This window comes from Clupea harengus, chromosome 10, assembly GCF_900700415.2.
Source record: "Clupea harengus chromosome 10, Ch_v2.0.2, whole genome shotgun sequence".
Lineage (NCBI taxonomy): Eukaryota > Metazoa > Chordata > Actinopteri > Clupeiformes > Clupeidae > Clupea > Clupea harengus.
The window spans coordinates 13,769,381-13,913,559 of record NC_045161.1 but is presented as its reverse complement, the minus strand read 5'-3'; the positions used below and the strand labels follow the sequence as shown (position 1 = coordinate 13,913,559).

General features: G+C 41.2%; 3 protein-coding genes and 2 long non-coding RNA genes across 7 annotated transcripts; all 5 read right to left on the bottom strand.

Annotated features, from left to right (window-relative positions):
- Window positions 1-5,247: 5,247 nt before the first annotated feature.
- LOC122133215 lies at window positions 5,248-6,544 on the bottom strand. The gene is made up of 2 exons (XR_006152635.1): window positions 5,669-6,544; window positions 5,248-5,534 (listed from the first exon to the last, which is right to left on the bottom strand). It is a non-coding gene; the product is annotated as an uncharacterized LOC122133215 (long non-coding RNA).
- Window positions 6,545-7,090: 546 nt separating this feature from the next.
- Window positions 7,091-21,135, bottom strand: LOC105893898 (complement factor H-like). The gene is made up of 6 exons (XM_031574860.2): window positions 21,066-21,135; window positions 19,248-19,418; window positions 18,963-19,145; window positions 16,989-17,162; window positions 8,734-8,913; window positions 7,091-7,394 (listed from the first exon to the last, which is right to left on the bottom strand). Exons 1-6 carry the CDS (start codon window positions 21,133-21,135, stop codon window positions 7,378-7,380), a joined length of 795 nt encoding a protein of 264 aa, XP_031430720.1. The 3' UTR covers window positions 7,091-7,377.
- A 13,684-nt stretch (window positions 21,136-34,819) lies between these two features.
- cfhl1 (complement factor H like 1) lies at window positions 34,820-66,047 on the bottom strand. The gene is made up of 14 exons (XM_031575461.2): window positions 65,833-66,047; window positions 65,534-65,716; window positions 65,310-65,415; window positions 64,734-64,810; window positions 64,036-64,230; window positions 60,236-60,403; window positions 59,928-60,119; window positions 59,632-59,796; window positions 59,018-59,188; window positions 58,068-58,238; window positions 57,769-57,951; window positions 55,771-55,944; window positions 36,412-36,591; window positions 34,820-35,129 (listed from the first exon to the last, which is right to left on the bottom strand). Exons 1-14 carry the CDS (start codon window positions 65,900-65,902, stop codon window positions 35,113-35,115), a joined length of 2,052 nt encoding a protein of 683 aa, XP_031431321.1. The 5' UTR covers window positions 65,903-66,047; the 3' UTR covers window positions 34,820-35,112.
- Window positions 41,673-43,353, bottom strand: LOC116222182. The gene is made up of 3 exons (XR_004164513.1): window positions 43,067-43,353; window positions 42,873-42,984; window positions 41,673-42,726 (listed from the first exon to the last, which is right to left on the bottom strand). It is a non-coding gene; the product is annotated as an uncharacterized LOC116222182 (long non-coding RNA).
- An 8,753-nt stretch (window positions 66,048-74,800) lies between the features above and the next one.
- Window positions 74,801-130,847, bottom strand: LOC105910689 (coagulation factor XIII B chain-like). Of its 3 annotated transcripts, none has more exons than XM_031575458.2 (20): window positions 130,713-130,847; window positions 130,416-130,586; window positions 130,132-130,237; window positions 119,125-119,201; window positions 118,561-118,743; window positions 118,013-118,180; window positions 117,709-117,900; window positions 117,418-117,588; window positions 116,785-116,970; window positions 112,586-112,756; window positions 112,301-112,483; window positions 104,366-104,533; window positions 104,056-104,247; window positions 103,765-103,935; window positions 103,152-103,337; window positions 94,674-94,844; window positions 94,376-94,558; window positions 92,712-92,885; window positions 76,403-76,588; window positions 74,801-75,098 (listed from the first exon to the last, which is right to left on the bottom strand). In XM_031575458.2, the coding sequence occupies exons 1-20, from the start codon at window positions 130,774-130,776 to the stop codon at window positions 75,082-75,084; spliced, it is 3,120 nt and encodes a 1,039-aa protein (XP_031431318.1). In that variant the 5' UTR covers window positions 130,777-130,847; the 3' UTR covers window positions 74,801-75,081. The 3 variants fall into 3 exon arrangements, with proteins under 3 accessions (XP_031431318.1, XP_031431319.1, XP_042564793.1); XM_031575459.2 differs by having other exon boundaries at window positions 94,550-94,558; XM_042708859.1 differs by lacking the exons at window positions 74,801-75,098; window positions 76,403-76,588; window positions 92,712-92,885 and adding an exon at window positions 92,929-93,503.
- Between the last annotated feature and the right edge of the window lie 13,332 nt (window positions 130,848-144,179).

The following is a 144,179-nucleotide window of genomic DNA, read 5'->3' as shown; positions in this document are numbered from 1 at the left end:
TTCTCAGCCCAGGTCAGCAGGAGATATTATTAAAAGGCCTGAAAATGTAAAGCAGGCATTTGAACAGATAAAACAACTGTTGGTCAGTTCTGCTGTCCTAGCACATCCATGACATGACAAAGCCATTCGTACAAACTGTAGACTGTAAAAAAGGTTATATAACATCTGTGTTAATGCATAAGTGGGGACTTAAAGTTGATATCAGTGGCATACTAGTCAACCCGGCTAGATCCAGTAGCCCAAGCAATGTCTGAATGTTTACAAGCAGTAGTGGCTGCAGCCTTGGCGGTGCAGGCCTCTGCTCCTATTGTACTAAACAGACACTTACACTGAAAGTTCCACATGCGTACTTTTTTTTTTTGCTCACTCAGCCTCATATCAATATTGAGCGCTGCGTGACATTTAACCCAGTTACACTTTTACTTACGGCAGAGGACAGATAAAAACTATGGCAGCCAGAGCTGACCTACAAGATATGCCTTTTCCAAAAGCTGATTTAACTATTGTTTGTTGATGGTTCAAGCAAATAAACCTTGAACGCATAGCCACTACTTCCACACTATTCTGCACAAGCAGCGGAACTAATTGAACTGATTGCACACACATGCAAAAGACCCGGTTTCAATGGGAAACCACAAAGCAGACAAGGCCACTAACCAGGCCAAACTACAACAACCATCTGACACATACACAATTGAAGAATTAGATCTCACAATATTAAAAGATATGCTGCAATATTGAGCCATGGTGAAAACATGCCTCAATAAGTGGGGATAGTAAGCATATATTTGTACTTCTTATTTATATTTCATGAGAAAGATGTTTAATCATTCATTATTGATTTTATTGGGTTAAATCCCAACGAAAGAAAGAAATATTGTCTAGCCATAGACAATCACTGTTCATACAACCCCCAGTCAGCCGGACTGGTAGAAAAGAATGAACCGACCTATTGAAAGCAATTTGAGAATCCAAGAGTGAAATTAGTGAAATTAAGCATGCATGTTGTTATCACTGTTTGAAATGATGTATGGAAGAATCTACACTGCCTAAACTCTCAAACTATTTGCTGAAACAGACAAAGAGATTGAATATACATTTGCAGAATATATGGCAAAGATGATGTCGAAACTAAATGCTCTCAGACTTCTCTCCCCTACACAGGAACACTGTGAGGCTGAATTCAAGGTTGGACCAGGAGATTGTGTCCTAATCAACAGCCTCAAAAGAAAACACTGCCATTCGCCCAAGTGGGACAGACCATAACAAGTGCTACTGTCAACACCTACCAGAGTCAAAATAGCTGATAGAGCCACGTGGATACTTCTGGCTCAATGGAAACGGGTAAGCCTGCACACGGCTGAGGCAGAGGAATAAAGATCATCTTTCTTTGCTGTTTCCAGGGTGTGCCCACTGTGACAGAAGACCAGCCTACAAAGGGGTTTAGATGTTTAGATTCTATTCGTCTCAACCGCTGGCAGAAGATACAGTACTGTCCTGGGGGATTAGAACCTAGTGGAAATTGTGGAGTAAGAGGTCTCTTCCTCTGCAAGGTCATGGGAGGTTACGGAAAGTGGGCAAAGGATGTGGGGGACTCTTAGCAACGACTGTAGGATTTTACATTGTTGGTCTAGTAACATACTTATGGATGATACAGTAAACACAGGCCCTGGACGAATATCCACGATGGGGCCTGGCTAAAGATCATCCGTGATGGAAATGGGTAAATCAGACCGTCAGAACGCAAATACCACAAGTTAGTTTAGTCTGTTTAGTCTGTACAGGGCCAAGGGTGCCGACCAAACCACTCCTGGCGACCCCTGTACCTTATGACATAGATCACTGCGACAAAGAATTTAGAGAAACTGAAGCCTGGAAGAAACATGGTCAACTTACTCTTAGCTATCAAGTGCACGTGTGAGATGTGCCATCTAGCGGACACCTCGTGTCGTAGAAAAGAATGTTCATATCTTCCTGCCCAATGTAACTACATACAACAGCCAATGTGTTCTGCAGAATGTTTGCTGATGATGGGAAATAGGGCGTTTAATGATGCAGCTATACAGCATGACTGTTCACATTTTAACTGACCCTACATGCCAGACAATGTTGCCCCACCTCCACACATTATTAGAAAAGATGCTCTGTTTGAATGCTATTTAAAACCTGGGGAAAAGAACGATCCACACCTAGGACACTGGACACAATGTAAAACCATTACACATGTGATAGATAATGGGAGAGAAATACAGTTAAATACTTCCACTGAATGTAGAATAGCGGAGATGTGTTTGAATGGCAGACTTCTTGAAGTACAGGATATAGCCATAGCTGATAAGTGGGGATGGTGAATTAAGAGCTACACTACCTGTGGGTTGGTCTGGGCCTTGTGCTAGAACAATGTTGGTAGAACCTTTTCAGATTTCCCCCAGGTCCAAGACTCACCAGTACCTGAGGAACGTTCCAATGCATTCCGTACGAGGGAGGAGAGAAGCAGGGGATGACAGCGGGATCTGGTCCGATGGCCTGGGCATTCCCTGAGGCATTCCAGACCACTACAAAGCCTTGAACCCAGCAGCCAATGGCCTGGCATCTACCCTCTGCCCCTGGTGCGTCATCGGAGCACACACAGATTGGATTAACTTCCTTTACTACGCTGAGATGAAGTTCCAGAACCTGACCACAGACGGACTACAAACCGTGCTTGAAATTCTCACTGCCATGAATGGAGGCATTTGTGTCATGCTTGGTACTGACCAATGTTGCACATATGTCCCTGATAACACCCGAGATGGGAAAGACTTAGATCTGATCCTACAAAAGATGCAAAAAGTTGTCCAACAGAATGCCTGATGGGGAACAGGGCCTTCAAGGACAGAGCAAAGAGGCCTTGTTTGAATGTTATCTGAAGCCTAGGCGAGCTAATGACACACACACACACACACACACACACACACACACACACACACACACACACACACACACACTCACACTCGACACCCACTATGTTGGCCTACAAATGCAAAGTATACAAATGTGTGATGTGAAATATGATGATTGACTTATGATGAGATGAAATAATGCTCAGTAATGATCTCTGTTCCGAAAATCCATGTGATAAAGCTCAGAGTGATGATTTTGAAGTTATCCATTGAAATTGATAATTGACGAAAGGTGATTTTGATTTTAATTTTAATTGTGATTTTGATTGTGATTTTGATTTATCCATTGAAACGGATAAAAGGAGGGACTGATGGAGATAATTTCCAAACACTGTTAATGACTTAAGAATATAATAATCAAGTGCCTTGTATTATTAATTCCTTGTATGAATCATGTGCTTATGAAAACAGAAACATGGCTTTTCTGTGTTTCTGTGTGCGTGTGTAACTTAGAATATTAGGTGCCACTTAGTCTGCATATGTACAAGAGCATGTTTAGACCAGAAGAGATAAGAAGGGTCGAACTGTGCTTCTTCCAACCTTGCAAAACTTCCATCCTTGCCTCGGACGTGAGAAATCCACCACGTGATTATCCCTGCTGAACGCTCAACTTCTGTCTATATAAACCTTGTGCGATGTGTTTATCATTGCTTCACTTTCAGCCTTGTGCTGGGAGTGAGCCCGATTGCAATTGTTGTCTGTCTAATAAATATACTTATATGCAGCTCCGGAGTCCTGAGGTAACTAGGGTGAATTTTCACCTATCACTATTATTATGATAACAAATGTTCAAGACATCGATAAGTTAGTCTTAGACTGGAGGGTCATTGTTTTAACCTTCTGCACCAACTCTGTTGATCATTGACTGGCAATCAATAGCATACATGTGTCTTCCAGTTAACCACATGACCCAAACTATTTTGTAATAGTGCAGGAAATTGCCCTACTCACGAAAAATAAACATTACAAAAAAGTAATTTGCATCATGTTTGAATGTTGCTCTTAAACAAGGCTGTCTGCATATGTTTAAAGACTGGTCCCTGGTCTCACTAACAAATAACAGTATATTATTACATTTCTATTACAATAAGCCTTGCTATTAAGCATTGCCTTAACAACAGGAACTCATAGTAAGTTTCAGCAAATTTGGTGGTACTTTAACTATGCACTTCATAACACATAAACTGGTATGCATTAAAGGGAAACAAACACATCAGTATTAATGCCTAAGAATAATATAATCTAGAAGGAGACGAAGAGGGAGATGCTGTCCGGCATGGTGTATGGGGATTTTGGTTATTTTTGGTTTTGTTGAATTATGTTTAGTTATGTTAGCTGACATGGTGCATGGAATTTTTGTTATACAAGGATAGCAAGGGTGGCAGGATACAACAACAGTACACAACTGCCTGCCGACAGCCGCAACACGCGCCTCATGCTGTACCTGGGATCCGTAAGGCCCTCCTACACAGTACAGCATGCACTGCCTGTAGCCCACTGCTGCTAAATACAACAATATGGTTGACAAGTATGACGTATGTTGCGACAGGTGCCAGGTTTTGATGCATTGTTCATGATTATAGGATATCTTAGTCTGGATTTAATGGTGGAAAGTGTGTCTGCTTCTCGGACGGAGGCAGGAAGATTTTTCCACAGGAGGGGGACTGGATAGCAGAACGCTCTGCCTCCTATTGTGCTTTTTGATATTCTTGGAATTATAAGGAGACATGCACTCTAATATGGAGAACACTGGTAAGATGCTAAACTGCATTTCGATGTCTCAGTACTTGTACAATGTGCAATGAAAATAAAGTTGAATCTAATCTAATTTGAGAAGCTATTTTCAGCCATTTGTACTGGTCCTAATCATGCTTATACACAGGAGACAGCATATATCCTTTTCTGCTGTGGCCGATGACCCCATACTCCAACCCCACCAACAAGAACTGAGAGCGGTATAATCATGTGCATGCAGTCACCAAAAACGCATTTTGAAAAGTTGTTTATGGTGCCTGGTTGAATCAGTTGGCTGCATGTTATTAAGCCCTGAGATGGTGTGCTGTGTTTCTGTTGTGTGCTGCATGCTCCACAATATGGCATCAGAGAGTAAATTCTCTACTCCAGCTGTATCTGACAACCAGCCCATAGAGAACATGCTAGTGGCTGAAGAACACCCACCAAAGGGAAGTGCATTCGAGTGCGCCAAATGATTGTTGACCAGCATTGTATTTAGGTATGTTCACTTTTAACATCAATTACAATGCACTAGTTAACACTAGATAACATAAGACAAATGATAAGACAGTCTCATGAAATATTTATTTTATTTGTGACCATTAACTGAACTTCTGCTGTTGGTACTCCCTTTCTTCTCACTCCTCTGCCAGTATCTCCTCTTTCATTTGTATCAGATGCCGATATTCTGTTGCTGGGTCATCTGGGTGTTGCTCTGCAGACTCACGTTCCACGGACTCCTCAGCAGGCTATCTGCATTTCACTCTTCTCAGATGGAACACTCTGAACAGCAGTGTATGGCCTACCCACCGCTGGTCTGCTCTGGAGATGAGGACACCGCCTGGCTTGGTCATCTCACTGCATATAATGGCAAAAATATACAATAAACATTTGAGTAAACCAAATAACGCATGTTTTGTTGCAGTTTTTTATAATCATTTAGGCTATTGTTCAATTTGAAAATAAATGCATTAGGAATTACCAGGTATTACCTTTACAGGTGTAAATGCACGTAGACTGTGGAGAGACTGGATGTACTTGCTCTTCCACTGACATCAGATTTACAGGCTTCAGCTTGTACAAAAACCGTATTACTCCAATACCTGTTTATAAGTCACTAAATGGGACAGGACCAAATTCCCTGTCAGATATGTTTCAGCAGTACACACCTGCAAGACCTCTCAAATCTCTAGAGGAAAATCTGTTGGTAAAACCTACAGTCTGAAATTAACATCCTGAAGCAGCTTTTAGCTGCTATGCTGCTTCGCTCTGGAACCAACTTCCTAGCCAGTTTCAAATCTAGATTGAAGACCAAACTGTTCTCAAGTGTTTTCTGTTAACTGATCAAATGCACTCTATTTATTTACTTCTTAAATTATTTTATTTAGTTTTTATGCAGTTCTAACTTCTTCCTAAATGTTGTATATTTCTATATACTTTTAATGTAATTTATTTTCGTTAAATGATCAAATGCACTCTTTTGCAATTTTTTTTTAACTTATTCCATTTGTCTATGTTCTTTAGAACTGTTGTTATTATGCACTTTAATTCAAGGAGTAGACCTTTAGTCATTCCTGACAGAAAAGTGACGTCTCTTGCTTACAGCTGTAAGGCTCTAAGTTGCAGTCCCAGAATCATGTCTCTGGTTCTCTCCCAGTGCATTTCCACACAAGGGTTAAACTAAGGGAAGGAAAATGGAATTAAGGGAACTTTGTGGGGTATTGCATTATAAAATGATTTCTTTGTCGTGTTTGGTTTAATTTGGTCTCAGTCTATATGTTTGGATGTTTAATATTAGAGTAGCAACAATTTTTCATGCCAACTTTTCAAATCATTTTGAAGTTCTCGTACTGTCAGTCCCTCTTGTGACACTGTATGGACCATCTGGCCTCTACACAGAGTTTTTATCAGAGTTTTATCCAAGACTTTCTCCCCACCTTGGATATAAACTTGGATAAAATTGGTGAAAAAAGAGTACAATTTTAATGTTTCATCAACTGGGGAACATAGCCCACCGAGAACATAGATCACTGGGCGTAATGGACGCTGGGAATGTGAGACTAAATGCTTTTTTTATTATTTAAATGAAAGTTTGCAGATTATCATGTCATTTTTCACCTTCAGTGAAAAAGTCCACCTACAGAAGGACTTAGCCCAAATAAAACAAATTAAATGATAACATCTATCCACCCCCTCAGGACCAAGCAAGAATAAGGTTGATGCTTCTTACCACACTTACATGTCCTAAATTAGCGTATACATAGTAGGCCAATTAAGAGTAAAATGTTGTTTAACTGTGAAGATGAACCCCAAACAGAAAGACACTTTCCTGAACCGTTATGCCTAGGAGTCAGAGGAGCAGTCACTCACTCAAACCAGACCAAGACAATTTTTAAAGATCAGTCACACAAAGATGATTTAAAACTCTTTATGACAAAGAATAGAATAGAATCTGTTACATCAATATAATCTAGAATTAATACAGAATGTGTTTGTTATTCTATCCCTGTCTATAGGTTTTACGCAGCATCTTTGAATTCTTATATTCCTTAAATAGGTGTATTAGAGACATTCAAGGAAAATGAACAGCGTCAACATAGTTCTGTTCCATGTTAAAATTATAATTTTTCTTCTTCCCCGCTCTGCAGACAGTTTGACATAACATTGAACATCTTTAGATTCTGCAAATGCGATGTTCTTCTCATCCACTTCTTAGTCCTGTAAGAAACCACAGTAGACATCAACACTCTTTGAAACAGTTTCAAAAACGGTTTAATTTTTCACAATACAAGTAACCTAAACTCATCATGTTACAAACTCAATATGGAGAAACCCCTACATTTAGAACATATACATTGTGCAATTCATGATTGCCATCTGATGAATACATTTCCAAATGTTCCACTAACTTACCTATTACAGAACTTATTATATTTGAAAATCTGACCAATAAGCATGTTGAACTGCACCTGTAACCTTTGAAGCTATTATCATTTCTAAAATATATTAATTTGTGAATATGTGAGGGGAAGGTCATTTTGTATGTTTTGTAATGGTATAGCAATGGGCTTAATTTCAACTGTAGTCTCCAGGATTGTTTGTACAACAAACAATGTGAGCTCTTCATTGGGTGTGTCAGGTTAATTAATATAAGTCAGTTGAAGTCCAGCAACGAGTTGAGCACCAAAGACCCCAGGATATCAGTACCCCTGCTAAAGCAGAAGGAGGGCCTAGCACACTTGCACAGAATGGTGGGCATCATTTAGCTGTAGCAAGTACAAACCAATCAGACTAAGAAGGAAGAAACCAAAGGGGAGATGGACACGGGCCTCTGAAGTCAAGGAATGGAATGGCATCAATGTTGATATAAAAGGAATTTTGGAAGGATTGACGGGTACAGTGGGGAATAAATTGAATCGCATGGGTGAGGTCAATTCATAATTATGGCATGGAAAGATATGGAGTTTGTCAGAAAGCTAGGAAGGTGAAGTCAGGTCAAGCAAAGTCAACGACGACAAGGTTGAAATAGAAAGGCTGATTCAAGAAAGGAGGCAGCTGAAGAAGCAATGGAAACAGGCAGATTATGAACAGAGAGAAGGTATTAGTGTACTGCAGGCAGAGGTAAAGAGTAAACTGGCTACATTAAGGAGGGCGGAGCTCCTCAGACAAAGAAGGAACAACAAGCTAGGATTACATTATATAAGGATCCACTTCAGGCACGTGAGGTCATACACAAACACACAAATACATGAAGGGAACAAAATGCTGCAAAAACACTATGTTACACTTAACACCAAGAAAACTCTCAGATGTGTACCTCTGAGATGAATAAACATTTCTACCTTTCATAAGCAAACTTTACCTGTGCTGCTCCTTTCATACTGGCCTTTCTTCTGACAGGAATTTGATTATGTTAAAAGGCACATGCGTAGCTTACCAACCTAACAATGTGAACAGTCTACAAGCAAAACAGCAACTTACATGGCTACATTTTCAACATTTCTACATTGTACAACCGCAATCCAGGCATATTCATAGGCAGGATCAATGTACTTACTACATCTGATTGGATGATACCATTTTCCATCCCAACATGTCTTCTCACTACCGCTATCCAAAATGTAGCCAGCCTGGCACTTGAACTTCACCTTTTCTCCATGACTGTAGTATTGCTTTGAGGTACCAACTACATCTGATAATTCTTCCACAGGTGGTGGACCACAAAAACCTGCAACTACTATTTTAGAGAAACAGAAATGAAAGAAGGCATTAAGTTATCTTACATTCTCAGAACAGAAAAAGAATGCTAAATCTAAATGTTCAGTTGTAATTTGATACCTTGATATAACATGATGCCTTTTCTCAGATTTGTGGAAAGTGGGGATTAGCAGAAGGTTTGAAACACATAACTTCACAGTAACCATAAAAACTAGATGTGTTGAGATTTTTAGCACACGTGCAGTTAACAAAAAACAAAAAGGAAATAGTGTTTTGGCCTTATTTGAGGAAAGAAAATATGCCAAAGTCTAACACTGATACGTCATTTTATGTTAAGTTTGATCTAGTTATGGGTCTTTACCCATTATATAGATTGGAGTCTAATTCTATTCAAGTTATTCAAATTGCTGGGCAGCATTTGTTGCCAAAAATGGAGCTGTCATTTTTCACCATTGAGTCCCAGCGATGACAGCTAATTGTACCAAATGGCACACATACCCAATGAGCATTAGTTCAAATTGTACTGTTATTCCTAGGCTTAGGTTTTGCAGTGTATGCAGAGCAATACACTGTATTGTTCTTTCGGCTTGTTCATTTAACAGATTTTCTGCGAATAATTCAGCTCAAACTGCTTAAAGTAGAACAGTCAAAATTTCCCATGGACTTCAACATTCTATCTATCTCTGTCTGTCTATCTGCTTATTTCTTTATTTTTCTCTTTAATATCCAACTTCCCCATCTCTTTAATGTTTTGAATTTACTCTCTCTTTCAATCACTATCCCTCACAAAAAGAGGGATGAAAAAGTGCAGTGTAACCCATTTTACAAGCGCACCACATATGATCAGGACGGACATGTCAGAGTAACAGCGGTGTGTATCTCAAAACGTGAGAAGCAGAAGTGGCGCCAAACGTCTGGGATAAGTATAAATAAAAATAATAAACTAGAAATGTATTTTCCCTAAGAAAATGCAAATGTGATTGCGGCGCTGTAGTGTTCAGTTAACCTAGGTAACCTATGCAATTAAGTGGATAACACTCCCCTTTTGACTCTCCTACAACCTGTTGGTGAGAAAATGTAATAAATATTGGTTATTATGGTAATAAATGAGTGTAGAGATTTTCTATCACCGATGAATTACTGACATTGTGGAACAACAACACAGTCTGATACTAAAATATGAATGATCAGTCAATGTTCAAGATGAGTTGATGGTCTATATTCATTGTGTGCAATGCATCTTAATGAGATCTCGGAAAACTCGACCACATTGTTCCTGTGAAGAACGTCTGATGTCTTTGCTTCCTCCACAGCAAGAGATTGCAAACAAAACTCTTTGCTTTAGTGGTATCTTGGTGGTGGAAATGACGTACCAAGTGCTATCTGACAGATATGGTACATTTTCATATTTGTATCGTTATTGTAAGCTTATGTGGTGTTAAGTTACATTTGATAACTTCAATTCTATTACTTTTGAGATGAACGTAAAAAAATGTATTACTCTATAATCTCTGTATAATTTACACTGTTCAAGTCACATATGACAAAATATCTTCCTATCATCTGTTACTATTACATCTAACAGCACAACTACATTAAGTCATTTAGCAGACGCTTTTGTCCAAAGCGACGTACAAGGGAGAGAATAGTCAAGCTACGAGCAATAGAACCTGGTGTAACAATAAATACTACTTTACATAAGAAATATAACAAAATGAAATAAAAAAAGAAAAAGAAGTGCAGAAATGTAACTGCTGTAATTGCAAGTTACGCACTAGTCGAAGTGCCAGTTAGGACGGGAAGTGCTCTCTGAAGAGACAACAGCACAAATGGTAAAGGCCAAGTATTTAGCAGACGCTTTTCTCCAAAGCAAGAACCACTGCACCACACCAACACAGTTTTATGACGAGCTGTGAGCAGAACTCTTTACCGCACCGCATTGCATCATAGCCTGTGTTCTTCTGAGGCGTTACTTACGTATAAGCTAGCCAACATCAGAATCAGAATCAGGTTTTATTGGCCAAGTAAGTTTGCACAAACAAGGAATTTGACTTGGTAAAGTGACTCTCAGGGCCTCATTTACTAACAGGATTGCGCCCATTTCAGGCGTAAAATAGCGGGTAAAGACATAAAACCGTATTTCCAAAGGAGGCGCACCTGAGTAAAAGCGCAGATTACCGCTCCTGGGAAGTGGGTGTGGGGAAGTGGGTGTTCATCGCAAAGAGATGGGAGGAGATGCTTAAAGTGCGCCTAATTATGTATTAGTAACGAAACAAGAGGTGTTTTAGCATGACATATCAGCTGCTAAATGAAAACTATGTGCCTGCGAGAAATTTGAAAAAAAAAAAATTATGTTTATATTTGATATATCATTTAATAGGCATACAAACAAATAGAATTACAAACTGTCCCACCAGCTAGCTGTTCGGGAAAAGTTCGGCCACGTCTTACCCAGAATCGCCGCTTATTGTATGGTTTAAACGGTATTTTCACTCATAGTTCAAGCACACCGAGTACAGTGCACACCTTCTGCGTAGGAGTAAAGCCCGAATTATAGATCTGCGTCGGTGTCCGTCCGTTTTACGGATGGGCGGGGAAACAGATTCGGACGTACTGTTTTTGATTCATACTTCTTCGACGGCTGTGGGTGTTGAAAACAATTCACCGCCAGAACAGTGGGTGGAGCAGCGTTTTTTTGGTCACAGACGAGCTACTACGCGACCTCTTTGAGTGATAGAATTCGTCGATGGTTTATCTCCCTCCTCCCAGCCGTCACGTCATCAAGAGCAACAAGTGTAGTCACATGGGTCTTTGAGACACACTACATTACAATGAATAGTCTGTCTAACGCTATATATTCACTTGAAAAGGCAAACTTATCTCCATCATGGTAGGTATTATTTGTGTGAAAAATAGTAGCAATCTATAACAAAATGATATGCTTATCTTACATACACTATAGAAACTATTAAAAACGATTCAATGAAATGAATACTATCTCATTTTCTTTGGTATTTTTTGTCATATTCAGATTTGTAATGATGATTGCTGGGTAATATGTATGCTGTTGTCCAATGTCAAGTCTCTATTTGATCATGTGACGAGACGATATGATAGTTTAGGCGCAACATCTGAACGTCAAGACCAACAAGCTGACTGGGCAAATAAATATCTGTGACAACGTGATTACAGGAGGCAAACTGGTATCAGGGAAGAAGTTAAAAATAAACTGTCATCTGGAGAGTTTAAAAGAATACAAAACGAGGGGGAATCTACTGTATGGAGATATTTCTGCTTAGTAGTCAACGCGGATTTATTAAACCTGGATGGTTGGGGGAGAGAGATGAACGTCAAAACCGACAAACTGGGCCAGAGGCAAAAGCACCTGCAAGCTGAAAACAATGGCTTTCAAACATAAGCGTGATAAGGCATTGAACATTCCATATTTAAATATCTTAATAAGTAGTCAAGTCAACGTGTCTGCCTCACGTGATGGAGAAGTTCGTTTTTGAGACTAAAATAAATCACATTTAGGATAATAGCCTTCTTGTGTGCGGGGATTTTTTTTATGTCCTAGCTGTGACAACGCGATTACAGGAGGCAAACTGGTATCAGGGAATAAGTTAAAAAATAAACTGTCATCTGGAGAGTTTAAAACAATACAAAACGAGGGGGAATCTACTGTATGGAGATATTTCTGCTGAGTAGTCAAGGCATTGAACATTCCATATTTAAATATCTTAATAAGTAGTCAAGTAAACGTGTTTGCTTCACATGCTTCTCCCCTGTACAAAAGCGTCGGCTAAATGACTAAATGTAAATGGATTAGACCTCGATTGTTGGACTATGTAGATCGTTTTATAACGAACTTTGTGCACTTAAAGTTTAAAAAAAAAGAAACTGTCATCTGGAGAGTTTAAAACGACACTCGAGGGGAAATTTACTGTAGGCCTATGGAGATATTTCTGTCGGATGGCATCATATTCTATGCGGATTCTAATGAGGCTGTTTGATATGTCCAATGTAAGAAGTGTGAAGCTTTAATGAAATATGATTGATGCCATCCTCTTTCTCCACAACATGGATTAAACATCGATGGTTGGACTATGTAGATACTTTTATAAGGAATGTGTCCGTGTACTTACATTTTTCAAGAAAAAAGATAATCTTCAATGGTAAGACTTGTTTTATTCGCGCCTCTTCTGGTGTAGCATATAACGTGAGTTTTATTTAGGCATATCAGATGCATAGCGTGTGTAATGTGTAGGCCATTTCATTCCGTTCTTGCAATGTGAATAATTCATTTCAATATGCTTATATCCCTTTTGTGCGCGCTTGTGCGTTTAACGGGGCTTGTTTGTGTGAGCCAGTGCATTTATCATTCATCTGTTGATGCTCGAGTTTAATAAAGGCAGGCTATTCTTAAGAAACGTATGTAAATGTGTCAGTAGTATGAACAGTTGAGACATTGACTCATTGGGGTTCGGACTAAATATTTTACTTGCTGTCGGGCTGGGGTAGGGCTGGGACAAGTCAGCGCGATAAGGCATTGAACATTCCATATTTAACTTGGCATAGTCGCCCCATAATGCCGTGCGGCGGACACATACTTTTCTCGATGTGATGCAGCGCATAGACATATATACATGTCTATGATGCAGCGCCCAACGATGTTCTTTAACAATGTTCCTTACTGTTCTAATTGCATGTCGTTGTTCTGTGTTGGGACGGAGTTTATACAGGTGTGTGACGGTAGCACAGTCTGTTCGTGATAAATTGTAGCAGGGCATAAAGCCCGTGCCATTTTGACATTGCATTCCGTGATTTGTTACAATATCTTAATAAGTAGTGAAGTCAACGTGGATTCTATGGATTAAATTCATTTATTGACACATCTTTTCAGGACGGCCACAGCGCTTTAAAACGACGTGTTTATAAGTTACATTATTCAAAGATGGTAGATAAAAGGCGAGATAATCGCCAGGTGTAATAAGCCTACTTTCTCATTATGTGTGTGTGTTAGGGTTTGTAATGCAATGGTGTTGGCTGCAAGTTAACTCCACTTCACGTTAAGGTTAGCTTTTGTATATGAGCATTCATTTCAACTGTTCCATCATCTGAAATATCAGGGTGTCGAAAAACAAACCTTTGATCTAAACAGAATATTCAGTATGGAATGGGAATATTTCAGAGCAGGGCTATCTTTTATCGCGTTTGACAAATATGCTCCGATTGCTGTGATGTCTCCTGTGAGAATGGGATAGTATTCTCTCCTATGAATTCGCGGTCATTTGAGCGTCCTTATAAGTGTTTCAGAAATATCTTCAGACCTCTTCTGTTATGTTTGTTCATAATCAACTAGAAGAAGCTTGTGAGACGGTCTACAGGCTATTCATAAAAAACATACGTAAATGTGTCATTAGTATGAACAGTTGAGACATTGACTATGTCTGGTTGGATTCCGACAATATATTTGATTGGCTGTCTGGCTTGGGCACTACTCTGTCGGACGCAGGCCGGGCTCGGACAGAAATATTCGGCTGATCCACACTCTATAACAGAATAGGAACAGATAGGGAATGAAACAGGAAATGTGAGATTCCGGAAATGATGTCGTTAGGAAATGATTTCGTTAGCGGACCAATCACAGCCAAGGGGGTATCCGTCGCTATCCGTTCGTATCCGAAAAAGTTACAAAAATCGAGAGGTGCACGTCGGTGTCCGTCCAGCTCTCCGAAGGGCTCGGATGGGCGTTCCACCACGGGGAAGGGTGTGGCCAAGGCGTGGCTATGTGTCCGGACGGACACCGACGCAGATCTATAATTCGGGCTTAAGGAGTTTAAGAAAGTATGTACAAGGCGGAATGGCTATATACAGTAGCTGTGAAATGTTGCACAACAGTAGTGCAAAGAAGAAGTGGAGAGTGCGAGAAATGCAGGGATAAATATATAAATATAAATATATATGCTACAGTGGGTTAGTTGTTCACTTTGGATGGGGTGACTTCATGCAGTGCCAAACTGATGAGTGGTTCCGTTGCTTCGCTTTGCTTGCAGTAGTTGAGAAAAGTTCAACTTTTCAAGCAGCCAACCAATCAAATCGTGGTAATGCAACTATTCCAGTGAAGGCGCTAGCCAATCAAATCGTGTTTATTTTTTAAATTAGCCTGCAAATGCTTCTGGACATCTGTGAATTAGCTTCATTGCTAATGTGCTCAGGCCCTAAAAATAATAATAATAGTAAAACTTACGTGAACAATATGTGAAGATGTGAATCACATAATAAAACTTGAGAAGATCAATAGTGTGCTTGCATAACTGCTTTGCAATGCTGTGTGCTTGAGCGGTCACACTTCTTTGAAACCAACAACAGTAAAAAGCTCACCCTTTGATTTAAAATTAGACCTACGTTAAAACCAGTAAAAGTCCTTGACATAACGTTGAGGAATCAAGAGGTTGCAAAGCAATGCACTGTGTTGTTCTTCCTAAGATTCTTCTTCTTCTAACTGATTTTTGACAAATTATTTAATACAAAATACAAAGTTTTTATTTGTAACCCACAGAAGACGATCCACAAATGTGTATCATGATCCACACATAGTTCACTATCCACAAACATGTATTTTGTTGTGTAAATCATATCCACAAAAATATGGAGCGATTTTGTACATGTGAATTGGGTTTTGCACATTTGTGGGTTACTTCATGTGAGTTTGTGGGACTTTCCTTCTATGTATTTTTGGAATTTTGTCCAATTCGTACTGCAGCTGATCTGAAAGCACGAGATGCATCAGTAGCTAGTACGAGATGCAGTTTGTAGCTACACCAGCAGATGGCGACATCCATCACATGAGCTGACGGAACTACCTAGCATCCACATCCGTAAAACAGGAGACTATAAGGACAAGGACAGCAGCCTGATTTCAACCAGCAGGTGAAAGACAAAGTGAAGTAGGCCAACCTAAGAAAAGATCTCCTCCGGATTCATGAACGCCTGGAGATGTGTTCTTAAACCGCCAAAGTGTCCATAACTGTGCACTGATTCTTAAATTGAACAAGCGTTCTTGTGCACCAGAATTTTCATACAGAAACGCCCCGCCAGCTCCTTATAAGGGCATGCAACTGAAGAGACGTGTGCACAATCCACAGACTCCACAGGCAACCCGAGAGCTACTTCAGACTCATCAAAATCAGGTCAAAGTGGAAAGCGGGCACCGGTCGACTAAACACAGACCTAACTTCACCGGTGCAGAGGTGGAGGTAATGTTGCTAAATTTAGATGTGTCCATTCTATTCCACTATGGCTATATCCATGAGATTGAGTTTAGTGCTTATTTATTAATTCACTTACATTTGCAATGTTCGTGTAGTGCGTTTATTTATTTTAGGATATTATAATGTCTTGTAGAATCATGACTGTAAATGTGAAACGTAATTGTTAATGATACAAATATTCTCGTATTTATTATTATCATGATTATTTAAATCCGAGGATGTCTGTAGAATTGATGTGAACCCAATCACCAACGATTTCTTACAAATTCAGCCCTTAAGAAAAATCTGGCCGATTTACGACTGCTATTTAGGTCTAAGTTAAGAACGAATCCCAGATGAGAAAACTTACATGAATGCCAGATTTATCCCGGAAACTTCGTAAGTCTTATTCGTAGTCCATTGTTGTCATCTCCAGGGGCCTCATGTGCAAACGTTGTGTAGTGCTGTTTTTTTGTTCCATGATGATGACTGGCTTATCAACTGTTTCAGATTTCCAAGAGCTATCCTCTTGGAATTCTGTATGTTATTGGGTCCAGCTTTGGAGTGTGATGCTGCAAGGAGTCACATATTTGCCCATACCCTAGAGCTCGTACCCTAGGGCTGGGCGATATATCAAATTCTCGCGATTAATTCTGGTTTTTGAACGACGTGAAAAATGCCTAAATCGCAAAGTCATTTTCTTCACCAGTCCTTAACCCTTCTTGATTTTTTCTCCTATTTCCATAAAGATATCATCCCAAAGACACACCCACAAATCAACATGTTTTACAACAAAAATGCACTTACAAAGATCACAATTTCTGAACTATTGAATACTTACATGTGCAGTCTACTTCATCACTCCACCTGCCATTCAGGCATGTTATTTCCCGTCCTGGTTTTGCAGTGAATGGGTACTTGCATGTGTACGTCACAGGGTATCCAGTTCTGTACTCTTCAGCATCAGGAATTAACTTCATATTTTCCCCCTTAGGCTTATCACACATGTCACGCACTGCATAGAATACAGAGAACCATGACATACAAATATAAAACATTAAATTGAATTATAAGTTATTAATAGTTCTCATACAGTGGACGAATCTTAATGATAATACAGTCATTGATTACTTATTTTGTTTCTGACTAATATGTTACTTTTATATTGCAGTAGATGACGATTAAGAAAACAAACAATTGTGTATCTGAATATAAAATAATATGAGAAGTGAGTAAAAGTACACACATCTCCGAAGTAACTTAAAGCCACATTACGCCAGAATTGGTATTTTATGCTACTGAGCTCCCCTTGAAGTTGCAGAGTGTAGCTCATTTTTAAACTACTGTTGTAAATACAAATTGCGCTTAGAGACCCCCTAATGGACAGTGTACACGTTGACAAGCTGAAAGATATGAATCCGTCTGTGTGCTCCGCCTTTGGCGATTGTCTGCCCCGCCTTGATTGTTTGCACCTGTTCCTCATCACCTAGTGTATTTAGTTTGCGTGTTCCTGTGTCTCGTTGCCAGTTCATCTTAGTTTCCTCCGTGTTCTAATGGTCCAGCGATTTTCCTAGAGATTCACTTAATTTAGTGATTTGGCCTCAGCTTTGTTTACGACCCCTGCTTTTGCCTCCTCCCTGTCAAATTAGTTTGCTTGATCTCTTGACTGATTATCCGTTACCAAACCCTGTCTTCGCCCTCTCCTTGTCAGAATTATTTGCCTGTTCTCTGGACTGTCTACCTGTGTACTGAACTCTGCCAGTAAAAGTTATTGTTTGTTCCTTACCCCTGTCTCGGAGTCGTGCGATTGAGTTCTGCTGTCTGTCTCAACACCGCTCGCTTCACCTTGTGCTTCAAATTACAGCCCATTCAATTCAAAATTCAGGTAATAAAGCTCAAAATGATCAGCTTTAGTGATCTTTTTCGTTCATGCTCATATTAGCATATTGTCTCCCAAAACCACAAGTGTTGACCCATGATGTTATAGGCACCATATTAAATTTAGCAACAACTTCAGAACAATTCTACTTATAGGGAAGTGCTTATTATGATTAGTTTACAGTACTATTACCTGTGTGCACGTCGAGAGTAAAGTTCAACAATTAAAATTAATTTTTATCATTATTGTTGTTAGGCTAACCCTAAACAAATTGCTTGTGTATTCATGCTTCTTTTGGCAGATGCAGTGGTTGGGGGAGCTCATTACGTCATCCTTTCATTCACTGGAAAATGGGTAGCTCACACAAAAGTGCTGGGTAGATGTTACTGAAAACACCGTGAAGTGCAAACTACCGTGTGAAAATTGGTTTTTCGCTATCAACATCATAATTTTTTTTTTTTAAATGACAGACCAAAAAATTCAAGACAACAAGAAAAAAATTGTTTTGCATTTCCTGTAGGAAATACCAGCGCATGCAAAACAAAAGTTAAAAATTGGTTTTGGGCTATCAACATTATTATTTTTTTTTTTTAAATGACAGACCAAAACATTCAAGACAACAAGACAAAATTGTTTTGCATTTCCTGAGGGAAATACCAGCACATGCAAAACAAAAAGTTAAAAATTGAAAATAAACATTTAGTAAAAGATCAGGACAATTAACACAATTCAAGGTATGCAGAGAATGACAAAGGAGAAGGAGGGTGGAATTTCTCCCTTTTACACATATGCATTGGTATGCTGATCCTCTTTACCCACCTTCCTTCGGTGTGGACAAAAGAAAATACGTTTTATATAGTTGTTATATAAAGACTTACAAAGATGAAAGTGGGTATGTAAGACCTGGACATGTGGGATTTGAGCTTATATACTTACCAATGCATGTCGGGGGATCAGTCCAATTTCCTGAATTGCAGGTAATTGTATCTACGCCATACATTTTATAAGACTCATGACATGTATATGTTTCTCTAGCCTCATCCCTGTAGATGTTTTCAGATGAAGGGACAATGATTCCTTTTTCAACATCTGGTGGAGCATTACATATACCACTTTCTCCTGGTTGGGGAAAAAAAAATGAATCTTAAAGGCAGACCAACCAACAGAAAAGTGACGACACAATTAAATCTATATACAATCTTACTGAAAGAATTAAATTACGTTTGCAATCTGGTTTCTCCCATTGTCCGTTGTCACACTTAATTCTTCCAGAATCTGATGTGTAACCAGGTTCACATTTAAACTCTTGAAACTGTCCATCTGAATAGTTTTCCTTCACATGTGGATAAATGACATTGTCAGCAGCACGTGGGGCAGCACATTGATGTTCAGCTGGAAATGACGATGAAAACATGAAAAGAGAAAAGAGATTTCTACCTAATTCATCATGTTCATAAAATTCTTCATATGGGGAAACTCATCTACTGAAAGCTCTACACTCAAATCACAAAACCACAGAAAACAAATGCACAACTAACCTCTTTTAAACACTACATTCAAAAGTAGGATATATACAGTATAATAGAGACATTGAATTGGTACAAAAGTGGTACCAAATACATTCATACTATAATCTGCAACAATCTAGACTGCAGGCTGGGCTAAAAAACAAACAACCAAAAATCACTTTCATCTTTGTTAGGCTAATGCCTTTTGCAGCTTCAGTGTTACTCTGCAGTATTCTGGTTTGTTACAGTACACACCGCACACAACCAACCAAATTATCTAAATCTCAAGTGAAATAACCTACTATGCAAACAGCAACAATGGGTTTATACGTAGTTTAAAAGAAAATTCTTAACACTTCCCCAAACCTGCCCAGCCCGCACTGATCTTCAAAACCTGGTTATGGCACTGCCTGCGAGATTAGTGTTTTAAAGTTGCCTTGTGCCTGGTAAGCTGTGGAAGACTGGCAAGGGGCAGTTTGTTTATGGACTGGTAGGCCAGGTAAACAGTTGAGAAAAATAACAGTTTTCTATTAATTTGCAAATTTGTACTACTTACCACAGCTAGTTACCTCATCTATCTTCCGTACTATTTTACTACTTTGGAGATGGAAGAAAAGAAAACAAACCCTTTCCTAACACACACACACACACACACACATAAACACACACACACACAGAGAGATACACTCACCAATACACTTAGGTGTGGAAGACCATGAGCCTTCAGAGCAGGTGCTTTTCTGCCACCATCCCTCAGTATTTAATTTGAAACCCCTCTTGCATGAAAACACCACGGTATCCTTGAAAGGCTGTTTTATGAACCCATTTTCAATGACAGGTGGGAAACAATCTTCTTTTCTGACTGAAAGCAAAGTCACATTTTTCTATTACATTACATGTAGATGCTTCAACTAGATGCACAAACATTCAGAGTCCACATATTGAGAGGGCTTGTGATCAGGCTCGTAATCAAGCTCACAGTGATAATAAATTAGGCCACCATTTTTGTACACTGACTGGGAGTCACAAATTATTTCCGCACAGAGGATATCTGGTGCAGCACGTGTGATCTCTGAAATACAGGTGCAGTAACTGTGAGCCTGGGCCAATGGATCAGGTTCAAATTATATATTTTTTTGTAAAAACAAGATTCCAAAGGGCTATGTGTCTTATTCAAATATCATAATTCAATAAAAACTATACATATAACTTAAAGCATGACTGAAACATGTTTACATTAACATATAAGCTCTAACAATTTCAAGAAATGCATCTACGTATCTAATGCAATTTGCACCTTGATATGATTGACATTTTTCTATGATAAACAAATTAGTCTTTAGGTCAACCAAGTAGGATCCAAATTGCTTTTATGATTAGTACTCTGCTATGATAAATGAAGCATTTCTGAGAAGAGATATCAAATAAAGGAGATCAAATCTGTGTTCAAATGTAAGAGAGCAGACCCTACCTTCTGACTGCTTGGGGAAAGATTAGGGAACATTTATTGTTCAGAATTACTGTACCACACCTTCACAGACAGGAATATCATTGTCCCAACCACTGTTCACACAGCTCAGCTCACTGTGACTGCTCGTCATGCGATAGCTATGAAGCAAATATTAGACAAGTGTAAATATTTTTGTAGGTAAGTCCTTTGCATATAGTGCATTGGATATGACTAACACAGAAAGTAGTCAAATATAAGGATAATAAATTAAAGCAGCATTAGGGAGTTCTGTTCCAAAACTAGTAAGCTAACTACCTAAAAGGCATGCAAAAACCTTGCAAACACCACCAAAAGCCCAGCTGACACATAGAAGCTTGCCAACAAACTAACTGGTGTCTTTTGGCAGTTTAGCTGGCAATGCCATGCGTGTGAAAGCTTTTCTTCCATTTTTGCAGGGGGTTCCAGCCCGTTACACAGAACTACATAGGGCATATCCTGGATGGCTATTGGGGAAGACACAGGTGTTTATCTGTCCTTCACATGACCATATGCTATCAAAATGAATTTGAGGATGATACCAAAACTAGTTGCCTATAAAACCATATCTCAAAAAGTGTCAAATTGTTGCATACTGTTACTTTAAGAGGTGAGGACAGTTTACAGACTTTCTGTAGAGGTCAGAAACACTGTCGATGAATAGAATCTACACAGAATACACTGAACAAAATTGATTTGATTCACCTCTCCACTGTTTCACTTAGTATCCTACATTGCATCTGTAGATGGTATCTTCAATGGCCATTGTGGTATTCAAGTAATTGAATTGACATGGACCATGGCAAATTAAATAACTCTTTGTGCGGGAACTCAATATTCCAGCTAGTTCAGTGTTCCGTTCTTTGTTTTCACTGAAATTAAATTTGTAGTAAAACACAGAATACAGCCCGCCACATCTCTATCTGCCAAGCACCCTTTTCTAAGAAGAGGTCAAAAGCACAGCCTGCTTTCACAACAAACGAATGCTCAATATCGTGACAACATTCCGAATCAGAATCAGAATCAGAATTGTCAGTCATAATAGCTGTGGCATCACGATGGGCCAGCTAGCAGAGGAGTGTGGTGTTCCTGTGGAGGCCTGGCTGCCACGCCACAAGATGGCTGCCATTTGCACTACATCTCCCAGAATGCAGCAGGAGGTGCTTAAGGCACCTGATTGAAGGAGCGTTTAAGACAGGTGGTGCCTGTTGTGAGGGAGAGAGCCAGGGGGGATAACTGAGAGCACCTGACGTGCGGGTGAAGCCTTTGTTGGAGCGCTTGCTAAAGCGGCATCCGGAAGGGGGAAAGCTAGCCCCAAGCCGGGAAGGACCTGGACGGACGAACTTTGAGTTTGCAACCTCAGTTGGTAGGACTTAAGTTAGGAGCAACTTTATGTTTTGCCTTTGAAGAACTTTATTGTTTTGCTTCCTGAAATACTTTTTGTTGGTTAATAAACCGGATTCTTCGTCTGTCCTGTTGTTTACGCACTGCCCTACACCTTGCTCAATGGTAAAACCTCTCATGATTAGGGATGGGTATCGTTTGGTTTTTATCCGATACCGGTACATAACCGATACTTTTAAAACGATACCGGTGCCTAAACGGTGCCGGAACCGATACTTTTATAAAAAATTTAAAAAAAATTACGATTGACGACATTTAAGAAAGGCTTTATTGCCAAATATATGAACTGTTTAAAGTAGATTATATATATAAATAAATACAAAACAACTTTTAACTTAAAACTTAAATAATATATGAACTGTTAACAAAAGTTTAGACTATACTTAAATAAATACAAATAAATACAAAACACACACACACACACTCTGTACACACACTACAGCTTCAATACTTTTTTTTCTTCAAATTGAACAATATATTAACTGTTTAAAGTAAAAAAAAAAAAAAACACTTGGCTTCAAACTTTTTAACTTCAAACTATGAACATTATATTAACTGTAAACAACAGTTTATAGTATACTTAAATAAATATAAATAAATACAAAAAACAGCTTCAAACTTCTTTTGCAAAAATATGAGCATATTTGCCTTTGGAGTCAAAAATGTATTATTTTGTTTGCATTTATTTCATGAAATGTCACCATTTTATGATTTGTTTATACCTATCTTTTCTATCTTGTTTATAGTTAATCTTGTTACTTGAGCACACTGAGTACGAGAAAATGTGTACTGCCCCTTTAAGAGACTACCGTAGGTTAAGTATAGCTGTCATCTCCGTTTATTTTTCAGTCTTCGGTTGCTGATCTGCCGTTGACTCTTTGCCTTCTCTCCACTCTTTTCACGCAATTGTTTTGTTGCATTTGCTGCACGTCGCGATGTTTGAATATTTTGGTGCGAAATACAGCCACACTTTTGACCGTTTAGTATAGTATAGTCTAAACTTTTGTTAACAGTTCATATATTATTTAAGTTTTAAGTTAAAAGTTGTTTTGTATTTATTTATATATATAATCTACTTTAAACAGTTCATATATTTGGCAATAAAGCCTTTCTTAAATGTCGTCAATCGTAATTTTTTTTTAATTTTTTATAAAAGTATCGGTTCCGGCACCGTTTAGGCACCGGTATCGTTTTAAAAGTATCGGTTATGTACCGGTATCGGATAAAAACCAAACGATACCCATCCCTAGTTTTACATGTGCCCCGCGGAATCTGCCTAGCAACCGTTTTCAATTGGCTCAGGCACCGAAATGAAGCACCGAAATCTGCCTTGCATTTCGGTCCGGGTAGGTACCGGTTGTATTGGAACCGGTTCCATATTGGTACCGGTTCTCGGTACCCAACCCTACTCATGATACCACATAGCCTACTAGCAGGTAGGTTGGTCACTGAAACAGTATGGTCCAAATTTTGTTGAATCTCCCACAGCGACAACAACCAGTGTAAAGGCAGATCGCCCTCCTTATAGGGCCACATAATAAAGATTTGATTTGCCACGATGTGCAGGGAAGAAACCCATTAGTCTACCTAGAGGGTGTATCGCAGAATTGAAAAGGAGTATTTGTTCTTGGTGGGTATGTCAGAGCCAGAGCTACCTGATGGCATTCGCTGGTCAAAAGCTCACCAGCTGCAGGCAGACAGAGCATTTCTTCTCCCCAATGTTAATGTACAGTAGGCTACTGTATAATGTCATTTTGATGAGGCATCACTTCTGTTAGCCAAAACGTACACAGCCACATTTTCAAAGTAATACAGCTCTGTGGTGTAGCCTACTAGTCTACAAAAGTATGACCGGCTAGATCAAATCAATAAAGTTATACAGTCATTGCTCCACGTGTCTGAGAATGATTCCAATAAAAAAAATTTCCTCAAGCTGCTTTTTTTTGTTTATTTTTTGGGGTTTTCTAGCTTTTTTATTTATAGGACAGTGAAGATCAGCCAGGAAGTAAGTGGGGGAGAGAGATGGGGACGGCTTGGGAAATAACATCAGGCTGGAATCGAGCCTGGGTCTCCGTTGGCACTAGACCTGTATGTGGTCTGGGACACCAATGCTAGAGCTGCACTATGGCTCCCCCAAGCTGTTGTATAATTATTAATTACGGTTTGGAATTCATCCATTGCGGAATTTGTGTGTGGTTTAATCCAGAACCTACGTAAACAGTTAGCCTTTCCACTCAATCTGTAACTGTATCCTGATGTCACCTTTACTACGCCCCCTTACCTAGTGGACAAAAGGAAACGAGTCACACATAACTCTCTCTTCCATTGCCCGGGTCTCCCTCTTCTCCTACTATGCTCGTCTCTTAGCCGCTCAGAAGAGCAGGCCCTCGCTCTCACCTTCAATGCAACAAAAACAGCAATGACTGCCTAAGATTTCTAGTTGGCCAGGAACGCACCGCTAACCGAGAGAAAGCAAGTTTAGCTCGAGCAGCAAACAGAAAACCTGCTAGCTTACTCTGCGATGGGAGCAAGCCAAGCAAGTTATCACAAAGACAACCGGGAAATCACCAAACAAAACAAACAGAGCGACCAAGTCCTCCGATCTACTCTGCCCAGCAACGGCGATATCACAGCTACGACCTCCTTCATCCACAGACACTCTCCTGTTTGCCTCATCAAAACATCGATAATTGGGCATTGAGCTATCCTAGCATACTCACTACCTGGCCATTTGTACATGTATTTGATTTGTTGTGTTCACTGAATGCGACTCTTGGGACATCTTTTCATGGTTATTTGGTAGTTGGCTTTACCACACCATACAAGGGTTAATGTTAGTTATGCTTCCTAGAGTCATAGGGTCTTGCATGCATTACTAACCATTTCCCTCTTCTAACTTGGCACCGGAATCACACGGATTACACATACATTGGCCTCAACATAGCCGCACATGCGAAGACTTTGCACTTTATAGGCTTGTCCTTTGTCCATATCACATGTATGTGCACACACATCCGGAACTACGGTGTCCGAACAAAGGAACACACACACATTATTTCTGGCGCGCACCCGACAGTGCACACTCGAGCACTCCCTCTCTTTCACACGCACACTACTCTTACATTCATTAATTAGATACATTTAGATTAAATATTGTGTTTTATTATGCATTTTTATTTCTGATAATAAAATTAAATCATCAATAAATGCTTTGTTTATACACGCTGGTCTATTTAATGTTACACAAAAATGAATTATGCCAACCTCTAATATTCAGAACTCCCAAGACCTTCAACTTTAACTTGCTATTAATAAGAAAACTTTGGTTATTTTGGTGACCCTCGGGGAGACAGTATTACTATTTATGCACAATTGCACCCACATTTATTCGGCGCCTGCTCACAAGGTAAGGTACCTGCATTATTCTGGTGCCCATGTGAGGCTGGTACTCATTGTACCTACAAAGGTAACCTTAAAACTCATATAAAAAAACCCTGATCTGTAAGTTGTTGATATTTGTACACACACACAGACCAAACCTGAAATGACAAGGTTATAAATATGATTTCTGCTTAAAATAATTTTGTGCTTGAAATGCAAATTTCATGAATGAATCCTTTTTTTAAGCTCTGCCTAAAAGGCAAACAATCCAGATTATCTTCAATATTGATGATAAGTCAAGAGTTTTGTGGGTACTATTTAATAAAGCTGACAGTTGAGGCAGTTGTTATTCAAACTCGAAATTCTAATGTTTTCATCCTCCTGCACAGTTGTGCACTTGGGCCTGCCACATCTCTTTCTATCATGGCTAAAGCCCATTTACTCTGTTTGGTGAATGGATGTGGTGCACGCCTATGTAGGCCTTATTTTCACGACAAATTGCTGTTTTATCCTTATGTAGACATCCCATTCAAATAATAATAGTTATCAACAATCAAAAAGGAAATTTGGCAGTTGTTCTAAACTTTTGTCTGATAGGGTACATACATATACATAATAATACATATAAAAAATATTATATGAGGATCCAGGGTGTTATTGCTGTGTAAAGAAGTAAGTTAAGAGGAGGTTAAAGTATATGATGAACTCTTTACTAATGAAGAAATAACCCTTACCCAGTTTTGCATGTGTACTGAACTATAGATCCGAATACAAAGTCGTCACCCATGGCCAAATGAAAATCTCCATTTGGTGTATCTCCTGGGTGACCGCATTGCTTTTCTGAAAATGAAAATATATTACAATAAAGAGGGAACAATAAAGATTTGGTTATGAAAAGGCTAAAATTCCTTTTGAACGAAGCAGTGTGATCATTCACCATAACTTGCTCTTATGTCATATCACAGGATGATATCCTCATCAACATAAAACCTTTAGTTTCAGAAATTCAACATACTCACTCTGACAGAGTCCCCCTCTCATAAATTCCCACCCACCACTTCGGCAAGTGGCCCGGTGTGATCCAGTATAGCCATCCACACAAGGCAGCCTTACTTCCTTGCCATAATCATAGCTGGAGTCAAGACGTGATAAGTCCACATTATCTAGTCTTTTAAGTGAGCTTTTTTCACAGCCTACATAAAGTACAAAGGTTTTACCTCTAAGGCATCAAAATAAGAAACACGTCTATGTGTTGAATTTGAATTTGAGCTGAGCCTACTGATTCAAATTTGTATGTGTATTAAAAGCAAACATTAAACTCAAGTAACAAAGAACCTTTTGGCAATGTACTTACTTTGACTTTTTCCTGAGGTGAAAAAGCACATAAACAGGACAAAGGATAGAAGCACAGCTTGCATTTTAGATTCCAGTCCAGCCAAATGATCCTGCAGACCTCTCCCTCTCCTGATTTAGCTGTGGATTCTGAGTTAATAATTTACTGAGAACGTAGTATGTAGAGAACAAAACATTTCAATATTTTTTTTAGAAAGAGAAATGTATTTAAAATTAATTAATTCATAAGCAACTACATATGGCATTAGGTTAGGTATGAAGTACATGGCAACAGTGATGAAATAATACTGCTATGTGTTTAAATACCTCCATATTGCTCAATTGTCTACCTGTAAGGCATAAACATTAGTAATCAGTTCATGGAGTGAGGCCTGGCCACGGTCCTGAACTGCATTTCCCAAAAGTGAGAAACAGTGTTCAAAATGATCTCAATCATTTAACAATTTTAGTTGTTCAACAACACCAGCTGGAAACACACCCCAGATTAGTAATTCATATTTGTCAAAACCAACTCCTTCATTGCCAGATGCTCCTAACACTACAGAATAAAATGGAAATCCTCTTTTTATGTCATCTCTTTCCAGGAAATCAACTGAAACAGAAAAAAACGGAACTCTTCATAAGATTGGCATAGCTATATCAATAATGTCATATACTGCCATTACTAATGACATGGCCGTTAATATGTTTGATATAACAGTTACATGCATCATTATCTGTAATTGTCATGATAGTTCTCACAATTTTAGATGCCACAACAGCCTGGTTACATGGTTTGTAGTGGTCAAAATATTGAGAATGAAGGTGGTTGTCATGACAGTTGCCATGAGGCTAATGTTAGCATGATGATCATAGCAATGAAACTTATAGATCATGAAAACCTATTATTATGATAACAAATGTTCAAGACATCGATAAGTTAGTCTTAGACTGGAGGGTCATTGTTTTAACCTTCTGCACCAACTCTGTTGATCATTGACTGGCAATCAATAGCATACATGTGTCTTCCAGTTAACCACATGACCCAAACTATTTTGTAATAGTGCAGGAAATTGCCCTACTCACGAAAAATAAACATTACAAAAAAGTAATTTGCATCATGTTTGAATGTCGCTCTTAAACAAGGCTGTCTGCATATGTTTAAAAACTGGTCCCTGGTCTCACTAACAAATAACAGTATATTATTACATTTCTATTACAATAAGCCTTGCTATTAAGCATTGCCTTAACAACAGGAACTCATAGTAAGTTTCAGCAAATTTGGTGGTACTTTAACTATGCACTTCATAACACATAAACTGGTATGCATTAAAGGGAAACAAACACATCAGTATTAATGCCTAAGAATAATATAATCTAGAAGGAGATGAAGAGGGAGATGCTGTCCGGCATGGTGTATGGGGATTTTGGTTATTTTTGGTTTTGTTGAATTATGTTTAGTTATGTTAGCTGACATGGTGCATGGAATTTTTGTTATACAAGGATAGCAAGGGTGGCAGGATACAACAACAGTACACAACTGGCTGCCGACAGCCGCAACACGCGCCTCATGCTGTACCTGGGATCCGTAAGGCCCTCCTACACAGTACAGCATGCACTGCCTGTAGCCCACTGCTGCTAAATACAACAATATGGTTGACAAGTATGACGTATGTTGCGACAAGTGCCAGGTTTTGATGCATTGTTCATGACTATAGGATATCTTAGTCTGGATTTAATGGTGGAAAGTGTGTCTGCTTCTCGGACGGAGGCAGGAAGATTTTTCCACAGGAGGGGGACTGGATAGCAGAACGCTCTGCCTCCTATTGTGCTTTTTGATATTCTTGGAATTATAAGGAGACCTGCACTCTAATATGGAGAACACTGGTAAGATGCTAAACTGCATTTCGATGTCTCAGTACTTGTACAATGTGCAATGAAAATAAAGTTGAATCTAATCTAATTTGAGAAGCTATTTTCAGCCATTTGTACTGGTCCTAATCATGCTTATACACAGGAGACAGCATATATCCTTTTCTGCTGTGGCCGATGACCCCATACTCCAACCCCACCAACAAGAACTGAGAGCGGTATAATCATGTGCGTGCAGTCACCAAAAACGCATTTTGAAAAGTTGTTTATGGTGCCTGGTCGAATCAGTTGGCTGCATGTTATTAAGCCCTGAGATGGTGTGCTGTGTTTCTGTTGTGTGCTGCATGCTCCACAATATGGCATCAGAGAGTAAATTCTCCAGCTGTATCTGACAACCAGCCCATAGAGAACATGCTAGTGGCTGAAGAACACCCACCAAAGGGAAGTGCATTCAAGTGCGCCAAATGATTGTTGACCAGCATTGTATTTAGGTATGTTCACTTTTAACATCAATTACAATGCACTAGTTAACACTAGATAACATAAGACAAATGACAAGACAGTCTCATGAAATATTTATTTTATTTGTGACCATTAACTGAACTTCTGCTGTTGGTACTCCCTTTCTTCTCACTCCTCTGCCAGTCTCTCCTCTTTCATTTGTATCAGATGCAGATATTCTGTTGCTGGGTCATCTGGGTGTTGCTCTGCAGACTCACGTTCCACGGACTCCTCAGCAGGCTATCTGCATTTCACTCTTCTCAGATGGAACACTCTGAACAGCAGTGTATGGCCTACCCACCGCTGGTCTGCTATGGAGATGAGGACACCGCCTGGCTTGGTCCTCTCACTGCATAAAATAGCAAAAATATACAATAAACATTTGAATAAACCAAACAACGCATGTTTTGTTGCCGTTTTTTATAATTATTTAGGCTACTGTTCAATTTGAAAATAAATTCATTACGAATTTTCAGGTATTACCTCGACAGGTGTAAATGCACGTAGACTGTGGAGACACTGGATGTCACTTGCTTTTCCACTCACATCAGATTTACAGGTGATGATGATTGCCCACCACCGGTAGTGGTTGTACAATGACATGGGTTGTACAATGAATTCCCCCCTTGACAAGGCTATAGGCCTACACCTGGGTACCTTTGAACCAAATGAGCTAAGGAAAAGAAGAATGCTATGTATGACACATTTTATATGCTAAGTAAATGGCAAATGGCAAACATTTTATTTGATAGGAAATGATGGGGGCATGTTCAGCATGTTCAGCATGTTCAGACATCCACTGTATGAATTAGTGAGACTGGACCAATGTAAACAACACATTGCATATGTAGTGAGATGAATTCACCTATGCTCACGTCACTGCACTCGTTCAGCACACCTGAGTAATTAGTGGCCATTGCTTGGGTGTGGCTATAAAAGCCTGGAAGTGTGCAATATCTGGAGATTGTGAATCGCTACCTCCTGTGCAGAGTGGCTTCCTGTTTATCCCGCGGTAGGTTGTCTTCGCCTCTAAGCCAGTTGCGTGGAATTTATATCACACTGTGGACTAACTTTGTCCTTTATTGTAGCCTGGTGTTGTGATCATCTCCTCCTTCGCTGACCTCGAGAACGGTTGTTCACTCTAGTTCCAGTGAGGACGCTAGTTCCCGCGGCAACCCGTGTCTCCGAGTAACGTGGGTATTTTATTTAAATCTCCCTATTGGCATCATTTTACCTCCGTTAGGTTTTTAATTATGATTTGTGTTCTGCAGACACAACCCAGCCTGGTGGAGGGCTGGAGTCACCACACGAGCTGCTGTCTTGTCGTTCTTTTGTTTTGGTTTATACGAGTTGTTTTGCGGTCCGTGTTTTATTTCAGTACCTGGTCATAGTCGTGCACAGCACGCGTTTATTCCTGTGTTCTGTTTATATCGTTTGCATGTGTATAGTTCCTTTAGTACTTCAGGTATCCTGTGAGCGGGGAATCTAACTTGCCTGTAGTTTCCCTGTATATGTGTGTTTCAGTGACGTGCGGTGATGTCAGTAAGAGGGTAGGCACTGAGTTATGAAAGCCAGATTACCTAATTTATTGTTTAGGCTAATAGGCTACATCAAAACAGAACGCACAAGCGCGGCACACACGCACGGTCGATATCAAGAAATTTCCAATCAGGATGACGCATCATCGCACACGCACGCACGCACGCACACACACCAGTTAATGTCCAGCATCAGAATGCAACCATCTTTATCCTTAATTATTGCCCAGCGGAAATTATGTTTGTCAGTCAGCAACAATGAGAACACACACTGCTCAATTGAATATGAAGGCAAATGGCTTGCAGTCGGCATTAATTCAACCACACTTATCAATTCAAAATTAAGCCCAAAATAGTTTCTGACTCACCAATCGGTATATTATTTGTACATAAAATCCATCCGCCCCTCTTTCCTCGTGAAGACGTCGATCACAGCGTTGTAAAACTCCTCTATACGGTCCTTCAGTTTGCATAGTCTCTGGCTCTCAATTGATAGAATGGCAAGGGCTGAAAGGCGCAGTAGTTCATGTAAGGTTGGCGTAGGCCTCCCTCTTGCTAATAACTCATGTTTTCCATTAAAATCGAGCTTGGAGAAATTTCTCAGTTCTATGATATCGGCCGATACCGCTGCTGTCATTTTGACTTTGAATTTCGCGGGGATTACGCTTAGCTGGTGTAATGACGTCAGCTGCCCAAATGTCCAACAATATCTTGATTTTAATTGGTCCATGTTTGATACGTAACGTAGATGATTACTGGCATAACATATTTACGTGCAAAGGCACAGCAGAGTTGTGCTTTTCGACGTACATGTTAAAGAATACGGGATCGAAGTGCGCATGCGCAACATGAGTTTTTCGTTGTCGTCCGCAGTGAATGGACAGTAAAAGCACTGCTTATTCTACCATTTTTTGGGATTTGATTATGCGTAACTGCTACATTTGTCATCGTAACGTCTAAACAATTAGAATAACACGCATATTGCATATATAAATCACAAGAATAATCAGTAAAAATACAAATACAAGTTTATTAAATACAATTATTTAATAAACATTTTTACGTTTGAATTTTGACAGGGTAGACAGTGCCTACCTTGCCTACCCTGACTGCACGTCACTGGTGTATTTGCCCTACAGCTGGGGTCGACCGGTGTTTTCATATTTTCTTTATCCCCTTTTGTTTGTATGAGCAGGCATTGTGCTATCCTGGAGGGGGGCTAGTCACCTGGTGGTGGAGTCCCGTCAGTGCATATTCACGTGTGATCATTGGTTGCTGTGTCACTCTGGTCACTTTCTTTTCCTGTGCTGTGCCGTGTTTGCCTTCACAAGGGTGGTGTGAGTCCTGAAGCACACTTCCCAGTTAGCCTGCCGCCCCTCTAAGGTAAGTCTCTGCCTGCTATAGTTTGTTTCCATTTAATTCCCTTCCCTAGCGTGTTTGTCAGCCCTGAACCTCAGGGTGCTGATTGTTTAAGCCCTTTTATTCATTATTAAATAAATGCCTTTTCTACTTTGACTAACCTCTCAGTCTGTCTAGGTCCATCCCTTCCTCTATAAGCATACACCTTATAATTACATATCTTTATAATAAATAACATCCTGTGGAATTCACGACTCTTGTGTGGTGTGTGTTTCGAACCTGTTCTCAAGGGCTGATGTGCCTATTAGGACATTTAGTTTAAATATTCTCTGGGTGCAATTCCCAGGGTGGCGTAGTTGGCTACTTAAACAGGGCTGTGGGGTTCCCCATTATAGCTCCTGTTACACATAGTGGACCTTTAATGTAAAAACTGTTACATAGTGGACCTTTAATGTAAAAACTGTTACATAGTGGAGCTTTAATTTAAAACCCAGCAAGGAGCATTGCCACAAGTATACCTTTATCTCACACCCAAGTTGTTGTTGACCAAAACAGCAATGTAATTTAGACTACATTACATTGAAATGGTAGTCAACTATATCCAATTTGAAGTATGTTGCATATCAACATGAATCTGCTACACCCTCTAAACTTACTGTACAGCTAGCTCTTCTGAACATCAGAAGAAACTTAGAGGCCTTATGACAAAACATGATTTACAAAAACTCATTCATGCCTTTATCTCCAACAGGGTTGAGCACTGCAATGATCTTTTTACAGGCCTTCCTAAAAAGACCGTCAAACAGCTTCAGCTTTTACAAAAAACATATTACTCCAATATCTGTTTATAAGTCACTAAATGGGACAGGACCAAATTCCCTTTCAGATATGTTTCAGCAGTGCAGACCTGTGTGACCTCAAGTCTCTGGAGGAAAATTGGTAAAACCTACTGTCTGAAATGAACATGCTGAAGCAGCTTTTAGCTGCTTCGCTCTGGAACCAACTTCCTAGCCAGTTTCAAATCTAGATTGAAGACCAAACTGTTCTCAGATGTTTTCTGTTAACTGATGAAATGCACTCTATTTATTTACTTAAATTATTTTATTTAGTTTTTATGCTCTTCTAACTTCTTCTATATCTTGTATATTTCGATATACTTTTAATGGGCACCGGTGGAGGTGCGGCAGGCCTAGAGCCTAGCAGGTGTTACCACTTACCTGTTCACACCAATAATGTAGTTTCTTTTCGTTAAATGATCAAATGCACTGTACTTTTTATTTATTTATTTATTTATTCCATTTCTCTATGTTCTTCAGAACTGTTGTTATAATGCACTTTAATTCTGGGAGTAGACCTTTAGTCATTCCTGACAGGAAAGTGACGTCTCTTGCTTACAGCTGTAAGGCTCTAAGTGGCAGGCCGAGAATCTTTGGATTGTAAAACACAGATGTTCTAGTTACAATTACTTTGCAGTAATTAGATGTGGGGCAATTGTTTACAGTCTCTAAAACATACCAGAGGTGCATTGTTCCACTAGGTTGACTTTTGTCACACCCTTGCTGATGTTCTTATCTCATTTGTCTCCCAGTGCATTTCCACACAAGGGTTAAACTAAGGGCAGGAAAATGGAATTAAGGTTACTAAGTGCGGTATTGCATTATAAGATTTCTTTGTCGTGTTTGGTTTCATTTGGTCTCAGTCTATATGTTTGGATGTTTAATATTAGAGTAGCAACAATTTTCCATGCCAACTTTTCAAATCATTTGGAAGTTCTCGTTCATCTTACACACCCAAACTGGAAAACCATCCAGTCAGTCCCTCTTGTTACACTGTATAGACCACCTGGCTTCTACACAGAGTTTTTTTATCAGAGTTGTATCCAAGACTTCCTCCCCACCTTGGATATAAACTTGGATAAAATTGGTGAAATAAGAGTACAATTTTAATGTTTCATCAACTGGGGAACATAGACCACCGAGAACATAGATCACTGGGCGTAATAGACACTGCGAAGGTGAGACTTTTTTTTGTGGCTTTTTTGTGTTATTTAAATGGAAGTTTGTAGATTATCATTTGATTTTTCACCTTCAGTTTTTTTGCTGACTCAGAAGGACTTATCATTTAATTTGCTTAATTTGTGCTAACAAATGAAGCTGGCATCTATCCACCCCCTCAGGACCAAGCAAGAATAAGGTTGATGCTTCTTGCCACACTTACATGACAATTACATGTCCTAAATAAGCAAATACATAGTAGGCCAATTAAGAGTAAAATGGTGTTTAACTCTCAAGATGAACCCCAAACAGAAAGACACTTTCCTGAACCGTTATGCCTAGGAGTCAGAGGAGCAGTCACTTACTCAAACAAGACTAAGACATTAAAAATAGTTTTTAAAGATCAGTCAGACAAAGATGATTTAAAACTCTTTATAACAAAGAATAGGATAGAATCTGTTACGTCAATATAATCTAGAATTAATACAGAATGTGTTTGTTATTCTATCCCTGTCTATAGGTTTTATGCAGCATCATCTTTGAATTCTTATATTCCTTAAATAGGTGTATTAGAGACATTCAAGGACAATGCATGTTACCGTCAACACAGTTCTGTACCATGTTAAAATAGTAATTTTTCTTCTTCCCCGCTCTGCAGACAGTTTGATATAACATTGAACTTCTTTAGATTCTGCAAATGCGATGTTCTTCTCATCCACTTCTTAGTCCTGTAAGAAACCACAATAAGACATCAACGCTCTTTGAAACAGTTTCAAAAAACGGTTTCATTTTTCACAATACAAATAACCTAAACTCATCATGTTACAAACTCAATATGGAGAAACCATTACATTTAGAACATATACATTGTGCAATTCATGATTGCCATCTGATGAATACATTCCCAAATGTTCCACTAACTTACCTATTACAGAACTTATTATATTTGAAAATCTGACCAATAAGCATGTTGAACTGCACCTGTAACCTTTGAAGCTATTGAATATATTTATTTGTGAATCTGTGAGGGGAAGGTCATTTTTTATGTTTTGTAATGGTATAGCAATGGGCTTAATTTCAACTGTACTCTCCAGGATTGTTTGTAAAACAAACAATGTGAGCTCTTCAGTGGGTCAGGTTAATTAATATAAGTCGGTTGAAGCCCAGCCGCGAGTGGAGCACCAAAGACCCCAGGATATCAGTACCCCTGCTAAAGCAGAAGGTGGGCCCAGCACATGTGCACAGAATGGTGGACATCATGTAGCTGTTGAACAGCAAGTACAAACCAATCAGACTAAGAAGGAAGAAACCAAAGGGGAGATGGCCAGGGGCCTCTGAAGTCAAGGAATGGAATTGCATCAATGTTGATTTAAAAGGAATTTTGGAAGGATTGAAGGATACAACGGGGAATAAATTATATTGCATGGGTGAGGTCATCTTTAATTATGGCATGGAAAGATATGGAGTTTGTCAGAAAGCTAGGAAGGAGAAGTCAGGTCAAGCAAAGTCAAGACGAGCAAAGTCAAGACGAGGTTGAAATAGAAAGGCTGATTCAAGAATGGAAGCAGCTGGAGAAGCAATGGAAACAGGCAGATTAGAATCAGAGAGAAGGTATCTATTAGCATACTGGAGACAGAGGTAAAGAGTAAACTCACTACATTAAGGAGGGCGGAGCTCCTCAGACAAAGAAGGAACAACAAGCTAGGATTACATTCTATAAGGATCCACTTTAGGCATGTGAAGTCATACACAAACACACAAATACATGAAAGAAAGAAAAATGCTGCAAAAACACTATGCAACACTTTTCACCAAGAAAACTCTGTATAACACCTCAGTGTACCTTTGAGATGAATAATGTCAATGTTATATGGCACATGGGTGACAACCTAACTTAACAACCTAACAAACCTATAAAAAAAACAGCAACTTACATGGCTACATTTTCAACATTTCTACATTGTACAACTGCAATCCAGGCACATGCATAGGCAGGATCAATGTACTTACTACATCTGATTGGATAAATCCATTTTCCATCCCAACATAGCTCATAACTTCCCCCAGCCATATTGTAGCCAGCCTGGCACTGGAACTCCACATATGTTCCATGCGTGTAGTATTGCTTTGACGTACCAACTACATCTGAGAATTCTTTCACAGTTGGTGGACCACATAAATCTGCAGGTACTATTTTAGAGAAACAGAAATTAAAGAAGGCATTAAGTTATCTTACATTCTCAAAACAAAAAAAACTTGCAAAGAATGCCAAATCTAAATGTTCATTTGTAATTTGATACCTTGATATAACATGATACCTTTTCTCAGATTTGTGGAAAGTGGGGATTAGCAGAAGGTTTGAAACACATAACTTCACAGTAACCATAAAAACTAGATTTGTTAAAATTTTTAGCACATGTGCAGTTAACAAAAAACAAAAAAAGGAAATTGCATTGGGCCTAATTTGAGGAAAGAAAATATGTGTTTAACACTGATTCCTGAAATGTCATTTTAAGTTTGATCTAGTTATGAGTCTCCACTCATAATATAGATTTGAGTCTAATTCTATTCAAGTAATTCAAATCATGGAGCTGTCATTTTTCACCATTGAGTCCCAGCGATGACAACTAGTTGTACCAAGTGGCACACATACCCAATGAGCATTAGTTTTAACTGTACTGTTATTCATAGGCTTAGATGCAACCCACTTTACAAGCGCAACCCACTTTACAAGCGCACCACCATCAAGACCTCCACCATCATCCCCGTGCCCAAAAAAACTAAGATCACTGGACTCAATGATTACAGACCCGTCGCCCTGACCTCTGTGGTTATGAAGGTATTTGAGCGCCTTGTGCTGCTTCACCTCAAAGCCATCACTGACCCTACACCTGGACTCCTCAGGAACCTACGCCAGGATCCTGTTTGTGGACTTCAGCTCTGCCTTCAACACAATCATTCCGGCTCTGCTATAGGACAAGCTCTCCCAGCTGAGTGTGCCTGACTCCACCTGCAGGTGGATCACAGACTTCCTGTCTGACAGGAAGCAACACGTGAGGCTGGGGAAGCGTGTTTCTGATTCCAGGACCATAAGCACCGGTGCCCCTCAGGGCTGCGTTCTTTCCCCTCTACTCTTCTCCCTGTATACCAACAGCTGCACCTCCAGTCACCAGTCCGTCAAACTCCTTAAGTTCGCGGACGACACCACCCTCATTGGGCTCATCTCTGGTGGGGATGAGTCCGCTTACAGGTGGGAGATTGACCATCTGGTGACCCGGTGTGGTCAGAACAACCTGGAGCTAAATGCTCTGAAAACAGTGGAGATGGTTGTAGACTTGTAACCCAGCCCCACCCACCCCCATCATCCTGAGAGACTCCCCAGTCGACACTGCGGAGTCCTTCCGCTTTTTGGGCACCATCATCTCCCAGGACCTCAAGTGGGAGCTGAACATTAGCTCCCTCACCAAAAGAGCTCAACAGAGGATGTACTTCCTGCGGCAGCTGAAGAAGTTCAAACTGCCAAAGACAATGATTGTGCACTTCTACACCTGCATCATCGAGTCGATCCTCACCTCCTCCATCACCATCTGGTACGCTGCTGCCACTTCCAATGACAAAGGCAGACTGCAGCGTATCATCCGTTCTGCTGTGGTGATTGATTGGCTGCAATCTGCTATCTCTACAGGACCTGTTAGCCTCTAGGACCCTGAGGCGGGCAGGTAAGATTGTGGCCGATCCCTCCCACCCGGGTCACAAACTCTTCGAGGTACTTCCCTCCGGCAGGAGGCTGCGGTCCATCAGGACCAAAACCTCATGCCACAAAACTAGCTCCTTCCAGGCTGCAGTTGGCCTTATTAACAAGGCCCGAGAACCCCACCTGACTTGGACTCTTATCCCGCCCCCACACCTCAAGTCTGTGTTACATTAACACACATTACATTGCACATTCACATTGCACCCCTGTTTTGCATTTTGCATTTTACTTTCCACTTTACTTTTTTATATAAATCTTTTTATATATTCGTATCTTATATATTGTATTTTTTTGTACTTTGTTGTACTTTTCTTATGTGTAGTACTTATTGTGGTTTTATGTTTTATGTTTACTGTATGCACCTATACACCAGAGCAAATTCCAGGTAGGTGTAAACCTACTTGGCAATAAATACAATTCTGATTCTGATATGATCAGGACGGACATGTCAGAGTTACAGCGTTGTGTATCTCAAAAGCGCGAGAAGCAGAAGTGGTGCCAAACGGCTGGGATAAGTATAAATAAAAATAATAAACTAGAAATGTATTTCCCCTGAGAAAATGCAAATGATTGCGCGCAGTAGTGTTCAGTTAACCTATGTTACCTATGCAAATAAGTGGATAACACTCCCCTTTTGACTATCCTACCACGTGTTGGTGAGAAATAAATATTGGAATAAAATTAGTGTAGAGATTTTCTATCAACAATGAATTACTGACATTGTCGCACAACAACACAGTCTGATACTAAAATATGAATGATCAGTCAATGTTCAAGATGAGATGATGGTGTATATTAATTATGTGCAATGCATCCAGTGGTGTATAAAGTACCCAAAAGCCATACTTAAGTAAAAGTAAAGATATCTTACTGGAAAATGACTCTAGGTCACAGTAAAAGTGAAAGTCACCTATTAGAATACTACTTGAGTAAAAGTCTTAAAGTATTGAAAGTAAAAGTACAAGTAAATGCTGTTAATAAAAAATTAAAGGGTCAGAATTTTGAGAATTATAAAGTTTATTCTTTTAAGTGCTGTGGCCACCATGACCAAGGACAAGGAGTTGTGTTGAAAATAATTGGGTTGGCTGTGATCCATCCAGGAGCAACAATGTTCAACATAATATATTGTACATAAGTATACTTTTGCATCTTCTATGAACTTATCATAATTCTCCTAAAAGCAATGTGACACTATGAAGGAGTTGTAACAGTGCGTTTATAAGTATGCTTATTCCGACTAGAGCAGGGGTCGGCAAGTAACTTGGGCCGCGGGCCAGTATTTTTCCTCGCCACTAGGTGGCGGGCCAGAGTCTGGGTTGCTGCCTATTTAGACGCTGCGATAGGTACCCCTTACGTGACCTCGCAACAACTAGGCCAACATGGAGAATGGATAGGTCTACTAAAAATAACTAATGATAATAAACCATGTGAAAGAGCCCATTGGTGGTCTGTTTGAATAATTTCATTATTTTAATGAACTCTGTCAATATAGGCTCGCCTATTGTGAATAATAGCAATGATGGACTTCTTTCAACATTGAGCCTCCTAATTAGACCTAGGCTACTACTTGGAGTCTATCTTAGGCTACTTTTATTCAAAATAGTTGGTTGACGCATGACAATGTAACAATATTTATTGTTTGGGGAAAATAGCGTGCAGAGAGAAGTTAGCAAAGAATTAGCTGGGAACGATGTCTTTGTCAAAAAGTCTGAAAAGGAAAGTTGACAACCAAAACAGAGCTTATAAAGGGGAATGGAAAGACAATTTTGCGTTTGTCTTACCCGGTTTCACTAATGGAAAGCCCATGTGAAAAAAAAAATTAGAATCTGATGGGTCAAAAGAAATTGCTGGCGGGCCAGAATTGGCCGCCTGTTGCCGACCCATGGACTAGAGGGCAAATGCATTATATTTTGTTCAGCAAACAATATCAACTTGATGCATCAGTTCAGTGTTTTGAGAAAGGACACCTGCCTTGTAAACTCCTGGGCCTGATTTGAACACAATAGGCAAAGGTTTTGCTCAAGCTGAATCTGATATCTTAACAGGTTTATGCTAATTATGATAACTAAACATTAACGTTGCGGCTCATGGTATTAATCTTAATTTACCTCAATGTGTCTCTTGAGGTTGGAAGGGGAGTTTTTGAATGCCAATATTTCAGTAGCTTAGGGTAAGCCTTGCCTGCCATTCACACGTACACGTTGGAATGCGTTGATCCAACGGATGGCGGAGGAGTCTGGGGGGTATTCGTCGTAGCTCGCTAAGCGGTTTAGCGAGCTAATTTTCAGGCTAAAATAAAAAACGCCCCTCTTTTTGGTTCGTGGAAGCAACTTTTGATAAATCACCATAGTTACATATCGATTAGCACTAACCTGCTCCAGGGCAGGCTAACTTAAGTGTAGCTGGATAAGCGTGCCACACCCCCGGAAAAAGGAGGGATCCCATTGACCAAGGACTGATATTAGAGTTAGATTAGCGGAGGGAGAGAGTTCTTTGCAATCGCCAAGATCCATTATTCTTGTATGAGCGCTACCGATTCAGCCGACAAGGAATCATTAATTTACAAGACCTTCTGGAGTCATTTATTGCAAACACCACAGTCGAACATTGACTGTCTTGCGCTTTTTTGCGAGTGGTACATTTTTGTAGTGTCGGTGATGCGGAGAACAAAGCACTCATAATTATATGAGTGTTATTAGTACACCATTGCATATCATTATTGTAGAAAATGATTAAGGTGGACTCATGATAAGAATAGAGAGAAATACAGACAATTTATTTTCACTGCTTCAATTTATTGCATTTGTTATTAATACATTTAGTCATTTAACAGACACTTTTATTCAAAGCGACTTCCAAGGAAATGTAAAACTTCATCGAGGAAGGAGGTGAGGGGATTTGAACTAGCAACCATGCAAATTCAAACCAGTAGAGGAAACCTCTGTACCAGTGGACACTTGCCGTCAGGTATTCATACATAGATATCACGGTATAAACATCCCAACACACCTTGCTCTCACAGCGGTGGTGGTGTTGAATTTTGCCATGATTATGGTCTTGTATTCTTCATAAGCATTCATGTTCATCTCCTACTCGCCAGCAGAGAAAAAAGAGCCATTTTCTTTGAGTTTAGAACCATTATACCGTTAGAAAATCATGGTTTTGGTGATCGACCTTTCCTGCCTTTTGAAGTAGGATGTGCACGCGCAAATGCCATGATAACTTTAGCCTGGTTGAAATTAACCACATGATTAGGATGCGGATCAGCCGTTAACGAACCGATATTTGCTGTTCTCAATCAGCTCGCTAATCTTAACGGGCTAAAAGGCCAATTGATTAACTTAGCTTCAATCCTACGACGAACGTACCCCTGGTGCACGGGGTTGTGTTGATACCAGAGACGTTATAGTGAGATTGACAGGCCAACAAACCAATCACGCCACTAGCAAGCTGTTTACCTTGTGAGTAGTAGCATGCTAACATTAGATAGGTGGCTCAGACACCTCGCAAATCCTATCAGACGTATTTTTCAGTTACAATAAAGGGGTTTTTACATTGTACAGTGTCTATTTCTCGGTAACTTTATGTAGCCCTGGCCAGCCTCTCACCAGACTACGCCACCCCTTGAGCTATAATAGAGAGCAAGGGGAACTCCGTCCCAATAATGGTCCGACACAGGTTCTTTGGAAAGATATGAAAGATTAGGTTTAATTTTGTTTCTCGTTAAAACAAGGTGTCACTTTGGTTGTCAATAAATAAATACATAAATACATTAAATGGACTTCAGGGGAATGCCCCAGCCGTTGGGTAAGAATCCGGAGCCACTGACCACACAGACTAACAGGGGCCTGCCTCCAATACCACATGTGAAGGAGAGCACACACTACTAGCTCATTGGCCACACCACCGCAAGCGCACCACTTGGGCACATTAAGAAAAAGGGGTTCACACTTCACTGCATTACACTGCACATCTTATCAAAGGTGAGAAACTATCTTAGAGGAAAACCTGGCCAACCTGTAATCTAGGCTAGGGCCCCAAACGATACCCAGGCTATTGCGGCAGGGGAGATGACACAGGGGAAACAGATAACAAATTAATGAAACAAACAAACAAAAATAAACCCTCTAACCTGTGGCTCACAATATCCTCTTAACCACATATACACACCTAGGCCCCCAGGCTAGAGGGGAAAACAGAGATACATATATTCTAAAAGCAGCACCCGGACCTATAACTAACTGGAAGAGAACAGCAGCTAACAATGCCGTCTAGCTGTGTGCTTCAATAGCTTCTATAAGACAGGAACAAACAGAGTACAAGTTTAAGTGTTTGCAAACACAGCTGGCTTACACTCGAAGCATACACTCATTCAAACAGGATTCAGATGAGCAGGTAACCTTAAACAGAAACCACTAGAGGCTATTTACTGCAAGGACCCAAAGCAGTGGTATGTTAGCAAGTGTGCTGTAGGCATAGACAAAACGTACCTTCGCTGTCTAAACAGCTGCACCCGAGAACGTCATGCACCTGGTATCTATATGCGGCCAGCAACCACAATAACCACCGCACTACGGTCGGACACAAACACACGCACGACCCCCACACACACACACACACACACACACACACACACACACACACACACGTGAAATGTCACCATCAGTTAACTGTAAAACACAACCACGTACAACAGCGGACGGGTTGGGCAACATACCTGATACACTGACTGCTACTTAACACGTTGCGATGCATGTAAACGGGATATGGATTGCAGTTGGTAGGGAAGACGCTCAACTCGTTCCTGTTGGCATCCGCTCTATAACACGCTACCTAACCAAAGGCAAAACGTTGCTTAGTCCACTTAACACTGACGCCAAGAAAGGGAAAAGAGAGTCATTTCCAACATACCGTGTCGCTGAAGACAACGCTCCAAAACGCGGCTTCACTCCACAATCAGCAATGGATGGCTACCGGCATAAGGACCCAAGGTGTATATATCTATGCCTGTTCGCACTAAACTAATTGGAACCCAGCCCAAGCCCCTACTAGTGACGTACACACAGGAGAAAGGTGACAGAGGTGAATCAAAATAAAAGTTCGCTACACCCATTGGTCCCACCGGCTACATTTAAAAAAATCTAAGCAAAAAAAAGTCAAACAAACAACTTTTAGGTACAAATACGACCATCTACAGAGTTCGGTCAGCCATCTTTTTTTTTGTTGCTTCCCGCTCTTTAGACGTGAGCATAAACGCGATCTGATTGGCTAGCGCCTGTACTGTCAGTTATGCATGAAAGGCAATTTGTTTGGCTGACGCATGCGTTGCCTCTCGAAAAGTTGAAAATGTTTCAACTCCTGCCACAAGCAACACATGAAACGCAACGCAACGGAACCCAACGGAGCTGTCATGGCAAAAAGTGACCGGGTGCCAAAAAGAGCCCGGGTGATGTAATATTGGCTTTCGAACGACTCTTGAGTGACAGTTGCCATACCAACGTTAGCATTACGTCACCCGGGCTCTTTTTGGAAGTCAGACAACCTCAAATAACGCAATTTACCCCAGAGCATCTCGCATTATACTTTGCTACCTGAGACCAGCTTGCCTGTATTTTACCTGCAATAAACCAAGCAAAACAACCATGTGCTTGATGTTTGACTGTGTTAGGAAAGTTGTTGACTCACAAATTTGTTATAGTGTCAAAGTAAGTACATTTCAACCGGTTTCGCCGCTAGCATCTCATTAGCGATTACTCCGTTAGCTGGGGCACATTATTTTGCTTAGTGTTTAGCTAGCAAGCTAGTATGAACTCTCCCAAGTCTTTCTAAATAGGCCTATATCAACAAATAATGGTAGATCTTAAATTATTTAAGATGTTAGTGTGATGTTGAGATACGCTGTCTGCGTAGTGACGTAAGCACCCACTAGTGGACAGGGGGAACAGTTCCGCCTGATGTATGAAGCAGATGCATGCAAGTGATGTCCGTCAGTAAAGCATCCAAATCAACCTAACTGTCTCGTTATTGAACAAACAACAATCGACACACAGAAACATTACAGTGGCGACGAGGATTCAAATGGATATTCGCGTGAAGAATATTTAAAAAGGAAAGGAGAAAAACCGATGCCGAACAGTCAACTTGCAACGTGAGTTTGAAAGCTAAAGGCTAGCCAACCAGTCAATAACGTACAGTGGATGTTAAGAAACTAGCAACGTAAAAATGATGAACGCTGCCATAAGCCATGCTGCTATTCTGCCGTTCGATACGGAGATTGATCCAACTTCAGTCGGAACAAGATGGAGTAAGTGGATCCAACGCTTTGAAAACTTTCTAGTTGCAATGAACATTGTGAATGATGGAAGGAAAAGGGCGCTGCTTTTGCACTTAGCTGGGGAACGAGTTCATGACATATACGACACGCTTGCCGGTGAAGATGATGATTTTGAAACAACAAAAACGAAACTGAATGGATACTTCACCCCAAAGAAAAACACTCAATATCTTGTGTACAAGTTTAGAAAAGCCGCACAGGAACAAGGAGAAAATCTGGACACATATCACACGAGGTTACGCATGCTTTCCAGAGACTGTGAGTTTACCGATGTGGACAGTGAGATAAAAGCCCAGATCATCCAAAGCTGCACTTCCTCGAGACTCCGCCGGAGAGCGCTAAGAGAACCTGAAATGACGCTGGAAACTCTGCTGAATTTTGGGAGAACGCTAGAAATATCAGAGCAGCAGGCAGAGGGCATTGAACAAGGTACATCCACTGCTGTCAACGCAATTGAACACAAATATAAACCACAAATGAATGATCAGAGGGGAAACAAAAATGCAAACAAAGACACACAATGCAGAAACTGTGGAGGGAGATATCCTCACAGAGGAGATTGTCCAGCAAAAGGCAAGGACTGCAATGTATGTGGAAAACCAAACCATTTCGCAAAGGTGTGCCGCTCAAACCAAAGAAAATCAGCTCAAGACAGAAAGGTACGTTATGATTATAACAAAGACACCACATATGGACAACAGAAAAGCACAAGACGTGTAAATCGAGTGACTGCATCAGAGTGTGGTACACAAAGGGACTCATCAAGCAGTGATGATCAGTATGTGTTTTCAGTTAATGGTGAAGCCTGCCCCAAACACCCCAGAACATCTATACTGCTCAATGACGTGCAAGTTGAAGTGTTGATCGACTCTGGAGCAGCAGTTAACATAATCAGTGAAAACATATACAACATGCTCAAGCCACAGCCAGAAATGAAGGTTGCCAATATCAAAATATTTTCATATGGATCCAAACATGCTTTGCCTATTATGGGTGTTTTTGAGTGCTCTGTGAAAGCAAAGGACAGAAACACACAGGCAACTTTCTATGTGCTGAAGGGCAGTGGACACTCTCTTTTGAGCTATGACACAGCTAGCAAGCTTGGCCTAATACAGATTATCAATGCAGTGGACCCCACCATTAGGAGTGTCTCAGACGAGTTGATTGACAGTCATCCTGAACTGTTCACTGGTATAGGCAAGCTCAAAGATTTCCGTGTGAAGCTACACATCAATCCTGAGGTACAGCCAACGTGTCAACCACACAGAAGGGTTCCTTTCCACGTCCGACAGAAGGTCGAAGAAGAACTACGAAAGCTGGAAGAAGACGACATAATTGAACGAGTGACCGGGCCAACACCCTGGGTTTCTCCAATTGTTACCCCGCCAAAGCCTAAAGACCCCGATCAAGTACGGATCTGTGTTGACATGCGTCAAGCCAATGTGGCAATACAACGTGAACGTCATCTCACGCCCACAATGGACGACGTGATCCATGAGCTAAACGGTGCACGGGTATTTTCAAAATTAGATCTCAACAAAGGCTACCATCAGCTAGAGCTGCATCCGGATAGCCGATACATCACAACCTTTACAACTCACCTGGGCCTGAGACGGTATAAAAGACTGAGTTTCGGCATATCATCAGCTGCTGAGGTCTTCCAGAACACCATTTGCCAGGTATTGCACGGCATCCCTGGTGTCAAGAATTTAAGCGATGACATCATTGTGTACGGCTCATCACAAAAAGCCCATGACGATGCTCTGCGAGCAGTCTTTTCCAGACTCAAAGAATGTGGCCTCACATTGAATCGCAACAAGTGCGAGCTTAACAAGCAACGACTGGAATTCTTTGGCTTTATCTTTTCAGCTGATGGCATCTCAGCTGATCCTCGTAAAGTGGCAGCCATACATAAAGCATCAGATCCCAAAGACCCTGCCGAAATCAGAAGCCTTCTCGGTATGGCAAACTATTGCTCCAGATTTATTAAAGACTTCTCCACCATCACTGCACCACTCAGGGAGCTCACCAAGAAAGGAGCACCTTGGAATTGGGGTGCTGAGCATTCAGCTGCACTACAGACACTCAAGGAGCGTCTCACCAGCGACACTACCATGTCCTATTTTGACCCGAAAAAGGACACTGAACTCGTTGTGGATGCCAGCCCATGTGGTTTGGGTGCGATTCTTTGTCAAACAGACAAGGGAGAGAAGCATGTCATAGCGTATGCCAGTCGGGCACTGACAGATGTTGAAAGGCGCTACTCACAGACAGAGCGCGAGGCCCTAGCGATCATCTGGAGCTGTGAGCACTTCCACCTATACCTCTACGGTAATGAGTTTACTCTTGTGACTGACCACAAGCCATTGGAGCTGATATGGAATAACCCAAAGTCAAAGCCACCTGCTCGGATAGAGCGATGGGGACTCCGACTCCAACCATACGACTTCAAGATTGTGTACAAAAAGGGAGCAGACAACCCTGCTGATTACATGTCTCGACATCCAATACCAATTCAGACATCCAGGAGCACAAGAGCCTCCAAGATTGCAGAAGAATATGTCAACTTCATATCACTGCTGGCTACACCGAAGGCAATGATTCTTGACCACATCAAAGCAGAGACACTGAAAGACGGCACTCTGCAACAGGTCAGTGCACACATTAAGAACAATTCGTGGCACACCATTACTGACAATGCACCGCAAGCTGCTACACTTCAGCAGTACAAACATGTCAGAAATGAACTCACACTGTCAGCAAGTGAGGACTTAATACTCAGAGGCTGTAGGATTGTGATACCCTCATCTCTGCAACACCATGTCCTGGAACTTGCCCATGAAGGCCATCAAGGCATTGCCAAGACAAAGGTCCTGCTCAGAGAGAAAGTGTGGTTTCCAGGCATTGATCAGCGAGCAGAGGCACTTATCAGAAACTGTCTAGCCTGTCAGGCCAACACTCCAGTCACCAGGACTGAGCCACTAAAAATGTCCAATCTACCTGAATCACCATGGCATTCAGTAAGTGCAGATTTCTATGGACCTCTCCCATCTGGAGAATATCTGATGGTGATTGTAGATGACTACACACGTTATCCAGTAGTGGATATTCTGCACTCCATTTCATCCAGTGTTGTGATACCACGCATGGACAACATCTTCTCAATGTTCGGGATACCACACGTTGTGAAGACGGACAATGGACCACCATTCAATGGTTCCCAGTTTTCCCAGTTTGCTCAACACATGGGATTCCATCACAGAAAAATAACACCGCTCTGGCCACAGGCCAATGCAACAGCAGAAAGATTCATGCGTACGATTGGGAAAGTGATTCGGATCGCCCCAATGCAAGGTATCCCATGGAAGCAACAAATGAACATCTTCTTACGTGAGTACAGAGCTACACCACACTGCACGACAGGAAGATCTCCTGCAGAGTTGATGTTCCAACGACGTCTGAACACTAAGATACCATCAGCCTACTCAACAGTCATTAGTGCTGACAAAGAAGTGCGTAAAAGGGACACTGAGGCAAAAGCTAAAATGAAGATCCGTTCTGATGAGCGACGACACGCAGTACCATCTCACATCAAGCCAGGTGACAATGTGCTTTGTCGTCAAGTGAGACAGAACAAGCTGACAACACCGTACAGCAAGGAACCACTCACCGTCACCAATGTGAAAGGCTCCATGGTGACAGCAGAACGGAATGGCTATACCATCACCAGGAACAGCTCGTTCTTCAAGAAGATCCATCCCATGACGCAGCAAGACCAACTGCCACCACCCGACTACGACCTGGATCCTGATGATGGCAATGATCAACCTGAACCAGCACCAACACAGCCTAGATATCCAGTCAGGCAACATAGGCACCCTCCAGCCTATTTGCGTGACTATGAATAGACTGTCTAGAGTTCATGGAGATATGCAAAGAAAACATATCCTTTCAATATCCTGTTTAGCCAGTTTATGTTTATGAATGCATATGATATGTTCTGTATCTCCAAGTGTATGCAATGTGAAATGTGGTGCTGATGTTTTGAGTGTCCCCACTTATGTTTTCAAGGCAATAATTCTCAGTTTGCCAGAATAGTTTGATCATATATGGAATTGTGTTTATGTCCATTGATAGACAGGTTGTCTAAAAAAAAAAAAAAAAGAAGAGTGATGTGATGTTGAGATACGCTGTCTGCGTAGTGACGTAAGCACCCACTAGTGGACAGGGGGAACAGTTCCGCCTGATGTATGAAGCAGATGCATGCAAGTGATGTCCGTCAGTAAAGCATCCAAATCAACCTAACTGTCTCGTTATTGAACAAACAACAATCGACACACAGAAACATTACAGTTAGCAAATGAACTGGCTGGCTTGCTAAAAAGGTAGATGAACAAGCACCGTATATTATTTAAGATGTTAGCAAATGAACTGGCTGGCTTGCTAAAAAGGTAGATGAACAAGCACCGTATAGTATTTAAGATGTTAGCAAATTAACTTGCTGGCTTGCTTAAAAGGTAGATGAACAAGCACCATATATTATTTAAGATGTTATTCAATTAACTGGCTAGCTTGCTTAAAAGGTATATGAACAAGCACCGTACCGTATATTATTTAAGATGTGAGCAAATTAACTGGCTGGCCTGCTAAACAGGTAGATGAACAAGCACCGTATATTATTTAAGATGTTAGCAAATTAACTGGCTGGCTTGCTAAAACGGTAGATAAACAAGCACCGTATATCAGTATATTTTCTCCTTGTTATAAAAACGAATTTCTACTCTAAACAATTTCAATTGAAATGCAAATGATGATGTAAACGGCTAAAATGGAACACTTTATTTACCGGGTAAAAATTTGTTTAGTCACAATATATAGCGATTAAAAAAAGTAGTATTGACTGCAAATGTTGATGTACAGGATACCGGCAGGTGTAGCTAAAACGGAATACTTAATAGTTTTAGGCACAATATTAAGTGACTAACAAGTAGCTGATGGCTTTCGAACGACTCTTGAGACTGACCAAAAAGTGCCCGGGTTACGTAGTGTCCAGGTTACGTAATGCAAGCGTTGGTATAGCAACTGTCACTCAAAAGTCGTTCGAAAGCCAATATTACATCACCCGGGCTCTTTTTGGCACCCGGTCACTTTTTGCCATGACAGAGCCACAATTCAGTTCGGCAAAGGATGACCTCACCACATTCAAAGTGACCACGTTCAACCTTGACGGATCAACGCATTCCAACGCGTACGTGTGAATGGCAGGCAAGAGGCACTTCATCCGGTACGAAGAATCCTTTCTGGCAAATAAGGCCACGGGTGTTGGTCTTCGTCACCACTGTCGTTTGTTGCGGGAGTAGCAGGTGCTTCCATCATGAAATCAGTCAACGTAGAGTGGAATTCTACTCATGTAGTCGCTCGCTAGCTGGCATCACTGGGAATAATAAAAAAACGCGGTTTTGAGAGCACTTGTTTAACGTGATTAACCAATGATTTTACTAGCAAGCTAGGACCACTCAGTGTGTTTACATGATGGTATAATTCGAATCTTTGCTTAGTCGGACTATGCTTTCTTTCGAGGGTAGGTGCTATTATCCCAATATACATGGCAGTGAATAAATCGAATCATTGGCCGAAAGCATGTCATATCCAATACGATAGGTAGCGCTGTTTTTATTACAACTAGTGGTGATACAGCCCTTTCCGCTTGACCTCTTCACCACTACCAATAACAACAACAGTTGATTGAGCATGAATCGCGTCTGTTCATCGGTCCAGAAATGCGTGTTGCCTCTTGGGTTGTTTGTTTGTTTGTTTGTTTGTTTGTTTGTTTCTGCCAGGCCGATGTGTTTATAAGTTACATTATTCAAAGGTGAAAGATAAAAGGCGAGAGAAATGCACGCACATTCACACACGCGCGCAAATAATGGGTTACAGCCTAAACGCATTGCCCTTCTGCCAGTTGCATCAAATTGTTTTAGTACTTCTTCGCTGTCGATTTCCAAATCTGTGTGAATATTCATGAGAGCAAGTCCAGTCAGTCTTTTCGTAGATAGATACAAACCTTCAGGACGCAATGAATGTTTGGCTAGAAATTTGCCGAACTTTCCAGGGCTTGATAAAGTTCACTGCGTAACTCATTTAGCTGTTTCCAGCTCTGTATCTGCATCGTCAACGCTGGGCATTAGTTGTCTGTACTCCGATTTTATAGTTTCCCCATTTTAATAAATATGCGTTCATGATATATTTTTCTTCTTCTCGCGTAGCAGAAGGTACGCACAGTGAGTACGGCTGCATGCGCCACTGGAACTCTGTGCAATTAATACAATACATAATAGGCTAATTGATACAATATCTCCTCGTTTGAGTGTGGTTGTTTGAGTGCAATGGGAGTGTATGATCGATGTTGTCTATAAAGGTATTTAGGTAAAGGTATTTACGGGAAAATATCTCGATCCACCTGTCACGTCTCTGTCTTTAGAGGGCAGCGCCAAATAACTGAACACAACTAAACTCACGCGTGCCTCGCGGCCACAATACCAAATTTCATCATATTTGATAGAATGAAGGACATATTAGTTGTGAATAGTATCACCAAGTTTGATAGGTATTGGTCAGGTAATAGCCGAGTGACAGCTGATTTGCTTTCTGATTTGACAGTACTAATTTGTGGTTTTTTTCAGCGCCAGATAACTGAACACAACTAAAGTCAGGCGTGCCTCGCGGGCACAATACCAAATGTCATCATATTTGATAGAATGAAGGACATATTAGTTGTGAATAGTATCACCGAGTTTGATAGGTATTGGTCAGGTAATAGCCGAGTGACAGCTGATTTGCTTTCTGATTTGACAGTACTAATTCGTGGTTTTTTTCAGCGCCAGATAACTGAACACAACTAAAGTCAGGCGTGCCTCGCGGGCACAATACCAAATTTCATCATATTTGATAGAATGAAGGACATATTAGTTGTGAATAGTATCACCGAGTTTGATAGGTATTGGTCAGGTAATAGCCGAGTGACAGCTGATTTGCTTTCTGATTTGACAGTACTAATTCGTGGTTTTTTTCAGCGCCAGATAACTGAACACAACTAAAGTCAGGCGTGCCTCGCGGGCACAATACCAAATTTCATCATATTTGATAGAATGAAGGACATATTAGTTGTGAATAGTATCACCGAGTTTGATAGGTATTGGTCAGGTAATAGCCGAGTGACAGCTGATTTGCTTTCTGATTTAACAGTACTTATTCGTGGTTTTTTTCAGCGCCAGATAACTGAACACAACTAAACTCACGCGTGCCTCGCATATAACGCATATAACGCATATAACTTTTCCTAGGCAATATTTGTTAACTTAGCCTACTCTGGTTTTGAATATGGGGTAGGCTACCACTCATGCGAAGGAAATCACCGGCAGATTGTCGCAGGACATTACGCAGATCTTGTCAAGCACTGACAAAGCATGCATGCGTTGGCAATCATACAAATATTTTTGTATCATCGCGATGCAAATGCATGTGTGTATAATAATATTCTGAATTCAAGTTAATGCTTGTGAAATAAAGGCATTTATATGTTTATGATTGTGTGATTCATTGGGATGTGCATGTGGGCAATAGTGGTTCACGTTGCTGTACTCACAATTTCGGAACAGCGGGCTGTCGGAAAAATGGGCTTTCGGAACATTGCCATGGAACCTTGGTCAGGTAATAGCCGAGTGACAGCTGATTTGACAGTACTGCTGTTGTTTTAAGCAAATAAAATGTGGAACGTCCTTATACGTGTTTAAGGAGGGGTTGAAAAAGGTGCTCATATCTTCGGACCTCTTCTGTTATGTTTGTTCATAATCAACAAGAATAAGCTTGTGAGACAGTCTGCAGGATATTCATAAAAAAACGTGTCATTAGTATGAACAGTTGAGACAACTTATCCCTATTTCGTCTTCCGGGTCACGACCTGGCAGGGAGAGAGGGAACATGCGCAAAGACGCAAAGTCCAGTTCCTTATCCAATTCACCGTTACATGCCGCAATAGTCGAACTATCAACTGGATCGGATCGAGTTATCCAGGGGTGTTAGTCCGACTATGTGCGGTCCGACTACGATCCGACTAAGGTGCTTACATGAAACGGATAATGCGATTTCAGTCCGACTAAGGCAGTTATTCGAATCCATGTAACCACGGTCACTGATTCGCCAAGCCTGCTTGCTTGCAGTCTGTGTTCCACCACAGTCCCCGACGTTGGTCTCATTATTCTTTTTTTCTTCTAAAGATAGATTTGATTTTGTAGCGAGTAACGAAGGTTTCAGGGGAAATGTATCAGAGTCAAAGTATCAGTTTTCTTTGCAAAATGTAGTGAAGTAAAAGTCAGTCAACAGAAATATAAATAGTAAAGTAAAGTACAGATATCCAAAAAAACGACTTAAGTACAGTAACAAAGTATTTCTAATTCGTTACTATACACCACTGAATGCATCTTAATGAGATCTAGGAAAACTCGACCCCTTTGTTCCTGTGAAGAATGTCCTATGTCTTTGCTTCCTCCACAGCAAGAGATTGCAAGCAAAACTCCTTGCTTTAGTGGTATCTTGGTGGTGGAAATGGTGGACAGATATGGTACATTTTCATATTCGTATCGTTATTGTAAGCTTATGTGGGGTTTAGTTACATTTGATAACTTTAATTCTATTACTTTTGAGATGAACGTAAAAAAATGTATTACTCTATAATCTCTGTATAATTTACACTGTACAAGTCACATACTAAAAAATATCTTCCCATCATCTGTTACTATTACATCTAACAGCACAACTAACAGCACAAATGGTAAAGCCCAAGTATTTAGCAGACGCTTTTATCCAAATTTAAGAACCACTGCACCACACCAACACAGTTTTATGACGAACTGTGAGCAGAACTCTTTACCGCACCGCATTGCATCATAGCCTGTGTTATTCTGAGGCGTTACTTACGTATAGGCTAGCCTACATAACAGCAAGCAATTTGCATTGGGAAAATCAAACACGTTGAGGGGTAGACAAGCTTGTTAAATGCAGTCAGAAGACATTATGGTGGTAGAAACAAATACAAATATCACAAGTAGGCCTAGGTAGCGTAATATCACACGTACAAGTTGGAGGCTTCAACGAAGATGCTACCCATTCACTTTGGATGGGGTGACGTCATGCGGTGCCAAACTGATGAGCCGTTCCGTTGCTTCGCTTTGCTTGCAGTAGTTGAGAAAAGTTCAACTTTTCAAGCAGCCAACCAATCAAATCGTGGTTATGCAAATATTCCAGTGAGGGCGCTAGCCAATCAAATCGTGTTTATTTTTAAAATTAGCATGCTTCTGAACATCTGTGAATTAGCTTCATTGCTAACGTGTTCAGGCCCTAAAAATAATAATAATAGTAAAACTTACGTGAACAATATGTGAAGATGTGAATCACATAATAAAACTTGAGAAGATCAATAATGTGCTTGCATAACTGCTTTGCAGTGCTGTGTGCTTGAGCGGTCACACTTCTTTGGGACCAACAACAGTAAAAATCTAACCCTTTGATTTAAAATTAGACCTACGTTAAAACCAGTAAAAGTCTTTGACATAACGTTGAGGAATCAAGAGGTTGCAAAGCAATGCACTCTGTTGTTCTTCCTAAGATTCTTCTTCTTCTTCTAATTGATTTTTGACAAATTATTTAATACAAAATACAAAGTTTTTATTTGTAACCCACAGAAGACAATCCACAAATGTGTATCATGATCCACACATAGTTCACTATCCACAAACATGTATTTTGTTGTGTAAAATCATATCCACAAAAATATGGAGCGATTTTGTACATGTGAATTGGGTTTTGCACATTTGTGGGTTACTTCATGTGAGTTTGTGGGACTTTCCTTCTATGTATTTTTGGAATTTTGTCCAATTCGTACTGCAGCTGATCTGAAAGCACGAGATGCATCAGTAGCTAGTACGAGATGCAGTTTGTAGCTACACCAGCAGATGGCGACATCCATCACATGAGCTGACGGAACTACCTAGCATCCACATCCGTAAAACAGGAGACTATAAGGAGAAGGACAGCAGCCTGATTTCAACCAGCAGGTGAAAGACAAAGTGAAGTAGGCCAACCTAAGAAAAGATCTCCTCCGGATTCATGAACGCCTGGAGATGTGTTCTTAAACCGCCAAAGTGTCCATAACTGTGCACTGATTCTTAAATTGAACAAGCGTTCTTGTGCACCAGAATTTTCATACAGAAACGCCCCGCCAGCTCCTTATAAGGGCATGCAACTATTCAACTGAAGAGATGTGTGCACAATCCACAGACTCCACAGGCAACCCGAGAGCTACTTCAGACTCATCAAAATCAGGTCAAAGTGGAAAGCGGGCACCGGTCGACTAAACACAGACCTAACTTCACCGGTGCAGAGGTGGAGGTAATGTTGCTGAATTTAGATGTGTCCATTCTATTCCACTATGGCTATATCCACGAGATTGAGTTTAGTGCTTATTTATTAATTCACTTACATTTGCAATGTTCGTGTAGTGCGTTTATTTATTTTAGGATATTATAATGTCTTGTAGAATCATGACTGTAAATGTGAAACGTAATTGTTAATGATACAAATATTCTCGTATTTATTATTATCATGATTATTTAAATCCGAGGATGTCTGTAGAATTGATGTGAACCCAATCACCAACGATTTCTTACAAATTCAGCCCTTAAAAAAAATCTGGCCGATTTACGACTGCTATTTAGGTCTAAGTTAAGAACGAATCCCAGATGAGAAAACTTACATGAATGCCAGATTTATCCCGGAAACTTCGTAAGTCTTATTCGTAGTCCATTGTTGTCATCTCCAGGGGCCTCATGTGCAAACGTTGTGTAGTGCTGTTTTTTTGTTCCATGATGATGACTGGCTTATCAACTGTTTCAGATTTCCAAGAGCTATCCTCTTGGAATTCTGTATGTTATTGGGTCCAGCTTTGGAGTGTGATGCTGCAAGGAGTCACATATTTGCCCATACCCTAGAGCTCGTACCCTAGGGCTGGGCGATATATCAAATTCTCGCGATTAATTCTGGTTTTTGAACGACGTGAAAAATGCCTAAATCGCAAAGTCATTTTCTTCACCAGTCCTTAACCCTTCTTGATTTTTTCTCCTATTTCCATAAAGATATCATCCCAAAGACACACCCACAAATCAACATGTTTTACAACAAAAATGCACTTACAAAGATCACAATTTCTGAACTATTGAATACTTACATGTGCAGTCTACTTCATCACTCCACCTGCCATTCAGGCATGTTATTTCCCGTCCTGGTTTTGCAGTGAATGGGTACTTGCATGTGTACGTCACAGGGTATCCAGTTCTGTACTCTTCAGCATCAGGAATTAACTTCATATTTTCCCCCTTAGGCTTATCACACATGTCACGCACTGCATAGAATACAGAGAACCATGACATACAAATATAAAACATTAAATTGAATTATAAGTTATTAATAGTTCTCATACAGTGGACGAATCTTAATGATAATACAGTCATTGATTACTTATTTTGTTTCTGACTAATATGTTACTTTTATATTGCAGTAGATGACGATTAAGAAAACAAACAATTGTGTATCTGAATATAAAATAATATGAGAAGTGAGTAAAAGTACACACATCTCCGAAGTAACTTAAAGCCACATTACGCCAGAATTGGTATTTTATGCTACTGAGCTCCCCTTGAAGTTGCAGAGTGTAGCTCATTTTTAAACTACTGTTGTAAATACAAATTGCGCTTAGAGACCCCCTAATGGACAGTGTACACGTTGACAAGCTGAAAGATATGAATCCGTCTGTGTGCTCCGCCTTTGGCGATTGTCTGCCCCGCCTTGATTGTTTGCACCTGTTCCTCATCACCTAGTGTATTTAGTTTGCGTGTTCCTGTGTCTCGTTGCCAGTTCATCTTAGTTTCCTCCGTGTTCTAATGGTCCAGCGATTTTCCTAGAGATTCACTTAATTTAGTGATTTGGCCTCAGCTTTGTTTACGACCCCTGCTTTTGCCTCCTCCCTGTCAAATTAGTTTGCTTGATCTCTTGACTGATTATCCGTTACCAAACCCTGTCTTCGCCCTCTCCTTGTCAGAATTGTTTGCCTGTTCTCTGGACTGTCTACCTGTGTACTGAACTCTGCCAGTAAAAGTTATTGTTTGTTCCTTACCCCTGTCTCGGAGTCGTGCGATTGAGTTCTGCTGTCTGTCTCAACACCGCTCGCTTCACCTTGTGCTTCAAATTACAGCCCATTCAATTCAAAATTCAGGTAATAAAGCTCAAAATGATCAGCTTTAGTGATCTTTTTCGTTCATGCTCATATTAGCATATTGTCTCCCAAAACCACAAGTGTTGACCCATGATGTTATAGGCACCATATTAAATTTAGCAACAACTTCAGAACAATTCTACTTATAGGGAAGTGCTTATTATGATTAGTTTACAGTACTATTACCTGTGTGCACGTCGAGAGTAAAGTTCAACAATTAAAATTAATTTTTATCATTATTGTTGTTAGGCTAACCCTAAACAAATTGCTTGTGTATTCATGCTTCTTTTGGCAGATGCAGTGGTTGGGGGAGCTCATTACGTCATCCTTTCATTCACTGGAAAATGGGTAGCTCACACAAAAGTGCTGGGTAGATGTTACTGAAAACACCGTGAAGTGCAAACTACCGTGTGAAAATTGGTTTTTCGCTATCAACATTATACATTTTTTTTTTAAATGACAGACCAAAAAATTCAAGACAACAAGAAAAAAATTGTTTTGCATTTCCTGTAGGAAATACCAGCGCATGCAAAACAAAAGTTAAAAATTGGTTTTGGGCTATCAACATTATTATTTTTTTTTTTTAAATGACAGACCAAAACATTCAAGACAACAAGACAAAATTGTTTTGCATTTCCTGAAGGAAATACCAGCACATGCAAAACAAAAAGTTAAAAATTGAAAATAAACATTTAGTAAAAGATCAGGACAATTAACACAATTCAAGGTATGCAGAGAATGACAAAGGAGAAGGAGGGTGGAATTTCTCCCTTTTACACATATGCATTGGTATGCTGATCCTCTTTACCCACCTTCCTTCGGTGTGGACAAAAGAAAATACGTTTTATATAGTTGTTATATAAAGACTTATAAATCTTTAATAATTGTGGGTTTACAAAGATAAAAGTTGGTATGTAAGACCTGGAAATGTGGGAATTGAGCTTATATACTTACCAATGCATGTCGGGGGATCAGTCCACCTTCCTGAATTGCAGGTAATTGTATTTCCGCCATCAATTTTATAAGACTGATAACATGTATATGTCACTGTAGCCTTATTTCTATAGATCTTTTCATTTGAAGAGACAATGATTCCATTTTCAACATCTGGTGGAGCATTGCACATACCATTTTCTCCTGGTTGGGGAAATTACAATTTTTCATCTTTGAGGCAGATTGACCATTGATGACCAACAGAAAAGTGACATCACAATAAAAATCAATATACAATCTTACTGAAATAAATTAATTACGTTTGCAATCTGGTTTCTCCCATCGTCCGTTGTCACACTTAATTCTTCCAGAATCTGATGTGTAACCAGGTTCACATTTAAACTCTTGAAACTGTCCATCTGAATAGATTTCCTTCACATTCTGATAAATGACATTGTCAACAGCACGTGGGGCAGTACATTGATGTTCAGCTGGAAATGACGATGGAAAACATGAAAAGAGAAAAGAGATTTCTACCTAATTCATCATGTTCATAAAATCCTTCATATGGGGAAACTCATCTACTCCAAACTCTATGCTCAAATCACAAAACCACAGAAAGAAATGTACAACACACCCCAACACACAAAAAACATTTAATTTATGTTAGGCTAATGACTCTTGTAGTTTCAAAGTTACTCTGCAGTATTCTACCGAAAAGGTTTCATGGAGTACAATTTTTAGGCACATTTTATTCATTTTACTGAAGGTAAGCAATTTAATTGCTGTGTTAGCGTTAATATATTGCTCAGTTACCGGTATTGAATGTATTGTCCATGTATCTTACACACCGCACACACCCACCCTAATGATCTTAATCTCAAGTGAAATAGCCTACTATGCAAACAGCAATGGTGGGTTTATATGTAGTTTAAAGAAAATTGTTAAACCCTTCCCCCAAACCTCCCACCCCCCAAGGACCTCACTGATCTTCAAATCCTGGCTACGGCCCTACCTGCCAGATTAGTGTTTTAAAGTTGCCTTGTGCCTGGTAAGCCATGGAAGACCAGCAAGGGGCAGTTTGTTCATGGACTGGTAGGCCAGGTAAACAGTTGAGAAAAATAACAGTTTTCTATTCATTTGCAAATTTGTAAAATTTACCACAGCTAGTTACCTCATCTATCTTCTGTACTATTTTACTACTTTGGAGATGGAAGAAAAGACAACAAACCCTATCCCAACACACACACACACACACAGATACACTCACCAATACACTTAGGTGTGGAAGACCATGAGCCTTCAGAGCAGGTGCTTTTCTGCCACCATCCCTCAGTATTTAATTTGAAACCCCTCTTGCATGAAAACACCACGGTATCCTTGTAAGGCTTTTTTACGAACCCATTTTCAATGACAGGTGGGTAACAATCTTCTTTTCTGACTGAAAGCAAAGTCACATTGTTCTATTACATTACATGTAGATGCTTCAACTGGATGCACAAACAGTCAGAGTCCACATATTGAGAGAGGCTTGCTGATCAGGCTCGTAATCAAGCTCACAGTGATAATAAATTAGGGCACCATTTTTGTACACTGACTGAGAGTCACAAATTATTTTCGCACCGAGGATATCTGGTGCAGCACGTGTGATCTCTGAAATACAGGTGCAGTAACTGTGAGCCAATGGATCAGGTTCAAATTATGTATTTGTTGTATAAACAAGATTCCATTGGGCCATGTGTCTTATGGTCACATCTGACCCTCCTAATAAGAGCTACTATTTGAAAGCCCTCACTGACATCACTGTAATTATCAGAGGTAAATATGCCATTTGACTTTCTATAGACAAAACACAAACAAAGAAAGACAGCTGCATTGACATACTGCAAAGAGGTTTGGGCTTCCAGCCTTCAACTTGACACGTAGCATCTTCTGCAGGTCTCTTGTAGTTCGAATCACAACTATACGGTAAAGTTTCCTTGTATCTATATGAGGCTCTCCAGGCCCAATACGGATAATTCACATCACGAGGCCTAGAGCAAAAGATTTCTGTAGCAAAATGGAACATTTAAAATTGGTGGTCACTCGCACACTTTTATGCTATGTTAGGTTTAAACATGAAATATGAATGGCAGTGAAGTTGGAACATGTTAGGGCTATGGCCTTTACACATTTGTTACCTTGACAATCAGGTATATTTGGCCACTCTCCATCTACTCCACAGTGGAAAGAATCTCTCTCTTTGAATGTAGAGGTCCGATATCCTTCCTTACAATGGAACTCAACCATTTCTTTAGGTTTGAAAATATTTTTGCCTGCAGGTAATCTTGTTGTTCCAGTGGAAACCTGAGGTGGTAGCATGCATTCGTTCTCTGCAGACCAAACATACAAGTAACAACAGAATAGTGAGTAGATGCTACTAGCCGACAGAAAAACAGTACTCTGTAGCAAACACGTCTGTCCATGTGGATTGCAAAGACCTCTTCACCTTCACATTCTGGTTTTGGATTCCAACCTAATTTAGAGCATTTTGTTCGTCCTTCACGGGCTTTGTATCCTTCATCACAGGTGTATCTGAGGACATCGTCCCACTTGTACACTGATTTGGTGTTTGTAACTTGTCCTTGTGGTATGTAAGGTTTTTCACATTGTATTTCTGAGAATACATGAAATCTTTTGTGAGACAGTGGGTATGACAGTTTTGCCAAAGTTTCCATCATTCGAATACAAACAGTTAAGCTTCAGCTGTGCTAGTCCCTGCCTAAATGATAATTCAAATATCATAATTCAATACAAACTATACGTATAAATTAAAGCATGACTAACGCATGTTTGCATTAACATATAAACTCTATAAACAATTTCAAGAAATACATCTATCTTATGCAATTTGCACATGCACTCTGACCGCAAATCCAAAGAGCCAGGCTCGATGGGCATGGCAGTCAGAGCACATACTTATCTGTAGTGACGGCACATCGTCACAGTTCCACCTTCATATAACTGAAACTGAACTTGTATAGTACATTGTGTACATTACCTTTTGCAGCTTCAGTGTTACTCTGCAGTATTCTGGTTTATTACAGTACAATTTACATTTAGTCATTTAGCAGACGCTTTTGTCCAAAGCGACGTACAAGGGAGAGAACAGTCAAGCTACGAGCAATAGCGACCTAGTGTAACAATAAATACTATTTTACAGAAGAATTAGAAAAAAGTGCAGGAATGTAACTGCTGTAAGTGCAAGTTAAGTACTAGTAGAAGTGCAAGTTAGGAAGGGAGGTGCTCTCTGAAGAGTTGGGTCTTCAAGAGCTTCTTAAATTTACATCTACATTTTACGGAAGGTGAGCTGTTCCATTGCAAGTTAGTGTTACTATGTTGTTAAGTTACCTACATGGAAATGTAGTGTCCAAAATCTGCCTGTTGTTTTGATTCCCTACCTAGTCAACTGAAAAGAGTTTTCTAGTGAGTGAGTGAACGTTCTGAACATAGCTTTAGTGTTTGTCAGGTTAAAACCAGGAAGATTTGGTTTACTAGGGATACGCTCACTCCACTCCATTCTCTATCTGCAGGGAATAGACAGGGACTGCAGAAAGGTTGGTCTTACTACTTCTGCCATGGAGGTTATGTATGTCATTACTGTTTGTTGGTTTGTTTGTCTGTCAGCAGGATTACACAGAAACTATTTGGTCGATTTTCATGAAACTTGTTGGAGGGATGTAGCATGGGCCAAGGAAGAACCCATTAAATAGCTAGGCCAGTGAAGACGTGAAGGACAAAACCCCATTTGGCATAACCAATTCTGATTGGATGAACAAGGCCGTGACAGACAGTAAAAGGAAGGAGGAGCCATATCTCTATAAAAGAGATTACCACTTCTTCCTGGTTGCCAGTAGGTGATCGTAGGAGATGCTCCATAGACCAGCTCAGTAGTAGTTAAATGCTCTAAAATAAAGTGCTCAGTATCTTTCAATTAAAAAGAAAAGGTTTCCTTATTATTTGTGCTACTTATTTTTTGTTAACCGTGTGGTCTGTTTAGTGGATGTATCGCGTAATTTACATTTTAAAAGAAGAATATTCTTTCTAATTCTATTCTAATTATTGTTGTAGACTTAAAACAATTAAATGCTAGACAGTGTTTCTCAGAATTCCCCTTCATTCCATTTAACCTTTTCTAGACAAGAAACACAATACAAACACATGACTGTGTGCCTTTGGGATCAAAAAACATTTCTACTTTTTTAAGAACACACAGTACTTCTTCTGTACCTTTCATGTGTTGACATTTCTGTTCAAAGCAGATTTATCATTTTGAATGCCACACCCTGAGGCTAGTGTAAACAAAGAGCCTAATCGTCATCCATCCATTGATTTCAGCAGGCAAACTAGCTTCAGGTGTACAGCAGGAAATAACTAAGCTGGCAATTGGTTAACCGTATGAGTGGGAGTGCTTTTATACACCAGGTAACCGTCAGTATGGCAGAAACAAGGATTCGAAGAGAGGGGATTCGAAGAGAGGACGGCGCCCAGTACCAAACGAACGACAAACCAGGCAAACTGCCTAACGGAGATAATGTCAAACCGGCATTCTGCCAGAGCTGGACTTCACAAAAGCTCTAGCCGTGTCCGTTGTGGAAGTCCTGAAGGCTATAGGAGTAGAGAACGTCCCTCACATCGTTAAGCTAAGTAGCCTTCCGCCCTGCCTAGTTTGGAGCTCACGATTGCAGGCTGCACCTGAGCTGCAGCTACTTCGGAACGCTGCTGAGTGTTCCCTGGGTCTTTGGCCATCCACCCGCTCTCCTCGCACACATTGTTGTCCTACCCAGCCAATCGTGGAGACTACTGCTGGACTGTTCCTTGCTTGGTCACTGCAGTCCACTGTCTGAATTGACATGGTTTGATGTGCCATTGTGTGAAGTGCCATGGTGTGCAGTGTCACTGTGTGAAGTGCCCACCTCGAGAGAGCCTTGTTTCGTTTGGAGTGTATACACGAAGTGCCTTCAATATTTGTAGTGTTTACTCTCTCTCATGCTACAGTTCCGGGTAGCCGGCTGCACGTAGCCTGGGTAGGCTACATTAGTAACCTGTGCATCTGCGAGGGCAGAGTGTGCCTTATAACCTCTTACTTACCACTCACTAGCCTCCCACTGTTCAGGACCGCCTGCTCGAGGAAACGAGCAACTGCCGCCCACCTCTGACTAGCTACCTGCTCCCCCCGTCCCCCTGCTGGAGGAAAGAAGCAACTACAGCCCACCTCCGACTATCTGCCTGCTTCCCCAGTCCCCCTGCTGGAGGAAACAAGCAACTGCCGCCCACCTCTGACTAGCTGCCCGCTGCCCCAGTACCCCTGCTGGAGGAAACAAGCAACTGCCGCCCACCTCCGACTCCGACTGCCCCAGCCCCCCTGTAAGAGGCACTGGGAACAACCGCCGTGCCACGGACTAACCCCTCACTGCCCCATTCCCCTGCCATCTCGTCACCAGCACCCTAGTCTCTTAAACCCCCCCTGCAGGAGCCTCTTGAGGCGACCCGGCATTAGAGACTCTTCTTTTTAATTATTTAATAAAACACTATATCTTTTTTTTTAAACCTTATCTCTCTCTGACATCTCTTTGGGGGGGATACGGTTTGCTCCTCAGAGTAGTAGTTAAGTGGCGGCACCAGCGCCCCCACCTGTTGCATAATTGTGTTGGACCATCGTCCATTTATACACTGCGTCGACTCATGAGCCTGCAAAATGTAGTAAGATTTGCATTTGAACTTCACCCAGTCCCCATGCTTGTACTCTTGGCGTGATGTGCCAACTATATCTGCGAATGGGACTGATGGTGGTGGACCACATGACTTATTGGGTTTTACTTTAGAGAAAAACAAAGGAAGTCGGGGTGGCAAGGCATAGGCATACATGTTAGTGGTTGTACATTCACAGATGAAACAATTTGTGAAGTATGCTGATTCTAAACAAACTTTACACTGCCGAACAGTGACTGTTGACAAATAATCCCTAACGCATTTCTGGAAAGTTCTGCTCCACTGTCCATTTTCCAAACAGGATACCACTTGCACTTCCTTAAAGACCATGTTTGAATGAATACAAGTGAAATGTAGTTTTGTTCCGTATGCCCAGTGGGTAGGCCTCTTACACAAACACTGGTATGGATTTCTTCACGTGCACAAGTAATTGCTATGAATAAGTGATGTACAGGGTACATTGGTTCTCAAGCGCTTTTCCTCAGTCCTTTTCTTTTCTTTGTGATAGTTATCTTTCAATGAGACAGTGGTCATTACCTTCACATCTGGGAAACGGCGCACTCCATTCTCCACTAGATGTGCAAGTCACCTCCCTCTCCCCTCTTATGCTCATCCCGTCTTGGGCACATGTGAAGTGGAGTGTCTCTCCATATTTACCAGGTTCTCCATTAGCTGAATCTCCTCTGCTCATGGTGACACTGGAGTCAGTTTCCCCCAACTCACAGGTGAGAACTGAGAGATTACAGCAAACAAGCAAACAGCTTGAGTCCTCCTGGAAGACTCTAATTACAGCTATAAGTCAGGATAGAACATATATGCACTATTCAGGCTTGTACACTCTTCAGGCTTGTACACTCTTCAGGCTTGTAGAGTGTTCAGGCTTGTACACTGTTCAGGCTTGTGCAGTGTTCAGACTTGTACAGTGTTCAGGCTTGCTTGTCTATTCATTTATCTATTCAAATTAGGCACAACTGTCTGATTAAAGCTAAATCACTACCTTAAATTTACTTACGCACTTCATGACAGCATGGTGTAGTACAGAATCAAACTGAATTTTGTACAACAAGGTAAACAACCTAGATCATGGTTAAAAGTATACCTTTCATTGCTGTCTCCAGAAAACTGCCATTGCAATTGATGGAAGTGCTTATCTGCCGCTCTACAGGTCTATATATATTATCTCCATTCCTTACCTTGACATTTAGGTCAGACATAAATATCGAATCTTCACTTACCTTCACAAACTGGTAAACTGTTGCTCCATCCATCAAGCATACACACTCTTCTGTCAAATTGACTCATCATTTGGTAGCTAAATCAAGATCAACAAGTGTAAACTTGAGCATTTACTGGTCTGTTCTGAACAGTATAGTATAGAATGTATAAATAATAATAATTTTGTATGTTGGTATTTGATCATTGTGATTGGATGTTGATATCCGATGATGGGAAACGAAAAGCAGTGACTCTCTTAAGTGTGGAAGACATTGAGATTTGTTCCATTAAAACATGTTCCTAAGTATATCCATTTCCTTCCAGCTCGTTTCTTTAAAGAGTGAGACATCCATCAGTAAACAAACCCAAGACATAGTTTACATAAGGGTTCTGTTCATTGTCATATTTTTATTAGAAAATATGGGTTTAGGGTTTAGGTTAAGTTAATGAAAGCACAGATACTTAGTTAAACCCTACATGCTACCCTACACTTACAGTGAGTAAGATGTGGATACATTTGGCAGATTGTTCAAAATGGACGCAACATCAGCACTTTCCTTTGACATGAAAAAAAGATTTGGAGAAACAAGACTCACCCCTTGTCGCAGGTGTACTTGATCACTGTTCCAAACACTAGGTCAGTTCCTTCAACTAAGTCGTAACTCCCATATTGCATGTCTTCTGGTAGTTCACATGGTTTAGCTGTAAACAATCATGTCAAAAAGAAAGTACAGCAGATATTACACGTTTCAAAGACCATAGACACGTATAGGCAGACACATTCTGGAAGGTCGATGGAGAAGCAACCATGTTTACTCACGAAGGCACTTCCCCCTGCGGACTCTTTCCCATTTGGTCCTGGAGCAAGAGTACACGATTCGTCCTGCCGGCACATAACCTAATACACACGAGAAGGGCAGCAGGCTGCCATCGGTGTAGTTGGGCTTCCTGTACTCCTCAGACACCTCTGCATTGCTCACCACTGGGAATGGCTCAGTGCACACTGTCAAAGCCACAAGAAGGATGGCTCAATCAGTCTAAGGCGTCTGCTTCACAGCACAGTCTTACAGACATTCTGTAGTGACTGACTGACAGACAGAGCTGAATAAATCTCCTTACCTCCATTTCGGTCTATCTGTGAGGTGGCGACACACAGAAGACTGCAGAACAGCAATAAAGTTGTTTTCATTGTGACATGTAACGCATCAAGTAATGAATGCCATGGACTTGTTTGTAGGCAGGTTAATATTTGCTGATGGCCAGCCTCTTCTATGACTCAGTAATCCCTCGTCCAGTGTTTATCAGGTCAGTGGGGTGCAGGACCTCTTGCAACACCCTCCAGAACAGTCAAATGTTTGCCACTGTGTGACATCATCATTTCTATATCACCACTTATGAAGCATTTGGGAACATAAGACGCCGGTTCATTAAGGTTAGAGTACACGTGTTTTAAGTTTTAAAATCAAGGAAATTGAAAATAGTAAAACATTAATCATTACATGATTAAATGGTGATGAACTCCTTAATTATATTAACAATTATATATTAATTGTAGTAAATAAAAAAATTGTATTAAATAAAAAGATGAGTTTAAAACATGTGTATATGTAATAACTGTCAGGGAAGTATATGTATGTATTGTATGTATGTATGCTTAACGGGTGGTTGTACTTCTATACTCCTACTGACTCTGTCGATCATTGGCCTCAAATCAATTAGAACCTACGTTTTTTCCAGTTAATCATAAAACCCAAAGCTGGGGCGCACATCCCAGAAATTGAATTGGGCAACTAGCATTGTGAAATGATTAACCATCATCTAGTGGTTGGTAAATGTTGCTTAAATGAAATGCACCAAATGCATTTCAGTAAATTGTAGTATTACTGTTAAAATAGAAAGTTAGAAAAGTCTGTCATATGGGGTGCCAGTTTGTTTTTAAAGAGGCGAGTCAAGGCAGGATGTTAACCTTGTAGAGGATAAATGTAGTGACAAAAATATTTTGATGTGTAGTAAAGTTTTTCGTTCAGGAAATATTTTGTGCATGTGTGAAAAAGTTTTGCACTCAGATATAATTTGCTCATGTTAAAAGTTTTTTGACAGAAACACAAATTTCACACTGTAATTTCACAGTGACACTGAAATTACAAGCTTACAAGAACTCAATTCACGAGTACTAATTCTGGCACTGTTTTTACACCTGAGATGACTAGCCAATCAGCACGTTGCTTACTGACTACCCAATCAGCACATTTCCCATTGACTAGCCAATAGATTACCGGAGGGGTCGTGTCATTGATACAAACTAGAAGCGTCCTATGGTACACCGAAGATATATGGCTAGCAAGCTAGCGGTCTTAAAGTGAAGGTGCATCTGAACGTTACTAACGCCCACGCAAAGCCACAAAGCAAGGGGGTATTTGCCCAAGCTGATTAAAGAATCAATTCCTAATCGCAGCACCAATCAAATAAAGCCCTAGTCAAAGTTGTTAATGACCAAAATATTGCATCTGATAAGGGATGTTTCAATACTAGTCCTTCTAGATCTTAGCACTGCTTTCGACATTATAGACCATCATATGCTACTACAGAGACTTGGGTACCATGTAGGCATCAAAGATCATGCACACCTGGCTCAGGTCTTACCTCTCTGACCGTCGCCAGTTAGTAATGGAGCGTGATGGTGCTGTGGTTAGGGTCACCGCTTTGTAAGTGGTTGACCCAGGTTCGCTGGTCCTGATCTGTGCAGGTTGTCTTTATGTTGCTTTGGATAAAAGCGTCTGCTAAATTCCTGACCTTTCCCATAATGAATCATCTCGTCATACAAAGGTAAATTATAGTCTCCCAAGGCTCTGTATTTGGACCCCTACTCTTCTCTTTGTTCATGACACTTTTAGGCCCTGCAATAAGGAAGCATGGCATCAAATTTTATTCCTGTGCTCATGATACTCAACTTCCATGAACGTCCATGAAGCCAGATTAAATAATATCACTAATTAAGACTGACACCTGCCTTAAAGATGTTATAGTCTGGATGACAAACAACTTCTTGCTTCTGAACTCAGACAAAACAGAAGTTATGGTTGTAGGCCCTAAACATTTGGGAGGCCAACTTGTACTTCATGGCCTCTCACTGTCAACCAATCCAAGTGTTAAGGATCTTGGTGTAATGATCTATCAGGACATTTATCTCAACACTCACCTTAAACATATCTCGAAAACATCCTTCTTTCCCCGGCGTAATATTGCCAAAGTCAAGAAAGTCCTTCCATGATGCAGAAAAACGAATCCATGCATTTGGCACTACAACAATTGACTACTGCAATGCTTTACTGTCCGGATGCAGTAACAGAGCCTCCAGCTGATACAAAGCTGTCAAAAGTAGAATTTACTTCAAAATGCTCCTCCTCACATGCTAAGCCTTGAGTGGCTTAGCTCTGGACTACCTGTTTTGGGATTTACAACTGCCATACTGCCCATCAAGAACCATTCGATCTCAAAATGCAGGCCTTCTCATAATTCTAAGAGTGTCAAATATTACAATAGAGCCTGAAGTCCGGTGGCTTTCACGTGGTAAGGTGCTCACCCGACTTTTTGAACTGCGTGACGAAGTCAGGATATTTTTTGTGGACTCCCGGTTTGAATTGTCAGATCAATTCTGTGACTTCAAGTGGCTTTGTAAGTTGGCGTATTTGGCCGACATTTTCGGGTACTCAATGGACTCAAACTATCCCTCCAAGGAAAAGCAGTGACCATGTTTCATGTCCACAGTAAGATAGAAGCCACAATAAGGAAGCTCGAGCTATGGGACAGAAGAGTAGTTCAGAACAACTATGAGTCCTTTGACATTCTGTGTGAATTTCTCAATAAAGACGAGAGGCAGATCCCGACCTCCGTGGAAGGTGCCATCAGAGAGCACCTGCAAACTCTGAGGAGGCAGCTCCTGGAATACTTCCCTGTGCTCAGCGAGCAACACATCTGGATACAGAATCCATTTGGCCCCATAATGAGGATGCCATCGCAGGTCTCAGTTCCAGGGAGGAGGACAGCCTTGTGGAGTTATCTTGTGATACTGCTTTGAAACTGATCTTCACACGGAAACATTTGGCACATTTCTGGATGCATGTTTACTCGGAATATACTGATCTGTCTAACAAGGCATTAATGTTTCTGATGCCTTTTGCTACCACTTATCTGTGTGAAAATGGATTTTCAGCACTTGTGGCTTTAAAGACAAAGTACAGGAATAAACTCGATATTGGGCCTGATCTCCGCCTAAAGCTGACGTCGATTCAGCCAGACATCAAGACTTTGACAGCTGCTATGCAGCAACATCACCCTTCTCGTGAGGTAAGTTGTAGGTGACGCAATGCACTATTGGCACTTAATTTCTTACGTTTGTTTCTTTACAAATTGTTATGTGGATGGATTATTAATTTGCACTGCATTGCTGTAGGCCCACATTCACATTGAATTGTTCAGTTTATATTAGGTGTTGCAACCCTGGACGTAATTGTGTGTTCTGTGTTTGTTTCGTATCTGCTGTGTGTGTGTGTGTGTGTGTGTGTGTGTGTGTGTGTGTGTGTGTGAGTGTGTGTGTGCGTGTAGGTGTGTCACTCTCGTCTCCCTGACAATAAAAACAATAAGGCTCTCGCTCAAAACTGCGACTCTTGTCCGCCTGTCCTTATTCAACAAAAGAAGAAGATTTTCAAATTGGGCCGCGGCATTCTTGAGTTTGGGAACCGCTGCTTCATAATAATCTTTCTTCCTCTAGATGAGAAGCGGACACCCTCTCTACTTTTAGTTTACACTTATAACTTTCCTCTTTATTACTCCCCATAGTGCGAAATGGTGTGTGGAGGTCCAGCACTCATTGCAGATCCTCTGGTGGAAAGGGCTGCCTTTGCTGTTGTCTCTATCGGCCTGCCAGACGTAGTTGGCATAGTCAGCTTTAGACCATCCTCAAGGTGGTGCTGGACCAGCATGCAGTATCCCTTAGTTATGCTGCCATAAGCCGCCCTTTCTGCCTACGTGTGCCTATATGATTTGCACACTACGAGGGCAGTTATGTGCTTTGGGCATCTCTTATGTCAGTATCATTCATGTGTATTCTGCCCTTGATTGCAGCCTAGCGCTTCAGAGGCCTGCAGAAGTCAAGCACCACTACATGGCAAAACACCATATTGCCTTTAAGTCGGTGGTATAAATTATTATACAATGTAACATGTAAATCATGTTATATCATTTTGATATTGGTGTGTCTTTTTTAAACTACAGTAACATTTCTTGCATCCCTATACTGTTAAACAGAAGAAAAAAGTTTGACTAGGTGTTGTGAACAAACCTGGTAAATAATTATTTCAATTAGAATGAAACAGAAATATCAATTTAAATGAGTATAAATCCAAACCAAAATGCCTGCTTTGCATTTGCTTGTGGTCCTGAGAGAGTGGGAAAGATGGAGAACAGCTCGCCAAGCACAAAGGAAACAGTCATGAGTATTCCAACCTTGTTTGGATATACTGGGGCTAACTGACGCACAGTGCATCCAGTGATTTCATCTTGACCGTGAAGCCATCATCCACCTGTGCATATTCCTGCACAGACGGCTTTCCTACCAGTCCTCAAAACCACCAGTGCTCTGTTCTTGCATCTTGATCGTTCTTGGATCTTCGTCATTTTAGAGGGTGGCTGGTGATGTGGTGAACATGTCTCAGTCGTGTTTGACACGGTTTGTTAATTAAATGCTGTACTACATCAATTAATTCATGAAATGTCCTGAAACACATGTCCAAAAGAATAGAAGGAAATTCCTATCTGGTTGCCGGTTTCCCAGATGATGCAGGGGCCATTGATTACACTCATGTTGCAATCAGAGCTCCTCCTGCTAACAAAAACAGGTACAGGAGCCGAAAAAGCATGCGCAGCATCACCATGCAAGTTGTGTGTGATCCTTACATGTGCATTTTGAGTGTCAAAATTCCCAGGCTCAGCCCATGACTCATTTATTTTGGCTTCTCATTATGGCAAAGGATGGCAGAACTTGATTATGAGGACGGCTGGCAATCAATGCCAACAACCTCATTTGAGAAGCTATTTTCAGCCATTTGTACGGATCCTAATCGTTCTTGTACACAGGAGACAGAGTATATCCTTTTCTGCTGTGGCTGATGACCCCATACTCCAACCCCACCAACGAAAACTGAGAGCGGTATAGTCATGTGCATGCAGTCACTAAAAACACATTTTGAAAAGTTGTTTATGGTGCCTGGTCGAATCAGTTGGCTGCATGTTATTAAGCCCTGAGATGGTGTGCTGTGTTTCTGTTGTGTGCTGCATGCTCCACAATATGGCATCAGAGAGGAAATTCTCCAGCTGTATCTGACAACCAGCCCATAGAGAACATGCTAGTGGCTGAAGAACACCCACCAAAGGGAAGTGCATTCAAGTGTGCCAAATGTTTGTTGACAAGCATTTTATTCAACAACATCAATTACAATGCAGTAGTTAACACTAGATAACATAAGACAAATAACAAGACATTTTATTTGTGAGCATGAACTGAACTTAGAGTGGCATCTGCTGTTGGTGCTCCCTTTCTTCTCTCTTCTCTGCCAGTCTCTCCTCTTTCATTTGTATCAAGCGCCGATATTCTGTTGCTGGGTCATCTGGGTGTTGCTCTGCAGACTCACGTTCCACGGACTCCTCAGCAGGCTATCTGCATTTCACTCTTCTCAGATGGAACACTCTGAACAGCAGTGTATGGCCTACCCACCGCTGGTCTGCTCTGGAGATGAGGACACTGCCTGGCTTGGTCCTCTCACTGCATACAATGGCAAAAATATACAATAAACATTTGAATAAACCAAACAACGCATGTTTTGTTGCCGTTTTTTATAATTATTTAGGCTACTGTTCAATTTGAAAATAAATTCCTTAGGAACTGCCAGGTATTACCTCGACAGGTGTAGATGCACGTAGACTGTGGAGAGACTGGATGTCACTTGCTCTTCCACTGACATCAGATTTACAGGAGATGATGATTGCCCACATAGGTAGTGGTTGTACACCTCTGACTTCTAGAGCAGTGGTCCCCAACCACCGGGCCGCGGCCCGGTACCGGTCCGTGAGGCATTTCCTACCGGGCCGCAAAGAAAGAATAAATAATTTATATAATTTCCGTTGTATTAATTATTAGAGTCTGAAAGGTGTTTTATTTTGAAAAACGATCGGATTTTCCCCGACGTAACATTCGCCTGTGCCTCTTGACACGTCAAGACGCTTGTCTCGGTCACGTGATACGTTACTCAAAAAATAAACCAGCAAACTAGCGAAAATTAGTAAGAAACAAACGTCCTTGGAGAGCTTCTTTGCGAAGGGGAAAAGGCCTGAAGAGACGTGTGCACCATCCACAGACTCCACAGCAACGCGAAATCAACTTCAGACTGATCAAAATCATGTCAAAGCGGACCTAACTTCACCAGTGCAGAGGTGGAGGTATACTGTTGCAGAATGTAGATGTGTCCATTCTATTCCAATATGGCTATATCCACGCGATTGAGTTTAATGCTTATTTATTTATTCAGTTATATTTGCAGTGTTCGTGTAGTGCTTTTTTAGAACATTACGATGCCTCTTAGAATCATGAATTTAAATATGAAACGTAATTGTTAATGATTAAAATATTCTCCTATTTTTTATTTTTAAATAATAATTATTTAAGGATGACTGTAGAATTGACATGAACGCAATCGCCACGGTTTCTCACAAATTAAGCCCTTAAGAACTTTTTTTCTCCGTCTGTGACATTGCGCGCCCCCCGCCCCCCACTTTGAGAACCACTGCTTTATAGGATAAAGTACAAGTCAGTACAATGGTGAGTTGTATTTTTCATGCACTTAACATTCGTTTTTATGCCGGTCGCGTTATTTTATTTTTGCTGTATTTATCTGCCGGTCCGTGAAAATAATGCCTACATTAAACCGGTCCGTGGTGCAAAAAAGGTTGGGGACCCCTGTTCTAGAGAGCTCCTCTTCACTGAAATTGGGTTCACACAATTTACCCGGCTTCACCACCATTGCCTATATTTTCCATTCACAAATGTGAGTAGTTTATACTTGAACTATTACTGCATAGCTGAAACGGGTAAGAAGAGTTTTGGACAAAAGCGTCTGCTAAATGACTAAATGTAAGAGTAGTTATTGTTTTGCATCTGAATTGGAAAGCAAAACATTCTAATAAATTCCCCCTTTGACAAGACTATAGGCCTACACCTTGGTACCTTTGAACCAAATGAGCTAAGGAAAAGAAGAATGCTATGTATGACACATTTTATACGCTTAATAAATGGCAAATGGCAAACATTTTATTTGATAGGAAATGATGGGGGCATGTTCAGTAGCCCTCATAGAAATCCACTGTATGAATTAGTGAGACTGGACCAATGTAAACAACACATTGCATAGTGGACCTTTAATGTAAAAACTGGTACATAGTGGAGCTTTAATTTAAAACCCAGCAATGAGCGTTGGTACAAGTATACCTTTTATCTCACACCCAAGTTGTTGTTGACCAAAACAGTAATGTAATAAAAACAGCTCAGATTAGCTCAGAAGTAATTTAGCCTACATTACATTGAAATGGTAGTCAACTACAGTATATCCAAAGTGTTGATCAGAAATAGAAGGAATCGAGTGCATCTAGCTTACGGAGTAAACCAGAAGCATTTTTCAGAGAAAGTTGTTAAACTTTCTAATTTAAAGTATGTTACATATCAACATGAATCTGCTACACCCTCTAAACTTACTGTAAAGCTAGCTCTTCTGAATATCAGAAGAAACTTAGAGGTCTTATGTCAAAACATGATTTACAAAAACTCACTCATGCCTTTATCTCCAACAGGGTTGAGCACTGCAATGATCTTTTTACAGGCCTTCCTAAAAAGACCATCAAACAGCTTCAGCTTGTACAAAAACCATATTACTCCAATACCTGTTTATAAGTCACTAAATGGGACAGGACCAAATTCCCTGTTAAATATGTTTCAGCAGTACACACCTGCGCAACCTCTCAAATCTCTGGAGGAAAATCTATTGGTAAAACCTGCTGTCTGAAATGAACATGCTGAAGCAGCTTTTAGCTGCTATGCTGCTTATCTCTGGAACCAACTTCCTAGCCAATTTCAAATCTAGATCAAATATAAACGGTTCTCAGATGTTTTCTGTTAACTGATCAAATGCACTCTATTCATTTACTTCTTAAATTATTTAATTTAGTTTTTTAACTTCTTCTTAAATGTTGTATATTTCTATACTTTTAATGTAGTTTCTTTTCGTTAAATGATTGAAATGCACTCTGGATTTTTTTTATTTATTCCATTTCTTTTTGTTCTTTAGAACTGTTGTTATAATGCACTTTAATTCTAGGAGTAGACTTTTAGTCATTCCAGACAGGAAAGTGACGTTTCTTGCTTACAGCTGTAAGGCTCTAAGTTGCAGTCCCAGAATCTTTGGATTGTAAAACACAGATGACCTTTTAGATACAATTACTTTACAGTAATTAGATGTGGGGCAATTGATTATGTCTCTAAATCATGCCAGAGGTGCATTGTGTTTTAAGAGTTGTCATTATCCAACGTCACACAACACAGAATATAGTTATCATCTTGCTGACTCCGCAGCGGGAGAAAAAATTACGGGGCACTGGCGGACCACCAGTGGTCCGCGGACCACACTTTGAGAACGACTGATTTAAATGGAAGTTTGTAGATTATCATGTGATTTTTCACCTTCAGTTTTTTGGCTGACTCAGAAGGACTGAGAAGCACAAATTAAGCAAATGAAATGATAACAAATGAAGCTGGCATCTATCCACCCCCTCAGGACCAAGCAAAAATAAGGTTGACGCGTCTTACCACACTTACATGACAATTACATGTCCTAAATCAGCATATACATAGTAGGCCAATTAAGAGTGAAATGTTGTTTAACTGTGAAGATGAACCCCAAACAGAAAGACACTTTCCTGAACCGTTATGCTAAGGCCTAAGACCAAGACATTTAAAATAGTTTTTAAAGATCAGTCACACAAAGATGATTTAAGACTCTTTATAACAAAGCATAGGATAGAATCCGTTACATCAATATAATCTAGAATTAATACAGAATGTGTTTGTTATTCTATCCCTGTCTGTAGGTTTTACAGTTACGCACCATTATTATATTCCTTAAACAGAGACATTCAAGGGAAATTCATGTTATCGTCAACACAGTTCTGTACCATGTTAAAATTATTATTTTTCTTCTTCCCTGCTCTGCAGACAGTTTGACATAACATTGAACATCTTTAGATTCTGCAAATGCGATGTTCTTCTCATCCAGCTCTTGGTTCTGTAAGAAACCACAGTAGACATCAATGCTCTTTGAAACAGTTTCAAAAACAGTTTCATTTTTCACAATATAAGTAATTCATCATGTTACAAACTCAATATGGAGAAACCCCTACATTTAGAACATATATATTGTGCAATTGCCATCCGATGAATACATTCCCAAATGTTCCACTAACTTCCCTATTATAGAACTTATTATTTCTGAAAATTTGACAAATAAGCATGTTGAACTGCACCTGTAACCTTTGAAGCTATTATCATTTCTAAAATATATTTATTTGTGAATCTGTGAGGGGAAGGACATTTTGTATGTTTTGTAATGGTATAGCAATGGGCTTAATTTCAACTGTAGTCTCCAGGATTGTTTGTACAACAAACAATGTGAGCTCTTCATTGGGTGTGTCAGGTTAATTAATATAAGTCGGTTGAAGTCCAGCAGGGAGTGGAGCACCAAAGACCCCAGGATATCAGTACCCCTGCTAAAGCATAAGGTGGGCCCAGCACACTTGCACAGAATGGTGGGCATCATGTAGCTGTTGAACAGCAAGTACAAACCAATCAGACTAAGAAGAAAGAAACCAAAGGGGAGATGGCCAGGGGTCTCTGAAGTCAAGCAATGGAATTGCATACATTTTGATTTTAAAGGAATTTTGGAAGGATTGAAGGGTACAGTGGGGAATAAATTGAAAGATATTGAGTTTGTCAGAAAGCTAGGAAGGTGAAGTCAGGTCAAGCTAAGTCAAGACGATAAGGTTGTGAAATAGAAAGGCTGATTCAAGAAATGAGGCAGCTGAAGAAGCAATGGAAACAGGCAGATTATGAACAGAGAGAAGGTATTAGCATACTGCAGACAGAGGTAAAGAGTAAACTCGCTACATTAATAAGGGCGGAAAGAACAACAAGCTAGGATTACATTCTATAAGGATCCACTTTAGGCATGTGAAGTCATACACAAACACACAAGAAACAAAATGCTGCAAACACACTATGTAACACTTAACACCAAAAACGCTCTGTGTAACACTTAACACCAAGAAAGCTCTGTGTAACACCTCAGTCTACCTTTGAGATGAATAAACATTTCTACCTTTCATAAGCAAACTTTACCTGTGCTGCTACTCTCATACTGACCTTTCTTCTGACAGCAATTTGATCATGTTAAATGGCACATGGGTAGCTTAACAACCTAACAATGTGAACAGTCTACAAACAAAACAGCAACTTACATGGCTACATGTTCAACATTTCTACATTGTACAACCGCAATCCAGGCACATGCATAGTTAGGATAAATGTACTTACCACAGCTGAATGGAAGACAATGCCATTTTCCATTACGACATGTCTTCTTACCACTTTCACCCACCAGAATGTAGCCATCCTGGCACTGGAACTTCACCATATCATCGTGTTTGTAGTATTGCTTTGAGGTACCATCTACATCTGAGAATTCTACCTCAGGTGGTGGACCACAAAAACCTGGAGGTACTATTTTAAAGTAACAGAAATTAAAGAAGGCATTAAGTTATCTTACATTCTCAAAAAAAAAAATTGCTAAATTTAATAATTATTTGTAATATGATACCTTTTCTCAGATTTTTGGAAAGTGGGAATTAGCAGAAGGTTTGAAACACAGAACTTTACAGTAACTGTAAAAACTACATGTGTTGACATTTTTAGCATATGTGCAGTTAACAAAAAACAAAATAGTGTTTCTGCCTTATTTGAGGAAAGAAAATATGTCAAAGTTTAACACTGATTCCTGATATGTCATTTTAAGTTAAGTTTGATCTAGTTATGGGTCTCCACTCATTATATCGATTGGAGTCTAATTCTATTAAAGTAATTCAATTTACTGGGCAGCATTTTTCACCATTGAGTCCCAGCCATGACAGCTAGTTGTACCAAGTAGCACACATAACAAATGAGCATTAGTTCGAACTTTATTCTTAGGCTTAGGTATTGCAGTCAATGCAGAGAAATGCACTGTATTGTTCTTTTAGCTTGTTCTTATTCATCTAACCGATTTTCTGCGAATAATTCAGCTCAAACTGCTTAAAGTAGTATAGTCCAAATTTCCCATGAAAATGGTGGAATCTTCGTGACTTCAACATTCTTTAACTCTACCTACCGATCTATCTCTGTCATTCTATCTGCCTATTTCTTTATTTTTGTCTTTAACTTTAATTCTATTACTTTTGAGATGAACGTAAAAATGTTTTATTACTCTATAATCTCTGTATAATTTACACTGTACAAGTCACATACTACAAAATATCTTCCCATCATCTGTTACTATTACATCTAACAGCATAACTAACTGCACAAATGGTAAAGGCAAAGTATTTAGCAGACGCTTTTATCCAAAGCAAGAACCATTGCACCACACCAACACAGTTTTATGACGAGCTGTGAGCAGAACTCTTTACAGTACTGCATTGCATCATAGCCTGTGTTCTTCTGAGGCGTTACTTACGTATAGGCTAGCCTACATAACAGCAAGCAATTTGCATTGGGAAAATCAAACACGTTGAGGAGTAGACAAGGTTGTTAAATGCAGTCAGAAGACATAACAGTGGTAGAAAAAAAAAATCTCAAGTAGGCCTAGGTAGCGTAATATCACACGTACAAGTTTGAGGCTTCAACGAAAATGCTTCCCATTCACTTTGGATAGGGTGACGTCATGCGGTGCCAAACATGAGCGGTTCCGTTGCTTCGCTTGGCTTGCAGTAGAGAGTTGAGAAAAGTTCAACTTTTCAAGCAGCCAACCAATCAAATCGTTATGCAAATATTCCAGCGTAGGCGCTAGCCAATCAAATCGTGTTTATGCAAATATCCGAAGAGAGTAAGATTGAAAAAAAAGTGGCAGACCCTAACCTCAGACCCTTAGATGGTTGTAATTGTACATACATGTAATTTGGCTGGCTTTTTTTTAGCTTAGATTTTTTTTTAAGTAACAAAGAAATAGACACTGTACAATGTAATGTATGTAAAAAGCCCATCTTGCATCAGTTGGGAAGCACACCCAGGTAGGTTGCGTGCCAAGTGGAGACGCTATCCACTGTATCACCAATGCATTCCTAACCTAAGTTCCTAAAACAACAGCACTACACGGCATTAGGACGAACCTATCAGCAATTGGAATGGTGTCAATGTTGTGAAACCTGTCAGAGGAGCAGCAGCACCAAAAATGAGTGAAATAATAATCAATACAGCCGCAAGCAGTGATCCTCGCACCTGCGGTCTGCAACATTCTGCTTATAGATAATATATTCTGACTTTGTTGCTGATTAAACATTCATATAGATTGTTTTCATTTGAGCCAACAGCGTCTTGATCCAGAACCTTACTGTTTCACAACTACCGTTCATCTTCTGCGCAAGATTGTAACACGAATATGTTCGCCGTTTGTTAAGTTCTATCTATGTCAGATACTGTGTAATTCCTCCTCAACTTTCTGAAAGTAGTATGACTCCTGTTAGATTTCTGTGGTTTTGTCATAACTTCACATCATTTCACAGTGTACAAGTTGTGTGAACAACCCCCAAAAAGCTAGTTTGCATAGCACCAGGTCACAGCCATCGAGGTGGCCACTGGCCTTTTGTCTATGTTGATGAGCCATCAGACATGGTTCCTGCCTTTTGTGTGTCTTGGAGCTAGAAACATTAGCTGGCTTTTGTCTACAGACACGACAGAGTGGTCGAGGCCACAAGGCATTAGCATCTATATGGCCATACCTGACCATAGCCCCAGTCAAGCTAGACTTTCCCCTCTGACCTCCAGACACACCCATCCCCTCCCCTTTACACCTCATGTTAATTCTGCAATATAAAATGTCTGTATTCTCTGTAATGTTTTGAGAAGATGAAGCAAGGAGCCCAAGCCGTGAGCAGACGTGCCTAGCGCATGCTCGTGCTGCGCCGAGCTGACCGTGGCTAGTGACTGAATAAAACACATTCTTTCGCTAAGCCGTCTTCTACAAGTCTGTTATTCCTGAACAAACTAACTTGAACCAAGCGTGGGCATCCGACGAATTCGACGGAGGACAGCGAGATCTTTCACTCCTTTGTACTCACATTTTTATGTTTTGTATTCATGTAAACCGAGTGACAACAGAGACTTACCGTAAATCCTCAAATAAAGACCGGGATTCAATTAGAGGCCGGGCCCCGAATACAAGCCGGGGGTAAAAAAAGGTACCGGTAGCCTATTTTACTGTAGCCTACCAGCATCAGTCCATCAGCACAAAGCAGACATCACAATTTAATTGAATGCATTTCATAAATACATGTTCTCCTCATGTTTAATGTTGATGGCTAATTTCATGGCTGTTTGCAATAAAAGCCTATTATCCTATTAAACAACTCAGATATCGTGCACCATATATATATATAAAAAAAAATAACAAAGTAAAAAAAAAAAAAAAAAAAAAACGTGCCTAAACGATAGAAGACATTCCTCCAAAATACCTCTTTTTAATGATTTTGTTGCCGTTTCGTGATTTCCGCTTACAATTTTTTTTTCTTCAGGCTAATAGAACTTTAACGTTCCAGGTGTTGCGTAGCAACCCTTTACTTGCTGACTTCAAGTTACAATGACTTTCCGCTACGTTAAATGACCGGACTTCTTGCGGAATGATATGAAAGATGTGAATTAGAAGCACAAAACCCGTTGCCAATGACAACGGTCATTAACTTTCCGCAGTGGTGAATATCAAGAAATTACAGACCTGCTAACGTTGGGGTGCCCCATTGAAATCAAAGGAACTTTTGGAACATTCTGAAGAGCCGTATAATAAGTAAGAAATAAAGGCCTGCCCCTAATACAAGCCTGCCCCAAATACAGGCCGGTGCGCTGTGCAGCCTAAGTAAATAAAAGCCCCGGCCACAATTTGAGGATTTACGGTAAGTTACAATTTCGCACGCAAACTGCTAATAGCAATGTTTTTTTTTTTTTAAACATAGCATGCAAATGCTTCTGGACATCTGTGAATTAGCTTCATTGCTAACGTGCTCAGGCTCTAAAAATAATAATAAATATAGCTGCAAGCAGCGATGCGGATTCCTCCTAAGATTGCGAAACCAGGGGAAAATGTATATTCTTTACAATTTTGGAAAGAAGAGTAAAAGAAGGAAAGAAGAGTGGTGCGGAAGAGTGGTGCGATGCGGATTCCTCCGAAGATTGCGAAACCAGGGGAAAATGTATATTCTTTACAAATTTGGAAAGAAGAGTAAAAGAAGGAAAGAAGAGTGGAAGAAGGAAAGAATAGAGGAAAGAAAAGTGAAGAAGGGAAAGAAGAAAAGAAAGAAGTGTCTTGCTAAAGGACGCTTCAACAGGGAATTGAACTAACAACCTTCTGATTAGTAAACGACTTCTCTACCACTGTACCACTGTCACCTAGGTTTACATCTCAAAGATTTGCTTCACTTCCTGTTTGGCGGCTTTTCTGCTGAATTTGAGTGGCTATACTGGACAAACGGTTGTGAAGATAAAAAGGCTTGGTCTGAAGATCATCTCTGATGATTTTGAAGAAGATTTGACCAAAATTGTAGGAGGAGTAAGCTTTCAAAGGTTCTTTGATAAAACCGGGAATAACAGAAAATCTATACAACCGAAAATTGTCGCCATTGAACGTTGAATTCGTCTTGATCCAAAGAATCCAATGGTACCTCATTTTTGAAAATCGGTCAAACGGTTCAAAAGTTACAGCGTTAACAAAAGTCCAACTGTGACCTGTTGGTGGCGCTAGTGTGGTCTAGTGGGAGACATGAAACTTGGTGTGAGTGAAGAAGGGACTGTCCTTAATGAGTGTGCCAAATTTCAGAAAAAGTTACCATATGGGATTTGAGAAAAATTGTAGGAAGAGTAGGCTTTCAAAGCAGTTTCATAAAACCGGTAATAGCGGAAAATCTATACAACCGAAAATTGGCGCCATTGAACGTTGAATTCGTCTTGATCCAAGGAATCCAATGGTACCTCATTTTTGAAAATCGGTCAAACGGTTCAAAAGTTGTGTGTGTTAACAAAAGTCCAACTTTGACCCGTTGGTGGCGCTAGTGTGGTCTAGTGGGAGACATGAAACTTGGTGTGAGTAAAGAAGGGACTGTCCTTAATGAGTGTGCCAAATTTCAGAAAAAGTTACCATCGGTTCTAGGGGCTGCCATTGACTCCCATGGTACAAGAATAATAAAGCCTACAATAACTATAGGTTTCCTCCTGACGGAGGAATCCTAATAAAACTTACGTGAACAATATGTGATGATGTGTATCACATAATAAAACTAAAGAAGATCAATAGTGTGCTTGCATAATTGCTTTGCAATGCTGGGTGCTTGAGCAGCCACACTACTTTGGGACCAACAACAGTAAAAAGCTCATCCTTTGATTTAAAATTAGACCTACGTTAAAACCAGTAAAAGTCCTTGACATAACGTTGAGGAATCAAGAGGTTCCAAAGCAATGCACTGTGTTGTTGTTCTTAGGATTCTTCTTCTTTTTCTAACCATGAAATGATAATTTAATAAAAAATAAAAAGTTTTTATTGGACTTTATCATTTTTAACCCACAGAAGACAATCCACAAATGTCTATCATGACCCACACATATTTCACTATCCACGAACATGTATTTTGTTGTGTAAAATCATATCCACAAAAATGTGGAGCGATTTTGTAGATGTGAATTGGGTTTTGCACATTTGTGGATTACTTCATGTGAGTTTGTGGGACTTTCCTTCTATGTGTAGAGCTCTCTAGAAATTTGCTTTTTGCACCAGTCCTACTGTTATAACTTAGTGCCAGGACTCAGTTTCCCAGAATCCTATAGTTTAGCTTCTAGCTATGATGTATTATTTTAACCTTTCTATGTTAAAACCAATTCTTATTCCTTTTCATTCATAGTGGTTGGGTAAAAGCCAATCAGAAGTTAGATTATACATTTCTTTCAAAATACTAGTTTCCCACTTTAGAGCTAAGTATCCCAGAATTCCTCAAGACCAGATGCAGCTATGTTTCTGCTCTGCTTAGAACCATTCATTTTTGGAGACTTAAACTTTTAGTTGGCCCAAATATTGCAAGAATTGCATGTGCAGGATATTTGTTTTGTCTATATTAGTCAGAGTGATAATTGTTTTCATTGACGGTGAAGCTGGTTTTCCGACCCACGACAACAGTGTGGTCTTCGCCACAGTTGAGTTCTGCTCGCAACCATTGCTAGTTAAGCAGCCTACTGGGTGTGAGCCTGGATTGTGACACTTTACAAGACCCTGCTGCTTGTGAGTGTGCCGCGGAGAATACCGGACGAGAGGACAACGAATATCGCAAAGAGAGGGTAGTATACATCGCCTGCTGCACCCGTTGTTTGCCTTGACTGGACATCTTTCTACTGCCTGGTTTGCGTTGGCGAGTGTTTCGCCATATTCAGCGCAAGGTTGCGTGAGTACTCTGACTTTGAAAGTGAAATCAGTGAAGGATAGCGACATGGGACTGCGTAACAGCAGCCTGCGCAAACTATTTAGTTAGCCTACTGACACGGTTCACTGAATACTATTGGATGTTACAATGTGCACCAACGTGACGACTGGGCCCCAACGTATTTAGTATCCAAGCGCTTGGTTAGGATAAGAATGTGTCATTCTGTTTCATAAAACTCACATATGGGTTATTTGTATATATTGTTGCATATTGTTTTCATTTAAGAGACAAACCTACATTTCATTTGGACACCAAAGGTAATTGATTGGTGAACTTGTTGTAGTTAACTGAAAAGCTTGTGGTGGTTAAGCAACATTTAATTGTCAATCTAGTATTCAATTCATTTTCATGAAGTGTATATAAAAGGTTTGCACCAGGTCTGATTGGATATGTGCATTTGACGTTTAATGAGCTGGCCTATATGGATATGTTTTTTGTTTGTTTCTGAATTCTTATTCATCCAAAACCCTCTACAAGTAAACAAACAAGGGAACGATAAATGTTGTTATGTTCTAAGTCTCCTTACATGGTTGTAAAGTGCTTTAGTTAGTATAAGCTGCATCTGTCACTAGTTTGGGAACGTAAACTTTAATAATAGTTCTGGGGAGTTACATATTTTCTACCAGGAATACTGGTTAAGTAATTCTTCAGTGGAGGCACCGCGCTAGTTAACAATAGTTACATTTATCAAAATCTGAACTTTCTAGCTCTAACTGGTAGACAGAAAGTCCAGTCACATCATCATTCAGCTGGAAACCCAGGATCCTGTTTATGCTATATGAGTGTGATCTCAGTGTGTTAGAACACCGGGAAAAAGGGGTTACATATGTGTTTTTGGAATTTTGTCCAATTTGTATTGCAGCTGATCTGAAAGCACGAGATGCGTTAGTAGCTACACCAGCAGGTGGCGACATTCTATCACATGAGCTGAAGGAACTACCTAGCATCCACATCCGTACAACAGGAGACAATAAGGAGAAGGACAGCAGCCTGGTTTCAACCAGCAGATGAAAGACAAAGTGAAGTATCTTTAAATAACCCAACGGTCGTGGTTCAGGATTGGCTTCATTGGGCCTCATTCTCGAACGCAGATAAGAAGAATTTAAGAAAGGAATTTTTTCTGAACTCCACTTCCGGTGTTTTAGGAACAAATTTGGCATTCATGAAAGTTTTCTCATCTGGGATTTGTTCTGAACGCGAAATAGCAGTCGTAAATCGGCCAGAGTTTTCTTAAATGCAATTCCTCAAAAAAACACAAGATGCACCATGGGGCCGCTCCGTGTTAGAAGTGTTAAGGGCTGAATTTGTGAGAAATCTCTGGTGATTGCGTTTACATCAACTAATAATAAATTAAACAATTGTGTGTCAAAGAAGTGGTGTCCCAAAATATTTGTATGTAAAGAATATACACTGTTTAGCCCAAAAAAGATTTTAAGAGGAATTTAAGCCTTTCACACTAACTACATTAACCTAGACTGATGCATTGGACTAACACAGGCTGAGTGCTGGGTCAAAAGACTCTGCTGTTCCTCTAGATAAGAAGACCTGTAAACAACATACCCTGACGTTGTTAAGATTTTTAGCAGAAACAAGGCCACAAAATTAGCAGCTGTGGTCCATTAAAGTAAATCTTTAAAAAGCACCTCAGCCACAGACAAAGAAATAAATTATGTATTTTCTGGGAATTACTAAATTCTGTAGATAATGGATTCCTAACTACGCGTTAGAAACACAAATGTTGCAGAGTTTACTTTATTCTCAGCCCATGTTAGCTGGAGAAAGCAGGCATTTGAACAGATAAAACAACTGTTGGTCAGTTCTACTGTCTTAGCACATCCATGACATGACAAGCCATTCGTACAAGCTGTAGACTGTAAAAAAGGTTATATGACATCTGTGTTAATGCATAAGTGGGGACTTAAAGTTGAGACCAGTGGCATACTATTCCACACGGTTAGATCCAGTAGCCCAAGCAATGTCTGAATGTTTACAAGCAGTAGTGGCTGCAGCCTTGGCGGTGCAGGCCTCTGCTCCTATTGTACTACACAGCCCACTTACACTGAAAGTTCCACATGCTTACATGCCACCAGCCAGATAATTATCTTGCATGACTGTTTTGCCCTCGCAGCCTCATATCACTATTGAGCACTGTGTGCCATTTAACACAGCTACACTTTTACTTACGGCAGAGGACAGATAAAAACTATGGCGGCCAGAGCTGACCTACAAGATATGCCTTTTCCAAAAGCTGATTTAACTATTGTTTGTTGATGATTCAAGCAAATAAACCTTGAACGCATAGCCACTACTTCCACACTATTCCGCACAGGCAGCGGAACTAATTGCACTGATTGCGCACACACATGCAAAGACCCGGTTTCATTGGGAAACCACAAAGCAGACAAGGCCACTAACCAGGCCGCACTACAACAACCATCTGACACATACACAATTGAAGAATTAGATCTCACAATACTAAAAGATATGCTGCAATATTGAGCCATGGTGAAAACATGCCTCAATAAGTGGGAATAGTAAGCATATATTTTTACTTCTTATTTATATTTTATGAGAAAGATGTTTAATCATTCATTATTGATTTTATTGAGTTAAATCCAAACTATTAAAAGCAAATTCAGAATCCAAGAGTGAAATTAGTGAAATTAAGCATGCATGTTGTTATCACTGTTTGAAATGATGTATGGAAGAACCTACACTGCATCAGCAATCAAACCATTTGCTGAAACAGCCAAAGAGATTGAATATACATTTGCAGAATATATGGCAAAAATGTGAATTAGCAAAATGCTCTCAGAACTCTTTGCTTCACAGGAACCTATGAGGCTGAAACCAAGGTTGGGCCAGGAGATTGGGTCCTAAACAACAGCCTCAAAAGAAAACACTGCCACTCGCCCAAGTGGGACAGACCATACCAAGTGCTACTGTCAACATCTACCACAGTCAAGATAGCGGAGAGAGCCACCTGGATACATCTAACACATTGTAAACGAGTAAGCCTTCCTTAGAAAAAGACAGAGGATAGGAGCTGTCTTCCTCTACAGTTTTCCAAGGCCGGCCCACTGTCCAGAAGTCCAGCTACAAAGGGGATTCTTTGCCTTAGGCAATTTTTCGTCTCAAACCTGGTGAAGAAAACAACACTGTCCAGTGGGGTAGAAGAGCCTAGTGGATACTGGGAGGGAGGGGCATTCCTATCTCTGTGAAGTCATGGGGAGTTACAAGGGAAAAATTAAACAATGTGTGGAACTTTTGATAATAACTGTACTGCTCTACATTTTGGGACTGTTAGCATATTGATCACAACCGGCATCGGTCTTGGTCAAATATCCGCAATGGGGCCTACCTAAAGATCATCCATGGTGAAAATGGTTGAACCAGACTGCCCAAACACACTTTCCACAAAGAGACTGTTTACATTTTCCTGCCCAGTAATATTCAACAGCCGATGTGTTCTGCAGAATGCCTGATGGGGAATGGGCCTTCAAGGACACAGCAAAGAGGCCTTGTTTGAATGTTATCTGAAGCCTAGACGAGCTAATGATACACACACACAGTCGACACCCACTGTGTTGGCCTACAAATGCAAAGTATACAAATGTGTGATGAGAAATATGATGACATTTTAAATGATTGACTTATGATGATATTGAGTGATACTCAGTAATGATCTCTGTTCCGAAAATCCATGTGATGATTTTGAGATTATCCATTGAAATTGATAATTGACGAATTAACCTCTTAAACTCTCTCGGCCCGCCGGCGGGCCAAGATTCTATTTAAATATTCATGCTATTACTTTTAAGTAGGGCTGTCAATAGATTAAAAAAAATCAACTAATTAAATCGCACATTTTGAAATCAATTAATCGCGATTAAAAGTTTTTTTTCTTCTTAAGACTAAATCTTATAAATTAACGAGTAATCACTTCATACAGCGTGTATTTTAGACACTGTTGTTTAATTGTAGTTTTTTTTTTTAAACACAATGGTGCCCCTCGACGGTAAATCGTAAGAATTTCCCCTGAAGCAATTCGAATCACCTCAATCAGCCCACTGTCCTCAACTATGTTGATGGGCCGACAGTCACCGGCAACCCAAATGGCAACCTTTTCACGGACTCGTCTAGTTCTTTTCCTAGAGAAGTCATGGAGTGTGGGTTGGCGATCATCTAACCTGGTACTGCTTTCTGTCAGGTGCTTTGCATTAAGGTGATAACTTCAAGACGAGCTGCTTCTGTGATAGCTAAATTCAGCTTGACAAATGCTACATACAACTTTAGTTTTGTCGATTGTTCCGTCATTTTGGCTCTTGAACAGAGACTTTCCGCCCAACAATCCCTCAGCTCTCTCCATCTTCAACTACCACAGTGGTTCTCAAACTTTTTCTGTCTTTCCCCACTTTGAACAAGGGGGGCTATTCAAGCCCCACCTGTCCCTCATCGCTCCCATAAAATGGCAGGCCAAGTCTGGCCTGATGTAATTCCCAATTCTCTCCCCACCTTATCTCCGCCTCGCTTCCTGTCATAACTTCATGTCCTATCCAAATAAAGGCATTTAAAAAAATAAATAAATAAATAAATATTATTATAATTTTTTTTTTAAAGTTGCGTTAATTGCGTTAAAATATTTTATCGCGTTAATCGCGGCCGCATTAATCGCATAGATTAACGCGTTAACGCTGACAGCCCTACTTTTAAGTAATATCAAAGTTCGCTAAAGTAAACAAACTATATGTCAAAAGAACGACAAGACCACTGGCTTTACGATCGTGCATGTCAAAATTATGTAAAACGAACCTAACTCGACTAAACGTGGACACAAGTAGCTTAAAAAAAAAAAAAAATCATATTTCGTCAGTTTTCAAAGTTTATAGCGTGATGTATCTTTATCTGCAGTCAAATGAGTTTGGTGGGAATAAACGGTAAAATCACTTACCCTAAAGTATAAACTGTTAAACAAGACCATAGTTATCCACACAAATCCACGTTTTTATTCATAATTTCCATGATAAACCCACACAACGAAAAAGAGTACAGGTACATCGAAGATGAAATGGGAACTACTTCCGGTTGACGGTAAGTCTTGTGTTGTACACGTTTGAAAACATAGACACACAGTATAGGTGGTGGGCCGAAGCCTCGTATCTGTTCAACTTTGCATTTTAATTTAGGAGGAACCGAATTTCTAAAGTTGGGATGATTATATAATTTCTAACGATAAACCAGTTGTTGCCTAGTATACACATCTATGGTTGAAAAGGCCATCATCTAAGCTCTTCAATGACCCCTCGCTTATCACGATAACCGTCAACTTATAACCAATATCATAGGTTGACTGGCCTGTCAGTCTGACACAACGAAGTCGTGCGAGTATGCACCCAAGACTCTTTTGCAGTTGCTATGGTAAACTACGTAAAAAACGTATATACTAATACTTTCCCTGACTGGTCCATGCATGTGTCAATCATGACTTCACACCAATTAGATGTAAAGGTAACAGAGAAGGTGGGAGGTAAACAGTAATTCACGTGCGTTTTTTATACCGGTGAGCCGCTCAAGGATTTGACAGTTCTATAGCGAAATTTACAATAGTACGAGACACGTCTTTTCAGCATCGCCATGGCTTTTACGAAGAAAACTGAGAAACAGCTAAAAAAGGATTGTTTTTATGGGGAAAAAGCAGTATTGGAAGAGATTCAACGTCTGGATGATGAGAATATAGACATTGAGAGTCTGATTGAATCAGAAAGTGAGGATAGTCACGACTCAGAAGAGGAAGAGGCATTATGAATGGAGAGGACCTTATTCTTGACAGGTATGTAGAAATGTCAATTTTATTGTGCTATGATAGATTACTATCTTTTAGTGTTTGTACTTTGAATTATAGTAAAGAAAAAATCTGTTCATTGACACATTTAGAAAATAAATAGGATGGATTGCTTATAACTCAAGCTAACCCAGTAGCAAATTAGTTATTATCTTCATTTCATGGTATCTTCTATGAAGTGACAGCTATATTGTTATTGTTGTCACTTAGGGCTGACCCAGACTCAGGAGAGGAACCCTCTCCACCAACAAAAAAACGTTGTCACACATCCCCCACCCACCCTTGCTCTTCAACAGCTGCTGGCTCCTCAACCACTGCAGCAACTGCAGCTAAGAAGGGAAAAGGAAAAGCTCCCAAGACACAATAAGTAGCCAAAAAGAGAGCCAGTGCTCCAACTCAGCTCTATGTGGGGGAAGATGAGGACAAGTGGCATAATGTCAGTGATGAAGATGAACAACCTCATCTCCCTTCTTTCCAACCAAAGAGGGCACCAGGACCCCAGCTAATATCAACAGCAACCTATTCCCCACTCCAGCTTTTTCAGTTGTTTTTTAGCATATCTGTGGTCACCTCAATTGTGGACAACACAAACAGGTATGCTGCGAAGAGGAAGAAAGCAGGAGCTAAATTCGCCTGGACACCTCTCACAGTCACTGAGTTCTATGCCTTTGTGGCACTCATCATCCACATGGGCCTAGTCAACCTGAAGACACTGGCTGATTACTGGTCCCAGAAACAGGGGTACAGGCTTGGCTTCCCACGGTCAGTAATGTCCAAAGCAAGATTTTTTGCCATCTCCTGGTGTCTTCATTTATGTGATCCTGAAGGTGATGAAGAAAATAACAAAAAAAAGGGAACCCAACCCCATGACAAGCTGTACAAAATAAAACCCCTCTACACAGACATGGTAGCTTCATGTCGCACTTTTTTCCACCCCAGAAGGGAAATTTCAATTGATGAGAGGATGGTAGCATCTAAAGCACGGAGTGGCCTGAAACAATATATGAAGGACAAACCCAACAAATGGGGCTACAAATTATTTGTTCTGGCGGATGCTTCAAATGGCTATACTTGGAATTTTTTTGTGTATGAGGGTAAGAATACCATGGCCAGTGGAAAAGGCCTTAGCTATGACTCTGTCATGGAACTGATGGATTTTTCTTTCCTTGGCCGTGGCTACAAAATGTGTATGGACAATTTTTATACGAGCCCAGTTCTTTTCACCTCACTGTGGAGAGAACATACAGCTGCTTGCGGCACTATTCGGACCAATAGAGTAGGATACCCCAAGACAACCAATAATGATCTTCCCCGAAAAGCTGACAGAGGCACCATCTGCTGGTACAGGCGTGACCATCTACTCTTTGTAAAATGGAAAGACACCAGAGAGGTCAACCTTTGTTCCACAATTCACCAGGCATATGGTGGTGACAAGGTCCATCGGAGGGTGAAAAACAAAGAAGGGGTATGGAGAAGACACTTGGTACCCATTCCTGCTGTAGTGAAAGAGTACAATCAGTCCATGGGGGGTGTAGACCTATCTGACGCACTGATAGGGTACTACAAAGTACTTCATAAAACGAGGAAATGGTACAAGACCTTCTTTTTTCATTTTATTGATATCGCCATTGTTAACAGTTTCATTTTGCACCAAGAACTATCGAAGTTGCATCTGCAGAAAAGTTTAACACAAAAGCTCTTTAGAGAAACTCTGCAGCTTGAGTTGAGAGACCTTGCAAAACCTTCAATGCAGCCTGACAAACCTGAACCTGAACATGAAGCAGGTTCATCCACCCAGCCTCGTAAAGAAGTCATGTGCTTGCCTGTCTTCTATGGTAATGATTCTACTATCGGAAGAAAAAAATGTGCACTTTGCAAAAAGAAGGGCCTACTGAATAAAACCCCAATATACTGCACAAAATGTGATGTGCCTTTGTGCCAGGTGCCATCGCGGAACTGTTATAGGGACTGGCATGTTGGGGGACATAACACTGAACAATAAATATATTTGTGTGAATCAAAACAAAAGAAAACTTCTGCGCCTTGCCTCTTACTCAGTACTATGTATGAAATGGTAATGTTACTATAGTTCAAAGAAGCTCTAATGGCATGAATGGTTTGGAACACTATTACAAAAGCTGATTCAACACATACATATTACACTAATTACATACACACATAGAAGAACAAATATAATATAACAACAGAATTGATACAATAAAAATAATGTATTATACTATATATCATGTCTGATATTCATCTAGTGACTGTCTGGGGTGTAAATACATCACAAACAGTGAATATGGTACTTCAAGCCTTGTGTAGTTGGCATTTTACATTTTCGAGACGTTTTGGGCACTTAGGAGAGGTCATCGACTAGTTCTCTTCTAACTTGAATAACTTTTGATTGGGATGAGATTTGAGTTCCACATTTTTTCAGGTGATGGCATACCCTTGTAGGCACACAATTATATGACAAAACTGCCAATTCCAATTCAACTTCCCACTTACATCCACGGTAATCTAGATCTAAAAGAAAAAAATATTAGGGAACGCCTACATTTTGGGAAGGTTATCAACATCTTTTTAAAATTTTAGATAGCATATATGGTACTCTAATAGTATTTTATCATAGCTTGAGGGGTTCTCTGTAACATCAAATTGAAATTTTCCATCAACCTCTGCCAAATATAAAAAAGTAGGCCTTGGAATTTGGGTATGCAATTTTAGGCGGAAATTGACAAAAAAATGCCAGAGTTTAACAGGAAAGATGAAGTGATTTCCATTGTGATTTTGATTGTGATTTTCAATTATCCATTGAAACGGATAAAAGGAGGGATTGATGGAGATAATTTCCAAACACTGTTAATGACTTAAGAATATAATAATCAAGTGCTTTGTATTATTAATTACCCTTTATGAATCATGTACTTATGTAAGCAGGAACATGGCTTTTCTATGTTTCTGCGTGTCTGTAACTTAGATTATTAGGTGCCACTTAGTCTGCATATGTACAAGAGCATGTTTAGACCAGAGGTGATAAGCTTCTTCCGACCTTGTGCAAAACTGCCATCCTTGCAATATAGGGAGCCTCGGACGTCAGAGATCCACCACGTGGTTATCCCTGCTGAAAACTAAACTTCGTCTATATAAACCTTGTGCGATGTGTTTATCAGGGCTTCACTTTCAGCCTTGTGCTGGGAGTGAGCCCGATTGCAATTGTTGTTTGTCTGATAAATATACTTATATGCAACTCCAGAGTCCTGAGGTAACAAGGGTGAACTTTCACCTAACATCAACTCTACAGACATCCTCTGATTTAAATAATTATAATAATAATAAATACGAGAATATTTGTATAATTAACAATTACGTTTCACATTTATAGTCATGATTCTACGAGGCATTGTGATGTCATAAAATAAATAAAAGAACTACACGACACGAACACTACAAATGTAAGTGAATAAATAAACAAGCACTAAACTCAATTGCGTTGATATAGCCATAGTGGAATAGAATGGACACATCTACATCCTGCAACAGTACCTCTACCTCTGCACCGGTGAAGTTAGATCTGCGTTTACTCGACCGGTGCCCACTTTCCGCTTTGACATGACTCGCTTTGGAGATGCTTTCGCGTGGATTCGGTCGATTCCGACTGCACACGTCACTACGGTTGCGTGCCCTTATAAGGTCCTGGCGGGGAGTGTATGTATGCAAATCCAGGTGCACGAGAACATGCTTTCAATTTAAGAAACCTCATTCGGGGGAGCACAGCTGAGAACACATTTTCAGGCGTTCGTGAATCTGGTGGAGATCTTTTTCTTACGTTGGTTTTCCGAAGTCCGTAAGAAACATTTCAGAAGAAACTTGAAAATGTTCGAGAATGAGGCCCATTGTTGTCATCTCCAGGGGACTCATGTGCAAACTTTGTGTAGTGCTGTTTTTTTTTTTGTTCCATGATGATGACTGGCTTATCAACTGTTTCAGATTTCCAAGAGCTATCCTCTTGGAATTCTGTATGTAATTAGGTCCATCTTTGGCTCGTACCGTAGGGCTGGGCGATATATCCAATTCACTTGATTCATTTGAGTTTTTGTTTTTGAACGATGTGAAAAATGCCTAAATCGCAAAATCTAGGGTGAGTGTCATTCTCTTCACCAGTTTTTAACCCTTCTTAATTTTTTCTCCTATTTCCATAAAGACATCATCCCAAAGACACACCCACAAGCCAAAATGTTTTGCAATCAATGCACTTACAAAGATCACAATTTCTGAACTATTGAATACTTACATGTGCAGCTTACTTTATCAGTCCACCTGCCATTCACACATGTTATTTCCTCTCCTGGTTTTCCAGTGAATGGGTCCTTGCATGTGTACCTCACAATGGATCCATTTATGTACTCTTCAATATCAGGATGTAATACCATATTTCCCCCCTCAGGCTTATCACACATGTCACGCTCTGCATAGAATACAGAGAACCATGACATACAAATATCAAACATTAAATTGAATGGTAAGTTATTAATAGTTTTCATGATGAAGGATATGGATTCCGGCAAGGACAATGGCAGAAGCCAAAGAAGCAAGAAGGCAATAGCACAAGATTATCCACAATTATGACTAACAATGGCAATTAACACATTTCCATAACATGCTTTGTAATTTCTCACACTTGAACAAGTGACAGGTGCTACTCATCAGAGCACATAAGAATTCCTATTGCTGATTGAATTGGTCTCTTATGACCCAATGACAACTTCATATTGATTTACAAAGATGTTGGGTTAGTGAAATTCTGCTCAATCCCTCCATTTGTATGTCATATGCTGTGGCCCACACACCTTGTGTTAAGTCCTGTCCTGCCTCCTAAGTTATGCTTTCTTTATTTCATCATATATTCTTCAGTTCTGTGTTTTGTTTGTATACTCATCTCTCCTCTTGTTTCAGAAAACCTCAAGCCCCGCCTTGATTGTTTGCACCTGTTCCTCATCACCTAGTGTATTTAGTTTGTGTGTTCCTGTGTCTCGTTGCCAGTTCATCTTAGTTTCCTCCGTGGTCTAATGGTCCAGCGATTTTCCTAGAGATTAACTTGATTTAGTGTTTTGACCTCTGCTTTGTTTATGACCATGCTTTTGCCTCCTCCCTATCAAATTACTTTGCTTGATCTCTGGACTGATTATCCGTTACCGAACCCCGTCTTCGCCTACTCCATGTCGGATGTGTTTGCCTGATCTCCGTACGAATTACCTGTGTACCGAACCCCGTCTTCGCCCTCGCCTTGTCGGAATTGTTTGCCTGTTCTCTGGAATGTCTACATGTGTACCGAAATCTGCCAGTAAAAGCTATTGCTTGTTCCTTACCCCTGTCTCTTGAGTCGTGCAATTGAGTTCTGCTGTCTGTCACAACACCACTCGCTACACCTTGTGCTTCAAATTACAGCCCATTCAATTCATGAGCCAGGTAATATAGCTTAAAACTATCGCTATCAGTGATATATTTAATTCATACTAATATTAACATTTTGTCCCGTGTGAAAATTTGCATAATGTAACATAGCCTGTTATGGGCTATCAACATTGTCATTTTTTTTAAACCAAAAAACAAGACAACAAGAAAAAACTAGTTTTGCATTTTCTGAAGGAAATACCAACGCATGCAAAACCAAAATGTAAAATTGAAAATAAACATTTAGTAAAAGATCAGGACATTTAACACAATTCAAGGTATGCAGAGAATGACAAAGGAGAAGGAGGGTGGAATTTCCCCCTTTTTACACGTATGCATTGGGATGCTGATCCTCTGTACCCACCCTCCTTCTGTGTGGACAAAAGGAAATTCGTTTTATATATTTTTTTATATAAAGACTTAAGTATTTCATAATTGCGGGTTTACAAAGATAAAAGCCGATATGTAAGACCTGGAAATGTGGAAATTGAGCTTAATACTTACCAATGCATGTCGGGGGATCAGTCCAATTTCCTGAATTGCAGGTAATCGAATCTTTGACATCAATTTTATAAAATTGATGACATGTATACGTCACTGTAGCATTATTTCTATAGATCTTTTCTTTTGAAGAGAAAATGATTCCATTTTCAACATCTGGTGGAGCATTACACGTACCATTTTCTCCTGGTTGGGGAAACAACAACTTTTCATCTAAGAGGCAGATTGACCACTGATGACCAACAGAAAAGTGACGTCACAATTAAATCAATATACAATCTTACTGAAAGAAACAAATTACGTTTGCAATCTGGTTTCTCCCATTGTCCATTGTCACACTTAATTCTTCCAGAATCTGATGTGTAACCAGGTTCACATTGAAACTCTTGAAACTGTCCATCTGAATAGGTTTCCTCCAGATGTGGATACATGACATTATCAGCAGCACGTGGGGCAGTACATTGATCTTCAGCTGGAAATGACGATGAAAAACATGAAAAGAGAAAATTGCTTTCTACCTAATTCATCATGCTCATAAAATCCTTCATATGGGGAAACTCACCTACTCCGAACTCTATGCTCAAATCACAAAACCACAGAAAGAAATGCACAACAAACCCCAACACACAAAAACCATTTCATCTATGTTAGGCTAATGACTCTTGTAGTTTCAAAGTTACTCTGCAGTATTCTACCGAAAAGGTTTCATGGAGTACAATTTTTAGACACATTTTATTAATTTTACTGAAGGTAAGCAATTTAATTGCTGTGTTAGTGTCGTGTAACGTCTATATGGGTTGGATGAAAATTACGTAAAGTGATATGCGAAAATGACGTGTGTAAAGTGATATACTGTGTGCTGCGTGTTATATCAATGATTAACAATGATTGGGGGCTAATGCAATGCTTGCACGGTAATTGACATTGATCATGGACACCTGTGGGTGAAGGGGAAAGCGTGCAGGCATTAGTCATTTCATTGATTGTCTCCACCTGGCGAGCGCTACTTGAGGTGGGGATGTGTTCATGCCAACGAGGACTCGGTGCACGGAAAGGAGGCGGGAGGCGGGAGGCGGGAGGCGGGAGGCGGAAGGCGGAAGGTCACCGGCATTTCCACTGGGAATACACCTGCAGGAGCAGCGGCGCGACTACAAGGAGAACGCAGAGAACTAGCCTCAACGCACGATAAGTATCCCTTGAAGGGAAGTGATATTTTCACCACCTACCCATTGCGTGTAATGGTGCGGTGTATGCGACAGGTAGCTGATCAGTGTGCATTCACAGCTGGTCTTGTGATCACCGGCCCGTGAGGCAACGCAAGCAAGAGCAGAAGAGGCAGTGGACTACGCGATTGTCGGGGGCGGTGCCTGCTTAACATCCGGACCGTGCGGAGGAGGATCCACTCCAGCATTGGGCTCACAGGATTTCCGCAAGCTGACGTGACGTCCTCTGCGTGGTGGCTGCCAGAGCGTGTGGGATTATTTATTTTATTATTCTGGTCGGCTCGGGAGAGGCCGGCCAGTGGACTGTTTACCTTGCATGTTTGTCTGTCTTGTCTGTTGGGCATCACGGACCCGGCTGCAACGTAGCGCTGAACAGGAGAACAGTGGGTGAGCTGACGAGGCGTAGTGACGCAGTGTGACCTGAGTGGTGTGGTTTTAGACACTGGAGCGCAAACTGTTTTACTGTCATTTAAATGAGTGTATTGCTGTGTGTGTGATGAATTTGGTGTGGGCTTGTGTATGCCTTATATTTATTCACCTGAGTATCCTATTTATTACCTGAGATCTATTTTTGTAGTAACTTATTTACCTGCGGTCTGTGTCTGTCTCTATCCATGGGGCTCTGTTAGTGCCAGTAGACCTATAGCGGTGGGTGCTGTGATTGCCGGTTTTATGAGCTGTGAATTATTTATAATAAAAAGTTGATTGTTGCCAAGCTTCTTGTGGTTTGTGAGCCTGGGGGAGTACGCCGACCTGTAACTTTTCGGGCCGTGACATTTTTGGCGTAGTCGGGCAGGCTCCCTCACGCTCACAGGCATGGAAGGTGACACAGCAGCACCACCACTGGTGGGTGCAGGTAACACACTTATGTTACCCTGGTTTCTCGGTGGCTCCTGGGTGCCAAAATTTAGTGGTGGCCAAGGGCAACAGCCTTTTAGTGAATGGCGTAGTCAGGTTGAGACATTCTTACGGGCCCAACAGCTAAACGACGAACAAAGAGTGGATTTTGTGCTTAATGCTTTGCAAGGGGAGGCACGGCGAGAAATTGTACTTTTAGCCTCAGCAGAAAAAAACACAGCAGAGTTAGTTTTGACTGCCTTGGAGAAATTGTATGGGGAAAACATTTCCTTGGCCCAGCTACGCACACATTTCTTTACGTGTAGACAGCAAGCTGATGAGAGGGTGGGGCTTTTCGTTCTCCGTCTTCGTGAGTGTCTGTCCAGGTGGAGAGCCAAGGAACCGGGAGCGGCGCAATCAGACGCGGAGATGCTGAAGTCCCAGCTGGTGCTCGGATTACGGCCAGGACCTGTCCAAACAGAAATCCAGAGACTACTACAGAGAGAGTCGGGATTGACGTTTGAAAACATCTACAAAGAAGCTAAGGCCGTAGAACGAGAGCACCGCACCCCACTGGAGGAGCCGGGTGCATGCCATGCATATGCTGCACCAGTGATGACACGCCCACCACCCCAAGAAAGGCCATTAACTGACTGGAAGGAGATGCGAGATTCCTTGCGAGCAGAGATTGTAAAAGAGATGGGCTCTCAACTGTCATCAATGAAAGACGACCTGCTGAGTGAGATGAGGACACGGAGGGAGCCAACCCTTTCACAACCCCGGGATGTTACCCCCCGTGTGTCGAGCTACACTGACCCCAACCAGCAGCGGCGGCAGAGGCGAACAGACAGGGGTCTACAATGGGACGAGCAGGGGCGACCAATCTGCCTCCAATGTGGTAGAGCTGGCCACATGCGGAGGAACTGCCCCCAGGATTTTTGACCCCCTCGGCCACCGTCGGGCGGGTGGCTGAGGAGGGAACTCAGACTGAAGTTCCTAAGAAGCCCGCACTGGTCGGAGACTGCCCCGTGGTAGAGGTGATGGTGCAGGGGCGACTTATCCCATGCATCTTGTACACTGGTTCGCAGGTGACGCTGTTCAGCAAGGCCTTATTCCAGGACGAACCAGTGATGGGGGCGAGCGAGATCTCCTGGCTCTCACTACGGGCAGCGAATGGCCTACAGCTGCCTTATGTTGGATATGTCCTCTTAGACTTTGAGGTGGGTGGAGTCTCAGTGCCCTCTAAGGGAGTCTTAATTGTCGAAGATAGATTTATGCCCCCTTCTCATGCAATATTAGGGATGAATGTAATTAATCAGTGTTGGGAAGCTTTGTTTCAGAGGGCCCATTCTGGTTGGGCCGTGTTCAAGGCGAGCATCCCCAAGCAGGCAGGGGCTGTCTGGCAACAGGCATTTACCACCTGCCGCCGGGTTCAGCTAGAGGGGACCAGAGAAGAGTTCCAAGCGACAGCCCGTCTTCAAGCGGCCGTGACGCTGGACCCCCAGTCGGAGACACTGGTGTGGGCTCAAGTTCAGCAAGCAGCAGGTGGGCCGGACCGACAGGTGATGGTGGAAGACTACCAAGACAATGGACATGAGTGGCTCGTGGCCCGAGCGGTACTACAGATGAGGGCAGGGCGGGTCCCACTACGAGTCTGCAACCCCCACCCCTACTCGGTGGAGTTGCCCCCACGACGACCACTGGCCAAAGTGACATGTGTGGACCCTCAGGACATACAAGCCCAAAGTGAACTAGTCCTGAGGAGGACAGGGGATGATGAAGTGGAGGTCGACGTCTGTGCGGTGAGTGCTGGCCCTAAGGATGACCCCTGGCCATTGTCGTTCCAGGGTGAGGGGCTCACTACTCAGCAACAGGCCAGAGTTGATGACCTACTAAAGAGGTGGTCTGGGGTGTTTGCAGAACACGAAGACGATTATGGCCGGACTACAGCAGTCCTTCATCAGATTCCCACGGGGAGTGCCCCCCCCCATACGTGAGCGGTACCGGCCGGTGTCACCCAGCTTGTATCCAGAGCTCCGGACCCTCCTACAAGGGATGCTGGACAGTGGGGTGGTTAAGGAGAGCTCCAGCCCCTGGGCAGCGCCAGTGGTCCTCGTCAAGAAAAAAGATGGATCCTGGCGGTTTTGTGTGGACTACCGCAAGCTGAACGCTGTGACACACAAAGACTCCTTCCCACTCCCGCGTATTGAGGAGTCATTGACCAGTCTGCGGCAGGCGGCTTGGTACTCCACCTTGGATATGGCCAGTGGGTATTGGCAGGTCGAAATGGATCCAAGGGATAAGGAGAAGACGGCCTTTACCACACCCATGGGCCTCTACGAATTTGAGCGGATGCCGTTTGGCCTGTGCAATGCCCCGGCAACCTTCCAGCGCCTCATGCAGCGGTGTCTGGGTGGCCAAGTCCACGACTACCTCCTCATCTATTTGGATGACGTGATCGTCTACTCAGCGGACTTTGACCTCCACCTCAAACACTTGGAGCAAGTGTTTCAGAAGCTACAGGGGCACGGGCTAAAACTAAACCCCCAGAAATGCCGGCTGTTCCAGAGGTCTGTCCGGTACCTGGGGCATGTGGTTAGCCAACAGGGAGTGGCCACAGATCCTGAGAAAATTGCGGCTGTACGGAACTGGCCCACTCCGACTACTGTACGGGAGGTGCGCTCGTTCTTGGGGTTTGTCGGTTACTACCGCCGGTTTATGCCCAAGTTTGCTAAAGTAGCTGCCCCGTTGCATGGCTTGCTGCAGGGGACAGGGGGGGGCAAAGACTGCCCGGGTGACGTGGACTCCAGAGTGTGAGGCATCTTTCCAGGCGCTGAAGCAGGAGCTGTTACAAGCACCTATTTTGGCATTTGCCGATTTTGGTCTGCCCTTTCGCCTGTACACTGACGCCAGTTTGCATGGGCTCGGAGCGGTGCTGGCCCAAGTACAAGGGGACAAAGAGCGCGTAATTGCTTATGCCAGCAGGAGCTTACATCCGGGGGAACGCAATGACCAGAACTACAGCTCTTTCAAGTTGGAATTCTTGGGCTTGAAGTGGGCCATCATTGACAAGTTTAAGGACTACTTGTGGGGAGTAAAGTTCCACGTCTTTACGGACAACCGGCCCCTTGTACACCTCCAGACGGCAAATCTGGGCGCCACGGAACAAAGGTGGGCGGCCCAGCTGGCGAATTATGACTTTACCATCCATTACAGGCCAGGGACCAGCAATCAGAATGCAGATGCCCTCTCCAGGATGCCAGAAGAGGTGACGGTGGCAGCCGTACATGTCTCAGCTGAGCAAGAGGCGCAGGGGAGCTCGACCGATCCAGTGAACCAGGAGGATGTGAGTTGGGGCCAACGTCAAAGTCAGGATCGGGACCTCGCATTGCTGCTAGGCTGGAAGCTGCGAAGGGAGAGGCCCTCCACTGATGAGCAGCAAGCACTCTCTCTCAAGGGAAGAAGCTTGCTGAAAGATTGGGAACGGCTGACTGTCGAAGAGGGCAAGCTTATGCGGTGTGGCCCTGGGGGCCAGTTCGGGGCAGTCCCAGCAACCATTGTCGTCCCCACCGCCTATCAGAAGGAGGTCTGGGCTGAATACCATCAGGCCCTGGGGCATGCACGTGGGACGAGACTCATGGATGCCCTGAAGGAGCGGGTCTACTGGCTCGGCATGGGTCAAGACTCCCAAAACTGGTCCCTGGGATGCCAGGAGTGCATCTTGGGTCGGTCTGGGCCAGATGTGCGAGCACCCCTCCAGCCAATTGTCTGCCAGTACCCCTTTGAGATGGTCTCCTTAGATTATCTGTCGCTGGGAAGAGAACACGATACTTATCCGTGTATACTGGTAATGACTGACCTGTTTTCCAGATATGCGGTGGCTGTCCCTACCCGTGACCAGACGGCCAAGACGACAGTGAAAGCCTTGTGGTCCCACTGGATACAGCCCCTGGGCTGCCCTGAATGCATCTTGACCGATCGGGGGGCGGCCTTCGAGTCGGAAGTGGTGAGGCAATTGTGTTGTCTGTACGGCTGTACCAAGAGTAGGACAACCCCTTATCATCCACAGGGAAATGGCGCCTGCGAAAGGTTCAATCAAACCCTCCTGTCCCTGCTGAACACCTTGGGGTGGGCTGAGCAGGATCGGTGGAGTGAGTGGCTGCCAGCCCTAGTACAGGCCTATAATAATACCCCTCACAGCAGCACCGGTCTTGCTCCTTTCTATGTTGTGTTTGGGCGGCACGCTCGCATGCCGGTAGATGTGCGCCTGGATGTTGCTTTGCCCCAGGACCGAGGAACGGTAGATGGATGGGTCCAGCGGCACCACCAGCGGTTGACTGAGGCCTACGAGCAGGTGCGACGAAGGACCCAACAGAGGCAGGGGTGGGACCAAGGCCGCTACAATCGTCGGGCGAGGGCACTTCCACTGCTGCCTGGAGAAAGAGTTCTTCTCCGAAACTTCCGGAGGAGGAACCGGGGTAAGCTTGCCCCATACTGGGTCCCCCAGCCTTTTGTTGTTGTATCGCAAACTGCCCCGCACCAGCCTGTCTACGTGATCCGGCCTGAGGGGCGGGGAGGGCCCACCCGGACCATCCACAGAAACAACCTGCGCCCCTGCCCTGATGTATGGATGGCGGGACCCGAAGCGCAGGGAGCGGAGGGTGGAGGCCCCAAGCGTTATACCCCTGAGGCAGGTAATGCTGGTTATTGGCCGCTTGCATTTAATCAGGTCCCTGTGCACCCAGGTCCACCCCGAGAGCCAGTGGGACTGGACCCAGGGGGAGCGAGTGGCATTCACTCTCCATCCGAGAGCCAGCAGGGTGGAGGTGTGGCGCACCCCCTGGATCCTGGCCCACGTCGGTCCGAGAGGAGCAACTTGGGGCGGCCGCCAGTAAGGTACAGTGACGAGGTATAATGGTCGGGACGACCATGGTTAAAGGGGGGGGGAGGAAAAGTGGAGGTGTGGCGCGCCCCCTGTATCCTGGCCCACGTCGTTCCGAGAGGAGCAACTTGGGGCGGCCGCCAGTAAGGTATCAGGTATAATGGTCGGGACGACCATAGTTAAAGGGGGGGGAAATGTCGTGTAACGTCTATATGGGTTGGATGAAAATGACGTAAAGTGATATGCGAAAATGACGTGTGTAAAGTGATATACTGTGTGCTGCGTGTTTTATCAATGATTAACAATGATTGGGGGCTAATGCAATGCTTGCACGGTAATTGACATTGATCATGGACACCTGTGGGTGAAGGGGAAAGCGTGCAGGCATTAGTAATTTCATTGATTGTCTCCACCTGGCGAGCGCTACTTGAGGTGGGGATGCGTTCATGCCAACAGGACTCAGTGCACGGAAAGGAGACGGGATACGGAAGACGGGAGGCGGGAGGCAGAAGGCCACCGGCATTTCCACTGGGAATACACCTGCAGGATTGCAGCGGCGCGACTACAAGGAGAACGCAGAGAACCCAGCCTCAACGCACGATAAGTATCCCTTGAAGGGAAGTGATATTTTCACCACCTACCCATTGCGTGTAATGGTGCGGTGTATGCGACAGGTAGCTGATCAGTGTGCATTCACAGCTGGTCTTGTGATCACCGGCCCGTGAGGCAACGCAAGCAAGAGCAGAAGAGGCAGTGGACTACGCGATTGTCTGGGGCGGTGCCTGCTTAACATCCGGACCGTGCGGAGGAGGATCCACTCCAGCATTGGGCTCACAGGATTTCCGCAAGCTGACGTGACGTCCTCTGCGTGGTGGCTGCCAGAGCGTGTGGGATTATTTATTTTATTATTCTGGTCGGCTCGGGAGAGGCCGGCCAGTGGACTGTTTACCTTGAATGTTTGTCTGTCTTGTCTGTTGGGCATCACGGACCCGGCTGCAACGTAGCGCTGAACAGGAGAACAGTGGGTGAGCTGACGAGGCGTAGTGACGCAGTGTGACCTGAGTGGTGTGGTTTTAGACACTGGAGTGCAAACTGTTTTACTGTCATTTAAATGAGTGTATTGCTGTGTGTGTGATGAATTTGGTGTGGGCTTGTGTATGCCTTATATTTATTCACCTGAGTTTCCTATTTATTACCTGAGATCTATTTTTGTAGTAACTTATTTACCTGCTGTCTGTGTCTGTCTCCTCCCCATCCATGGGGCTCTGTTAGTGCCAGGAGACCTATAGCGGTGAGTGCTGTGATTGCCGGTTTTATGAGCTGTGAATTATTTATAATAAAAAGTTGATTGTTGCCAAGCTTCTTGTGGTTTGTGAGCCTGGGGGAGTACGCCGACCTGTAACTTTTCGGGCCGTGACATTAGCGTTACTATATTGCTCAGTTACCGATATGGAATGTATTGTCCATGTATCTTACACACCCCACACACCCAACCAAATTATTTAAATCTCAAGTGAAATAGCCTACTAGGCAAACAGTAACAGTGGGTTTATACGTAGTTTAAAAGAAAATTCTTAACCCCTTCCCCAAACCTGCCCAGCCCCCCTGGACCGCACTGATCTTCAAACCCTGGTTACGGCCCTGCCTGCGAGATTATTGTTTTAAAGTTGCCATGTGCCTGGTAAGCTGTGGAAGACTGGCAGTTGAGAAAAATAACAGTTTTCTATTAATTTGCAAATTTGTACTACTTACCACAGCTAGTTACCTCATCTATCTTCCGTACTATTTTAGCAACCCCCTAACAAACCCCTATCCCAAAACACACACACACACTCACCAATACACTTAGGTGTGGAAGACCATGAGCCTTTAAAACAGGTGCTTTCCTGCTCCAATCCCTCAGGATTCAATTTGAAACCACTCTTGCATGAAAACACCACGGTATCCTTGTTAGGCACGTAATCCTTGTTAGGTTTTATGAACCCATTTTTAATGACAGGTTGGAAACAATCTTCTTTTCTGACTGAAAGCAAAGACACATTTTTCTATTACATTACATGGAGATGCATCAACTGGATGCACAAACATTCAGAGTCCACATTTTGAGAGGGCTTGTGATCAGGCTTGTAATCAAGCTCACAGTGATAATAAATTAGGCCACCATTTTTGTACACTGACTGGGAGTCACAAATTATTTCAGCACGTGTGATCTCTGAAATACAGGTGCAGTAACTGTGAGCCTGGGCCAATGGATCAGGTTCAAATTATGTATTTGTTGTATAAACAAGATTCCAATGGGCTATGAGTCTTATGGTTACATCTGACCCTCCATGTAAAAAGCTCCCATTTGAAAGCCCTCACTGTCTTCACTGTAATTATCAGAGATAAATATGCCATTTGACTTTCTATGGACAAAACACAAAGAAAGAAAGACAGCAGAATTGACATACTGCAAAGAGTTTTGGGCTTCCAGCCTTCAACTTGACACGTAACATCTTCTGCAGGTCTCTTGTAGTTCGAATAACAACTATACCGTAAGGTTTCCTTGTATTTATATGAGGCTCTCTGGGCCCAAGACGGAATATTCACATCACTGCTTAGAGGCCTAGAGCAAAAGATTTCTGTAGCAAAATGGAACATTTGAGTTGGTGATCACTTGCAGATTTTTATGCTGTGGTTTAAACATTCAAAATGAATGGCAGTGAAGTTGGAACATGTTAGGGCCTTTACACATTTGTTACCTTGACAATCAGGTGTATAGGACCACTCTCCATCTAATCCACAGTGGAAAGAATCTCTCTCTTTGAATGTAGAGGTCCGATATCCTTCATCACAATCAATATCAACCCTTTCTTTAGGTTTGAAAATATTTTTGCCTGCAGGTAATCTTGTTGTTCCAGTGGAAACCTGGTGTGGTAGCATGCATGTGTTCTCTGCAGACCAAGCATACAAGTAACAACATAACAGTGAGTAGATGCTACTGGCAGACAGAAAAACAGTACTCTATAGCAAACACGTCTGTCCGTGTGTGGCTTTCAAAGACCTCTTCACCTTTACATTCTGGTTTTGGAGTCCAACCTAATTTGGAGCATTTGGTTCGTCCTTCACGGGCTTTGTATCCTTCATCACAGGTGTATCTGAGGTCATCGTCCCACTTGTACACTGATTTGGTGTTTGTAACTTGTCCTTGTGGTATGTCAGGTTTTTCACATTGTATTTCTGAGAATACATGAAATCTTTTGTGAGACAGTGGGTATGACAGTTTTGCGAAAGTGTCCATCATTCGAATACAAACAGTTAAGTTTCAGCCGTTCTAGTCCCTGCCTAAATTATAATTAAAATATCATAATTCAATCAAAACTATATGTATAACTTAAAGCATGACTAACACATTTTTGCATTAACATATAAACTCTATAAACTCAATTTCAAGAAATACATCTATCTTGTGCAATTTGCACCTTGATATGATTGACTTTTTCTGACAAACAAGTTAATCTTTAGATCAACCAAGTAGGATTCATATTTGGTTCAGAAAACTCATTTTGTTTGCCGTCATGGAGTTACAGAGCTCTCTTGTAGTGTCAATGTCAATGTCCAAAGAAAACCTTTACAAGTTGGAAAAGGACCATTCCATTTTCCTCCTCCTTGGTCCCAAGCTATGTTAGCCATACATACATACAATTTTGTATTTGAAGAATATTTGTGGTTTTCATATACTTTCAACTCATGAATTCCTCCCCCGCGTATGACATTCATGCCACCTTCATTAACACACAAATGGTCAGGAAAGACCCTACCTGTCTGCTGCCATTCACACCTTTCATATCTATGTAGACCCTGTATCGTAACGGTGTTAATTATCGGACGGCGTGTGTTATCGGCAAACGTTCGCGTTGTGGATTGTTAATCCATTATTAAACGTATTGTTTAACAGAATGGCCGATGTTTGTCACTGTCCAATAACTGACATAGCTACGCTAGGTAAGGGATCCGTATTTCCGCTGGGATCGGTATTAAAACCGGAAGTGAGTATGTAATTCCGACAAGTGATCACACCCGTTGTGTAAAATATGCGAATGTCAGCACATTTGATTCTAGAAGAAAAGCCTGTGGTAACAGCAAGTAACAAACTAGTCAGTTGGCGAGCAACTGGATAGCTAACAAGCTAGCTAGACCTAGAGTTTAGCGATGATGTGCTTTGAGTGCAAAAACTATTTTTACATTTTTACTAGGGCTGTGAAATAATAAAAAAATGTTATAAAATGAATCACAGGTTTCTGTGGATTAATCATGATTAATCACATCTTACCAATTTTCTCTGTATATTTTTGTGAGAACAAAAAGATTTATGACAAAAGACGGATATATACATTTAACAAAACAATGGTGCTGCAACTCAGCAGTTCTTTAGCAGTTCTTTTTGCTATTCCATATGGAACATTAATATAATTTTCATCCTAAACAGAATTCGGCTTCTTAGCCATTGTATGGTTGAAAAAAACATTTTTCTTTTCTTTTTAAATCAAACAGAAATTATTTGGGCTTCTTAGCCATTGTTTTTATAGGATGGTTGAAAATGATTCTCTTTTTTTTGTCAAACAACCATTAACCACACCATGACACAATCTAATGCCTCTTAAGGCCCTAGTGGTCTTTTTGTCTTCAATTGCACAATTGCTTGCAACAGTTTGGAACTGTTCTGCCCATGCCTCTGCAAAGTGGCGCTCTTCTGTTTTCATGCACGTTAGTGTAAACGACTTTAACTTCCATTAGTTGGTGATTAGATGTGCAGTTACACCCAGGTAGTTATCGTTACTCACAGAGGTCCAGTGATCCCCTGTCAGCGCCACATGTTTCGCAGCAGCCAAGTCATTTTCCTTCATACAGCTCGTGGATTTTTGTCATTATTGTGCGTCTTTTTGGTGCTTTGATGCTCGAGTCCCCCGTTGCCACTCGCAAAACTTCGGTGAACCCCTCGTCCTTAAACAATCTTAATCGGTCTACAGCTTTTTGCAATCCATTTGGCAACAGTGCTAGTCAACTTGTCACAGGCAGTTTTAGTCAGGGGCCTACGTTGTTAAGTGAGGGTCGTTTGGCGCATTCCACTTGAACTCCCCTCGCCGACCAACGCATTTGCTACGGTGAAACGATAACGTCTTCCCGCAGAGTGTACATATCAGGTTCTATTGAATGTTCCATCTTTGTTTTTGGAACACGAATTTCCCATCCAGAAAGTCCTCAGGTTCATCAGAATTATCCATGTTGTTTGTTTGTTTGGATAGCAGCTGCCGTCTCACTGCATTAGAAACGGCGGCTAGTGCAGATTGGTTGGAATTGTGGGTCTATTGGAAGCTCATTCTGCGCATGAGTTAAATGCGTTTAAAAAAAATAACGCATTAATCCTGTAATTTAATGATAACACGTTAACTCGTTATTTTTCACAGCTCTAATTTTTACACATGTAAATAATTATAAAGTCTTCTTATCAGTGCTATTCAGTACACCACATACAGCAGCAAATTACAAATGCATACATTAAACTGAATGAAGTACTCACTTCCGGTTTTAATACAGATCCCAGCAGAAATACGGATCCCTTACCTACAGACCCCATACTGCTCCATTTCCTATCACTCCCTCACCTTGAACTAGACCCCCAGAAACATCCATTATGTTACGTTGTGTTTCACCTTCCTATAACTGAAATGTAACTTGTACTTGTATAGTACATTGTGTTGGAGAAAGAACATCTCATAGAAGCGGGTGAGACACCAACCTCTACATGTGGTGAGAGAACAGAGCAAGGAGCATTGAGGAGACATTGTAGCCTTTGAAGACAAGGCCAACACAGAAGAGAAACGTCTCGGTTACTTACGTAACCTTGGTTCCCTAAGCAGGGACCAGATATAACAGATGGGACATGACACTAGTCTGAAAGGCTGCGATTCGTCCAAACTCCCCCCTGAGCCCGCCCCCTCAGGAGCCTATAAATTCAGGAGCGCGGATTGAATCTTCCTTGGAAAGAAAACTGAGCGTAGAAGTATCGAACCAAGGGCAACACTGTACACGCAACTTTTGTTATATCTGGTCCCTGCTTAGGGAACCGAGGTTACGTAAGTAACCGAGACGTTCCCTATCGCAGCTGGACTGCGATATAACAGATGGGACCGTATATATTCCCGCGTGATAATACAGTGGCAGCCAATCACACACACCAACTTTACACATTGCTTTTGCCCTCCTAGAGGTTCATACAGCAGCTGGTGGTGAACATTATAGGGCACATCCTTTATACATAGGCGACAGGGATCAGTGATCCCTCGCCTGCCGGAAAACAACCCTAGAATGGTTCATTCGCAACGTAACACGTAGACGCTAATGAACACATACATCATTATATCATTCTCAGGCCAGGGGATTCAAAGATCGCCTGCCTGTAGAACACCTTGTAAAAAACTAGGTTCAGCCACATCTAGCATATAGAATCTAATGAAAGTGTGGCGAGAACTCCAGCTTGCAGCTTTACAAATGTCTTCCACTGAGACTCCTTTCAGTAAGGCCCAGGAAGAAGAGACCCCCCGCGTAGAGTGCGCATGCAACTTCTCCGGGGGATCTAAAGACAAACTCTTATAAGACAACAAGATAGCCTCTACTATCCAATGGGAGAGGCTCGGTTTTGATAGAGGTCTGCCTATTGCACGTGTGCCAAAGCACACAAATAGCTGATCTGATTGTCTGAATGCCCCAGTGCGCTCTACATAGCAGCGGAGAGCGCGTACTGGGCAAAGCTTATTCAAACGTTCCTCCTCTGCTGACGCAAAAGGAGGAGGCGAGAAAACTGCTAATTCAATCACCTGATTGCAGAATGGGGTTTCCACCACTTTAGATGTGTAAGCAGCATTAGGTCGCATAACCACTTTGTCCCCAGCGATCGAGAACTAAAGGCACGATGGGCTGACGGACAGGGCTTGCATGTCACCAACGCGCTTTGCTGACGCCAATGCCAGTAACAGCGCGGTCTTTAAAGAGACAAATTTTATGTCCACCGTCTCCAGGGGCTCAAACGGAGGCCCTGTGAGAGCACGTAACACAACCAGCAGATCCCATGAGGGTATGAGGTGTCTATCAGGCACCCTGAGCCGTCTCACCCCCGCCATAAAGCGTGGCGCTAGCGGGTGACTGCCCGGGGAAATGCCATTGATGCCTGCATGGCAGGCTGAGATAGCCGCCAAGTACACCTTGAGAGTGGAAGCCGCCTTCCCCTCATCAAACAACTGCTGTAGGAGTTCTAATATGACGCCCAGCGCGCAGTTAACGGGGTCGCGCTGACGCGCAGCGCACCATCGTTCGAAACTGCGCCACTTCAGCGTATACAGAGCCCGGGTTGACACCGCTCGGGCACTCTGTATCGTAGCTACTACCGCGTCTGACAAGCCTGAAGCCTGAAGCCTGCTCCTTTCAGGTGCCAGGCCCTGAGACGCCACAGTTCTGGATGGGGATGCCAAACTGTCCCGTGTGCCTGTGATAGGAGGTCTCTCCGAAGAGACAGCTCCCAAGGCTGTTGCACTGACATATTGATCAGATCCGCTACCCACGGCTGGTTGGGCCAGTGGGGGGCTATCAATAACAATTCCCTGCCCTCGTCCGCTACCCTGCCCAGCACCTGCTAGAGGAGCGGAACCGGGGGAAACGCATATAGGCGCAGGCTCGGCCACTGTTGGCTCAGCGCGTCTATGCCGAGTGGGGGGTTGTCGCCCCCTAGCGAGAACCAGAGAGGGCAGCAGGTGTTCTGTCTGCTGGCAAACAGATCCACCTGGGCCCTGTAAAAACGCAGCCAAATCTGCTCTATCACCTGAGGGTGTTGACACCAATCTGCTGCCTGAGGGTCACCCCTCGATAACAGGTCCCCCCCTTAGTTGAGGTGGCCTGGAATATGAACTGCTCTGAGGGAACGGATGTGAACCGCTGCCCACAGGAGCAAGCGGTTCGCCCAGTGGTGCAATGACGGAGAGCGCACTCCGCCTTGGCGGTTTATATACGCCAATGCCGAAGTGTTGTCCGTCCTTACCAACACATGCCGACCACTTAATCTGGGTAGAAAGTGCCGCAGTGCTAGGACGACCGTTCGCAGTGCTAATACATTTATATGTGACACGGCCTCTGCTACAGACCAGCGGCCGTTCACGCATTCCCCCTCGCAGACCGCTCCACACCCTTTCATGGAGGCGTCTGTGGTTACCACTACGCGGTGCGTCACTATGCCCATGGGGCCTGACGCCGCGAGGAACCTCGGGGTTCTCCAGACTGCCAGGACTTTCCTGCATCTGGGGGTCACCGTTATTCTGCGGTGTCTGTCCTTGGATGAACTGAGTCTCAAGGAGAGATACCACATTTGAAAAGGCCGCATGCGCAACATCCCCAGAGGGAGAACGATCGCGGCCGATGCCATCATGCCCAGCAGCCGTTGGCAGCACAGTGACGAGACTGACTGTCCCAGCCAGAACTGATGCACGCATGATCTGATGGCATTTATTCGGCCTTGGGACAGCCTGACCTCCATGGAGGTGGAGTCTAGAACCATGCCTCAGAAATGTGTGGTCTGGCCTGGGCGCAGAACGCTTTTTTCCTTGTTTATTACAAAGCCCAGTCGTTGCAGGTGTGCCACCACTAGATGGCAGTCTTGCACAGCTACTGCCCTTGAGCGAGAGCAAAGGAGCCAATCGTCCAAATAATTGACTAAGCGTAAACCTCGCTGTCGTTACGGGGCGATGGCTGCTTCCACGCACTTTGTGAAAACCCTCTGTGCCAAAGCCAGGCCGAACGGGAGTGCGTGGAACTGGTATGTTATTCCTCAGAACGCAAACCTCAGTAATCTCCGATGTCTGGGGTGGATCGGTACATGGAAGTACGCATCTTTTAGGTCTATCGTGATGAACCAATCGTTTGGTCTTATGAACTGCACTAGCCGGCGGGGGGTCAGCGACACCCTACCCATCAGATAGGCATTCCATCAAGTTCTTTGCTAAATCACGCAACCAAAACTAACGTCAGAGCTAAAATATAGGTCTGTTATATTATAATATAACAACAGTTATAATAACAGGAAATATATTGGAACACACCGATCTCTCAGTTGGCGTTTCTACTCAGCTCCAACAATATTTCAGTTGGTGTTGTACCAATGAACTTTCAGTTGGTGTTTCCACCCAACCCCAACAATATCTTTCAATATTTGTATATATTTCTGTCAAGTGTGTTGTGCCATAGACTGATTGTTTGGGACTTTGTCGGTGTGTTGTGGACAATTTTGTTATGTTTGAATTGTGTTACTTCCGTTATGAACTGAACACTGGGCTGCAGCCATTTGCTGCCTACCTAATTGCCAATTGCACCACAAGGCCACTGGATGCTGCTTTGGACGCAGCCGAGGGCGGTGCATGGACTGGTTGCGAGGTTGGCTGCTCAACGCTCTCCAGCTGCCATGCAAAGGGAGGTGCTTTCTTCCATCACATCTAGTTTGTCACTGGATCTCTCCGCTTAATGGTGTGTGGGCTGCTCTCAGTGTTCGTTTGTGTGTATTGTGTCCCTCTGTAGTTGGAAATCCTTTGAGGGGGGAGGAGCTGCGCGTCAACAGAGTGCTACTGGGGAGTGTTCCTGGTGGACGGGGCCTGCGCAGAACCGTCTTCGCACTTGAGCGTGACAACGCGATTGCCTGACACACTTGCAGGTAGCGACTTGACAACTCGCCTATGCGTTTGAGTCAGGTGGTTGATTATAACTGCCTCTGTCATGGATTTTAGAACTGGTCAGGTACAGACTTTTCTGTGAAATCTATCTTGGTGGGGCGGCGTTTAAGTATTGCATACTGATCATACCTTTTGGAGGAAGGCGTGTATCTTGCTGTTGTGTGGACATTGTGTGGGGGGCTCTCATGTTAGACATGGTTGGCCATTAGTGGGGCTTATGCCTATCTCCTAGTGGGGTTCTTTATACAGCGGTTATGTGCCTAAAGTCCTGTCTCCTTGTGGAATAAATAAACATTTATATAACCATTTCTGATTCTGTGTGTTGTCCGTGACCTGGGAAGATCTGGTTCCTGTGACCTGTGCGTTGTTCCTTGGCAAAACATCTCCAATTAGTATTTTATATTATTTACGTTAATTCTTATTCTTGCACTGTTAATCACCCTGCATTTGTACTACCTACACTGGCACAGCTCATTTCACTGCTGTGTTGTTGTTATGCTTGTATGCATTGGTGTGTCTGTATGTGTCGTATAAGCTACTGGATGCCCACATTTCTCTCAGCAAGTGTCAGTCCGTCCATCGTGATTTTAATTGAATCATATTTCACTAATTTACCCATCTAAATACTTCACTTAGAGCACTGATAATAAGCATGTTTGTCTTGGTAGCTGGCCGTGTCCTGGGATGCCTATAGTGGGAATCGCATGTGAGCGATGTCTGCTGACACACCCCATGATGGGTAAGGGGTAAAGGGAGTTTAGAGCTACTAGTGAAAAGGAGGAGAATGGGGAGGAGGTGGAATTCTTTACTATGCTGGAACACATGATGTGGTGGACAGGAGACGAAGTTCTAAATCTCCCAGAAAGCGGAATTTGGTGAGCGACCGCTGTGCATCATCCCTATGGGCTCCTTCCCAACTTTGTTTAGAAAAAGATTGTTTTGTTTTCACGGTGATGTTGTTATTGTTCAGTAGTCAGCTTTATTGTTTAGATTTTGCTTATATTTTTCACTTTTCAATCTCTCTATTAATAAATGGCAATATTGGTATTACTTTTTTTACTTTTCTCCATTTTACACATATGCATTGGTCTGCTGATGCTTTCAGTGTGGACACAAGGAAATAAGTTTTATATAATTTTTATATAAAGACTTATAAGTCTTTCATAATTGTGGGTTTACAAAGATAAAAGTGGGTATGTAAGACCTGGAAATGTGGTAATTGAGCTTATATACTTACCAATGCATGTCGGGGGATCAGTCCACCTTCCTGAATTGCAGGTAATCGTATCTTCGCCATTCATTTTATGAGACTGATGACATGCATATGTTACTTTAGCCTCATTCCTGTAGATCTTTTCGTATGAAGGGACAATGATTCCTTTTTCAACATCTGGTGGAGCATTACACAAACCACTTTCTCCTGGTTGGGGAAACAATTTTTCATCTTAAAGGCAGACCAACCAACAGATAAGTGACGTCACAATGAAATCAATATACAATCTTACTGAAAGAAACAAATTACGTTTGCAATCTGGTTTCTCCCATTGTCCGTTGTCACACTTAATTCTTCCAGAATCTGATGTGTAACCAGGTTCACATTTAAACTCTTGAAACTGTCCATCTGAATAGTTTTCCTTCACATGCGGATAAATGACATTATCAGCAGCACGTGGGGCAGCACATTGATTTTCAGCTGGAAATGACGATGAAAAACACGAAAAGAGAAAAGAGATTTCTATCTAATTCATCATGTTCATAAAATTCTTCATATGGGGTAACTCATTTACTGAAGGCTCTACACTCAAATCACAAAACCACAGAAAACAAATGCACAACACACCTCTTTTAAACACTACATTCAAAAGTAGGATATATCATAGAGACATTGAATTGGTACAAAAGTGGTACCAAATACATTCATACTATAATCTGCAACAAACTGCATGTCAAGCTTAAAAAACAAACAAACAAACAAACACTTTCATCTTTGTTAGGCTAATTGCTTTTGCAGCTTCAGTGTTATTCTGCAGTATTCTGGTTTGTTACAGTACAATTTACATCTAAATTGTATTCATTTTACGGAAGGTAAGCTGCAAAGAAATAGGCAGTGACTGCAGAAAGGTTGGTCTTACTACTTCTGAAAAAGAGGTTATGCATGTCATTACTGTTTGTTTGTTTGTTTGTCTGTCAGCAGGATTACACAGAAACTACTTGGTCGATTTTCATGAAATTTGTTGGAGGGATGTAGCATGGGCCAAGGATGAACCCATTAAATAGCTATGCCAGTGAAGACGCTCAGCGGCAGCCATATTGGATTGTTGTATTTTGAATTACTGATGCTGGAACATGGCCATCTGAAGAGAAGTTAGATTCAGTGAACAAAATGGCTGTAACGCAACAAAACGGCTGTCCGCAATGAAGGCAGGCAGCCTTTTTTTAAAACAATACCGAAAGAGATTGGCCACCATTAGGAACAGTCTGTATTGTTGGCCTAAGCGGAGATATTGGTGGAAGATCTAGAAAGGCCAGTAAAGTTGTGTGAGGAAGAGGCAGGACAAAGCCCCATTAGGCATAACCAATTCTGATTGGATGAAAAAGGCTGTGACAGACAGGAAGAGGAAGGAGGAGCCATATCTCTATGAAAGAGATTACCGCTTCTTCCTGGTTGCCAGTAGGTGATCGTAGGAGATACTCCATAGAACACCTCAGTAGTAGTTAACTGCTCTGAAATAAAGTGTTCAGTATCTTCCCCTTGGAAAGTTATTGCCTTGGAAAGTTATTTGGGAAGTTTTCATCTCCTTGACAGTATGAACTGTGACTTCTAAAAAAAACAGTGGCCAGTTGTGGTAATAGTTTGTATTTGTCCCACTCTGCACTTTAGATGTGGAGCTGGCATCGATGTTTTGGCTGTATTGGTAGTTGGATGTTAGGTCTACAGCCTTATTTAAATGTATTGCTTTGTTTTGGAGTTTGAGATGCAGAATTCCAGAACTTAATAGATCTTTTGGAAATACCTGCAAATCATTTTAAATATTTCTAACCATTACTGTGGTAGTAAGTGTTACTAAACTATACTATATCAAAAAACATAAAATTTGACAGAGAAGCCACGAGAGAAATAGCATTATGTTAAATTAAATTAAATTTCCAAGCTTATCTGTGGTAGTCAAAAAGCCCCAAAATAGGTCGCACCTGTTCTATTTGATATCCATTATAAAACAAGCCTGTTTATAAGTATGGTTCCTTTGCTGTAGTTTCTTTATGGTGTTGGAGAGGTTAATTTTCTTATTTATTTGACATCCGAGGTCCTTGACGCCATTGGCATTGGCCTTGGTGGAGGTCTGCGAGGGCCCTTTTAGTTTCAGTGTTGTTTTAGTTAACAGTTCTTTGAAATAATGCTCATTGAACATTGTATCCCTTAACTACCCCTTCCGTGTTTGGCTTTTGCTCTGGCATGTATCACAAACGGCGGCAACAGCAATTAAAGTTCTTTCATTGTTAAAATGATATGTTGATATGATATGAGCGTATCCATATATGAGCATATATGAAAGCATTTTATAGCTGTTGTTATACTGTTGTAGATGGAGGCTACAGGTTAGTACATGCCTACTTATGTGCTGGGACGCAGCTATGATTGCGTCTGCCATTAACTGCTGGAAACATGGACGTTTTAGGTGATTTATTTGTCACATCCAACCATATACAAGTACAACAGCAGAGGAATGGGGTGTCAACAAAGGAAAGAATGACAAAGGGTCATAGAGACACTATGTACATAATACAAATAGGTACAAATAAAATAAGCAAGAAATATATAGAATAATTAAGAAAGGTGGCTAGTTGTAAACATTCATAATTATCAGTGGGTTTTTCAGTGTTTATGGTTTAGATGGCCTGAGGGAAGAAAGAAGCTCTTTCTCAGCCGTGGAGGCCATGATATAGCTAACTTTTTGATCAAGGCAGAGCTGTTTTGCCTCATTATACGTTTTGCTTTCCAATATTTTTCTTTTCAGTATGTTTTCCTTAGTTTTTTTTCCTTTTGCGGTTGTGTGGCCACTTGGCGCCTCCATTGGGGGGCTTTTTGCATCTGGTAAATTCAACTTTTTTTCCTTTGAATCTTTTTGGGTTATTGTATTTTTTGTTGTTGTTTTGCTTTTGTTTTGTTAATGTCCAGGTTATTTGTTATTAGAAGTTATTGATTGGGCAATGCTCTAGCTTCTGCTAGCTCTATTCAGGAAAATCTCCTTTTCCCCCTGGCACTCGGCTTTCAAGGACTGGCTTGTCACCTTGCTTACATTTTTGGCGTCATAACAAACATGAATTTTTACAAGAAAATCCAAATGTGATTGCGTCGCAGCAGCAGTCGGCCGATGCAAATAGGTGGATGCGAACACTTTGCTCTACGAGAGAAAGGTTTGACTCCCCTACCACCTGTTGGATGAGCAATTAATATAATCTAACAAGGCACAGGGCTTCACAGCACAATAACTGCACAACGGATATTATTTAAGCAACACATTCATTTTATGAAGGAATGAGGGCTATCTGTTGTTGTATTCCTGTCGATTTTGTTAAACTCAAGCTATGTGTATGCACGTGTGTATTCTGTAGATAGATAAAAATGATAGCAATATTATTACAGGGGAACAGTGCGCTACCTGAATTGAGTTGACATTTGAGCTGACTTACATTACTGTATTGCAAATTCAAAACTGTTTTGGGCTTAAAGCCATAATTAAATAGTTTATAATTTTACCCTATATGCAAGAAAACATGAAGTGTGATTATTTAGCAGTAGTAGAGTATCACTAACGGTAACTCTAGGGATCAGATATGGGAATGAAATTGGTGCAGAGGAACTACAGTGCGAAGATTTATGTTGAGGAAACGATACCAGAACACACAGATCTATACAGACATTTTCATCATTGCATTACATTACATTAGTCAGCATCTCCTCTGCAGGGAAACTGCGCCAGTTAAACAAATCCTAATTGTATCCTAACCTTATTATATTATAAGATTATCAGCCCTTGCATGCTATTTCATCCATAACAAATTATGTAAAGTTAGCCCTCTCTACGTGACACTTAGGCATTTACTAGTTCACTGACAAGCATATATACGCATCTTTCCCGCTACAAGCCACATTAGGAAATATTTCATGTAAGTAAGCCCTATTTTATACTGTAATGTCTGCTGCCTGCTGCAGTAGTGCTTATTACAAGCACGTTTATTTTTCATAGCCTAGTTAGTAGACAAATATGTAGGCTAACCTCATTAATTATCATGATTCATAATGCAAGTATGTAGCCTATATTGATCAATAGGCAAGTGGAGCCAGGCTATATTTTGACACCAGATAATGCATTACTTATTATTCAAGCAGAACTAATTATTCATATGAAGACTTAAGTATTGTTGCATAATAATAATAATTATAATAATAATAATAATAAATAAATTTATTCTCTACACTCACCGTAAGGTAAAATGTCAACACATTGATAATAAGTTCTAATTTAACAATATCCAAACCCATAAAAAAAACTGAAAGAACAGTGAAAGTTTTCTATTCATTCGCAAATTTGTACTACTTACCACAGCTAGCTACCTCATTTATCTTCTGTACCATTTTCCTACTTTGGAGATGGAAGAAAAGATAACAAACCCTTTCCCAACACACACACACACACACACACACAGAGATACACTCACCAATACACTTAGGTGTGGAAGACCATGAGCCTTTAGTGCAGATGCTTTTCTGCCACCATCCCTCATTATTTAATTTGAAACCCCTCTTGCATGAAAACACCACGGTATCCTTGTAAGGCATGTAATCCTTGTTAGGTTTTATGAACCCATTTTTAATGACAGGTTGGAAACAATCTTCTTTTCTGACTGAAAGCAAAGACACATTTTTCTATTACATTACATGGAGATGCATCAACTGGATGCACAAACATTCAGAGTCCACATATTGAGAGGGCTTGCTGATCAGGGTCGTAATCAAGCTCACAGTGCTAATAAATTAGGGCACCATTTTTGTACACTGACTGAGAGTCACAAATTATTTCCGCACGGGGGATATCTGGTGCAGCACGTGTGATCTCTGAATACAGGTGCAGTAACTGTGAGCCTGGGCCAATGGATCAGGTTCAAATTCTGTACTTGTTGTATAAACAAGATTCCATAGGGCCATGTGTCTTATGGTCACATCTGACCCTCCTAATAAGAGCTACTATTTGAAAGGCCTCACTGACATCACTGTAATTATCAGAGGTAAATATGCCATTTGACTTTCTATGGACAAAACACAAACAAAGAAAGACAGCAGAATTGACATACTGCAACGAGGTTTGGGCTTCCAGCCTTCAAGTTGACACGTAGCATCTTCTGCAGGTCGCTTATAGTTTGAATTACAACTATACGGTAAAGTTTCCTTGTATTTATATGAGAATATCCGGGGCCAATACGGAATATTCACATCACTGCTGCGAGGCCTAGAGCAAAAGATTTCTGGAGCAAAATGGAAAATTTGAGTTAGTGATCACTTGCAGATTTTTATGCTGTTAGGTGAAATATGAATGGCAGTGAAGTTGGAACATGTTAGGGCCATGGCCTTTACACATTTGTTACCTTGACAATCAGGTGTATCTGACCACTCTCCATCTAATCCACAGTGGAAAGAATCTCTCTCTTTGAATGTAGAGGTCCGATATCCTTCCTCACAATGGATATCAACCATATCTTTAGGTTTGAAAATATTTTTGCCTGCAGGTAGTCTTGTTGTTCCAGTGGAAACCTGGTGTGGTAGCATGCATGTGTTCTCTGCAAACCAAGCATACAAGTAACAACAGAATAGTGAGTAGATGCTACTGGCAGACAGAAAAACAGTACTCTGTAGCAAACACATCTGTCCGGCTTTCAAAGACCTCTTCACCTTCACATTCTGGTTTTGGATTCCAACCTAATTTGGAGCATTTGGTTCGTCCTACACGGGCTTGGTATCCTTCATCACAGGTGTATCTGAGGACATCATCCCACTTGTACACTGGTTGGGCGTTTGTAACTTTTCCATTTGGCATGGCAGGTGTTTCACATTGTATCTCTGAGAATACATGAAATCTTTTGTGAAACAGTGGAAATGACAGTTTTGCAAAAGTTTCCATCATTCGAATACAAACAGTTAAGCTTCAGCTGTTCTAGTCCCTGTCTAAAATTAAAATACCGGTATCATAATTTAATAAAAACTATACATATAACTTAAAGCATGACTGACACATGTTTGCATTAACATATAAGCTCTAACAATTTAAAGAAATGCATCTATTTAATGCAATTTGCACCTTGATATGATTGACATTTTTCTATGACAAACAAATTAGTCTTTAGGTCAACCAAGTAGGATCCGAATTGGGTTTAGAAAACTAATTTAGTTTGCGTCATGGTTTCTTGTAGTTTCAATGAAAACATCCAAAGAAAATGTACCTTTACATGTTGGAATAAGATCACTCCATTTTCCTTCAGAAGTACAGTATATTTCGTCCTTTCCATTTAACTGCATGTCCTGTGACTGGCACTCAAAATGGATGACATCTCCATAGCTCCCGTCTTCAACATTGCCTGATGCCCTGACATTAGGAGCCACTTGTATCACTGGACATTTTACCACTGAAATGTCAAACAAGATTAAGAATAGTAATTTGTACGATATGTGCATGCTTTAAACCAGCTCTTTATCAATATGTGTTCCTCATTCAGTTTCTCATGCTCTTTTCTGTTGTCCAAGTCAGTCTTTAATCTGCTTCTTTGGTATATAGATCTCAGCCAATCAGGCAGGATTTATGTATGTGGATTATTTCCCCACCTTGTGGTCTGAGCATTCTGCTTTTATGATTAGTACTCTGCTATGATACATTAAGCATTTCTGATAAGAGATATCAAATAAAGGAGATACAATCTGTGGTCAAATGTAAGAGAGCAGACCCTACCTTCTGACTGCTTAGGGAAAAGATTAGGGAACATTTATTGTTCAGAATTACTGTACCACACCTTCACAGACAGGAATATCATTGTCCCAACCACTGTTCACACAGCTCCGCTCACTGTTCCTGCTCATCATACGGTAGCTATGAAGCAAATATTGGACAAGTATAAGTATGAAATGTTTATTTTTGTAGGTAAGTCCTTTGTATATATTGCACTGGACATGACGAACACAGAATGTAGTAAAATATAAGGATAATTAATTAAGAGGTGAGGACGAGATTACAGACTTTCTGTAGAGGTCAGAAACACTGTCAATGGATAGAATCTACACAGAATACACTGAACAAAATTGATTTGATTCAACTCTCCACTGTTTTACTTAATATCCTACATTGCATCTGTAGATGGTATCTTCAGTGGAAATTGTGGTATTCAAGTAATTGAATTGACATGGGCCATAGCAAATTAAATATTGAAGGTGAAGGCAGAATCTTTTTTTTGGGGGGGGGGGGGGGGGGCACAAAAGTGAGCGCGCACTACAGCCCGTCACAGCCTACTTTAGCCCACAGCTGAACTGAAGGCAGTCTTAGGTTAGACCACCACACAGTGCAAGTGTAATACACTCAATATTCAAGCTAGTTCAGTGTTCCGTTCTTTGTTTTCACTGGAATTCGTAGTAAAACAAAGAATACAGCCCCGCCCCATATCTATAGCTCAACAGTCATCATAGCTTACTAGCAGGTGGGAAGGTTGCTGGAACTGTATGGTTGAAATTTTGGACAACCAGTGTAAAGGCAGACCGCCCTCCTTATAGCGCCACATAATAAAGATTTGATTTGCCACGATGTGCAGGGAAGAAACACATTAGTCTACCTACAAGACGTATCCCAGAATTGAAAAGGAGTATTTGTTCTTGGTGGCTGGTATGTCAGAGCCAGAGCTACCTGACGGCATTCGCTGGTCAAAAGCTCACCAGCTGCAGGCAGACAGAACATTTCTTCTCCCCAAGGTAATGTACAGTAGGCTACTGTATAATGTAATTTTGCGCTGCAGTATGGCTCCCCCAAGCTGTTGTATAAGTACAGTGCATGAAATGCCCTGTATAGTTATTCCTATGTGGCTTCTTATTCTTGTTACCGATTTCTGCGCTTAATTCAGCTCAAACCGCTTAACACAGTAACTTTGTCGCTTAGGTCTTGTAAAGGACACTTCAGCTATGTATTTTTCATTTTTCTAAACTTTATACTTTTTAAGATATTAAAGAAAAACTAGAAAATGCATTTCCTGAAGGAAATACAAGTGCATGAAATGCAAAAGTTAAGAAAAGAAGAAGAAAAGAAAGAAGAGTGGAAGAAGGAAAGAAGAGTGAAAGAAGGAAAGAAGAAAGGAAAGAAGAAAAGAAAGAAGAATTGAAAGAAGAGTAGAAGAAGTAAAGAAGGAAAGAAGAAAAGAAAGAAGAGTGAAAGAAGGAAAGAAGAAAGGAAAGAAGAGTGAAAGAAGGAAAGAAGAGTGGAAGAAGGAAAGAAGAAAAGAAAGAAGGAAAGAGTGGAAGAAGGAAAGAAGAAAGGAAAGAAGAGTGGAAGAAGGAAAGAAGAGTGGTACAAGGAAAAAAAGAAAGGAAAGAAGACTGCAAGAAAGAAAGAAGAAAAGAAAGGAGAGTGAACAAGAGTGGCTCTGCAAGACCGTAAAGAGAGAGTGAAGAGGGAAAATATTGAAAGAAGGAGAGAAAATGGAGTGAAGCAGAGAGATGGGGTTTGAGAGAAAGTAGAGTGAGAGGGATAGAGAGAAAGATGGAGAGAAAAAAAAAGTAGAGTATGGAAGGTGTCTCTTATTATTTCTAGTCATACAGTTGAATGGAGAGGGACAGAAGGTGGGTTTCCATTCAGCCCGTTCTGTGAAAGAAATATGCTATATAATTATTATCATGATGTGTTTGTAGTTTGATATTAGTCTCAGAGGTTCCTTTGTTCTGATGAGAGGAATTCTATCTGTGAGAACAGAGATGTTAAACTCAGACCTGTCATTTGATGTTTAGGGTAGGACTGAATTAGGAGACCATGTGTTTATGTGAACTCATTCTGGACTGTTGTGTTAAAGTCTGGGTTTGGGGGTCTTAGGTAAACATTCTTATCTTTGGAACCCAGGACGGGATGGTACAAGATGGGAGTGTCATGTCTTTGTTCTGTGATATTGTCTCTGCATAAAGTCTGTTACATGGTACCAGAGAAGGCAGTGATGGGTTGAACAGCGTTCTGAAACCACTGCGCTCCTCTCGTAGGAGTGTAGGTTGAAGAAGCGGTCTGACGCCATTCACTCCTCTTCGCCAGAGTAAAAGTCAATTATTTATTATATTCTTGGTTGTGTGAGTCTTAATTCTGAGGATAATTACAGTCCTTAAAAGGGTGAAATAAATCCCTAACACGTTCACATTAGCTATGCGCATTCGCGGTGATTCGCACAAACCAAATGCGCATCAGCGACCGTTTCCAATCACCTAAGTCCTTAGTCTAATTTGGAGGAAGAGTTTTGTGTAGGCTATAATGTAAGCCCTCCTCTCCGCAGTCAGAATTATCAATGCTGTAGCTATTGAGCTATTTACTTTAATAGCTGCTAGAAGGAGAAGGCGTAGAATGATTTTACATATTTTACGCACTCAGATAGCAGCGAATTCCATACCCACACAAACCTCCGTACATCTGGGAACGAGCGCGGTCTAGAGAGTTTTTTAATTTGGTAATAGGCCCACTTCACTGATCAGCTGTGGGTCGAAAACTTCAGGCTAACCAGGTCAGGATTCGAAGAATTGTGCCAACTGATAGGCCCTGCTGTGTCGCCTGCAAGTGTTTGCTGCCGAAAGCCTGTCCCCACAGATGAGCGCATTGCTATAGCGCTTTATAAACTCGCAACATGTGCAGAATACCGTGTTGTGGGAGAAACTTTTGGCGTAAGCAAGACTACTGGCCATAGATGTGTGTATGCAGTATGCTTTGCCATCCGTGAACAAGCCAAACAACATACAAAGTTACCCGACCTTGGCGAGGTGCAAGAGATTGCTGACCGCAACAACTCTTCAAGCCCTTGTTGATGATAAATTGATATTTAGAGATCTCTGTGTTGGAACACCAGGTAGCGCGCACGATGCTGTGTTCATCTCCTCCTGAATTTTCAAGTAGGCTAAATGTTTTTGAACCATAATTTGATATGATAGTAGTAATAATAATAATAATGATAGCTTAATAATAAAGGTAGGCTACAGTTAAACAATATCCCTTTAAAGTTTGCACGTAAATCAAGTTAATCGGTTAGCCTACAATAAACTAGGTGTCCATGGGCAATGAGGGGAAACAACACACAGAAACCAAAGATATATTATACTAGTATATAACAGCAACTGCATATGCTGCATGAGGTGTGGTGTATTAGCTGGCAGTCTGAGAAGCACTAGAGCAGGGGTTCTCAAACTTTTGCAAGCTGGGCCCTCCCAAAGCTGGTTAGGGGTAGTTTGGGCCCCCCCATCCGTCCCCACCCCCCACCGCCCGCGGCCCGCCACCACCGCCCTCAACTACACCACCATATATAGATAGATAGATAGATAGATAGTATATTATTATTGATAGGCCTGACATGTCAAAGTTAGGCTATTGTTATTGTTAGGCCCATACACAGAGATGGGCAAAAATACATCAAAATTTATTTTGATACAAAATACAAAATACCCCTCAAATAAATGTATTCAAATAAAATACAAAATACTGGTGCCAGAAAATGTAACAAAATACAATACATGTATTTTGTATTTAAAATATAGGAAATACTTTTTCTGGATTTTCCGTTTTCTCACAGTTTGGTATAGCAGAGCATTCAGTTTTGGGCTATATAATGTACACATAGCTCTGGGAACCCCACAAAAAGGAAAAACAGTCACATAATATCAGTGTAACTAAGCAAAGCTATTGATTGATTATGTATATATATATTTTTGCAGGCAGCAGCTGTGTGACTCTCATGTTTTCACAAAACAGGGCTCTCAATGCAATCTCTATGGCTTCCGGGAGGGCTCGCCCCACCGTGCTTTCGTCATACGTAAATGCGTATAAGGACGTCATACGGCTTTGATCAAGTCACAGGCCGTGTCTATTACCGCGCACTTGCACACTTCAAACACTGACTTTCAGTGCTTAGGGCGTTCACACTGACAGAACCATCAGAATTCAGGGCACTGAAAGTACCCGTATGGCGCACTGCAAACGGTCAAAAAATGCAGTGTGAAACGATGGACACTACTCGCCCTAAACGGGCGCCATCTTGGCTACGTAGCGGAAGAGGAAGAGCTTTTGGCAGCTTTTCAGTTTGGAAAGTTGGCTTCGCAAATCACTTCAACCATTATTGCTAGTTACAATAACTGTGTTATCTGATAGTACAGTGTCTATTTCTCGGTAACCTTTGAAAAATCTAAGCGAGAAAACGCCAAAAGATGTACATTTACATACAAAACACGGATGTCAGCGGAGTTCGGTCCGCCATCTTTGTTTAAAATTTCCAGTTGGCCGGAGGAAGCTGGAGCACAGATTTATGGGTAAAAGGCTTGCACACTTGCGTCTCTCAGTGTTCCATTTGAGACAACACTAATCAGCGACAGAACGCATTACAGATGTAAGTGCTTAGTGTGCACTACGCACTGTATTGCAGTGTACTTCGAAAACCGGCGGTAATAGCCACGGCCACATTCTGTCAAGATGGCTAGCGTTCAGTGCAACAACTCGATTCGCTCTTTGATAGAACCAACTTTAAGTCGGAGTACTAATGAAGATAAATTGACAAGGATCAAGACAGCTATCTAACTTTTCGAACACAGCCCTGTTTTGTGAAAAAAATGGATTTAACATGAGAGTCAATGAGAGAGATCTGGGGCAATTTCCATTTCGCCCCAAAAAGGGGCGGGGTCATTTGAAGTACCACTTTTGCCTGACTGTTGCCTGATTCGACAATGACATTCAGAGGCAGATCAGACAGTCTAGTGGTAGAATCCGACAGAAAAATAATCTCCTTCTGCCTTAACAATGGAGAAAGTATTTTGAGTATTTTAAATACGAAATTACTCCACTCTAAAGTATTTAGTTACAAATTACGTTAGATTTTTTATCGGCCCTATCAAATACAAATTACAAAATACTCGAAGCAGTTGAAATACGTATTTCAAATACAAGTAATTGAAATACTGCCCATTTCTGCCCATACAGACAATTATTATAACTATTTATTATTATTATTATTGTTATTATTATTATCAGTAATAGTAGGCCTATTAGTAGGCTATTCATTATTATTACCATCATTATGTTATTATTATTATTATAATTAATGATTATCGACCAATTATTATTATTGTATTATTATTATTATAATAATAATAATAAGTGTTATTATTGCTATCATTAGGATACTGTTAATATTATGGGCCTCGTGATCAATGTGAGACATGAGCCTGCTTTGCACTGCAAAGGTCCTCAAATCTTTGACAAACATATCCTCAGGTCATCCTCGATCTGTGCGCCGTTGCGGTATTTCGTTTTGAGCGCAGTCAGTCTTGAAAAGCTTGTCTCGCACAAAAATGTCGACGCGAAAAGGAGGAGCATTTTTAAGGCTATGTCGCAAAGCTGATCATAGAATGACGAAAGAGGGGAGATGCTTAAGTCTACTGTCACTCTTCAGCTGCTCTTTCATGTCTATTGACAGGTTCCCGAACTCAGGCGAATGAACGGTAGTCCTCTTTGAAATAGGACCCAAACTGATTTCTGATATTCGGCGTGATACAGTGTCATTTGACATAGGTATTGCGCTGAATTTAGCTCCTATTATTATTCTACACGTCTTGCCTGGCCGCCAAAATCAGTGTTTCGACAATTGTATGGGGTTTGCCAAGCTTAGCAATTCTATGAGCAACTACATAAGATGCCTCCAGACACTGCTTGGAGACAGTGCTATGCTTGGACATGGTGGTTCGTTGTTGCTGGAGGCCATCACGTTTATGTTTAAAGAAGTCCACAGGCTTCTCTTTCTGACTTTTACGAATCAGAAGCTTGTCCATGTTGTGTTTGTTTGCTGATCCAGTGTGTGTGAAGTTAATAAAGTTCTAATTTCAACGTCGTGTTCTTGTATGTGTGGTTGTGAACGACTTGCACACGAATAATGGATAAGGCTGTGCTAGGCAATGATTCCTAACAAAACGAACTGTACACAATGTAGACAGGGACAGCACAAAATAGTATTCAAGTGCTGTTGTTTTATTTGTTGCAACACGGTGGATGATCAAAAAATTTAAAGATAGGTGTTGAGGAGGAAAGGGCCAGCTGTAGTTGGAAGAAGGTAGCTAGCTAGGCTAGCTCTCGGGGCTACGAACTTTTTTTTAAAGATTGTGGAGCAAATTACTCCTTAGAATAGGCTACGAATAGACCTACTGCAAGTGCAGTAAGGTATTACTAAGGAAGGAGTGAGTCTTTAAAAATACTGTTTATAAAGCAATGAATATCTGAATGATAGAGGAAACAAGAGAAATTGAACAAACTCTGCAGAGTGTCGTCTCAGGGTGAGCACTTACCATGCCTGCGTTTTTTTTAATACTTGGAAGCTTAGGTGCAAATGATAAGACTCCGTTTTGATTGGTGGATCAGGAGCAAAACAGTATTTGATTTGTTTGGGTCAGTCCAGCCCCTTGCATTTCGCCACTGAGGGAGCTTTCACTAACCAGTGACAGGTCGGCGGTCGTTTTTTTTTCTCCGTCTGTGACATCGCGCCCCCCCTGGAGAGTGTTCCCCAACTTTGAGAACCACTGCACTAGAGGAACATCACATTCGGGGCAGCCAGCAGCACGGTTGTCTCTCACTGCAACAGGACGTAGTCTACAGTCCAACTCCGAACATAAACATAAACACAAATTACGCGAATCGCTCGAATAAACTGTTTCCATCTACGTTGAGCGCATTAACTAAATTCGAATAGCTAGTTAAACCACCTCCCTCTGGCGAATCAAATTTCTATGCCCATTGGGCAAGTTAATGCCCCTCACATGCGTTTCCAACCAGGATTAAATATTCGCATAGAGAAAATGCGCATTAAAACATGGGATGGAAACCCACCTATTGTGACATCAGAATAGGGTAATTAAACTGGCTTGCACCTGTGCATCACTGACACCTGCGCCAAGGTTCCCAAGCTCCTCTTCTCTTTGTCCCTCTCCTTTCAACTCTATAACTAGGAATATTAAGAGACACCTTCCATACTCTACTTTTTTATCTCCATCTCTCCATCTTTATCTTTATCTAACTTTCGCTCACACTCCATCTCTCTGCTTCACTCCATTTTTCTCTCCTTCTTTCAATATTTTCCCTATTCACTCTCTCTTTATCTCTTTATCCATATTTACTCCTGTTCACTCTTCTATCCTTTCTTCTTTCAATTACTCTGTCCATCAATTCCTACACTTTTTTCAACCTTTGTGTCAGCCTTCTTTGACTTTACAGTCCTCTATCTTCCCTCACACTCCATCTCTCTGCTTCACTCAATTTTCTCTCCTTCTTTCAATATTTTCCCTCTTAACTCTGTATTTATCTCATTATCCATAGCCACTCCTGTTCACTCTTCTTTCCTTTCTTCTTTCAATTACTCTGTCCATCAATTCCTACTCTTTTTTCAACTTTTTTGTCAGCCTTCTTTGACTTTGCAGGCCTCTACCCTCCCTCACACTCCATATCTCTGCTTCACTCCATTTACTCTCCTTCTTTCAATATTTTCTTTCAATATTTTCCATTCCATTTCCTTTACTTCCTCCATGCCATGTCTATATCTTCCACGTTATCCATCGATCATTTTAAATCTTCCTCCAGTCCATTCTTTTTCCTATTTTAGCTCATTCCCTCTCTCTCTCCAACTTCCATCCACGTGTTTTTCTTCTATCCCTCTCCAACTCATCTCTCTACTTCAGTCCATTTTCTCTCCTTCTTTCAAACCTTTCCCTCTTCACTCTCTCTTTACTGTCTTTATCCATAACCACTCTTGTTCACTCTTCTTTCCTTCTTTCTTCTTCCTTTTTTAACTTTTGCATTTCATGCACTGGTATTTCCTTCAGGAAATGCATATTCCGGTTATTAATTACTGTTTGGAATGCGTTGAGGAACTTGTGTGTGGTTTAATCCAGAATTTACGTTAATAGTCAGCCTCTCCACTCAATCTGTAACTGTATCCTGATGTCACCTTTACTACGCCCCTTTAACTAATGGACGAAAGACACTGAGTCACACATAACTTTCTGTCCCATTGCCCGGGGTTTTTCTCCTCTCCTGCACTCTGGAGAGTGCATGCTCGTCTCTTAGCCGCTCAGAAGAGCAGGCCCTCGCTCTCACCTTCAATGCAACAAAAACAGCAATGACTGCCTAAGATTTCTAGTTGGCCAGGAACGCACCGCCAACCTTGAGAAAGCAAGTTTAGCTCGAGCAGCAAACAGAAAACCTGCTAGCTAACTCTGCGATAGGAGCAAGCCAAGCAAGTAATCACAAAGACAACCGGGAAATCACCAAATGAAACAAACGGAGCAATCGAGTCCTCCAATCTACACGGCGCAGCAACAGCGATATCACAGCTATGGCCTCCTTCATCCAAGGACACTCTCCTGTTTGCCTCATCAAAACATTGATTATTGGGCATTTAGCTATCCTAGAATAGTCACTACCTGGCTAAGCATAAGACTGTTTTACCTTTGCCATTTGTACATGTATTTGATTTGTTGTGTTCACTGAACGTGCCTCTTGGGAAATCTTTTTCACATAGTGTGAGAAGCTGAACATTTCCCTTCTCACTGTTACGAAAATGTCGGACTGTTTGCTTGCTTTACCGCGAATGCGGGAGTAAGAGATTCCATTAATTCTCACCCACACGCACGCAGCCACATATACACAGCGTCTTCCCGGTGATTGCATTATATATGATATATATATATATTATTGGTGCTGTTGACAGTATTACTTGTTACTTGTTGACAGTATTACTATTTGTGCAACTCCACATTTATTCGGCGCCTGCTCACAAGGTAAAGTACCGACATTATTCTGGTGCCCATGTGAGGCTAGTACCCATTGTACCAACAAAGGTAACCTTAAAACTCATATAAAAAAACCCTGATCTGTAAGTTGTTGATATTTGTACACACACACACAGACCAAACCTGAAATGACAAGGTTAGAAATAATGATTGATGCTTAAAATAATTTTGTGCTTGAAATGCTAATTTCATGAATGAATCCTAATGGTTAAGCTCTGCCTAAAAGGCCAACAATCCGGAGTATCTTCAATATTGATGATAAGTCAAGAGTTTTGTGGGTACTATTTAATAAAGCTGACAGTTGAGGCAGTTGTTATTCAAACTCGAAATTCTAATGTTTTCATCCTCCTGCACAGTTGTGCACTTGGGCCTGCCACATCTCTTTCTATCATTCCACATCTCTTTCTATCATTAGATCCCTTAAAAGGACCATATCCCTGTGGAGGGATGTTTAGTTTTTTGTTCTTGTTGTTAATATGTCTTTAAAGCTCCGCGAATTTTTGTCCTAGAGTCATAAAAAGAACACGCACAGAAACCTTTAATCTTTTTCATATATGCCACTTGTTTTTAGTTAGAGGAAATATACAAAAACATCAAGGCATGTCAGACTCCCTAAAAAAGTCAAACAGGCCTCAGTCCCTAGAGTGTTAAAGCCCATTTACTCTGTTTGGTGAATGGATGTAGTGCACGCCTATGTAAGATACAGTACCTTCAGTTTCTTGGAAATGTCTTACATGCAATAGCTTTCATTTCTGAAAGCATTAATAGACTGACGAGTTTCTGAAGTAAGCTATTTCTTCATAATAATTAGTGCTGTCAAACAATTAAAATATTTAAATCGCGATTAATCGCATTTATGTCATAGTTAACTCAAAATTATTCGCACATTTTTATCTATTCTAAATGTCCATTAATTTATTAATTTTTTCCATCATTTTATTTTTATTTGAATGCCCTTATCAACATAGTGCATTGGCTTGCTTTATGCAAATATTTTATTTTATTGAAAACCAACATTGCCAAACAGGGCGGTACAAAATAAAATTATAAAGTGCACATTTCAGGTAAACAAGGACTCAGCCTATAGTGCAGTTAAACCATGGCTTAATATTTAATTTTTTTCAAGTTTGCTGGGAACATAGCAGTCAGGCCTCTTATTTCAGAAACAATGAACCGTAACAGTTAGGTTACCAATAAAAGGTAAGCCTGCTACTTCTTTGCTTTCAGCCAGCTACCTGTTGACATTTTCAGACAACAGTGAAGCTCGCTTCTTTTGCACAACACAACTTTTAAAAGTAAACTTTCCATTCAGAAGCTTTTTATCATCCATTTCGCCGTATCGCGGGTACCATTCACTCAACCCGTAACGTTAGCCTACTACACAGTTTGCGAGGCCAAAAAGAACGTTAATCTCAAAAAATAATAATAATAAATACATTTAAAAAAATTGCGTTAATCTCGCGATAAAAAAATGTACGCGTTAAAATGGGTTTGCGTTAACGCCGTTAATAACGCGTTTAACTGACAGCACTAATAATAATACATCATCAAATCCTCAAATGCTGATGCGACAGATGTAAACAGATGTATGGCTTTCTTTCAACAGCCAGTGAAAATACACCCCTCCCTTACATGCTCCTGAAACAACTTGTTGATTGGCCGGAATTGTTCATGTCTCAGTCTGATCACTACGGGCCCTATTAACACGACAAATAGCTGTTTTATGCTTATGTAGATATCCCATTCAAATAATAATAGTTATTTACAACATCAACAATCAAAAAGGCAAAATTTGGCAGTTGTTCCAAACTTTTGACTGATAGGGTACATAATTATAATATAATATATATAATAATAATAATATATAAAAAAAAATTAATATGAGGATCCAGGGTGTTACTGCTGTGTAAAGAAGTAAGTAAGGAGCAGGTAAAAGTATATGATGAACTCTTTACTAGTGAAGAAATAACCCTTACCCAGTTTTGCATGTGTACTGAACTATAGATCCGAATACAAAGTCGTCCCCTGTGGCCAAATTAAAATCTCCATTTGGTGTATCTCCTGGGTGACCACATGGCTTTTCTGAAAATGAAAATATATTACAATAAAGAGGGAACAATAAAGATTTGGTTATATAAAAGGCTAAAATTCCATTTGACCGAAGCAGTGTGATCATTCATCATAACTTGCTCTTATGTCATATCACAGGATGATATCCTCATCAACATAAAATCTTAAGTTTCAGAAATTCAACACTCACTCTGACAGAGTCCTCTTCTCAATTCCCATTTACCACCTCGGCAAGTAGCCCGGTGTAATCCAGTATAGCCAATCACACAAGGCAGCCTTACTGCCTTGCCATCATCATAGCTGGAGTCAAGACGTGATAAGTCCACATTATCTGGTCTTTTAAGTGTGCTTTTTTCACAGCCTACACAAAGTACAAAGGTTTTACCTTTAAATTTGAGCTGAGCTTACTGATCTAAATTGTAATGTGTATTATAAGCAAACATTAAGCTCAAGTAACAAAAAATAAATTTGATGGCAATGTACTTACTTTGACTTTTTCCTGAGGTGAAAAAGCACACAAACAGGCCAAAGGATAGAAGCACAGCTTGCATTTTAGATTCCAGTCCAGCCAAATGATCCTGCAGACCTCTCCCTCTCCTGGTGTGACAGCGAGATTTAGCCGTGGATTCTGAGTTAATAATTCACTGCTTGTCTCGAGCTGATGTATCAGATTAGAAGAAGACTAGAAAAGTCACCAGAATGTGTAACCAAAACAGCTGGAAAAGCAGTTGCCTAAATGCTACAAGGTGAACAGAATATGCTTTAAGGGCCCATAAATGGGAGTCATACACCCTTGTGACACCTTTATAGTATGTTACAGTAGAGAACATAACATTTCGATGTTTTTTTTAGAAAGAGAAATGTATTTAAAATTAATGTATTCATAAGCAACTCGATATGGCATTATTGCCAAATTAATTTGTATTGCATATGGTCAAGTGAAGGACAGATAAACACACCTGTTTTCCCCACAAGCCATCCAGACTATGCACTATATTGCTTTGTGGACCACCACTTGAAAAAGTATAATATAAAAACTTTTACAGTACGACAAGTATATTGCCAAAAGGCACCATTTACCATGCTAGCAAGCTTTTATCAGTGCCATCTGTGCTGTTATTAGTTAATAGTTCAGCAAGGTTTTTGCATGCCTTTCAGGTAGTTAGCTCTCTAGTTTTAGACTATAAATATCTACTGCTACTTCAGTTATAATATGAAAACAACCTTTAGAGTTAGGGGGGCCTTGTGTGGTTGTATGAGTGGGTGAGTGCGTGAGAGGCTCTTGCCCTAAAAGCTGTAGGCTTGTTGATAGACTTTGCAGTAAGTCAGTAAGTCATAAACAAACAAAGATAAACAAAAGAAATGGGGCAACTAGTGCTAGTAATGGATTTATTTCTGTTGTAAGCAGAAGGTATGCAGAGTGTGTGTGTGTGTGGGGGGGGGGGGGGGTGGGTAAATCAGTTCATGGAGTGAGGCCTGGCCACGGCCTGAACTGCATTTCCCAAAAGTGAGAGACTGCTTTTCCCAAAAGAGAAAGACAATTATCAAAATGATCTCTATCATTTAACAATTGTAGTTGTTCAACAACGCTAGCTTGAAATACACCCCAGATTAGTAATTAATTTGTCAAAACCAACTCCTTCATTGTCAGATGCTCCTAACACTACAGAATAAAATGGAAATCCTCTTTTTATGTCATCTCTTTCCAGGAAATCAACTAAAACTGAAGAAAAACTCTTCATAAGATTGGCCTAGCTATATCAATAAAGTCATATACTGCCGTTACTAATGACATGGCCGTTAATATGTTTGATTTAACAGTTTCATGCACCATTATTTGTAATTGTCATGATAGTTCTCACAATGTTAGATGCAACAACAGCCTGGTCACATGGTTTGTAGTTGTCAAAATATTAGGAATGAAGGTAGTCGCATTGACAACTGCCATGAGGCTAATGTAAGTATGATGATCATAACAATGAAACGAATAGATCATGAAAACCTATTATTATGATATTAAATGGATCAAGACATGGATAAGTTAGTCTTAGACTGGAGGGTCATTGTTTACTTAACCTTCTGCACCAACTCTGTTGATCATTGACTGGCAATCAATAGCATGCATGTGTCTTCCAGTTAACCACATGACCCAAACTATTTCGTAATAGTGCTGGAAATTGCCTCACTCAAAAAAAAAAACATTACAAAAAATTAATTTGCATCATGTTTGAATGTAGCACTTAAACAAGGTTGTCTGCATATGTTTAAAGAATGGTCCCTGGTCCCACTAACAAGTAACAGTATATTGTTACATTTCTATTACATTAAGCCTTGCTATTAAGCATTGCCTTAACAACAGGAACTCATAGTAAGTTTCAGCAAATTTAGTGGAACTTTAACTATGCAGTTAATAACATATAAACTGGTATGCATTAAAGGGAAATATTTGACCTCATCAGTCATTTTCAGTGTGAAGTACAAAATGCACAAATGCTTTTAAGAGTTAAGGTCTCACAACTGCCTTAACTGTGGCAGTCCATAAAAGCCTTATAACAGTGTTTTTTATTATTTAAATCATTCATTTATAAAATCAGAAGGAAGGAGATAACTTATGTTCTTATCTATCGTAGTTTCTACTGGGAGTTAGGGAAGCGTGCGGGATGTCTGTGTGTGTGTGAAGCGCATGGGTGTGCTTCCGAAAGGGAGGGTAGTGTGATGGAGTGCCAATGAGTATGTGTTCTGACTGTCCTGGATTCAAGGCCAGGTTGGGTGACTGCTCTCTCCCTTTGCTACCCAGATGAATTCATACACGTATCACGATGAGCATGCTTGCATACATGTGACAGATAGTAAATATAAGATGGTATACATGATACATTCAAAATGAATAGTGGATAACATGACCAGATGGGGAGAGAGCATTGTAGAGCAGCTTAGTGAGTTTACAGTGTGCTTGTAAGGTTACTATTACAAGGTTAAGCAGAGCAATGAGGCAGAAAACTATTTTGATGGTGGCAATTATTTAAAATTACAGGTAATATGATAGATAGATACGAAGAGGGAGAGGCTGTCCGGCATGGTGTATAGGAATTTTGGTTATGTTTGATTTTGTTGAATTATGTTTAGTTATGTTAGCTGACATGGTGCACGTGAATTTTTGTTATACAAGGATGGCAGGATACAACAACAGTGCACAACTGGCTGGCGACAGCCACAACACTTACCACATGCTATACCTGGGATCCGTAAGGCCCTTCTACACACTACAACATGCACTATCTGTAGCCCACTGCTGCTAAACACAACAATATGGTTGACAAGGAAGTACGAAGTATGTTGCGACAGGTGTCAGGTTTTGATGCATTGTTCATGACTAAATGATATCTTACTCTAGATTTAAAGGTGGAAAGTGTGTCTGCTTCACGGATGGAGGCAGGAAGATTATTCCACAGGAAGGGGACTCGATAGCAGAACGCTCTGCCTCCTATTGTGCAGAGAGGCAAATACAGGTGAGATCAGTGGTGGACAGTAACGAAGTAGATGTAATTCGTTCCTGTACTTAAGTAACATATAGATGTATCTGTACTTTACTCAAGTATTTCTATTTGGTGAGACTTTATACTTTGACTCCGCTACATTTAGTAAAACCTCTCGTTCCTTTTTACCAAAGCGAATCAAATTATGAGAGGTCAAAGGGAGTGCACAATCACACCAATCAGGGCTCAGTGCGCGATTTTCTCTGAAGTCTTTTCTGTTTCGTCAGTTGCGTTCGTTCGTTGAGCGCGAGCTACGTTGAATTCGTTACAACGCTGCTGCAGCATTTTGAGGATGTTTTATGCTCATGCTTACTTAACGCTACATAAATGATGGAAATGATAGAAGAAACGGCTGACTTACTTGCCTGAACACCCTTGGCCTTATTTGGGCGAACTTTTTGAATTGGAAAAAAGGATATTTTAGGATATTTTAAGTGTCTTCTCTGCCTGCCTAAGCACAATACAATATCCTCTTTCAAGAATTCGCCCTCCAATTTAAAGAAACACGTTGAGGTAAGTGATTTTTATTCTGGTAGTTTTAATGACTGGCAACCGAATTATTTTTAATTTAACCGCCATTGTCTGCATTGTGTGTTCGGCTAAATTAGTTAACTAGCAGCTATACGCTAGCATAGCTTGTATCACACTGCTCAAAGGAGATGGAATATCCGATTCAATACAATAAATGGGATTGCTATTTAGTACCGTTTCACTGCAGCTCGTAGAATATGTACCTGCATACTGAAATGGTAAATATTGAAATTGGTATGGGGGCACACTTTTGAGTGTTTGTGATTCTAGCCGGGATGTTTGCGCACCCACTTAGCTAAGCAAGCTATCCTAGTGTTATAGCCACTAGGCTATACTACTGATGTCCGCACAAGTGAAGTTGAATGCATTTTGACTTGTTAAATAAATGCATGGTATGGCACCTAAGGAGTTGGCTGTTGGAATTTGCTACTGAAATAAATCACCTAAGTTCACCTTCTAAAGACCAGCTTTGATTAAAAATAAATAAATCAACATACTGTGTAGCCTAGATCTAGGACATGCCTAAATGTGTATTTTATTTATTAATGAGAGTATTAGTAGCCTAGCCTATGTGGACATATTGTTAATGGTTGGATTTTTTCCCATAGAAAGCATGCAAGTCACGTGGATAGGTATGACGTTTTGACAGCCCCACGCAAAAGAAAAGCAAAGAACCAAGACGCTCCTTCAACTTTCAGGCAGTTAAAGTTAGGTGAAACAAAGATAGTTTCTCAAAGAATCATGCCGTTTTGAATTTTGTAATCCAGAGTCTCCAGCTCTTTAGTGTGGTGGATTCATGCCGTTTTGAATTTTGTAATCCAGAGTCTCCAGCTCTTTAGTGTGGTGGATTCATGCCGTTTTGAATTTTGTAATCCAGAGTCTCCAGCTCTTTAGTGTGGTGGAGCAGCCATCATGTCAAGATCTCTTGCAAGATCTTCAGCCCAATGCCTCTCTGATGTCAAGGACCACCTTGTGACGCAAGATAGATGAGGATGCAATTGAGATGAAGAGGAACATCAAAGAAGCTATGTCCACAGTCGATTTCATTGCTACAACAGATTGTTGGAGTGCAAGGCGAAGGGGTTCTCTTGGAGTTACTGCCAACTGGGTTGATCCCAATAGGGCCACAATTAAATGTGCAACTAAGTTACAAATAAATGTAAAATGAAATAATTGTTCTCTAGTGCTGTTATTTCATAACCACTTGGTCTTACCTAATGGCAATAGATAGCTTTCAATGTTTTGTGCTTATACTCTTTTTAATAGACAAATGTAAGACACTATTTAAAGAGTGGCATTAGTATTTTCACCTTATATCAGTTGATTGAGCCGGAGCTTTAATGTGAAAATGATTAAAGGTCATTAGAACCATAATTCATCAAGGTACTTTTACTTTTAATACTTAAGTATATATGAAGGCAAATACTTTTATACTTCTACTTAAGTAGAAATTCAAAGTGCATACTTCCACTTTTACTTGAGTAATATTTTACACCAGGTATCTATACTTTCACTTAAGTACGTAGTTAGTGTACTTCGTCCACCACTGTTAATAACTGAGAAGTAATCAACAGAGAATATACTCTTTTCAGAAAGGCAATAAACAAACAGCTTCACACTTAAAGTAACACTATGCAACAATTTCACACTTTTTGAGATATGGTTTTATAGGCAACTAGTTTAGGTACCATCCTCAAATTCATTTTGATAGCATATGGTCATGTAAAGGACAAATAAACACCTGTGCCATCCCCACTTCCCATCCAGGATGTGTCCAATATGAATTAAAATAAGGTGTAATTTTAAGTATCTGTTCCACAGATGTTATGTACTGGCACATGTGTCCCACTCTATCGATATTCCCCTTGTAGTAGGACCGGTGTAGTGTCAGGTTAGGGTTAGGTGTAAGTAAAGGCCGTAAGCCAAAGTTAGGGTTAGGGTTAGGCTTAGGTTCTACCAGTGTAAAATGGTGAAAAGGCCTAGGGACAAGATGGAATCACCATCTTTCATTGAGACCCCACGGCTCTAAGGTGTTCAGCCCCCTAATCCACTTCCTCTCACAGTTCTGTCTCTGTCTCCTATTCCAAGCCAACCTTGTCTCCAACCCCATCATCCTTAAATGGTCTACGGAATGAGTTTGAAAATGTGTGTATAGGACTGTTTTTTTTATTATATTTGCGGATGCAGTATAGGTGTTGTTTTAATCTAATGTCCATAGTATGCATTGTTTCCCCTATATAAATCGCTCCACAGGTCATGCACTTAATAGCATAGACCACATTTTGCGTGTGGGGATCTATTTTTTTATGAATAGGGAGGCCCTTACCACTCACCGAGTTCAGTGCATAGGAAGGGAATATGAAGAAGCAGTTATCTTCATCTTCCCTGTTCAAGCGTGTATGGATCAGTAGGTCTTTCAGGTTTTTATTTCTTCTATATGCCGCAATTACTTTATGGTCCTTCAACTCTGGAACCTGTTCCTTGAGTAAAGTTGTATTTTAATCTTTTATTGAATGACTGTAGTTGTGTGGAATATGTGTGTACAAATGGTATTAACGGATGTTGTTTTTTTGTTCTAGGTTTGGAATTGTATGCGGTGAAGGTGTGTCTGACTTCTGATTTAATATATCTAAGGAAACGGCGCGAATAACTCCGTGGACGGAGTGCTGCGAAAAGTGTCCTGGTAGCAATCTCCACATCCTCCTCCAAGGAGCAAATGCGCCGAAATCGGATGATTTGAGATTTTACAATGCCTTTAAATGTGTGTTTAGGATGGTATGATGTTTTATGGAGTAATGCATGAGTGTCTGTTTTTTTGAAGAAGACTCTGGTTGCGAGTTTCTTAAGTTGGTTGTGTTCCTGTATAAAGAAAACTTCTGTATCTAAGAATTCTATTGCAGTATTCTGTATATTATGTGTAACTGTAATTGTTGGATGATGTGAATTTAATGTGTTAATGAAATCATGGAAGTCAGACAAGGTATATTCCCAGAGCCCAAAAATGTCATCCAAGTACCTGAGGTACATTTTTGGTAACCTCCGGCACTTGGGGAACACAGTCTCTTCCCAGTGTGCCATATAGATATTAGCATAGGAAGGTGCAAAAGTTTTACCCATAGCTGTACCATGGATCTGTAAAAAATGTTGTTCATTAAATTCAAAATCATTTTTAGTTAGCCCCAGACGCAGGAGATCCAGAATAGCATTATCTGGGCGGGTAGGATCTGGAAAATTGTCAAAAGCTTCCCTCACAGCCCGGAGTCCCAACTCAGTATCTATATTCGTGTATAATGAGTTAATGTCTATTGTAAAGAAAAAGGTGTTTACTGGAACTAAATGATCCTTAATCTTGGAGATAAAATGATATGTATCTTTGATGTAACTTTGATGATGTTGTGATAAGGGATTAAGAAAAAAGTCAATATATTTGGCAATATTATATGACTCCGACCCACAATCACTTACAATTGGTCGTCCTGGGGGAATGCCTGGGATAGGCCATGTCTCTAATTTCTTGTGTATTTTTGGCAAAAGATAAAACAGTCTACAGCGTGGGCTATCCGGGCCTGAGAGGTGAAGCATTTGCCGTTTTGTTATAAAACCCTCTTCCTGTAACCGTTCTAGGATTGGCTTCTGAAGGAGTTGTGTTCCCTGTTGGAGAGAATGAGTGAGTTTACTGTAATGGTTGGTATTATTGAGCTGTCTATAGGCCTCCCGTAGATATTGGCTACGGTCTAATAGAACAATTTTTGAACCTTTGTCTGCCTGTTTCAATACAATGTTTTCATTGTTCTCTAGGCGGCGGAGGGCCCTATGGTGTTCTGGAGTGAGGTTTCTACTGACATTTTCTATACTGCCCATTCTTACCTGTCTCACTGCCTCTGAGTCTTTTTTAATCAATTTTTTTATTTTCTCACAGATCCTTGCTTGCGGCGGTTCCCAATTGGATGGGTCCTGAAAAGGTATGTATTCTTCCAGTGTTTCATAATGGAAAAAATCTAAAATTTTCAGTTTCCTATGGTAGCGGTGTATGTCTTTAAGTAATGTATTACCATCCAAATGGTTGGGAGTGGGAATAAAGCTTAAGCCTTTATTCAAGACCTCAGCCTCATATTGATCTAAAATATAAAGCCTTGATAGATTTGTAATGTTGGTCAGGGGAGGGGCTGTGATACACATTCCCCCCGTTCAAGTTTAACTTTTTCAACCAAGATGTTAAAATTTTCTCTCCTGTTCTAGGTTCCCAATTAATCGGATCCTGTGCTTCCACTCTGAAGTCTAAAGGACTGATGGTCGGTAGAAATGTGAATTTCTTTTTAATCCGTTCGTTGAAGTCTTGTAAGAGTAACTGTGTGCGTAGTGTTAACCGATCTGAACAATGTATCTGCGCGATATAAACTGTTGCATGTGGAAAGATATGGTTACATGTGCGCATTAATTGTTGTAATTGTTTCATTGTTGTTAAGCTTTCATTACCACGCAAGCAATTGTTTAAACCTGCCGAGATAACCAGAATTTGTGTTTCTTCCTGAGGGGTCAACTTCTCCACCACTCCTTTCAGATGATGAAGAGATGCCCCAGGGAAGCTATCAATCTGTATGCTAGGGTGTGTGAAGCTCGGGATCCGACTCAAATTAGAATCACCCAAAAAGACAACTGGATTCTTAATCTCCAAATTCCAATCAATGAGTTTATTTCTGGTATTCAAGTGACGTGTTGGGTGGAAGAGGGGAGAGTCTGCTGTGATGGTAACACTCTCGCTGTCCACCCGGGGAGAGAATGAGGAGGACTCAGATTGGTCATTATTTTCTGTTTCATGACATTCTGGAGTTGGGGTCTCAATCATCCTAACACCATACATATTCCCCTGATCAACAGTTAGTGTGGACTGCGGGCTCTCTCGCTCCAGTTGTTCTGGATCTGGATGCTGAAGAGATGCCCCAGTGAAGCTATCAATCTGTATGCTAGGGTGTGTGAAGCCCGGGATCCGACTCAAATTAGAATCACCCAAATAGACAACTGGATTCTTAATCTCCAAATCCCCAATCATGAGTTTATTTCTAGTGTTCAAGTGACGTGTTGGGTGGAAGAGAGGAGAGTCCGCTGAGATGGTAACACTCTCACTATCAACCCGGGGAGAGAGGGAAGAGGACTCAGGTTGGCCATTATTTTCCGTCTCATGACATTCTGGAGTTGGGGCCTCATTCATCCTAACACCATCCATATTCCCCAGGTCAACAGTTAGTATGGACTGCGGGCTCTCTCGCTCCAGTTGTTCTGAATCTGCAGGTGATAAAGAAAAAATGATGTCTGTGTTCAGGTGAACTGCCACGTTTGTTAAAGGTAATTGTTTGTCTGTGTGATTAACTCTAGTCTCAGAACTCACTTTTCTCTCCCTCTCAAGTGCAGTTGAGGAAGGAGGACCTAACCTCTCGTTCCTAGATGAAGGAGAACCTAACCTATTGCTCCTAGATAAAGGAGAACCTGACCTATTGTTCCTAGGTGAAGGAGAAACCAGCCCATTGTTCCTAGGTTAAGTTAGAGGAGACACATCCGGTCCACTAGCTCCAGGTACAGTTGAGTGATGAGTATCCTGCCTGATCTGCCTGATCTGCCTGGCTATGACTGAGGGAGAAGTGCCATTTCCAACTGACCCAGGTAAGGCTAAGAGAGGAGTGCCTAGTCTAGCCATCCTAGATGTAGTAGGAGGTGGAGTGCCCTGTCTGACAACCTGGGCGTATGTGGTCCTCTGATTAGTCCTCACAGGTAAAGTTAGTGCAGGCTGAGTTACCGTCACACTAGTCGTCTCTGTATTTAAGTTACTTATCAGAGTCCTGACTGTGTCTAATGAGCTGTGTGTAAGTTTTCTCCTAAACCTAGACCTTGCCCAACCTACCGCCTTGTCAAAGGCAGCAAGATCCAGTTCCTCCAGGTCCGTTAAGAGTGTTGCAATTACCGTGTCATAATGTTCAATGAGAATGTTAAGTATATTCCCCATCCAGTCATGTGTTGTCTGTTTCACTTTATCTGTTATGATTGTGTTTGGACAGGCAGGTTTGATGAAACTAGTTAAGTTATAGATTTGCCTCTTCATGCCTGGGGGAAGTGCACCATTCTGTCTGGCTTCACTCAATATTTCTGCATGATGTGTAGTTTGAATCAATTTAAAGTACTTTTTGGTTATGTATGCTAATCTTGTGTTATTATCTGTGTTACCTGTTGTACGTGGTTGTTGTCTGAGCTCACCCTGTTTATTTGTCCCAGAAGAAACATTAAATCGGTTATGGCGCTCTGGTCTCATTGTTCAAAGCCACCGCTCACACACCATATACTGATGATAAAGAATGAGCAGAGAGGGGAAAGTCTCCAAGGCCTAGATTAGTGAAGGATCAAAACAGTTTTTACAAGAAAACGTTGAGTAATTTTTGCTACACGAAGCGGGTTTTTAATTATTCAGGAAGGATGCCTTTGTTGGACTGCTTATTTCTCATGACTGGAATGGAAATGCGACTTTGCACATGCTAACTTTGCACATGGACTTCAGTGGATACTTCAGTGGAAAACTTTCTTCTAAAGACAACGGACTGCCTAAACGGAATACGGTAACCTATATCTCACTTTTTTGAACAAACAGACCTTTTTAACCTGTTGTTCTCGTATAACTGTGTGTGCACACCTTTTAACACGCGTGGGATCTGTTTTTTGCATCCTGTGGGCATCAGTAATCTCTTAGTGCAAACCCAAACTCTGTCCCCAGGATTGTAAACCACTGCCACCCTTCTTCTTCGATCCGCCTGACGTTTGTGTTGATTGGAGGCTCGGGTGAGGTTCTGACGGACTCTCTTCCAGAGACGTCGCAGGCGCTGGACTGAGGCATTGGCTGAAGGTACGGGACTCTCGGTAGGGGACTGAGGGAATAACACTCGAGGGTATCCTGAAAGAACTTCAAAAAGGAGACATTCCTGTTGATGAGGAAACCAATTGGTTATGGGCGATCTCTGCCCACATCAAGTGACAGGCCCATGTGGTGGGGTTAGAAGAACAGTAGGAGCGGAGATACTTCTCCAATTCCTGATTCACTCGTTCTGTCTGGCCATTAGTTTGGGGGTGATACCCCGAGGTAAGACAGACAGTTACCCCCATTAGCTGCCAGAAGGCCCTCCAGAATTTAGCGATGAACTGGGGTCCCCTGTCAGAAAGAATCTGTTCAGGCACACCATGGTAGCGAACCACCTCCCTCATAAGAGTGTCAGCTGTCAGCCGGGCCGTCGGAAGTTTCTGTAGAGGCACAAAACGAGAGGTCTTTGAAAAGTGGTCAACAATAACCAGCACTGCAGTAAAACCATTAGAGGGGGGCAGCCCAGTGACAAAGTCGAGACAAACATGAGACCAGGAGCGACGAGGAATGGGCAGGGGAAGTAGGAGGCCCCGAGGCCGTTGATTGTCAACTTTGTGGGCAGCACAGACAGAACAAGCTGAGATATAATTGGCTATATCCTGTTTCATGGACAGCCACCAGAATGTACGACTGATGAGTTCCATGGTACGGTGGCGTCCAGGGTGTCCCACTAGCCGTGAATCATGACCCCATTCCAGAACCGCCGGTCGTTGAGCCGTGGGAACGAAGATTCTTGAGGCTGGTGTGCTAGGTGATGGTGGTGGTTCCAGGTGGTGGCCATCTTTCACCTGTTCCATTAAAGCCCAGCAGACTGGGGCAACCACGCAGGTGTCCGGAAGGATGGGCTACAGCTCTTCAGGAAGACTGTCTGGGACAAACTGGCGAGAGAGGGCGTCAGGCTGAACATTCTTTGAACCTGGTAGGTATGAAAGAGTGAAATTGAAGCGTGTGAAAAAGAGGGCCCACCTTGCTTGACGAGGATTGAGTCTACGGGCTACACCAGTGGTCACCAAACTTTTTTGGCCAAAGATCACAAACTCTGCCTTGGTGACAGGCAGTCTACCTATTGAGGCGTTAAGAGAAAAAGACTGTCCAGACTGTACTTACAACTTAACTTTTTATTTAGCCTAATTGTAATTGAGTGAAATTAAACACTTTGGTCCAGCTTTCAAATTGATGTGACCAAGAACACACTAAATCACTTAATTTCAGTGCAACATAAAAAGGAAAATATTTGTTAACCGCACACAATATGAACAAGAAAAAACACATTTGCAATGAGCAGGCTGGATATGAACTGCTTTATTTATCAACTGAAGTTACAACACAACACTGACAATCTTTGTTTTCAGATCATTTGACAGTTGTTTTGAGGCCCCCATGTTGCCACTCTTCAGAGGAGAATCAAGGAGAAGCACATCTTGCAATTGGCTACCTTAGATAGTTTTTCTAATGATTGAATGCACCTTTCTATGGAATTGAAGGCTTAACAAGCTAATCAGACTGATTATGTGTTGCAATTATTCAGTATTGAGTAGTCACAGGTATTCAAATCATGAAAATGATTAGGGTGCCTAAATATTTGCACAGCCTATTTTTCACATTTGATTTAATTTCAAATACTGCTACACTAAATATCTTTGTCTGGAAAACACCCCAGTACTCAGTGTTAAATAGAAAATGAATAATATACCACTGTGATCTTTTTTTGGTGAAGACAGAGTAAATTATCATGCAGCCTCAGAGGGTGCCAAAACTTTTAATACGACAGTATGCGTGCATATTAATATTTCGAAAACCAACACGGTAATTGGAATGAAGTGGGAGTGGCAGATAACTAACATAAGCGCAAACGTACTCATGAACGTCACCTTTAACATTAATATTAATATTTAGAAACACGTTGCAGTGTTAAACGAGTCGTAGAAGTTAAAATAGACAAATATCTGTCTCGAAAACCGTTCATTTGAGTAAGCTAATACATAACGTTAATCTATAAATAGACTTAGGATATCGGTTTATTTAACAAACTGGCCGATAACCAAGATAACAAACGACATCCAAGAGAGCTCGAGGATGTTATGCACGCGAGTTGAGCCTAGTTGCGAGCTGTCAGACGAGCTGTCAGAATGTTGGAAATCTCTACATTGGTCAGACATTCTGCAACTTTACCCAATCCGACTGAACATGTTGAACTCTTCTGACAGTACCCGACAATGACCAACAAACACCAACTGCTGGCGCACATTGACCCAACTGTTGGTGTTTGTTGGCGTTTGTTGGAGAATGTTGGCGTTTGACGGGGCAGTGTGCAAGCTGCTTTAGTAGGGGCATTTAGTGGGAAGGCCTGAATTTGTGAAAAATCGTTGGTGATTACGTTCATATCAACTCTACGGACATCCTCAGATTTAAATAGCTGGCGTTCATGAATCAGGCGGAGATCTTTTCTGACGTTGGTCTTCCGAAGTCCGTTAGAAAACATTTCAGAAGACACTTCAGAAAATGTTCAATTTTTTTTTTTCTGTATTTAAAACAATAAATAATTTGGAGATCGACAGGGAAGGTCTTCGAGATCGACACGTCGATCGCGATCGACAGGTTGGCGACCTCTGGGCTACACATATATATTCGAGATTTTTGTGGTCAGTCCAAACCATGAATGGGTGTTGGGCCCCTTCCAACCAATGACGCCACTCTTCCAAGGCCAGCTTGACCGGCAGCAGCTCCCGGTCTCCCACCCCATAGCGACTTTCTGCTGGGGTGAGTCGCCGTGAAAAGAAGGCACATGGATGCACCTTTTGGTCATGGGAGACCCTCTGGGAGAGGACAGCTCCTACCCCCACTTCTGATGCATCCACCTCAACTATGAACGGCAGCTGTGGGTCAGGGTGAGTTAACACCGACGCTGTGGTGAACCGTTCTTTGAGCTCCGAGAAGGCCTCCTGGGCTGCAGGAGTCCACGGGAAAGAGGAGGGTTTGCCTCGGAGAA

Excerpts from the sequence above, each read along its gene's own strand:
- LOC105893898 (XM_031574860.2), bottom strand. The coding sequence starts at position 21,135 with ATGACGAGCAGTCACAGTGAGCTGAGCTGTGTGAACAGTGGTTGGGAC. Across the intron at positions 19,146-19,247 it reads GGAGAAACCAGATTGCAAAC|GAGAAAGTGGTATATGTAAT; the intron begins GTAATTTAATTC and ends TTCCCCAACCAG. Across the intron at positions 8,914-16,988 it reads TGATGAAGTAGACTGCACAT|TAGTTGCAGGTTTTTGTGGT; the intron begins GTAAGTATTCAA and ends TCTCTAAAATAG.
- cfhl1 (XM_031575461.2), bottom strand. The coding sequence starts at position 65,902 with ATGAAAACAACTTTATTGCTGTTCTGCAGTCTTCTGTGTGTCGCCACC. Across the intron at positions 60,404-64,035 it reads GCCGTTTCCCAGATGTGAAG|AAATACAATGTGAAAAACCT; the intron begins GTAATGACCACT and ends ATGTATTCTCAG. Across the intron at positions 55,945-57,768 it reads TGATCCCCCGACATGCATTG|TGCGTGACATGTGTGATAAG; the intron begins GTAAGTATATAA and ends TATTCTATGCAG.
- LOC105910689 (XM_031575458.2), bottom strand. The coding sequence starts at position 130,776 with ATGCAAGCTGTGCTTCTATCCTTTGGCCTGTTTGTGTGCTTTTTCACC. Across the intron at positions 112,757-116,784 it reads TTCCACACCTAAGTGTATTG|CTGAAAATCAATGTGCTGCC; the intron begins GTGAGTGTATCT and ends CGTCATTTCCAG. Across the intron at positions 112,484-112,585 it reads GGAGAAACCAGATTGCAAAC|GAGAAAGTGGTTTGTGTAAT; the intron begins GTAATTTGTTTC and ends TTCCCCAACCAG.